Source organism: Archocentrus centrarchus, chromosome 20, assembly GCF_007364275.1.
Source record: "Archocentrus centrarchus isolate MPI-CPG fArcCen1 chromosome 20, fArcCen1, whole genome shotgun sequence".
Lineage (NCBI taxonomy): Eukaryota > Metazoa > Chordata > Actinopteri > Cichliformes > Cichlidae > Archocentrus > Archocentrus centrarchus.
Window position 1 is genome coordinate 846,366 of NC_044365.1, and position 143,120 is coordinate 989,485.

General features: G+C 44.7%; 6 protein-coding genes across 16 annotated transcripts in view; 3 read left to right on the plus strand and 3 right to left on the minus strand.

The window, feature by feature from the left end:
• Window positions 1-6,678: 6,678 nt before the first annotated feature.
• riok3 (RIO kinase 3 (yeast)) lies at window positions 6,679-12,100 on the minus strand. Its single transcript, XM_030756302.1, has 13 exons — window positions 12,065-12,100; window positions 10,457-10,572; window positions 10,233-10,378; window positions 10,021-10,128; window positions 9,775-9,884; window positions 9,353-9,496; window positions 9,151-9,278; window positions 8,659-8,841; window positions 8,429-8,588; window positions 8,145-8,225; window positions 7,920-8,009; window positions 7,708-7,821; window positions 6,679-7,466 (listed from the first exon to the last, which is right to left on the minus strand). Exons 1-13 carry the CDS (start codon window positions 12,098-12,100, stop codon window positions 7,353-7,355), a joined length of 1,530 nt encoding a protein of 509 aa, XP_030612162.1. The 3' UTR covers window positions 6,679-7,352.
• A 2,466-nt stretch (window positions 12,101-14,566) lies between these two features.
• On the plus strand, window positions 14,567-26,212 carry LOC115799250 (clavesin-1-like). Its single transcript, XM_030756303.1, has 8 exons — window positions 14,567-14,837; window positions 16,968-17,674; window positions 19,732-19,902; window positions 20,120-20,238; window positions 22,026-22,200; window positions 22,278-22,388; window positions 22,542-22,768; window positions 24,404-26,212. The coding sequence occupies exons 2-8, from the start codon at window positions 17,573-17,575 to the stop codon at window positions 24,480-24,482; spliced, it is 984 nt and encodes a 327-aa protein (XP_030612163.1). The 5' UTR covers window positions 14,567-14,837; window positions 16,968-17,572; the 3' UTR covers window positions 24,483-26,212.
• A 127-nt stretch (window positions 26,213-26,339) lies between these two features.
• Window positions 26,340-70,307, minus strand: LOC115799121 (aspartyl/asparaginyl beta-hydroxylase). Of its 3 annotated transcripts, XM_030756110.1 has the most exons (25): window positions 70,117-70,307; window positions 65,268-65,447; window positions 61,268-61,312; window positions 59,048-59,116; window positions 46,102-46,155; window positions 45,351-45,458; window positions 44,819-44,854; window positions 43,303-43,347; window positions 42,603-42,632; window positions 42,491-42,523; window positions 42,371-42,406; window positions 41,736-41,783; window positions 39,290-39,361; window positions 34,434-34,475; window positions 34,267-34,352; window positions 33,076-33,162; window positions 32,854-33,004; window positions 32,185-32,321; window positions 31,980-32,078; window positions 30,983-31,072; window positions 29,858-29,995; window positions 29,640-29,775; window positions 29,283-29,374; window positions 28,658-28,791; window positions 26,340-27,438 (listed from the first exon to the last, which is right to left on the minus strand). In XM_030756110.1, exons 1-25 carry the CDS (start codon window positions 70,154-70,156, stop codon window positions 27,288-27,290), a joined length of 2,139 nt encoding a protein of 712 aa, XP_030611970.1. In that variant the 5' UTR covers window positions 70,157-70,307; the 3' UTR covers window positions 26,340-27,287. The 3 variants fall into 3 exon arrangements, with proteins under 3 accessions (XP_030611970.1, XP_030611972.1, XP_030611971.1); XM_030756112.1 differs by lacking the exon at window positions 61,268-61,312; XM_030756111.1 differs by lacking the exon at window positions 44,819-44,854.
• On the minus strand, window positions 48,739-51,454 carry LOC115799124 (uncharacterized abhydrolase domain-containing protein DDB_G0269086-like). Its single transcript, XM_030756123.1, has 2 exons — window positions 50,905-51,454; window positions 48,739-50,715 (listed from the first exon to the last, which is right to left on the minus strand). Exons 1-2 carry the CDS (start codon window positions 51,382-51,384, stop codon window positions 49,489-49,491), a joined length of 1,707 nt encoding a protein of 568 aa, XP_030611983.1. The 5' UTR covers window positions 51,385-51,454; the 3' UTR covers window positions 48,739-49,488.
• Window positions 70,308-74,594: 4,287 nt separating the features above from the next.
• LOC115799118 (zinc finger protein 91-like) lies at window positions 74,595-87,856 on the plus strand. Of its 2 annotated transcripts, XM_030756103.1 has the most exons (4): window positions 74,627-74,821; window positions 76,889-76,974; window positions 84,156-85,853; window positions 86,074-87,856. In XM_030756103.1, the coding sequence occupies exons 2-4, from the start codon at window positions 76,957-76,959 to the stop codon at window positions 86,989-86,991; spliced, it is 2,634 nt and encodes an 877-aa protein (XP_030611963.1). In that variant the 5' UTR covers window positions 74,627-74,821; window positions 76,889-76,956; the 3' UTR covers window positions 86,992-87,856. The 2 variants fall into 2 exon arrangements, with proteins under 2 accessions (XP_030611964.1, XP_030611963.1); XM_030756104.1 differs by lacking the exon at window positions 84,156-85,853 and having other exon boundaries at window positions 74,595-74,664.
• A 27,133-nt stretch (window positions 87,857-114,989) lies between these two features.
• LOC115799114 (NACHT, LRR and PYD domains-containing protein 14-like) overlaps window positions 114,990-143,120 on the plus strand; it is a 488,499-nt gene continuing 460,368 nt past the window's right edge. For all 8 annotated transcript variants that reach the window (XR_004021532.1, XM_030756091.1, XM_030756100.1 and 5 more), the window contains exons 1-7: window positions 114,990-115,255; window positions 124,225-124,393; window positions 125,204-125,335; window positions 126,279-126,410; window positions 128,869-129,000; window positions 133,695-133,930; window positions 134,049-135,840. Coding sequence is in view for 7 of the 8 variants with exons in the window: in XM_030756091.1 (XP_030611951.1) it covers window positions 124,251-124,393; window positions 125,204-125,335; window positions 126,279-126,410; window positions 128,869-129,000; window positions 133,695-133,930; window positions 134,049-135,840 (2,567 nt within the window). In the remaining variant the exon portion in view is untranslated. The remainder of the gene's footprint in view (window positions 115,256-124,224; window positions 124,394-125,203; window positions 125,336-126,278; window positions 126,411-128,868; window positions 129,001-133,694; window positions 133,931-134,048; window positions 135,841-143,120) is intronic.

Consider the following 143,120-nt stretch of genomic DNA (forward strand, 5'->3'; position numbering starts at 1 on the left):
CTAATGTAAAAACACAACATTAGGCCTATATAAAACATTTATTTATATACTCAACATATAATAGAGTGCTCCAAATTCAAATTATAAAACAAAAGATTGGAACTCAGAAAATCCAAAGGCCTTTGAGGAGCTGATCCTGTTTCTACTACCCGATATGACCTGCCCTGTTTTGTTCTTCTAATTGCACTGAGGGATGAACAATTCGTGTATGTTGTGCAGGTTGTTTGTGGAGCCTGCTCGATATTAAATTTTAAATTTTCAGTCTACACATTAATCCTTTAACGTCAGGCGATCGCTGCTGAATCGTAGATTTCCTGACCTTACAAGCCGCGAACATCTGATTAAAACATAGCGTCTTGCCACTGGTCAAAGGAACTTGATCAGCTGGCGTTTTACCGTAACTACCGAAAAATTCAAACGGGTACCTGAAAGCTCAGAAATTGCACTTCACAGTCATGTAGTGGTATTACGGTTGAAGTCCGTACACGCCGGCACTTTTGAAGTACGCGGTGTCTCCTTGACACGTTTGGAGGTAAAAGGTTAAAATGTGTCCAGTCTTTACTACGTACTTGAGTATTTATTTTTCTGACTACTTTTTACTTTTACTCCCTACATTTTTACACAAGTATCTGTACTTTCTACTTCTTACATTTTCAAACAGACTCGTTACTTTTTAACACGTCAGAGAAAAGTTTGAATTTCCATCAAACATCAAACGATCTGAGCCTAAACGGAGGAATAATAACACATAAGAGACAATCGTACTGCGTATCCTCCATCACCGGGGCTGATCTCGTACAAAGGGATTAAATACATAAACCCATATAATTAATGTATCATTTATAGCGCTATAATCGGGCCGGACCGAGTCCGTAAGTTGCGCTGCGGCACATAAACAGCTTAGCTAGCGCTACTGAAGAGGAGCGAGCATGAAGGGAGTAACGTGTGGCAGGTAAATGCAACGTTTCTAAATGCTCAACAAATATCAGCAAACACACAAAGTGTGTGCAGTTTGTCACACAGTGTGTCTGCTAGCTAAAAGAAGAGCTGCTGTATTTCAGGGAGAGCAAAGAGAGAGAAGTTCACTCAGAGATGGAGAAAGAGGACAGGAGAGGAAGAAGAGAGGTTAGATTTAAAGGTAAGGACTGGAAAACAAACTGAAGTATGCTGACTTTATGTTATTCAGAGATTGTATGAAAATACTGCAGTTTAGTACGTAATAAACAGGTCAGCTTGCTGTACTGTATTTACAGTAAAGCTCTGTGTTGGACTGGAGCACAGTGTTTGTGTTCATGGTCAGAGTTACAGGTTACATCAGTGCAGCAGAGATGAGTTTGAATCAAAGCTGCTGATGCTGAGATTCATTCACTGAATCCAACATTTCTACAGCCTGTATGCTGTCAGTGTAGGGGATGGAGATCAGCTCAGATAGCTGTGAAATACTGGGTTACATCTTTGTGAGTTCACTTCATCCACACAGAGCAGTAAACCTCAGAGCAGCAGCAGCAGGTCAGCTGATCACAGCTGCACACCAACATCATTTACTGCAGCTCACAATAGAAAGCTGTGATTCTTCTCCCCATGCAGAGACACTACAGCTGATCTTAGGGTTCCTCCACCTTCTGAATCCCACTGTAACCCCTGAGTATCCTCATGACAGTTTGTGAGTGTCAGTACTTTTGCCACCACTGCTCTCCGGTGTTTGTTTACTCAGTGTGCAGCCTGTCCGTGGACCCTCCCGCTCAGTGTAGACGATCATGTATGGAAGCAAACTTGTGTCATCAGTGACATCCACTGTCTGCTCTGTTGGTCGCACCTGCAGGCTGTTTCTTTTAGCTATAATATTGTTATGTTTGGAGGCATTGATGAGTTTTCCTGTAAGGTAAGCATAGGTTTCCAGTATAAATATGTTTGTGACAATCATCAAATACTTAGTATTTCATAGTGGTGTCATTGTACTGTGCTGCAGGTCATGTACCTGGGTGCATCCTCCATAAACCTGGCATTACCTGCTCTGGCTTTCTTCCAAGCATCAGCTGAGAAGTTTGGTTTCCACTGAGGTAAATGTATATTTTGATAAACTGTTAGATATTACCCAAACCATGAATAACTTAGTCATTTATGTATTCACTGCTCCCAGTTACTGTACTCACTGCTAACATTAGGAGTAAAAATATGGAACACTATAGATGTATTTTTATGGTTTTTAGGGTATGTGGTGATCGGAGGTGGAAAATCTGGACATTGCTCGCCTCATATTCAGTCTTTGGTACTGGGAGGAGCAGCTTTATATCTGGGAAAAGTGTTTATAACCAGCTGTTAGTCGAGAAGAATGTCGACACTGCTACTTGAACGCTGGCACAGTTCACACATCAATTTACTGTGATAGGACACGTGTTCCTAATGGCTGGGAGAATGATTCCTTTCTCCATGGAGGGCCAAACCGATCCGGACAAAGCCCTGCTGCTGTGCAGCTCCTCCTTGGTGGGAATCCTGAACCTTCAACAGTCACTCTGGAGGACTGCGGCACATCAGGCCTGTATGTTTCTTTTTCCTCTCTCATCACAGTTGGACATACTTTAATTTCATTATAGCTTTTGTTCTTGATGGGTCCTAGATTACCACCTGGAGTGAATGAGAACATTTTTTACTTATGCTGGTGATGCTAAATGTAATAATCAGAGCATAAATTGGATGCTCTGTTGTGTTAAGTGCACATTTTGCAGTGGCTTTTTATGTCCTAATATGAAACTCCATTATTGAAGTTGGAAGGGGAATCACAGCTTTCAGAAAAAAATGCAGATCCAGGATTTGGCCTCTGCTCAGGACCTCCCTTCCCTGAACGAAAGCAACCGAAGGTCTCACAGAAACACCAATGTGGACCGTGTTGACTCAGCCACCAGACACAGCAGCTTTGATACTTCCAAGAGAGGGCTCAGGAACCATCTGCCCTGAAGTAAGTTTGTTAATAAATCTGATCTGACCTCATTTATATTTTAGTTTTGAAAAGGTCAGAAAGTGAATTATGCTTTTCGATGTCCGTTTCAGTGCAGGTTCTTCTGGAGCGCATCACTTGGCCACAAGCAGATGATGATGATGATGATGATGATGATGATGATGATGATGATAATGAGTTCATCACCAGAGGTTGGCTGTTACAGTACATTCGCATGTGTGATTTAAACAGAATTAGGATACGTTCTAGGTGTAAAACAATAAAAAATTAACTTTTGGTTTTAGATTTGAGGTTCTCTTTTTTTTTATGTAGCAACACCAACTGAACTGCTGATATTCTGGACAGGCTGGGAGGTCCTGCCAACAGCGCTCTGCAGAGGAGCCTCAACCAGCTCTGAGATTCTGCACATCCCTTTCCACAACGATTACACTTCATTCCAGAGGGACTTGCTTCTTCTTCTACCTGCCACACAGGATTTGTTGTGGTGTTTAAGTGCCAGCTGATAATTCCATAATTCAAAGGTTGATATTTCATCTTTTTCCAAGAGACTCTGTCAATTCAGAATTGATTTTCTTGTCTTGGATGCGACATGAAACATCTTCAACTTCACAAAACCAAGTCTAGATGATTTCTTTATCAAAACCTGAATGCCTGCAAATCTTCACTATTCGTAAAATAAAACAAACTCATCACTACAGGTACCAGAGCTCTCAAGGTTTCAGGATTTTAAAAGAGTCCTGAGTTTACATGAGCTGGCTTACATGTACGCTATTCACAGAAATTCATTAAATAAATATTTAGGCTTCAAACTTGTCTTCCATATCCTCCCTTTGACTCACCAAACAGAGCAAACACCAAGCAAGTGCAGTTATTTTGATTCTTGGATCCTCTTTTATTCACAAAATAAGCAAATGCTCACAAAACTGAACAGCACCATATAAATGTTGCAGCCAAAGCAGTTTTTTTTGTCAACTTCCTCCTTTAAGGCTCACGTTTGTTCTCAGGTCAGAGGGTACGCCACGTCTGGGACCACAATGCCCGAGTGCTGATTCTGAGAAAGTCCACTGTCTTCCCATTCCATACAGGAAAAATCCGGATCCTACTGAAACAAACAGACTGAGGTTTTGAAACTGAACAGACACCACATATATAAAAGCCTGTCCTAATGAAATTAAATGTTAAAAAATGCACATGCGATCTGGTCCATGAATTGGGTGGTGTGCACAGCCCGGGGACCACAGCTGGTTAGGAGTCATGTGGCCTTCTGTCCTGAGTGGGTGACTGTCCCAACCACAATGGAACGTGTCCAGGTCCTCCTGTGGGCGTGGCAACAGAAGAGGTGAGAAGCATTGCCAATGCTGAGGAAGCCACCTTCTTCATGGTAGTGGAGAACATCATGCTGGTTACAGCGACCCACAGGTCCTCCCACAACCTCAATCCTAAAGTTACACAAACGACATCTGAATATAAATATTTAAAGTTGATATTAAGAATAAAAGCATTATTACAGATAATTTAAAAGGTAGTAAAGAAGTAAATGAGGTATGGAAATTTCATCTTTTGGTTATTTGTACTCATTTTCATAACTTTATAAATACATCTTTCTACATAAGCCACATTCTGGATTTTGTTTCTCTAAGTATTCGGTGCCAGCGTTCAAGTAGCAGTGTCGACATTCTTCTCGACTAACAGCTGGTTTTAAACACTTTTCCCAGATATAAAGCTGCTCCTCCCAGTACCAAAGACTGAATATGAGGCGAGCAATGTCCAGATTTTCCACCTCCGATCACCACATACCCTAAAAACCATAAAAATACATCTATAGTGTTCCATATTTTTACTCCTAATGTTAGCAGTGAGTACAGTAACTGGGAGCAGTGAATACATAAATGACTAAGTTATTCATGGTTTGGGTAATATCTAACAGTTTATCAAAATATACATTTACCTCAGTGGAAACCAAACTTCTCAGCTGATGCTTGGAAGAAAGCCAAGCAGGTAATGCCAGGTTTATGGAGGATGCACCCAGGTACATGACCTGCAGCACAGTACAATGACACCACTATGAAATACTAAGTATTTGATGATTGTCACAAACATATTTATACTGGACACCTATGCTTACCTTACAGGAAAACTCATCAATGCCTCCAAACATAACAATATTATAGCTAAAAGAAACAGCCTGCAGGTGCGACCAACAGAGCAGCGCATGCGCAGACAGTGGGTGTCGCTCACTGCCAAGTTTGTCTCCGTGGGTTCAAAGGTCACACAGCTTTTGTCGCCTTTTCTCTCTCGCTCGCTCTTTCACTAAAATAGCGAAAAGCTCTCGTTGGTGCCGCCATGATTGTTGTTGTTGCTCTTGCTCGTTGCCTCCAGTGTTGGTAAAGTCTACTGCCGACCGCCCCCTACAGGTTAGAGAACGTAAGCAGCTGTCATGTACAAAACGTTTGGAAAACTGTAATCTAAAAAAAAACAACCTGTAATCTAAATGTTTTAGACATTTGTAACGAGCGGATCTATTTCTGTACGTAATTTCAGAATAAACAAGCCTTTAGGACACTAGTTACTGTTAACACTACATTTATTTAAGTGAGCAGTAGAAGGCTTATAAGTTTTTATTATTATAATTTTTAATAAAAATCATCAGCAGTAACATACATGTGTAGTCTTTTACATTGTGTGTGTCAGTTACTGCACTGATACTGAAGAAAAGTAAGAGAATAATTTGCTTACAAAGTGTTAGTGCTGCCGCCATTGTTCATCTGTCTCTCCGCTGGGCGCCAGCCATGTACCACATGACTGAAGAAGCGTTGCGTGATTGGCTGAAAGTTGGTTCGACTTCACACAGCATCGATTGCTCTTCCCTGGGGCTGGCGGATGTTTCATGCGTATTTTCTGACGGCGAATTTTAGACGCTGAATTTGGCCTATCGAATTTGAGTACACGAAAATATCTGCATCGAATTTTTAAAAGGTGAATTTCTTATCCTGAAATTTTAACCATTGAAAAATAATTGGAAAATGAGACAGTGAAATTTCAGAGACTTAATTTCAGAGGCAAAAAAATTCTGATAGTTTTTTGACATTAAAAAAATTCAGTGCAAGAAATTCAGTGGCATTTAAAATTCAGATCCTGATGACACAAGTTTGCTTCCATAATCATGTGCTACCAATCATCTTAACCAATCGCATGCGGCTTCCACCAAAAAAAAAAAAAATAAAATGAAAAGAACAAAAAGAAAAATGAAACGTCTCACTATCAGGAGCCGGCTCTTAGAGCCCATCACCAGTGCTGACCGGGACACATCGAGGTGCCTTTGGCACATCTAACTGGGAGGAGGCTGCAGGAACATCCAGGTCAAACTGAAAGCATCAGTGTCCTCCGGGCCCAGAGAAGTGGATGGATGCAGCCTAATGGGAACACCTGCGGGAACCTGAGATCAGCTCCTTGCTGTGTTTGGACTTTTCTGTGCAGTCATGCATGTTTATGCATATCTTTAATGTTCACTACAGAAGAACGAGCCTGTATGTGTGAGGCCTTTTATTTTGAAGGCCATTGGTTTAAGCAGGAAAGCCCCTCCTTCAATGGCAGTCATGTGACAGTGAGCAGATCACATGCTTTGTTATGCGTTTACTTCCTGAAATCACAAGCTGATTTTTTTATTTGTTTTAGCTTCACAGGAAATGTTATATTCTAACAAAATAAAAGCCAACACAAAGGATTTTCCATGTTTGTCTTTTAATCTGAATTTGCACCATGACCCCAACATCCTGTTCAGCACCCCGACACACACCAGGACTTCCTGCATGACATCATTCCCACATGCCTTTTTATAAACATATCTGATAATCCATCCATGAACGTTTCAGTCACACTTTTAAACTTCTTCCACAGAAACGACCCACACCGCTATGACCTCTATGACCTTTGACCCCAGAAAACTGGAGCTCTGATATTGATTTTATTTGAAGAGAAGCTGATTCATATCATTAAAACATTTTTAGCTGCAGCTTCAGTTTGTTTGCAGGGTCTGCTTCTAAAACATTCCAGCTGATTCCCACATCACAGTTTCCCAGAATTCCCTGCGGTCTGATCCCAGCACCAGCGCCTCGGTGAAGGAGCGGCTAAGTTTACTAGAAGCGTTCGGATTATTATAAAAACACACACTGTGAGCAGCGTGGGACAATCTTAGCAGGAAGATGCGAGACGCGAGCATCAGGAAACCGTCCGGATCTTCTGACGCTCTGACTTTAAACCCCCCCTCTTCCTGTCCACAGGAAGCAGCGAGGAGGGTGGTGGGTCGGAGGGCCCTCCTCCTCGGCCTCCGTTCATCTTTTTCTGATTTTTCTAAAAACACGGCGGGATCGTGAAGAAAGCGCGAGCTGGGTGGGCGTTAGTCGTCGGCGTCGGGTTCTAAAGGGGGGCCGCCGTCCTCCGAGGTCACCGGGAAGGTTTTCTTGCCTCGTTTTTGGACGTGATCTTCATTCCTCTTCTCCAACACCACGATCTGTCAGGGCAGAGAGGCGGGGTTAAAGCTCAGTGTGACTTCAGGTGTTTTAAAGACTTTACTGTTGTTTAACGGTCTAAACACACAACAGTTCCACTCGGCGCACACACAGCGCTGACAGGAAGAAGCAGCTGGAGCCCATGTGACACACGCTGCTCATGACGGACGCCATAACCGGGACGTCCGTCTGGAATGGGCCCGACTTCGTCCACAGCGTCTGAAAACAGGAAGCAGCCATTACCTCCGCCATGAACTCTGCCTCGTCCTCGGCGCCCACTGGGATGTTCAGGCCGGTGACGGCGTTGAAAAGGTCGTAGGTGCTCATCGCCTCGCTCACCCCTCTCTTCTGGAAGAACTGAAGCAACAAACAGGGTTGAAAGAAAAACCGGGAAAAAGTGAAATCCAGTAGAAATGCTGTGGATCCAGCACAGAGGAGGAGGGTGGTCCAGCTACCGTGGAGACGTTCCTGCAGTCCCTGAAGAGGAACTCCAGACCGTGAGGGTGGGTGGGCTCCACGGACTGACTCACATCGATCAGCCACACCTGCAGCGAGACAGAGGGGACCGATGAGGTCACAAAGAGACGGGAGGAAGGAAGAGATGGAATAAAAGCAGGAACGTTTGGGAGAAGCAGCTCAGAGCAGAGACAGAGAGGTGGAGGAGGGTGGAGCGCTCGTACCTTCCCCTCGTGCCACAGCATGTTGTATTCGCTGAGGTCGGCGTGGACCAGATTACACTCCTGATATAACTGCTGCATCATCTGCACGGGAAGACGGAGACACCATCAGACTCGGGAATTACAAACATGCACAGATTAAAGTCAGTGTGGAGCGTTTTCAGAGCACAGGAACTAAAGATGCACGGATAAGCGTTTTTATCCAACTCAGTCCTAACAGCGAGGCCGGGCTCTGCAGGAAATGCACGAAGGAAGGAAGGAAGTGGGCTTCCTGTCGGCGTACGTACGTGTAGGACCTGGTTGTAGGCGTTCTTCACGTCCTCTGAGCTCAGCACGGCGTCCTTGAGTTTGGGGGCGGGGACGTGGTCTTTACCGATGAATGACATCACCAGGATGTGCTTCTTCAGCAGCACCACCTCGGGGCAGGGAATCTCGGCCTTCTTCATCCTGAAAGCACACGTGGACACGTTTGCATCGCGGAGCGGCTCCCGTGGCCTCGTCGGCCGACTTCACTCACCTGGCCAGGTTGTGCATCTCCTTCTCGGCCCACAGCCTGATGATCTTGCGCGGGTTCAGTTTGCTGAAGCGCTCCTTGAAGCGGTAATCGTCCTTGATGTAGCGGTCTCTGTTCTTGAACTCGTTCAGCGTCGTTTTAAACACCTTCAGCACCACCTCGCCCGGGACGGGCTGCTCCTCCAGGCTGACACACACACACACACACACACACACACACACACTGCATTAAGTAACTTCTTATAAAACACTTTTAAGACCAAAACAATGACAATCTCCTCTCTTTGTAAACAAACTGATCTCACTAGAAAAGTAGAAGCTAGAATAGAAGCTAAACAGTAGAAGCAGGACAGAGTCCAGTGTTTCTGCCACAGTTAAAGGACCATTACACTACACTACAGCAGTAGTTTGAGGTTTATTAAACTTTTTCCTGTCTCAGTGTATTTTTGGTTTCACGGCTGGTTTTCCTAAAGCTCCAAGGCGCCGCTGCCCTCACCTCCCTCCGTCAGCGTGGAAGACGACAGACTCCTTCCCGGTGCTGATGCAGCCGTTGATGTTTTCCAGCACGCCGGCGTTCACCATCTTGTACATCAGCAGACGAGTGCGAGGGTCCACGGCTTGCTCCTGAGGAGAGAGGAGGAGGAGGAGTCAGAGAGGGCAGCTTCATCTCCAGCAGCGGGCGGTGTTTCCGTACGTACGGCGGTGGAGTGCTCCTTCTTCTCGTGCAGCCTGGCGCTGCGTCTCTGCTCGCTGTAGCAGTGCTGCTTCAGGGAGTTAAACACCTGATTGGACAACTTCAGGTCCATCCCCAGGCCGTCACCGACGTGCACCTCCGGAGCAAACTGGATGAGGAAGAGCAGCAGAAATCAAAAAGCACAGCCGGCTGATCGGGAGCTTCGGCGTGCTGAATCAGCGATTCACACACTTTACTCTGCTCAGCTTCTGAAATCTAAATCAAACTGCTTCTGACTGATGGAAACACTCTGAGTCTTCTGTGTGGACCTAAACCTGTGTTTGCTGTACACAACATCCCAAAGATCAGGCTAATAAAAACGTTTTTTTAAGAATATTTGATTCCTGATGTTCCTCGTCAGTGTTAACGAGCGTGAGGAGGCCTTACGTTGTCCATGCGCGCCGTGTTCTTACGGCCACAGGTCACCTCATCGTGTTTGGTGGTGATGTTCTTCCCCTTCCCCGTGAAGCCTTTCCTGGGCGTGGTCTGAGGCTTTTCTGAAACATCACACGCACACACACACACACACACACACACACACACACACACACACACACACACACACAGTCATAAACCGCTCGGCGACTGTGCCGCCATTTGTCGCTCGGAGGTGTTCCTGTTGTTTTGTCTCACCGGCTCTGTAGGGGTCGTGTCTCGTGTCCTGCCAGTCGACCTCGTCCTCGGAGCTGTCGCTGTCCTCGTACGGATGGACCATGCGGTAGTTCTCAAAGGAGATGGACACTAAAACAGAAGCACACTTTGAGTCAAACTTTATTGAGCACCGTTTACAGACCCGTGAGCCCCTCTGAAGCTCAGGGCGGAGTGTGACGGAGCGGCGCCTCCACCTTTGCTGTCCCCATTGAACTTCTTCTCCTCGCGGCGCAGCTGGTCATCGAACTCGCGGTCAAACTGCATCTGCAGCATCTGGGCGAGCATCAGGTCGCTGGTGGTGTCGGGAGCTTCGTCGGCCAGCAGCAGCTCAGCCGGAGGGCTGAGGGACAGAGGGTTAGGGTTAGAGCCCGAACGTGCAGAGGAGGCGGCAAAGGTGCGACCCTCAGCAGCTTCTTACTCTGAGAGCGCCGGGAAGGCGTCGTCCTCCTCGTCCAGCTGCTTCGCCAGCTGTTCGCTCATCACCTCGGAGAGCGAGCAGGCCGGAGCTGCCGGGGCCACCGAACCCCACGGGCTCTGAGAACAAACACGAAATCATCAGTCCGCTGGAGTAATCAGAGTATTTATATCATGTTAGTGAGACGCTGACCGATGATGATGAGGTCAGGAAACCATCATGAAGGAAAAACTGAACCCAGGACAGCTGGACTTTTATTTTATTACATTTATTCTCAATTTGCTTTACATATACACTTTTTATGTATTATTTTATAAATATTTTTATGTACCTATTTAGTTTTTTTAATATTCTGTACTATTTATATTTTTATACACATATATTATATTAAAATATATTAATTTATTTTATGTTTTATTTCATATACATTTAGGTTTTATATATAATAGACAATTTTAAATTTTTTTCTGAAATATTAATATTAATATTAACACACTGCTGCAGCTCGTTTCTTTCTGCTGAATTCAGCCGTGTTGAAGTGAAAGCTGCTCCCTCTGCTCGGTGAACAGGCAGCTGCTGATGATACGAGGACAAACAGACAGTGAGTCACAAGTCAAAGGTAAAGTCTGAGTCACAGAGCAGCAGAAGCAATCAGAGAAGAAGAACATGTTCAGACATGTCTGCAGCACTGCCGCTCAGACAGAATTATTTGCAGTCACATGACGGCTGCTTTTGGCTGCCAGTCAGCCAAGGAGGCCACGCAAATCTGCAGCTGCCGCGAGGCGGTCCAAGTCTGGATCCAAACCTCCCTACAGAGACCCACCAGCTCCACCTCCATTAACGAGCTCGTTACTGATACAGCAGGTCAGCTCAGATCAGAGCAGCCGGCTGTGACTCCGGTTCATCTCAAAACCATGAGAAGAAACGTCCAGTGTAACGCCTCCTGTCTTTGATAATGATGCAGCCCCTGGCCGGCTTTAAAGGGTCAGAGGTGAAACCTCATTAATGACCTATTTAGACTAAATGACTTGTTGGCCTATAATGTGTGAAACGCGTGTCTATGAGATCTCTCAGTAATGACATCAGTCATTCAGAGTCAGAAACCACATCCCTGTCACAGGCTGCCAGCAGTTTGTGCCACAGTGACGTCTTTATTAACGAGGGTCACTGACATTAAAATGTGTCTTTAAAGACCGATCTGAGGCCAGCAGAAACAAACACAACATCACATTTTAAGAGCTCCGTGCTGATTATAATGCAGATACAATAACGGAGTCAAAAAGATGCTCGGAAATCAGTTCATTTCTTATTTTTATCAATAAACCTTCATAAATCCTGATGGCTACAGGCTCATTACCCACATCACACATAAAAACACAAACATCGGCACAACACCGGCCCGGTCCGGGTCACAGCGGGCTGCCTGCGGCCCTCTTCGGTGAGCTCATCCAACAGCTGTTATCTAAAATAACACAGCCCGGTCACACCCGGGTTATCTGCGGCCCGAGCCTTTAAAGGACAGGGCCGCCCTGCCGGCTCCGTGAGCCGCAGCAGCGCCGTGAAGTTTAACCGGTAACAGCGGCAGGAAAGCCCGCACAGAGCGCGTCCTACCTTCGGTGTCTGAGCTGTGACTCCTGATTGATCCATGATGATGATTATTGATTCTCTCCGGAGGCTGAATAGTGGCTAGCCCTGAGCTAACGTTAGCTGTAACACTTCCTGGAAATAAGAGGAATAAAAACCGCCGCGCGCTGTGACACCTGCTCCAACCTGTGCTGGAAACTTCCGGGAACGCGACAGAAGTAATTTAGAAACCGGAAACAAAGATTTTTAATAAAATACAGGCTGAAAGGAGACAGGAGAGACCCGACGGAGAACTTCACAGCACCGAGATCCTGAGCACGACAGGAAGAACGTCACAGCGACGATAAAGACTACGTCCGCTTTCACAATAAAAGACTTCCCACGACAAACAAATAAATACACTACCGCTACCACCACCACCACCACCACCACCACCACAACAACAACAACAACAACAACAACAACAACAACAACAACAACAACAACAACAACAACAACAACAACAACCAGATCTAAAATGCTAACTGTTAAAATTTGGGGGCTTGTTTGTTTGTTGTTCTATCTTCAGTTTAATTTAGAGCAGAAATTAACAGAATAAATACAGTAATATGTAAAGCTGATATGACACCATTAAAAATGTTTTAGTTGATACATTTTTTTTATTAATTTTTAAATTTCTCTAAAGTTTTTGCGTGGTGAAAACTGACAAAATCATTTTAAAAACTTCAAGACTAAAAAAGGTAAATGCACCAAATATAATAAAAAACTAAATATGGGCACCAGTTAATTTAAAATGTGACATTAATTGATCATTCTCATTAACATCTTTTTATTGATTTTATTATTTCTCCTGTGTTTGTCTGCTTTTAGTTTAATTTCTTATTTATTTTATGATAATAAAGATTTGTTATTTGTTTAGGTTTGGACCAGCATAAAGGTTTGGGTGATACTGGCCTCTTTGGAATGAGGATAAAGCTTTCACTTACACATCTGATATTAAAATAAATAAATCAATTAATCAGGAAAAATCATACGACACATAAATTAATATCTTTATTTAAATTTAAATGACAGTTTTTATTTAAAGGAAAACATAAATCTGGGAGAAGCTGTGTTTTATTTTTGTCATAATTAGATGTTAGGCAGAGGCTGAAAATAACAAACATGAATTAAAGGGAAGAGGAGGGCAATATATTAAATATAATATATTTACTTATGGCCCAAGAAATAAACAAAATAAATAAATAATGAAATAAAATAAGTAAATTTTATAAAGCACAATGATACCAAAGTGCTTTATAATAAAAAGTAGACGTAAACCATAAATTATGACTTTTAATAAATAAACTTAATCATCACATGTGTAAGTAGCCACATATTAAAGATGAGATAAATGTGATTTTAGGAAAAATAAATAAACATTAATAAACTGGAAACAATCAAGCAGAAAATTTTAATTTATAAATAAATTAAGTAAAAATTAAAGCGTGTTTTATGAAATCTGTGATAGTGAACTTTGATGATTTCCGGTGTAAAATAAAAGAAAAATGACGTATTTGAAGCCTTCATCATCTGCGAACATGCGCGCGCTCGTGCGGGTGCGCGTACGACCTACAATCTGTCCAGGTTGATTCGCGAACGCGCTTCGCTTTCTTAGGTGTGTGAAGTCACGGGCTGTTTACGTGAACGAGACCGGAAGCGGGCGGATTGGGGTTCAAAATAAAAGCGCGTGCGTGCTCAGTAAAAGGAGAGAAAATAAAACATGATTAGTTCATAACAGAAGATTTATCACCGTTTCTGATCACAGCTCTTTGAAGCCAGTTATCAATATGTGGTGATTTTCTTATTTGCGTTTTGAAAAATGTAAATTTAATATTTTTAAAGCAGCGAAAATCTGCAGCACTCAGGTTCAACAGCTGATTAAAAGTTTATGTCACCTTATATTTAAAGTTCATTTAGGTAAAACTCTGTGTTTGAGAGTCCTGAGTCTGACAAACTCCACACACTGTGATGGAACTTCTAACTGGTCAACAAACCATCTGTTTAGCTTTATAAAAATATGAGTTTAAGAGCATGACAGCTCAGTCCTGCTGTGCAGGTGTTTTAACTGAAAGTGATAAAATACAGAAAAGTAAAAACGGCTCCTGTCAGTCTCATATCTAAAGCATTAAAATGAGTCTCTCAGTCCACAGCGAGGGAGCAGCAGGAACAACAGGGGGCGCCACTGAGATCAGTGCAGGGTCTCTCGTAAACCGTTCTTCATGTTTCAGTCTTTATTTTTGCTCCTTTTTGTTCAAAAGTTTGCGGAACAGTTAAAAAAGCTGAAAATCCCTCCGGTCAGGTGATGCCTGAGGGGGCGGGGTCAGGGTCTAAGGTTAAACTTTTCCCTAAAAAATCGTTTCCGGGCATCAGAAACCTTCTGAGCGCCTCGTGAGTTTGCGTGTGTGTTTTATTTTGAAAGCGTTGGCCGGAAGTGGTGCAGTTTGTGAATGAAGGCTTGACGGTGCGGGAGCATCCTGACGTCTTCTGTGGGAGCACAGAGTGAAACGCGCCTCCTCCTGCTCCTGCTCCGGCTCCTCATGATGCAGACGGACGCGCTTCCTCCTCTCAGGGACGCTCGTGTCGTTTTATTTCGTCTCGTCTTGTTTCCGGTTGGACTCTAACGGAGATCTCTTTTGTCCCATGGCCGCCTCCGCCTCCTTCGTCCCCAGCATCAGCACCACCGCCGGAGGGCCGTCGGGCCAGTCGGGACGGCCGGGATTGAAGCAGCAGCAGCGGGCGGGTAGCGGCTCTCCGCACTGTGAGTAATCTCATTTCTAAGGAGGAGCGGTGGGCGGAGGGTGCTCAGGAGGACTCCTGCAGGAGGACACCTGCAGGAGGACGCCTGCAGGAGGACGCCTGCAGCCCGCACATCCTCAGGGTCACTTTGAGCCGCCAGCTCGGCTCCTGCAGATGTTGCAGCTCCCGCTGTTTCACGCACAGTCTGACACAATTAATGTGGCGGCAGATGGAGACGGCGGGTGGAGCGGTGGGGGTGGGGGTCTACAGGCCAATGCACAGGGGTCATCTGCGGGCAGCGACCCCCTCCGTGAAATTAGAAATAAGGCGCAGATGTTTGGCCCATAGGAAGTAAAAAATTAAGACAGAGAAAATACATATAAAAAAAAACTAACGTGGAGACAGTAAATAAAATGTAATAAAAAATACAAACAAAGACAGAGGGAAGCAACATTAAAATGAACAAATAAAAATTTTAATAAATTAGCACAAAAACTGCATTGGGGGAGTGGAGTCTGTGATACAGGAAGTAAGAAGCATGAAAATATTCAAAATAGATGCTAAAATGCACCAACAGAAAGAAGGAAACTGCAATAAACTACTAATGAATGTACACAAAAATCAGCTCTGAAATTCAAAGATAAAAACAGTAAGTAAACATATCTGACCTGGGGTCAGTCAGAAGGACTGAGATCATAAACTCATGCAGGGAAACAGAAAATTGTGCAGATGTTTCAGTATAAACTCTGATTTATTTTATTGGCTCGTCTGTGGTGAAAAATCTGGATTTTTAGATAAACAAACGTTCCTTTGGTCAGGGTTTGGGTTCCTGCTGTGACACCGACGTGATGCAGACGTCTGATTAATTTAACACATGAAATTAATTTAAAGCCTTCCAGCACATCCTGGATAATCCCACGTTTCAAAGGGTCAAATCTGGCTCTCACATCTGAGCTGGATTTGACCCTTTGGTCAGACAGAAGGAACTTTTGTACCTCTGGTACTTTAAACCTGAGGGCAGGTGCGACTGGGCTCTGTGGTGGGCGGAGCAGACCATCAGGACCATCAGCATCATGTGAGCAGGTGATCCTGAGCAGCTCCACGTCAGGGATGAATCTGGAGTGAAGCTGATTTTTATTGTTGCAATAATAAATGTAACGGATATTTTTACTGATTACAGGACAGCAGGAGCTCCTATAAATGTACCCAGCAAACATTGGGGCCCACAGTGGGCCCACAGTGGGCCGTGTGGGCCCCAATGTTTGCTGGTAAGTGTGGAGATTATTGTGGAGAGGACCCAGATGATGATACTGGAAGCTGGAGAGTGGACTGATGACACAGACAGCACTAAAATCACCACAGAAACAATATCACAGAATGAAAAACTATCGTATGAATAAAGAGAAAATTCAACCAGAACAACCAAAAAGCTTAAACTCTGAAACAGCAAAGAACTCCAGATCAGTCTTATTAAGCAGGACGGTGAAACCAGACGGCTGCTCGCGCTGTGAACCACACGTTTTAGTTTCAGTTTGAGAGCCACACGCTCGGTCAGAGAGGGTTTCTCTGTGGCTTCATCTGCTTAAAGGCTCGTCTTATTCAGGAGCCTGGAGCCGAGCCTGAATCCTGATTCTCTGACGTCTTTTCTTGTTTCATAAACTAAAGATAAAGAGAATTATGGGATCTTAGCTGATGAGTTCACAGTAATCTGAACCCTGACTGTCTTTAGGCACTGAGCGTGAGCCTCCTTCCTGACTGTAGTGACCATAATTCAAAAAGATTTATTCAGCGTGATCTGAAACTGGTGTTTCATAAACTCATCGGGAAAGTGTTTTCAGAGAGCGAGGAGAGAAGAGAGGATGTTATCTTATGGATGTCTATAGGACCAAAAGTCTTTCTACAGCCGCAGGAGTCGCCCTCTGCTGGCCACCAGAAGACATGCAGGTTTAAGGCTCCTCAGATGCAGAGCTGATGCTGAGATTGTATTTGATACCATTTAACTGATGCATTGTCAATAAAACTCTAGTTTAGGAATACTGACCCGTGTGTTTGTAACAGGTGCAGTAGAAACATCTTGTTCAGTGCCTTCACTCTTTGATGACTTTAAAGTCAGTTTCATGACCCGTCCCTCTTCATCTGTCTCCTCTCCCAGGCTGAGGAGGTCCAACTGAGCTCTGAGTGTTCTTCGATACCCAGCTGAGCGCAGAGCAGCACAACCTTCACCGCCAAACGGCTTCACCATGACGCAGCAGAGATTCGCACTGGATGAAAGCTGAAAGAGCAACGATGGAGAGCAGGAGGAGACAAGGAGCTGAGTGGGAGGAGGATTAGGACAACGAGGATAGAAACTCAGCAGCAAAAACCGAAAGCTGACTTTCTTTTTCCGTCCGAAGTTCAGAGGATTTTGAAGACTTTCATCTTCCTGAGAACCGACGATGTAAGCGAAAACAGCGACTGTCGGTCGATGAGCTGCGGCGGTGGATTGTACGACGCACACAAGACAGCCACGATTGTTTCCTGCTCAGAAAAAGGATCAAACTGCTCCTCACTCGGTCCCTTTGGCAGGTGTGAAATCTGAACTCAAAGACGCCACAAACACAGACAGCAAATACGATTGTGTTACCATAAAAGGGCCAATCAAACCACCCCGCAGGTCTTTATTGGACTTTGAGTTCCAGAGGTTGGAATAAAGGAAGCTTGGACACTTCGTCAGAAGGTGGATAAACCATTTAGGACATCGGGAGTTGATCCAGATCCATGATGTCTCACCTACACGCCGGCCTGAGCTCAGAGACGACGGAGAAAGCTCGGCTCGAGCTGAACGAGAACCCGGACACGCTGCACCAGGACATCCAGCAGGTAGACGGCTGCACCGCACACCTGTCTCACGGCTTCAGAGCACTTCCTGTACAGCTAAAAGCTTTCTGGGTCTCCAAGCTGGCTCCCCTTCATGAGGTTATCCTAAAATTCAGCTCCCAGCGCCATGAATATACAAACTGAGCAGAGTGGAAGTTATGGCAGGTCTGTCCTCCAATAGGCCTCAGTCACACCCGGAGACCACGGGCAGGTGGTTGAATGAGGTTGCTGGCTGTTGGTGGGTTAAACTGGTCACAAAGAGGAAACCTTGCTGCGATTGCTTTGGTCACCAGGAGATTTCCATGGTTGTCTGGAGTTTGTGTGGAAGACACGACTCTGTTTGCAGTTACACTTTTCTGAGTGTCAGTTGGCAAGTGTTTGCAGACAAGTCATAAAAATCACCGGCAACCGCAGCAATCTGCTAGCAAAGAAAGCAATCAGAGGGAGGTTTTGAGTTCAAAACCCTCTTTCGGACAATTTCACCTGTTGACCGTCAGCAACTTCCAGCAGCCGCTCACCAACAGGTCAGGAAAGACACAATTCCCAGGGGACTGAGTTTCAGGAAAAGGAGCCAAACAGCAGACTCCAACAGAGCAGGAGCAGGTTAGCAGGTTAGCAGGTTAGCAGGCACAGGGACACAGCAGCTACAGTATAACACAGAAGGGTAATCAGGGCAGAGTGGAGACACCTGAGAAACTGAACACAGCTGAAACAGACCTGAAGCAGCAAAACTGAAAGCAACACACAGGAAACAAAATCTGTCACTAAAAACAGAGAGAAGCCCATCACACACAGACCTGACACCAACACACAAGGGAACACCAGAGGAAGCCAAAGAAACTTCCATTGGTAACATTTTGGGGACTGAAGCTAAACTACTGCTGAGGAATCAGTCGGTCTCTGATACATTCACCGAGCTGTGTGCAGTGTAACCTTCTACCAACCACAGGTAATGAAGCCTGTGCTGTTACCTGTGAGTAGTGATAGAGTGTGAAACCGAAGCTTCAATACGTGCTTCGAACCCTGGGCTTCCAACTCCAGAGAACCACTGCTTCGAAGCTTGCTTCAGAGAGAAAAAAATCACGTGACATATGACGTCTGAAGCAGCGACTGCTTCGTTCTCGGACTGAATCAGCTGACTGGTTCAGATGATTCACTGGTTACGAGTGAAGGAGCGAGAGCGAGACAGTCAGCAGGTTCATACTCACAGTTTTAGTGTTGTTATGACCATCAGTTACTGCTGAGCTATGAATTAAAGACAACCTTTGCTGGCTCGTCCTTTCAACGTGATGACGGACGCTGTCGTATCAAGATTAACACTAAAGCGGTAGTTACACAAGCACAGCCAGTTATGTTTTCCCAGCACTCTGCTCAATAACACAACACACACATTCATCCATCTTTGTTTGTAATAGAACCTGATATCATGATATTTGGTCATAACGTGTGCGCCTCAAACAATGCAAAGATGCTTCAGATCATTGAGGTGTGTGAGCGTGTGCGTGCAGGTGTGTAGATGAAAGCATTGCACTTTTCCAGGAGAGGGCGCTATAATTGAAGCTTCGAGTAATGAACCTATTTTCGAAACAATTCGAGTTCAGTTGGTTCAGTGCTTCACAAAAGCTTAATTTTCTCATCACTACCTGTAAGGTGATCATCACTTCCTCTGCTGATAGCTTCTTCTTCAGTGGTGTGACTGCTGTCAGTCTGCAGATGTTTCTGCTGATACAAACAGCTGGATCATTGTTGGCTCTGCTGATCTTTTCCTTTAGCTTCCTCTGCAGGCCGGAGAATCAGCACCATCAGCTTATCTTCACACAAGTTACTATTACTCACATAAAATTAGCTGATGTTTGGAAACATCAGATTTAATCTCTTTAAATTTTGCTTAGTGGCTCATTTGGAGGGAAGCAGCTTCATCGTTGTAAGGGTCCTTTAAATGCTTCTGAGTCTAAAGAGGACATGAAAAAAGGGACAGATTCATGACTGAAATTTGAGACTTTGTGAGGATGAGTCTGCATTACACTTTTATTAAAAGTTTGTCTGTGTGCTCATTAAAGGTTCGAGACATGATCGTGACCAGGCCCGACATCGGTTTCCTGCGAACGGACGACGACTTCATCCTTCGCTTCCTCCGAGCCAGGAAGTTCGACCAGGTGGAAACCTTCAGACTGCTGGCCCAGTACTTCCAGTTCAGACAGCAGAACCTCGACATGTTCCAGAGCTTCAAGGTCTGTGTCTGCAGTTAGTGTCTTAGGAACATCACAGCCAGCTTTTACAGGGGTATCCGGTATGTTCTGGGGTGGTTGTGGCTCAGGAGGTAGAGCAGGTCACTACTAATTGGAAGGTTGGTCTGTAGTTTGATGTGCAGAGTACACTATAAGATGTGTACTTTGTGTAGTGAAACACTGATACTGGACTCCTTTAACATGTGCACACGTTTATCAGGTGGATGATCCGGGCATTAAGCGAGCGTTGATGGACGGGTTCCCGGGCGTGCTGGAGACTCCGGACCAGCATGGGCGGAAAATCCTCATCCTGTTTGCTTCCAACTGGGACCAGAGCAGGTAAACACACACATTTATCTTTATAATGAGGACGACTCGAACATTTATTCAGTCTGTGAAACGACAACCGAGCCTACACTGATTCTGTAAAAGTCTTGTTTATCTGAGTGCTTTCAGAGAATCCATGAGTAATCTGGACCCTGTGATCCAGGTGCACACAGCGGGGTGCCGTAACTGTAGGCCTGGATTAATTTATCCAACCAGCTGTAGAGTCAGGCTGAATTTCTGGTGGGTTTGTTTTAATCTCGTTCATCTCCAAACAGATCAGCGGCTCTTGAAAAGCTCCTGAAATTTCCGCTGGTTTTATCCCAGTTTCCCTGAACTCACCTCGTCCCGCTGACCAAAGCAAAACCCTTCATAGAAAACCAAAACCGTTATTTTCCAATTATCTTCTGCAGGTTTTCCATCTGTCTGTATTTGTGGAATCTCATTGAACAAACAGAAAGATTTTAATGCTAAACATTTCCAGCACTTCTCTTCTCTTCTGATGGTGCAGCAGAGAGTCCACGATGGCTGAAATTAACCAGCATCTGCAGTGAAGATGAACCAAGTTAACCAGTTAAACCATAACCAGCCTGAAATATTAAACACTGGCAGCACGTCCTGAAGCAGAAACGCTAACTTACTGTTTTTAGATGAACTGCTGCGAATTTGAAATTCAACTTTTTATTCATTAGTGAAATGTTGCCATAGCAACAACTTCATTGACAGTGCCTCTGAGTTAAAGTAGCAGCTGAGGTCAGTGCAGGCCCCTCCCTGAGCCTGGTTATGCTGCAGGTTTCTTCCTGTTAAAGGGAGTTTTTCCTTCCCGCTGTCACCAAGTGCTGCTCATAGGGGGTCGTTTAGACTGTTGGGTTTTCTCTGTATTATTGGAGGGTCTTTACCCACAATACAAAGCACCTTGAGGCGACTGTTGTGATTTGGTGCTATATAAATAAAGCTGAATTGAATTCATCAGCCTGATGATTCAGACCCGGGTGTTTGTGTGGATTTGAAGGTCAGTGGAGACGTTTAAAGCTCCGCCCATACAGGAAGCTGTTCACAGCAACGTGGTGACCAGAGAATTCATCTCAGTTCACTTCAGTTTTATTTATATTGCACCGAATCACAACAAAGACGCCTCAAAGCACTTTTAATGACTTCAAGTGACTACGAGTGGAAAAAAAAGTGGGCGGGAAATTTAACTTCAATGGGAACATTTGAAGCAACCACCAATGAGAGGGCAGGATACTGATGACATGTGACCAGGTAGCAACCATCTGTCACCTACAGCTTAAAGGACGTTTACCTCTGTATCAAATGTTCAGTAAATCGAGTGGTTTGGGCTTCTCTCTAATACTGTAAGGGTTTTACATTCAGTGCATTTTGAAATGATTTACAAGGTGAAAACTCCAGCATACAAAATGAAACTGTGAGCACAGCTTCAACCCTGAGCTGAAGGCTGCGTCTGAAATCCAGAGTTTCTGAAAGGCTGGACGGTGCAAACACTGAAAGAGCTCACACCCACAGTCTATCAGGTAGTGGTTTTCAAAATAAAAGCTCCGCTACCTGACGGCGCTTCTCGAAGGATTTCAGCCTGTAAATCAAAGTGAGGACACGACGCGCTCACAGTGATCGACGTGCACGCCCACACACACTCATCCATCACTGCACTGACTGAAAACACAAAGAGCCATGAGTCACTTCAGTGCTGACTGATCTAAAACGCAGAGCTGTGGTTAAAGCGCCGTCACGCTCTCTTCAGCCATCGATCAGCTGCTCATAAACACCCGCCCTCCCCCCAACAGGAACTCCTTCACGGACATCCTGCGGGCGATCCTTCTCTCTCTGGAGGTTCTGATAGAAAATCCGGAGCTCCAGATCAACGGCTTCATCCTCATCATCGACTGGAGCAACTTCTCCTTCAAACAGGCCTCCAAGCTCACGCCCAACATCCTCAAACTGGCCATAGAAGGCCTTCAGGTAGACCTCATCCTCTTCTCTCTGTAAGCTTCACACTGAATGAGGTGAAAGGTCCTTCTCTGCTCTCTGTTCCTCAGGACAGTTTCCCTGCTCGGTTTGGAGGAATCCACTTTGTGAATCAGCCCTGGTACATTCACGCCATGTACACCATCATCAAGCCGTTCCTCAAAGACAAGACCAGGAAAAGGGTAAATAAATGTTCCGGTCCTTGTTCCAAACAGAAAATGATAGGTGGCTGTTAACCTGTCCCTGACCCTAACCTGACCCTGACCCTAGATGAGTGGCCAATGGGCTGGTAGATGCTAAGAGGTTAACGTCTCATCTTTGCTCCCTCTCCTCAGATCTTCCTCCACGGTAACAACCTGAACTCGCTCCACCAGCTCATCCATCCCGAGTGTTTGCCGTCCGAGTTTGGTGGGACGCTGCCGCCGTACGATATGGGCATCTGGGCGCGAACGCTGCTGGGACCCGACTACAACGACGAGACCGAGTACACGCTCACCTACGATGCCCTGCATGTCAGGGAGAACTGTGGAGGAGGAGGAGGAGACAAAGACATGATGAAGAGGTGAGGATGAGTGAAGGAGCAGGTGGAGTTAAAGATTGAATTTCTTATAATGCCTCCGTTGTGGCTCCGCCTCTTTTTTGGAGATTCAGCCACATTAGATTAAAAGGAATCACACCTGGTTGAAATAAACCAGGTGTGATGTGTCAGATCCTGGGCTGGGACCTCCTGCAGTCCAAAGGTTAAATGGTGGCTCTAATTGGCCGTGAGCATGCGTGTCACCTTCTGTCAGCGCTGCGTTGGAGTGGTCACCTGTCCACGGGGCACCTTTTATCATATAGGCTCCACCCCTCTGCAACCTTCTTCTGCAATAAAGATGAATAGATTTTGATGCGTGTCTATTAGAGTGATTATTTCTTTGTTCACCAATGGCCCAAAGACTAAAATGACATTGTGATGGTTAGAGTAGGGTCAGGATTGGGGTCACTGATGATGACATAGAGTTTTTGTTTCAGCCACACACTGTGGTGGTCAGCAGGATTAGGACCAAACCCAAAAGGGCAATAAACTCCCAACCTGAAACCAACAGGAAGCACACAAGGGAAGGTGAGCAGATCTCTGACAAACACTAAGGGGCGGGGCTATAAATAACCTGGTGAGACGCGGCGCACCACGTTCCCAAAGCCTGAGCAGTGAGCAGTAACCTGGTGGATGTCGAGAGGTTTGAAATCTAAAAGCTGCTGCAGCTCCTGCACTCAGGGGTTTGGGAGAGCTGGCAGTCAGTCTTTCTCATCACTGTGGAGGAACTTTGTTCCAGCATGAACGGCCCGTTTAAGGTCAAAGGTCTCAGTCTGATCCCAGTCTGGACTTTGACTCGGCCGCTCCAAAACCTTTGTTTTGTTTTTGATCCATCCAGAGGTGGAGCTGCTGCTCAGGTTCAGATCACTGTCCTGCTGAATAACCTGAGTGCTCTTGAGCCTCAGGGCATGAACTGATGGGTGGATGTTGTCCTTCAGGATTTCCTGGTAGAATTCCTGGAAGCAGCAAAGACGTGTCAGAAATCATCCAGATGTTTGCTGGCAGATGTGAGCTGAGCCTTTGAGTTCTTGTTGGTCGGCAGTGGTTTTCTCCTTGGAGCTTGAATCATGAACTCTGACCTTCAGGGAGCTACGTGAGGCCTGCAGTTCCTCAGATGTTGTTCTGGGTTCTTGTGTGATGAACGCAGAGCCTCAGAGAGGTCTCTGTGAGCCTTTCAGACTGGAAGATGTTCCTGACTCTGTTCCTTCTGTAGATCGTGGATGATGTGCTGCGTTCTGAGATCTTTGAGCTTCACTTTGTCAGAGTTCCTGATTCAGCAGGTCTGCGGTGATCCGGCCTGAGTGAGGCTGAAATTAATCAGCTCATTGATGATTAATGAGGGGGCAGTTTCACAGAGGGGGGGCAGGGCTGCAGAGCTTTGTACCCTTAATAAATGAAACCATCATTTAAACCTGTGTTTGTGGATTTACTCAGGTCATCTTTGATATTAACATTAGTTTGAACGTTAGCGTGACAAATATGCAAAAACCAAAGAAATCAGGAGATACTTTGTTTCTACAGCACTGCATGTATAAACTGTATATGTGTGTATTTTATGTAGTTGTGATAAAACTGAACAGCCTGCAGGACGATCAGCTGCTGAGACCGTTTATGTTTCAGGTCTCAGTCGGCGGTGGAACCAGGAACCCTGCGACAGACGGACAGAGAGACCAGCACGCCGCTACTGGCCCTGGATTGAACACACACACACACGCACACACGCACACACACACACACACACACACACACTGAGTGTACATGCTAGCATCACAAACATGCACAACATCCACTTCAACACACTCTCAGCACCAGCTGTGGATTAAGCTGATGGTTTGAACTCGTGTCCTTTCGTCCTGTTGATCTGAACTTCCTGAACAGCACACACACACACACACAGACACACACACAGACACACACACAGACACACACACACACTCTGACCTGTCTCTGAGCCGTGTAATGCCTCACAGCTGAGCCTCTCTCCAGCCAGCAGCATCTGTCCTGATGTTCACAACAACAAACAGCAGCCACACACTCACTCACACACACACACACAGACCTGACTGATGATGGTTCGGTGACTCAAACAGGATCAAATGTGCTGAAACTTTATTTAAAGCTGCGCCCTGAGCGACGTTAGACTCGAGTCCAGATTAAGAAGCGTTTCAGAGGATTCATCTAAACACAGACGACAGTCTCACAACGATGACCTCGTTTACTCGCCCCAATCCTCGTCGAACTGCTGTGTGAGTCCGGCTGCATTGCGTTTGTGTGTTTGGATGTAACGAGTCATGACTCCGGGCTTCATATCTGACACTTTAGTGTTTCATAGACTAAATTATAAGAGACCAGAAACAGCATTAAAATTTCACATCAGTGTTTACTGTTCCTGATCTGAGAGACAAAAACACCAAATATGGGTGAACAGAGCCGTTTGTGGACACTTTATAAATCCACCTAATGAGTATTACTTTATTCAGTACACAAACTATTTTTATACTCTACTTATTACATTTATTGTTAAACACAGCTCATGTCATAAATCTGAAAAACTCTGAGAATGCCACAGTTAGTATTTTCTATCACCTGAATCAGAGAAAAGGCTCCCAGGACGAATGAAGAGTTTCCCTCTGAAGAGAGTAAATTCATTTTGTCGCATGGACACACACAGCAGCCCAAATTCATGAAAACGTTTGGGTAACAAATTTAAGGGGTGCTCTGCTGCCCCCCAGTGGCCAAAATACAGTTAAAGCAGCTTTAAGGCCGACAAATTTAAATGCCGTTCGTGGACGTCTGGCTGCAGCGTGAGTTAAATAATAATCACGTTAGCTGAGCAGAGCGCCCTCAGCTTCCTGACGGGACAAACTGCAGCGTAATTACATGCAAACGTGTCGCTCTGTGTTTGGTGAAACCTTCAGACGTCTGAATGTGAAACAAACGTTCAGTTTTTCTGCTTTTTATCTGAACATGAACGAAAAGTTGGACTCCAGCAGAAGGAGGTGCAGGCGGGAAACATCGAGGACGGCCTGAAGAAACGTCACTTTGGTAGATCAGTTTCACCTTTCTGCACCCACGCTGCACAGGAACTTCAAAATAAAGGCACTGGATTACGTGCATGGAGAATGATTTTGCTATGAAGAGACCACAGGATGCCAAACTCACCTTTAACCTCTCCTGCAGTGAAGGAAAAGATTGTTGTTTTCTAATGTATTTGAAGATTGTATATTATTATTATTGTTACTCTTGTTGTTGTTAGTATTATTGCACTGCAAAAAAGTGACTCACTGGGCTAAAATGTCATCCTGAGATCTCTGAAATCACTTCCTGCAGCTTTCAGATTAAAGGTGCAGGTGGATCGTTTCTGTTTGTAAAAGCAGAGGCGACTTTCTCAGATCTTTGCAGTGTGTATGATTCATCATCAGGGCTAAACTCGACTCCAATGTAATGTATTTCCTTTCAATGAATGTAAAGAAGTAAACATTTACACCAACTCTGCTCACAGCGAGCTTTATTCTGACAGTGGGACCTTTATTTTGAAGGGAACACTGACTCGTGCTTTTTGGACGTTTTTATGGCAGCGTGAAATTTTATTGTGAAAAGTTCACCACAAAATCGATCACGTCCACAGTAACCGCTGATGATGACCCGGCAAACATAACGCAGTAAACCGTTCGTCACAGAGGTCGCAGCATCACTGCTGTGAAACTGACCTCAGGGATCCTCTTCCTCTGGGCTCCGCCCTCCACGGAGCAGAGTTCAGCTTCAGAAGATGACCTTTGACATTAACGTAAACTGTAAAAATCACCTCGTTAAATGAGTAAAGTGTTCAGGAAATCATGAACTCTGCTGAGCACAGACCCACATGTGTGTGCGTGAAAGAGAGCGAGACGCACATGTGAGGCCAGATCATCAACCACAGCAGAACCGCGAGGAAACGGTGTGAGCGCGGCTCGTCCCACTTCCACCACGGGCTGCGTTAGACACATCATCATCATCATCAGAAGAAACACTAGGAGACACCTCTTTCTTTTTTATTTTAATACAAATATAAATCATCTTTTCTGACCCCGCGTGACCTTGTTATTGTGCAAAAGTGATGAAAGAGAAATGAAAACCCGCCTGGATGAAAACTGCACCGCGGTCGAGCTGAAGCTCAGGCTTCTGGTTTCTCGCTGTTGCTGCGCTGCTTTCATCCACCCGACGGATGTTTTAGTGTTTTAACTTTCATTTACCTCCAAAACACAGAAAACTCTGTTTCAGTCTGAAGGCGAAACATTCGGCTGTAACGAGTACCGCATGAGTTCAGTTTGATGCCAGTCAGTAGTACGACCCCGAAATCCTTCAGGCTGATGTCTGATCCTTCGACAGCCTTTTAGTAGTTTATCCACACACGAGCAAAATCACACGTCAGCCCGTCCGCTCGGACTCAGGCTGTTCGCAGCTCTTTCAACCACAGAAGAAGAAAAAGTCCTCTCCCGTGATTCGCCGCCCGCCTGTATCGGGTCTAAATCGGGCTCAGAGTCTGCCGCTGGTACTGCGTGAGCTCCGGGTGCCACACGTCCACGATGAAGATGAGGCGGTAACTGTCGGCTTCCTGCCAGACCTCGTGCTCGAAGGAGTCGTCGAAGATGAGGACTTTACCCTCCTCCCACTCCCTGCAGAGAAGGACACGAAGAAGAGTTTAGACGAGGTTATAAAGAAGAGAGGAAATAAGAGACCAGCAGAGGAGACAGGGTACAAAGAAGGAAGCAGGAGAGGAGACGGGGCAAGAATAAGGAAGCAGGAGAGGAGACAAGGCAAGAAGAAGGAAGCAGGAGAGGAGACAGGTCAAGAAGAAGGAAGCAGGAGAGGAGACGGGGCAAGAAGAAGGAAGCAGGAGAGGAGACGGGGCAAGAAGAAGGAAGCAGGAGAGGAGACGGGTCAAGAAGAAGGAAGCAGGAGAGGAGACGGGGCAAGAAGAAGGAAGCAGGAGAGGAGACAGGGTAAGAAGAAGGAAGCAGGAGAGGAGACAAGGCAAGAAGAAGGAAGCAGGAGAGGAGACAAAGCAATAAGAAGGAAGCAGGAGAGGAGACAGGTCAAGAAGAAGGAAGCAGGAGAGGAGACAGGTCAAGAAGAAGGAAGCAGGAGAGGAGACGGGGCAAGAAGAAGGAAGCAGGAGAGGAGACAGGTCAAGAAGAAGGAAGCAGGAGAGGAGACAGGGTACAAAGAAGGAAGCAGGAGAGGAGACAGGGTAAGAAGAGGAAGAAAGGTGCAAAGGTGACAACACAAGGAAAGGAAACAGCAAAAGGATGCAAGATTCTTTAAAAGAACAGAAACAAGGAAACAGTATGAAGAAAGGAGACAAGTACTGGAAACAAGGAGATTAACCAGGTTATAGGATCAGAGGAAACGAGGAGAGGAGCAGAGGAGACATGCTTATAGGAGAAGAAGAAACAAGGCAATGAGAAAAAACAAGGAAGCAGAGGAGACCTGGGGACCAGTGAGAAGAAGGAAGGAGAGGAGACAAGGAGAAGAAGTAAACCGATGACAGAAAATGAGACAAAGAAGGAAACAATAAAGAAGAGAAAAAGAGTAAACATAAAAGCAAACAAAACAAGGATGGAGGAAACAAGATAAGCAAAGGAAACAAAGAGGGGTGTAAGATATGGCCACAAACAAGGAAAGGAGACAAGGTTATATGTGTGATGAGAGGAAACATTCAAACACAAGGAAAGTTGAGAAAAGAAGACAAGGAGAGGAAACAGGGCACGAAGACAGTGAGAGGAAATAAGAAAAGGAAAGAATGATAGGAGACAAAATGAGGACAGAAGGAATATATGATGAGGGGAAAGAGGTCGATGAGGAGGATGAAGGGGATGAAGGTGAGCGGCGTACCGGGTGTCGTTGGTGCAGCGGATCTTGCAGCCGTGTTTGGGGATGACGAGGCCGAGGTGCATCCTCAGCCGGCAGTTGGTCGGTCCGGTGTGAGGCCACACGTGAGTGCCGGGCTGCATCACGGAGAACTTAATCTGCACGGAGACAGGAAGGGCGGTCAGAGGGCGAGCGGATTAAACACTCCGAGTCACCCCGATTGTAAAACGCCGCGATACTTCCAGCTGTGAAAGATCAGATTAATCTGCACCGCAGTTTTTATCCTAACTGTAACATCACCCTCTCCATCACAGCTGCATCACCTCCACAGAGACTCCTCATCCTCAGAGCCGAAGGAGAACCCCATCTTTTCCTTCCTCTGCAGCAGAAACGATTTCTGTGACTACGGGGCCAAAAGTACCTCTATGGCAAGCCAACAGTGCCAGAATTCACCTGTTTTTGGTTCGTTTTTGCCTGCTGGTTGTTGCATTACTATCGCCCCCTGCTGTTTACAAATGTAATTCTAAACACCTCTAAAGAACTGCAGTGCCTCTACTGACTGCTTGAGGCCCCCACAGTGAGCCAGTCCCCATAGACAGCCATGTTAATACGTCCATCGTAACAGCAGGAATAACCATGTTTTCTGTACCTGTCCTCGCTTGCAGCCTGTAGCTTCAGGGAATCTCTCCAGCAGCGAGCAGGTTTTCAGGACGCCCTGACAGGCGTTTCCAACTTTTCTCCCTGAATGCACACAGAAAGAAATTATGATTTCATGAAGTGAAGACACAGAAAAACAGCTTTGAGTCACATCTGAGAAACTAAATCACGAAAGCACTCTGGTGCCCCAGAGTCATTTCATGGTGCTAATGGTGTGAAGTAAGCAGCAAATGTAAAGATTTCAGTCAGATAGACAAACTCACTGCCTTCACTGTGTGATGCTAATGAGTTTGATTCTGAGGCAGGAAAACCCCTGAACTGATTATAAAATATCTAATTTCCTGTGTACCTTGTTGCCAAAGCGTATACTGGCCCCAGACTCCTTTCTCCCTGAGGTTTTCCTCCTCAGGTACGAAGTGTCCGGTGTTTTGGTCCATTACGGCCAGAGCCTCATCCCTGATGGTCCTCCAGTTCCTCTCCAACATCTGAATACACCACACAGAAATTATTCTGTGCTAAAAACCTCTAAATTGTACATGTGAATGTTTGCACAGTGCAACAGCACACCTTCACCAGGTCCGTGTATCCAGTCTCTTTGGCCGTCCACCAGGGCTGAGCCTTCAGGCCGTCCACGTTGTAGAGCGAGCGCTGCCACACTGATGCAAAGTGGCCGCGTTTGTGACCCAGTTCATACCAGTGGTACGCCTGCAGACAGAGACGGTGGGTTCTTTAAGGTAACACTCACACTGGACTAAAGAGTGGCAGTTAGACAGCAGAATCCAGGGTTTCATTTTTCCACCGCGTACCATGTTAGCTCAGCTGGTTAGAGCATAGTGCTAATAATGCCAAGGTCACAGGTTTGAGCCCCATACAGGCAACACAGATTTCAGAGCAAAGCCACACAGTACAGTTTCAATAAAAACCAAACTTTGTGTGATCTCCTTAGTTGCTGTCAGAATATAAGAAATGCTTACAGCATACATGAGAAACTCTTTCATTAAACCAAATGGGGGGGGGGGAGTATCTGCAGCGGTAATAAGAGCTGCACCATTATATAGATTATATAAAGCTCTAAAGATATGGCTCAGATCACCATTCAGCACTCATTAATGTGTTTAATATTGTGGCCATAAAGTTGGTGAAATCAAGTTTACTTGAGATTATCTATGAAGGCGCTCAGACTGTCCTTAGCACCACCTTCTGGCCAGCAGGTGAAACTGCAGGACTGTAATGTTGGGAGTCTGCTGTAGTTGCCACATTGGTCACTTTGGATGCAAGCGGTGACATTGGCCCAGCTCAGTATCATTTACACCTGCGCTGAATGTGTGAGCACCAGCTGCAGTATTCTCCTGAGCAACAGGTGTCGCCACTCAGACTAAACCTTCACATTAGTGCTAGTAGAGGAGAACGAAGCAAAGAAAATGCTGCGATCTTTGCAGAAAGTTTCACTGTTCCAAACCGCTGCAGGATCTCCCTCCGTATAATCTCAGAGCTTCTGCACAGATTTATCATTAAATTAGTGGTTAAAAAGCGACACTCGTATCTTAAACCCAGCGCAGCAGCTCCAACACGAGGCTACAAAAACTGAGAACTGCACGACTGGATGTGATGTCCCCTTTGACTATTTTAAGTGTAACAAGCCCATAGAGGGCCTGTTGTGAGCGAAACATCCCAAAGGTAGGCGTTACTCACGCTGTTGTCTCCGACCCTCTGCAGAGCGTCTCCCAGGTGGAAATAAAAGCGCCCGTCGTCTGTTCCCGGCTCACCTGACTCCAAACCCTCCTGGGGAGACAGAAAGGGAAAATGTGACAGTGACGTTCCCATTCTGCTCATTCCCGGCTCCATAGTTTTACTCTTTGAGTACTATTGCAACTTTAAATGATTCACAGTTCAAAATAGGTGGTTGGGACTCCTGAACCGTAGATGGCCATATTTAGGATATCATTTCCTAACTCAGTGTTTAGATCAGCTCACAGGGATTATTGGAACACACCTCATTTTAAAGTTTGCTCATGTTTAGCACGAATATCTGACTTTGGAACAGGAAATTAACGTAAAACTTTCCTTTTTGATCAAGCTTATAGTTAGGGCTGGATCAGGTGACCCTGAACCCTCCCTTAGTTATGCTGCTATAGGCCTAGGCTGCTGGGGGGTTCCCATAATGCACTGTTTCATTTCATTCACCTTATTTACTTTGTTTATACTCCACTCTGCATTTAATCATTAATTGATATTAATCTCTGGCTCTCTTCCACAGCATGTCTTTCTCTCCCCCCTCAGCAGATGACCCCCCCTCCCTGAGCCTGGTTCTGATGGAGGTTTCTTCCTGTTAAAGGGAGTTTTTCCTTTCCACTGTCACCAAGTGCTGCTCATAGGGGGTCGTTTTGACTGTTGGGTTTTCTCTGTATTATTGTAGGGTCTTTACCCACAATACAAAGCGCCTTGAGGCGACAGGTTGTTGTGATTTGGCGCTATATAAATAAAATTGAATTGAAAATTGAATTGAAATCAGAAAAACTGGCTAGATCTACTGATTCAGTACAGGAAACCTTTTTGTCCTGATTTTTAATATTTCATATAGGAAATTTGGGTTCTTTGACCCTCTGTAACGCAGTCTCTGTAACGCAGGTGAAAGCACAACCTGAAGGTCCCCACATGTACCTACAAACATGAAAACGTGTGTGCTTACCCTCAGGTATGGTATGCTCTCTGCGATCTTATTTTCCGACTTCAGGATGAAGCCGTAGTGAACTTTAGCGAAGCCGTCACTGGGCACGACTGCCAGAACCTAAGGGGGCAGGGCACAGAGGACAGAGAGCCAATCACAGACCTGTACAGGCAGAGAACACCTGAAAGGATCTGTGTGTTTGTTAAAGTTACTGCCGCTCACGCACCTCTTCGTAGATCTTCTTGGCCCCCTTGTTGTCGCCTAGCAACAGATGGGCAACACCCAGGTCATTCTTCAGACTGATGTCTTCGGGAAAGATCTGAACCAGCCTTTCCAGAGTTGCCAGAGAACCTCTCATCCGACCTGGGAAGAGGAAATCAGGAAAGTGTAAAATGTTTGTGTGGTGGTTTAGCTCAGGTTACAGCATGGTGCTAACACTGGTGCTAACCAAAGAGCGTGGACTAACGATGTGGACTTTTAGTGAAAATGGGTGAAATAAAAACTGAGAATTAAACTAAGAGATATATTTATGGTCCCTGTCAAGTTTAGCTTATGTTCAGGAACACTCTGAGGAATAATGAAGCCTGAGATCTAAGGTTTAAAGATTAGGTCCTTACTCATGGAACACAATTGTGTCCATCAGTGTCCCTCATTTAGCTCGTTAGCGCCCTCCTCATGTCTTTGTGACCAGTGTCTCTATTATACTGTCAAACACACAGGACTGCGGCTGGTTAGCTCAGCTGGTTAGAGCCTGGTGCCCATACTGGCCACAAAGCTTCTTCCTAATACTCTCTGGTAAATAAATGCGTAGTATCTGATACAGGGGTGCACTGGTGCTTGCTAACAGGCACCTATCTTTTTAATAAATTTGTGTTGCATTATTGTTGTGTGTTACCCAGGAACTGCTGCCTCTCAGCTCGCCTCTTCAGCGTTGTTCTCAGGAGGTCGGAGGTCGCGTCAGGAAGCTCAGCGGCCTCTCTGTAGGTGTTGATGGCTCTCTGCAGCATGTCGTTACTGCGCAGCTTCTCGGCCATGTCATCCTCCGCCTGCACACAGAAACGTGTTACTGCTGTTGTGTGTCTGACGCAGTAGCAGCTCGCTGTAACTGACGGGGTACCTGTGCTTTCCCGTAGCGGGCGCGGGGGCTCTGCGGGTACTGCTGCACCAGACTCTCAAACGCCTTCAGCGCCTCCTCCACCTTCCCCTGACAGAGAGGGAGGGACAAGCTGATTACATCACAAACTCAACAGGTTTAAATATGTGGTCTCAGAGGGGCTTTTTTGTTACCGTATCAGCGAGTGATCCTTTATTTATCACTGCTCATTTCAAAACTGTACAAACATGAATCATTTTAACATGTGTGTTGCTGCCTGTGAATCACATGACCTGATGTCAGCATGGATGCAAACAGATGTTTGATCTGCAGCTGGCTGAACTGAAACTGGCTCTTTCTTTAATTTCACTCATCTGCACAGACCGGCGGGACTCAGAGTGGCTGCAGGGGTACTGTCACTCCAACCCTCTGCATGTCCTCCTCTGTGAACCTCCTCTGAGGTCTTCCTCTTCTCCTCCTGCCTGAAGCTCCAGTATCTCCACCCTCCCAAACCATCTCAGCCTCTCTGACTCTGAGCTGTCCCTCTGATGTTGTCCCATAACAGCAGGTCTCACTGCCATCTTTAAACCTTCCCTTTCACTCTGGCTGATCTCCTTTCGTCACAGGTCACCCCTGATGCTTAACTCCACCTGCTGCACCCTCTCCTTCAAATCTCTCATGCACCACCTATTGGTTGGATAGTTGACTCCAGGTATTTAAACTCCACCTTCACTCCCTCTGCTCTTCGCAGTTTCACTCTCATCCACACACATGGATTTGGTCTCATTTCTACTTTCATACCTCCACCTCTGCAGGCTCTCCTCCACCTGCTCCCTACTCTCACTGTGGATCACAGCACCATCTGTGTGATATAATGACAGCATTATTTCTAAACTAGTTTGGTACTGTTGTGTGTTGGAGTCAGGACAAAGCTCACAGGCTTCAACCTATGAGGCTGAATAATGAAGAGTGTTTGGAGCTTATAATAACTTCAGAGTTTAGAAGGAGAAAATCACAGGTCGTTCTCTCAGAGGTGCCTGCAGTTTGTTTCATTTGGCTTCAAACTGCCAAGAAGATCAAAGGAGAGCTGAAACGTGCTGAAATGTGCTTTGTGTTTCTGGCGATGATCCTGAAGTAACCGCTGTGAGCGCCGCAGGTTCTCGTGTGTAGATGCTGCAGGAACACACACAGGTGTTATTTTGTTGTTTTTCGTACCTTCTTGCGAAGCTTCTCTGCAGCATCGATTTCTGCTTTGATGGTTTTATCAAACTTGTTCAGTAATTTTGGTTTTTTCTTCTTTGCTGGAGAAAAGAGAGAAAAAGAGGTGATGATAAAACAGCAGAGAAATGAAACACAGGAAACTGAATCTAATCCGTTTGTACCTTTTTCTTTGAGCTTCTCCTCGGCCTGCTTCTCCACCATTCCTGCAAGCAGACACAATCACAGACACAATCACAGACACAATCACAGACATGTTAGAGTTCAGCTTCGTGGCATCACAGCAAAGAAATGGCTGATTCAGACTAGGGATGGCAAGATACTACTTTTTTAATGTCTGATACCGATACCGATATTTTACATTTGGATATCTGCCGACAACAACACAAATTCGATTTTTTTTTTTTTTTTAAACAATTGTTTTCAAATGCCTGGATACATTTTATATAAGTCAACAGTCTCTCACACAACAAAATCAAAATCTTTTAGTTGTCCCACGTACAAGACTAAGAACCAGGGGGACAGAGATTTTCAGGCAGTGGCACCAAAGCTCTGGAGCTGTTTACACTCCAGCTCCATTTAGCTGACTCTGTGACATCTTTTAAAAAACAGCTGAAAACTTTTCTGTTTAACCAGCTTTCTGTGGACTTTATTCTTTTTCTTTTAATATGTTAATGTTAATATGCTTTAACATGGTGTTTTATCTGTTTGTTTGATATTGTGTTTTAATTGTTGTACAGCACTTTGTGACTTTTTGTCTGTGTAAAGCACTAAATAAATGAACTTTACTTACAACAATCGCTCTATCACCTGAATCCTGTTGCTCCTATGTGAGAAGGTGATGCATTGGCTTATGGTATGTTGGAAATTTCATTAGGGCTGCAACTATCGATTATTTTAGTACTCAATTATGTTCTCACTGTGTCTGTGTGGGTTTTCTCCGGGTACTCCGGTTTCCTCCTACAGTCTAAAGACATGCAGTTAATGGGGTTAGGTTAATTGGAAACTCTAAATTGTCCATAGGTGTGAATGTGAGTGTGGATGTTGTCTGTCTCTCTGTGTTGGCCCTGCGACAGGCTGGCGACCTGTACAGGGTGTACCCTGCCTCTCGCCCTATGTCAGCTGGGATAGGCTCCAGCCCCCCGCGACCCTGAACAGGATAAGCGAAAGTGAATGGATGGATGGATATTCTATTGATTATTCCATCGATTTCCCTTGTAACTGGATAAGAAATACTTGTTTCCCAGTAAAGGTTTAATGGAGGTTACAGGGGAAAAGCTTCCTTCCGCTCCACCTGAGCTCACCAGCTCCACCTCTTTGCACTTGTGCAGACAGACTGCAGGTAAATCAGCTGATTGCTATTGTTGTGTTATCAGTGTTTATGTTGAAAAACTGGGGGCTGTGTGAGCGTAATCTTGTAATGCTTTATATTCACAAGCATTCTCCTAAATCCGTTTCTACTGCAGGTCTATATTTAGTCACTAATCAGGGATTAAAGTATCAATAATATTGTGACAGAGAAGGGGTCCTTCCGGTACAGAATGATCATTAGTGCTAATAGCGGCGCTCACTAGCAAACCATGGTTATAGTGATCTGTTCTGGGAGCTGAAGTAGAGAAAAAATAACAGCTGAAATTCTCAGCACAGCGAGCACAAACACGCAGAGAGCGGTGGAGGCGGAAAAACATGTCAGCGATGATCCACTCAGTGTTAAAGGGAATCCGTCACAGCGACCGAGAACTTTTTCTAACTCCTGATCCACTGCAGTCCAGTAGGTGGCGGTAATGCAGCTCTAAGCTGGTTTGGTCAACCGCAGACCCACAACAAGAAGACGACGACAGAGAACTGTAATGCAGCTAATGTGAGCGAAACGCTATTTAATGGATCTGATTGCATTTTTTATTCGATTCGATATATCCGATACAGTAATTGAGGTCAGGATAGGACCAATGCCGATACTGAATATTGGATTGCCGCATCCCTACTTCAGATGTTTGGACCCAGACATGTGAAGCAGGATGAGATTTCAAACTTACGACAGTTTAACAGGGTTTAGACCTCGCTCTCTCAAAGGTGCTGTTTCACCTCAACATCAAAGTAAAGTAAACGAGTGAAAGACTATCGTCCTGTCTCCCTTTGACACCGAATGTTTCCCCCGTGGCACAACATACTTCAAAAGTGCCGCTGTTCGCGGACTTCTGGCAGCAAATACCGTAATACCCCTATATGGCTGTGATGTGAAATTTCTGGGCTTTCAGGAACCGTTTGCATTTTTTCGATAGGACAAATGGTTGCGGAGTTACGGTAATAAGCCAGCTGATCAACGTTCCTTTGATCACCTGACTCCGAGCTGATACGCCACGTCTTAATCAGCTGTTCACCGCTATTGAGGGCAAGTAACGGGCGCTTCAGCAGCGATCGCCCGGTGTTAAAGGGTTACCTATGTCTGTGATTCTGTCTGAAGGACTATTGTCCTTCACTCGTTAGCTAACATCACTGAAATGGTGGCGCTTAGCAAACATCATCCATGAGAGATAGAATGCTCTTGACGGAGACGTCGCATTCTACCTCTCTCCCTGCCCTCCCCATCTCTCCTGCTTGCTGCTTGCTGTGAGAGCGTCTCTTACACACTGTCCGAATAAGAATAAGATTGAGAGCAACATGGATCTGGCAAACTGGGCCCTAAACACCATTGATCGAATTTTTTCCACTATGAGATTGGGGAAAGGGGAGCCTGCGTGTCCGAGTGGAACAGATCCGGTTGGATACGTCATCGATTCTTGGAGCTCGTGGAGACCTGTGTGCTTCTCAGCCCTCGAGGTTGAAGACGTGGAAAACGTCTACACATTCGGCTATGTGGTAGGGGTATCTCTTCTGTTTGGGCTCGGAGGATACCTGATTTACCAGGAAATCAAGAAAATCTGGGCAGCAGTTCGACATCTGCAGAGGCTGCAGACCCAGGTGGATGGGCTGTGCAGGGCCGTACAAACTCAGACTCAAAGCCTGGAGGACCTGAGCCGTAAAGCGGGCGAGTAGCCCAGCTGAGAACGTGCTCGCAGGCGAGAGGGGTTTGATCTGGAGATAAGGTTCGGTTCTGCACGGTGAGGAGAGTAACTAACGAATTTGGAATATTGGATTTACTGAATGGTTCCCCAGTGAGACTGAAGGCTTTTGGAAAAAAAACAAGCAGCCTGTTCCAAAAACAATCAGGGATTCGGCTCCTTAGCCGACCTTGGGCTGGCAATCATGTCTCTCCAGGGCTGTGTGTGACGGTCGCTCTCCCCCTCGGCCCTCTCTGTGATTTGTGAAGCTGGATCTGGTGTACCTCGGCCGCTGATGAACTTCCATCACTATCAGCGAACTGTTTTGGCTAGGAGCTGGCATCTGGCTCCACAATGCCCTGACCCTTTCGTCTCCGTCTGCATCCCCTCCTGCCCCCTCCCTTCCCCGACCATATTGCTATCCTAGCTTTAAATGTGCAAATATGCTTTGCTAAGGTGGTTTTGTTGGACCCTGGTATGGTGCTCATGTCGAACACTGAACCAGATGACTCTTTTTTAACCTAACTACCCTATGATGTGTGTTGTATCCTTTTCTGGGACTGATAAAGGTAGCGCCGGCAACGGCTGCACGACCTCAGACACCTGTCCGCCCTGTTTGCTTCTGTTTTTTGTATTTCTCTTGGATGGGTGTTCTGGAACGCAAATTTCATTATATGTTTTCATTATATGTTTACATATATATGACAATAAAGTCTTCTTGATTCTTGAGCTTGTTTCCGACAGGTAAACTAACAGAAACATTACTGTACAAACATTAACAGGTATCTACGACGCACTAACGTACCCATCCAGAGCTGACGTCACAGCTCCAGGGTGCCGGCGTTTTAAACGCTCAGCATTGCAGTGATGCTGCCGTGGAAGGAAAGCTCTGCTCTGCATTCAGCTTTATTTTTGCTTCACCAGCGTTATGTTGTTCACGTTATGTTCTTCTTCGTTGGTATTGTTGTTATTGGCAGACAATGGAGGCAATACTGCCCCCATATTGTCCTGTAGTGTATTGCAGTTACAAAATCACCGACATGGTTTTAGAATATGATGCGTCAACATTAAAATCTTCATTTTTCTTCAATCTTCATTCCTCATTTTTGTAGTCGACATCATCGATTATGTTGACGAATCGTTGCAGCTCTCTGACCTCCTCTTTCAGAGGTCATGGGGTCCATCTGGCTCCATCAGACGACCGAGTGTGAGAGCCAGAGATTCTGGAGACATGGCTCTTGGACAGAAAAAGGAGTTCCCAGTCTGGGTTGGGAATGACTTTTCGCCCAGAGTGGAGGAGTTTGGAATACTTCGGGTCTTGTTCACGCGTGAGTGGAACAAACTGTTGTTCCTGTGCACCAGCCTGCCAGACTGGTTACTGTGAGGAAGAGAAATGAGGGTGAAGGTGAAGCTGCCGATGTACCGGGACCCTCACCTTCCCCTGAGCTGTGGACCAAAAAAATGAAACAGGAAACAAGCTGCAGAAATGAGCGTCCTCTGCAGGCTGCCTGGACTCAGCCTTAGGCTAAGTTCATGATCACTGCTCTGGGTTTGAAACTCAGAAAACCTGACACCAAAGGTCAGATTGCCGTGCAAGCACACAAGGACGACAAGATCATTCAGGAGGAGCTCAGAGCAGACGCATCAAACACAGCCAGACGATTCTGTTCAGCACCTGACCAGGATGCACCCTGGGTACCGAGGAGAGACTCTCTGCTGGCCTGGAAACAGCTAAAAAGGTTGGAGGAGGGTCTGTAATCTGACCAGCATACGCAGTGGAAAAGTGGACAGAAGGATGAAATTCAGAAGTGAATTTGGAACTGGCTGTTATGGCAGCACCTCGAATGATGTTACATTAGTGTGTGTAAGTTAGGCTGAAGCGTTCCTGCTCTGGCAGGTCATGTTTGTAAATGAGAACTGAGTCTCAAACATTTTAGTCGGTAAAATAAAGATTTAAAAAAAAGATGCAGGGAGCTCACCCTCAGCCTCCGTTTCTGTTGGAGTTTCTGCTGATGATGGTTCAGGCTGGTTCTCTGCTTCTACCACCGCCTCTGAAAGCAGAGTAAAAATTCATCAGTGAAGACTGAGGTTCACGTGTCCTGCTCTTCTTCCACACTGAAAACCAGCTGCAGGTTGTTGTAATGTTCTACTTTTAATCATCACATCGTGATCGCAGCTAACAGAACAGGATTCAAAGAGATCCTGAAGCAGCAGGCTGTGAACACACCTGCTGCTTTCAGGGGTATCTGTACACTGTTTGTAGCCCAGTTACAAAATACACTCTCCCTGATCTCTGTGTGGAGGAACAGCTGGTGGCTTTCAGAGGCAGCTGCAGCCTCAGCCAATAAAGCTCAGCCGAGTACGATCAGCTGTGACACAAGCCCCGCCCCACAGAAAAGTTACATTTCACATCTGTCAGAGGAAACAATAGGAAACAGTAATCTATCCATCCATTCATCCATCCATCATCCATCCATCCATCCATCCATCCACACACCCACCCATCCACCCATCATCCATCCACCCATCCACCCACCCATCCATCCATCCATCCATCCACACACCCACCCACCCACACATCCATCCACCCATCCACACACCCACACATCCATCCACCCAAGCACCCATCCATCCACCCACCCAGCCACCCAAGCACCCATCCATCCACCCATCAACACACCCATCCATCCATCCATCCATCCATCCATCCATCCACCCACACACCCACCCACCCACACATCCATCTACCCACCCACCCATCCATCCATCTACCCACCCACCCACCCATCCATCCATCCATCAACACACCCATTCATCCATCCATCCATCCACCCACCTACCCAACCACACATCCATCTACCCACCCACCCACCCATCCATCAACACACCCATCCATCCATCCACTCACTCACTCACCCACCCACCCACCCATCCATCCATCCATCCACCCACCCATCCATCCATCCATCAACACACCCATCCATCCATCCATCAACACACCCATCCATCCATCAATCCATCCATCCACACACCCACCCATTCATCCATCCATCCATCCATCCATCCACACACCCACCCATCCATCCATCAACACACCCATCCATCCATCCATCCACCCACCTACCCACCCACCCACCCACCTATCCATCCATCCATCCATCCATCCATCCATCCATCCATCCATCCACACACCCACCCATCCATCCATCCATCCATCCATCCATCCATCCATCAACACACCCATCCATCCATCCATCCATCCACACATCCATCCACCCAACCACCCATCCATCCATCCATCCATCCATCCACCCACCCACCCACACATCCAGCCACCCAACCACCCATCCATCCACCCATCAACACACCCATCCATCCATCCATCCATCCATCCATCCATCCCACACACCCACCACCCACCCACCCACACATCCATCTACCCACCCACCCACCCATCCATCCATCCATCAACACACCCATCCATCCATCCATCCATCCATCCATCCACCCACCTACCCACCCACACATCCATCTACCCACCCACCCACCCACCCATCCATCAACACACCCATCCATCCATCCATCCATCCACTCACTCACTCACCCACCCACCCACCCATCCATCCATCCATCCCATCCATCCATCCATCAACACACCCATCCATCCATCCATCCATCCATCAACACACCCATCCATCCATCCACACACCACCCACACCCACCCATCCATCCATCCATCCATCCATCCATCCATCCACACACCCACCCACCCATCCATCCATCAACACACCCATCCATCCATCCATCCATCCACCCACCTACCCACCCACCCACCCACCTATCCATCCATCCATCCATCCACACACCCACCCATCCATCCATCCATCCATCAACACACCCATCCATCCATCCATCCATCCATCCATCCACCCATCCATCCACCCATCCAGCCATCCATCCATCCATCCATCCATCCATCCATCCATCCATCCATCCATCCATCCATCCATCCACCCATCCATCATCCATCATCCATCCACCCAATCCATCCATGCATCCACCCACCCATCCATATATCCATTTTTAACAGAGTGTTAAGGATCAAAAATCTCAGAACAACACTGAATATTTCCACATGTTCAGGGAGCTGATTAATCACAGGCACTTACAAATACAAATGCAGACTACAAATGAAGTCTTTATCTGGGCCACTTTCATGGCACCTTCGAGCTCAGATATGACAGTGACAAATGTGTTGGCCCAGAAGTAAAAATACAAACTGGGTCCAACATAAGGTGGATGTGAAGCTGAATTATTTGGCCCTGAAAATCCAGCAAATATGGGTCACATATTTCTCTCACAGCAAAAATAACTTTAATCAGTGGTCAGATACATGTTTTAGACTGAAGTTTAATTTTCACAAACCTGCTTCCTGTGTGAGTTTGGAGCTCGTCAGGTTTTCTCCAGACTCCACTGAAGGACAGAAACCAAAGTTCAGATCTCAGCACATCATCAGAGGTGATAACAAAGGTCAGTTTAATCTCTTTCTGACACTTTCAGAGCTTTTAGAGGAATAATCACTCAGGAGGAGCAGAATGTATTATAATACTGATGAGTTTACTATAGAAAATCCTTCACATCATGGAGAGGAGATTTAATCTCGAGTTTCTTACAGCCCCCTTTGATACAGTGAAGCTCTGAGTGTCCCTGAGGCGTTCTGTGGGCCTCAGAGCAAAACAGAAACCAGGACACTGAGCTCCAAAAAGATCCATCAGGCCTCCCCGAAACAGCAAAACCTCAGCGAGTGGAGAAATAAACTCCAAAAAAGACTAAACAAATCACAACACGTGAGATAAACGTGTTCATCTCCTGATGCTGAACGGTAGGAGGAAGAAACTGAAGTCTGAGCATTAAAAACAAGCACATTTAATAGTAACAATGTAGGCAAATATCTTCTAACTCCTCAGGAGAAGCCTGACAGAATCAATCAACACAGACATCAGTATCTCAGCCATAACAAACACAGACCGGGGGGCCCCGGCCCACACTTTGGGACTCACCCACGCTCTCCTCGTTCTGACGCTCCTCCAGCAGAACTGCAACAGGAAACAGAACCACCATCACTCATATTTTACCAGGAAACTAAAATAATAAAGTTTCATTATCGTCTGCCAGCTCACCTCCAGTGGTGTCGATCGAGTCGGCGTCATCGCCTGCAGAGGAGAAATAACGGATTAATGTGACAGCTGTGAACAGCTGCTGCAGCTGAGACAGCACAGAGACACTACTCACCATCAGGACTCGCGCTCTCTCGAGGATCGTCTGCGACAAAGACAGTCGTTATTTTCATGATCACACGTGCAGCAGCAGATGGAGGAGTCAACATATTTATGCCCAAAATGCCGACTTTAAGTCATTTATTACAAACATTTATAAAAACATTAAATTGAATGTAATCTGCTCAAATGTTCTCGATTGGTGAACATTCAGCCCGTACTCTGCATATTCTCCTTAATGATTATTTTAATAAATAAACCTCTGGATATATTTCAGCTGCAGTTTACTCAGAATTAAAACTTCATGTTCATGAAGGCAAAGACGCATTCTGTGAGTGCATGAGGAGGAAACCTGGAGAAAATGATGTGAAAATGTGTGGGAGGGTTAGGGTCGTCCACTCCCTCGAGTCCTGAGAGGACTAATGATTTACTAATTAATCCTCTCAGTTAATCAGTAATCTTTCCACTGATTTACTTGGAAGGAACTCCTTATTTCTCCTGGTCTTCCTCCTCCATCTTCATCTCCACCCTCCCTCCTCTGCACATGTCCAAACCCTGTCAGCCTCTCTGACCCTGAGCTGTCCCTCTGATGGACTCATTTCTGTCCATCCAGAGAACATCTGAGAATCTCCAGCTCTGCCTCCTGTCTTTGTGTCAGAGCCCCAAACACCAACCACAGCAGAATAATCCAAATTCCCTGGCTGTATTTGACTGACCTGGTACAAAGCTGTCTTCCACTGGTGGAGGGAGGGGCACAGCAGCTAGAGAAAAACAAGGAGACTGAGTTAAAATTAAGTCACGAGGATGAGCTGGAGTATAAGGAAGCTGAGGAGGAGGATGAAGAAGATGCAGGAGTCACTCAAATGTACAGTTTTACTACAGTGGGCTTAAAGTGCCCCCTGCTGCCAACTCACTAACCAAGCACTGTATCCCATCATGCATCGTGCTAAAGAATAAAACCAGAGACACGAGGTGAAGGAGAACAGCTCAGCAGCCACGTGCAGTTACAACATGCTGGGCTTCATGTCTCCAGCAGAGGGCGACGTCGTGAGCAGCGCCGGGAGGAGGAGCAGAGAAGTGTGTGAAAGTGTGGCTGTGCAGTCCCGTGGTCTCTCTTTAAAGCAGTGCTTCTCAATTATTTTCTGTTATGCCCCCCCTAGGAAGAAGAAAACCTTTCGCGCCCCCACACACTCCCGCTCTGTGCTGTGAGTAGGCAAAAAACCCCCAGTGCACCATAGAGCTATTACTTACTGCGCACACTCTGACAATGAGAGCGCCACTGCCACCTACTGTTGTGGATGTGCAATTACAATTTATTCTAGTACGGCAAAAAAAGCATGTTCCCTGGGGTCAGACGTGCCCTCCCTGGTAGCGCACCGGGTGCACCCCACTATTTGAGAAGCACTGCTTTAAAGGCATGAGTGAACTCAGAAACACTGTTTCAGAATGACCACTGGGGGCGCTAAGAAGCAGCATTATTGGGATGGTGTGGCTGCTCTCATTTAAGCTGCTGAACACACCTCCAGGTGTGGAGTTTGGTTTTAGCCTGATCTGTAGTCTGTGCTGAAGGAATGATTTATGTAAAGTGCAGCGTCTGATGAAGCTGTGAACTCACAGCAGGGCTGTCTCTGTCTGCATCAGGCCCGAGATGCAGAAATACTGAGTCTTTATGAGGCTGCTCGACATGCAGCAGGTTAGAAAATAACTCATGTGCAGCAGTCACGTTAAACAGCGCCACCCACAGCACCCTGAGTGATAGAGCCAAGGTCACAGAGTTTATTACACTACAGTTTATTATTACTAACGTGTAATAAACTGTGTGTCTGCGTGTGTTCTGGAGGTGGACTTCAGTCCTTCAATAACATGAAATGAAGATGAATAGAAGCAGCGTTGCAGCTGAAGCTGCTCCTGCGTCTCTGCAGTCTGTGCACATGTTTGGGCCTTTTTAATTAAACCCGTTAAAGCAGGGCGGAGAGTAAACAACAAACAGGAAGTGGTGCAGATCTGTGCTGACTGCTGTGTTTAAAGTGATTGTTGGATCAGGTCTTTGTTCATCCATCACTCTGCTCCACCTCCACACAAACGCAGACACACAAACCTCCACACGGCTGCAGATAAAGTTCAATGTGTTGGTGAGGAGCAGAAACAGATCATCTGCACGGAGGGAACATGAAGACATTTAACATGCAGGCAGCTAACATGAAGGTGGAGGCATGCAGCAGCAGCACCAACCTTGGATTTCAGACTCCACATCCTGAGATCCAGAAGCTGACACACACACACAAGCCATAATGTTACCATCGTGACATCAACAGGTGAAGGATGCAATCAGCTGATGACACAGGTGTGACGGGCAGCAGGTAACGTGAGCGTTCAGAGCCGTGGGTACGAGGGGGCTGATCTCAGCTTCACTCTGAGCCACGTGGAATCAACGACATGCTCGCAAGTTTAGTTTACATCCTAAAGAGTGCAGACTGTATTTGACCACATCAGGTGACCAGCAGAGTCCTATCATCATCAGAGTTCAGTGAATTTAAGGAATCCCAGTGGAGGACTGGGAACCAGCTTGAGATCTCTGAGTCTCCCTACATCCAAACTCTGGGCTTCCAAAGGGCTGAAACAGACCGATTGTATCTGCAGTGATGGGACAGACGGTCCCAGTCCCAGAGTCGTCTAAACAGGAACATCCTGACAGACCGGCCGGGCTGTTTCTAAATGCTCGCTGTGTCTCCTGGACTGAACTTCCTTCTTTCTGTACACGTACCTGATGCAGTCTCCCCGGGCGGCGTCTCGGAGGGTGTGGCCTCTGCTGGCTCTGCGTGCTGATTGGCTGTTTCTGCTGCAGGCTCGATGGCTTCTTCAGGTCTTAAAGCTTTAAATTTACAGGATAAAAAGAGGAGTGACTGAAGTAAGTAACCATCACACAGACTCCTTTAACAAAGGGCATTAATATGATGTATCACAGGTAACAGGGATCATAATCTGCATGCACATTTTAAAATATGAGTCCCACTTCATCTTCCTCTACCACCTGATGGCACAACAGGTCACTGTGTCTTATAACCCAGCTGAGGCTAAGCTGAATGAAAGGAAAACAGGGTAAAGGTTTCATTCTGACTCTGAGGAGGACAGAAAGTCCTGTCACTGCTGTCTGTGCCTTTCACAATAAAACGTGCATGAAGTGGTTTAGTCTATTATTAACATGTGATTTCTTCAGTTATTTTAATCAAACACCAGCAGGAGCACGACTGCAGTGACAGGTAGTAATGAGGTTTCCAGTCTGCTGGTTGGCCTGCCAGCAGCAGACTGGTTGTACTGGGCGGCTCGGTGTGAGATGCAGGGTGGAGCTGATAGAAAGCTTCACTGAGACTCAGGCTTTGTTGGCGGGACACAGAGACACCCGCAGGTCTAAACCCACAGGTGGGAATGAGGTCACACACTCATCAGGCGGTTTCCTCAGGTATCAGGTCAGCACACCCAGAGGACATCAACACAATGTGTGTGTGTAAACTCACCTGCTTTCTCCTCAGGTGTGTCTCCTACATGCAGCTTTTTTCCTTCTTTCAGTCCTGTTCAGAGTTTAAAGTTCAGAAAGTCAAGCTGGAATAAAAACCTTTAAGTTTCTGCTTTACAGACTCGTTCAGTCTCTAACGAGCTAATCTGTGTTTGTGATTTAAAGCCAACATTAGAGGAAAAACGTTGATGTATACCTGACTTGGTTTACAGTACAGTGTGACAGTGCCTTAAAAAAAACAGTGTTTTGTTTTTAAGATGTTTTTAAGGAGCAACAGCACCCCAATGATCTTCCTGTGGAAGGAAATCAGAGCTGATTGGATCAGAGTGGCGAGCAGAGGAGGAAGCAGTGGCGGCTGGAGATAGGGCTGAGCAGAGGAAGACGGACTCAGCCTTCATTATTCATTCTCAACTGACTTTTTTCTCCCTGCTGTCAGGCGGTTGGAGGCGTTTGCATGTATTTTGATTATGGAAAAAACCTTTCTACACAAAGCAGAGACCTCCAGGGTCTGCTGGGCTTCCCCTCAGCTACCTGAACTGGACTTCTAAACAGAGTTAACTAATGCTGAAGAATCAGAACTGCTTCCTTCAAGTATGGGAATGGATCCCCGCCTCCAGTGTTTCCCAGCATAACACATTCAGACTCGTACAAACTAACAGGAAATTTAGCAATAAAGAGAAGAAATAAATTAGCTTTTTAAACTGTCAAAATAAGTTCAAATAGTTTGCTGTTGTTATATAACCACACTTGATTTCATTGATTTAAACTAATTCAATTGAATTTAATTCTGTTTATGTAGCGCCAAATCACAACAAACAGTCACCTCACGGTGCTTTATATTGAAAATGCAGAGTGGAGTAGGGCTGGGTGATATGGACCAAAAATAATATCTCAATATTTTTTGGCTGAATGGCGATATACGCAGGGGCGGTTCTAGGGGCGGGGCCACAGGGGCACTGGCCCCATCTGAAATCTGATTGGCCCCCTGAAGTGCCCCTGTCCTGTCACTCATCTGTCCTTTGTTCGAGAGCGAGGATCAAATTATAGGTGGATGCAATTCCATGCCGAAACACCAGTAGCACTAATGAGCCAAATAGGAATGTCCAGCATGAACATGCTGGACATTCTGGACTTACAGAAGAAAAAGAAGATTTGAACGATCTTGCGGAGAAAGTTTTTTAACCAACAACTGATGCCAGTCCACATTTTGAGGAGTTTGTTGGTAATGATAAGTCATAAATCCCTTTTTACTCACAGCTGTCACAGCGTAAGTCTGATAAACATTCATTTAAGAAGCAAAGTTAGTTAAGAGTAATGTTAACTGAGGCCCTACTTGTGTTTAGACATGAATGTTAGCATTTCACTAATTCATGTACTTCTTTGTAATTTGTGTGCTAACATTAACTATAATGTTTGGCAGTGATAGAGAAGAATATGAAAAGAAAGGGTCAGTCTCAGGAGGGAATTCAGCAGTTTTTGAGCAGAGTGAGTCTGCAGCTGAAGATGTGCAGGGTGAGAGGAGGGAGAGAGCAGCAGGACACAGTAGACCAGAGGCTGGTCAGGAGCAGGACACCTCCAGCCCCTTTCATCAGGTCAGAAATCATTTAGGGAGAGCAACAACAGTTAATGCTGTAATGTATGAAATGTCTGATATTGTTATTTAGTGTAATGGCACATAAGTTCACTGAATTCTTACACCTCATGGTGATAAGATTTACCATAACTTTAATGTAATGGCTTTAATTTTTATTGGTCCGTATATCACCACATCTACCACAAATACTTGGCCCCTCTATGAACACTGTGGCCCCTTGATGGCCCCTTACTCAGAAAAATCCTAGATCTGCCACTGGATATACGATATATCTCAATATTTTTCTTCGTAAAGGTATAAACAAAAAGGCCCTTCAGAATCAAAGCTACATGTCCAGAATGTCACACAGACACTATTATTAACATTTAGCTGTAGATGTACATGAGAAATTGCTCAAAAATAAACTATTGGCATATTTAAATAATAATGCTCCTCAAATAAATTAATGCTTTTTTCCTCTATTAAAAAAAGACTCAGCTGTGATATTAAAATGTAAAAAGAAAAGATCATTTTGAGAGAAGCCAATTGAATCTAACAATAGATTAAATGCAGTGTTGAGGCTGTCATTTTCAGCATCTACATGGAGGTTAAAATCACCCACTATAATTATTTTATCTGAACTGAGCACTAAATCAGATAAAAAGTCTGAGAAATCAGACAGAAACTCTGAGTAAGGACCAGGTGGACGATAGATAATAACAAATAAAACAGGTTATTGATTTTCCCAATTAGGACGGACAAGACTAAGAGTCAGGCTTTCAAAACAATTAAAATTTTGTCTGGGTCTTTGATTAATTAATGAGCTGGAATTGAAGATTGCTGCTACTCCTCCTCCTCGACCTGTACTTTGAGCAATGAAACAAAGCCATGGGAATAAAAAAAATAAAAATACATGATGTTTATTATATTATTAAAAATGAGCTCATATTCTTGCAGCTTTTTCATTTTTTAAAAACCACACAGAAGAAATTTATTTTAATGCGATGAGAAGGTTTTATTCACATTTTGGAGAAAAAGCAAAAATAATTTCAGAGGTGTTGAAAGGTCATGACACAGAGATGCTTTATTCGGTTATCACAGGTTGTTTTAACAGGTCAGCATCCTTCAGCACTTATATTCACTATGTATAACTAAAGCTCAAAACTGAATTCATTCAATCAAACGCCCTATACTGGCTCTCCTCCTCCTCTGTATAAGGAACATGAGAAAAAACACAAAAAAACATCATCATCATCATCATCAAATAGAGACTCATAAAAACAAGTTGCAGAGCCAGGTCTTTGTTATGAGAACCCACCTGCACTTCCACAGGTTTGTGGCATTAACAGAGTAATTTAGGAGCAAAGAACCTGTGGCTCCATCTGTAATTAATCAATTTATCTGGTCGCCCCCTCAGAGCCCTGAAGTCATGTTTCTACTGCCTGAACATCAAGTCACCTCTGAAAGCTTTTTGAGGGGGGACGATGATATTTATCTAGTATTTTTGCTTGAAACGCCCATTTCTACTTCTCGACAGTTCCAGCTGTGTATTTATATTTATCACAGTGAAGATGGGAGTAATGGCGCTCTGTAATGTCCTGATCAACAGAAGCAGAACACATGACAGGAAATGCTTTTTAAACCCTTTTGCAGCAGAATGATTAAAAAAAAAAACAAAAAAAAAAACAGACTGTCCCAGTATAAGTCTGAATTAAAGTTGTGGATCTCATTGGGAAGGGTGGGCTTTTCAAAATCTGTTTCCTGAATATGGGGGGGAAGGCCAACCAATCAGAGCCCTGACAATTTGTAAGGTCATCATTTTGTTCCATAAGATATTTTCTTCTTCTCTTCTAAGATGTTCTTCTCTCTCCTGACCGCTGTCACCCTCTCAGTTATCTCACCTCTTCCCGCCGAAGCGTTTGGCTTCCTCTCCGGGAACACTCGTCTCTTCACGCCATTTCCTTCTCTCTCCTTTGTCAGCTGCTCCGCCTCCATCTTCTCCTCACGCTCTAGCTTCACCTTCGCCACCCTCGCCAGTTGTTCCCGCTCCACCCTCTTCCCCTCTTTTCTCGCTGCCGTTTCTTTTTCTACTCTCTCTCTCTCCAATCTCTCCTTGTCCTGTGCGATTTTCGCCCTCTCCCTGGCTAAGCGCTCCTTCTCCAACTTTTCCCTGGCAGGTGTCTCTCTTTCCTTAGTGGTGTTCTCTCTCTCTAGCCTCTCTTTCTCCGCTCTCTGTTTTCCCAGTTGTTCTTGTCTCTCCTTTTCAGCTCGTTCCCTCGAAACTCTCTCTCTTTCCTTAGCAATCCGTTCTCTCTCCAGTCTTTCCCTCTCTTTGGCCAGCCGTCCCCGCTCCACTCTTTCCTTTTCCTTGGCAATCCGTTCCCTCTCCAGTCTTTCCTTTTCCTTGGCAATCCGTTCCCTCTCCAGTCTTTCCTTTTCCATGGCAATTCGTTCCCTCTCCAGCCTTTCCTTTTCCTTGGCAATCCATTCTCTCTCCAGTCTTTCTTTCTCTGCCTTCTCCTTGGCAATCCGTTCCCTCTCCAGTCTTTCCTTTTCCTTGGCAATCCGTTCTCTCTCCAGTCTTTCTTTCTCTGCCTTCTCCTTGGCAATCCATTCCCTCTCCAGTCTTTCCTTTTCCTTGGCAATCCGTTCTCTCTCCAGTCTTTCTTTCTCTGCCTTCTCCTTGGCAATCCGTTCCCTCTCCAGTCTTTCCTTTTCCTTGGCAATCCGTTCTCTCTCCAGTCTTTCTTTCTCTGCCTTTTCCTTGGCAATCCGTTCCCTCTCCAGTCTTTCCTTTTCCTTGGCAATTCGTTCTCTCTCCAGTCTTTCTTTCTCTGCCTTCTCTTTGGCCAACCTTTCCCTCTCCACTCTTTCCTTTTCCTTGGCAATTCGTTCTCTCTCCAGTCTTTCTTTCTCTGCCTTCTCTTTGGCAATCCGTTCCCTCTCCAGCCTTTCCTTTTCCTTGGCAATCCGTTCCCTCTCCAGTCTTTCCTTTTCCTTGGCGATCCGTTCTCTCTCCAGTCTTTCCTTCTCTGCCTTCTCCTTGGCAATCCGTTCCCTCTCCAGTCTTTCCTTTTCCTTGGCAATCCGTTCCCTCTCCAGTCTTTCCTTTTCCTTGGCGATCCGTTCTCTCTCCAGTCTTTCCTTCTCTGCCTTCTCCTTGGCAATCCGTTCCCTCTCCAGTCTTTCCTTTTCCTTGGCAATCCGTTCCCTCTCCAGCCTTTCCTTTTCCTTGGCAATTCGTTCTCTCTCCAGTCTTTCTTTCTCTGCCTTCTCTTTGGCCAACCTTTCCCTCTCCACTCTTTCCTTTTCCTTGGCGATCCGTTCTCTCTCCAGACTTTCCTTTTCCTTGGCAATCTGTTCCCTCTCCAGCCTTTCTTTCTCCACCTTCTCCTTAGCAATCCTTTCTTTCTCGAGTCTCTCTCTTTCCAGTCTTTCCCTCTCTGCCTTCTCCTGCTCTGCTCTCTCTCTTTCTTTTGCAACGCGTTCCCTCTCAATCCTTTCCTTTTCAGCCTTCTCTCTGTCTAGCCTTTCTTTCTCCTGTTGCTCCCTCTCTGCCGTTTCCCTCTCCGCCCTCTCTTGCTCGAGTCTTTCCTTTTCTTCTCTAGCTGCATTTTCTTTAGCAAGTCTCTCCATCTCAAGTCTCTCTTTTTCTGCCCTCTCTTGAGCCAACCTCTCTTTCTCAGCTTTCTCCTTGGCTTCCTGTTCCATGCGCTCCTTCTCTTCCTTCTCCTTCTGAAGCTTTGCCTTTTCTATCCTCTCCCTTTCCAGCCTCTCTGCCTCCTTCCTCCTCTCTTCCTTTTCCCTCTCCTCCTTTAGTTGCTCCTGAGCTGCCTTTAGCTCCTTCATCTTCAGTGCCCAAACAGCCATCCTGTCTTCCTCCTCTTGGGTGAGAAAAGCCCTGATTTCAGCTACTGCGATGTGAGCGATCCTCTTGGCCTCCATCTTCTCGTGGATCAACCTCAACTCTTCCCTGAGGGCTGAGCGCAGTACGGTGCCTCGGACAGTGCGGTCTGAGGTCAAAGGTCATAAGATTATCATCTGCATGCTTGCCACTATCACTCGTTAAATTGCTAGCACACGGCAACCAAGGAAATGTTAGAGATGCTGGGGATGGGATCACATCTCCTTTATAGTTAAACTGATTCACATCTAGGCTGAAATGATCCTTGTAAAGAACAGGCCATCGTGCATGAGGGGAGATTAAAACATTCTGGGCACGTGAAGATCAAAAACCTTACCAGATTTAAATTTGGCTAATGGTCTCCTTGCACGCCTCTGGACAACTTGTGCGACTGCTGCCATTTCCTGGTTTTGACCGCTTGTCCTTCCTCCATTGTCTCAAAACAGTGAAATCTTCTACTTGAGTTTCATGTCACGGAAGAGGACAAATTCTGATAGAGTGGCCGAGTCTGGCGAGGTGTGGCCAGCCTGCAGCCCTAGTTAGTGCTGCGCGGCTGCTCTTAGAGCCAACAATAAAAGACCAGTGGACTAGTGGCACATCTTTAGTTCTCCCTTTGATGACTCATGACTTTACAGTAAAGTCTGTCTGGGGGATGAGTTTGATGAACTGAATTAAAAACCCAGTAAACATGTTCTTTGATCTGATGCACTGCCTTTGGGCTTGGACAGGTAGACTCTTCAACTCAGAACAGCTGTTTGGTTTCTCGGTTGTAGCAGCAGACCAGTTTTTATCTTCAACATGAAATTTGGGTCAACTGGAAGACATGTGATGTCTATTTGTGGTGAAATCACAGACAGGAAAGCTCAAGTAGACAGAATGGGACATCCAGGGAGAGATTTAAAATGGCAGCAGTGTTGGAAACAGCCCAGAGGTGCACATGAAGATGACTCTGAAGCCAAAGCTAGTCCAATTTCAATGGACTGAAGGGGGCGTCCACAAAGGGCAAAGCTGGCGGTTGGTCACTAGCGGGCAGTCTAAGCTCCAGCTGCCTTGGTAACTGACTAATGCATTTGCCACCCTAGCATGTGTTAATTAAGGCACCCCCCACTCCCACTGGCGGTAGCTTCAATTGCTCACCTCAAAGCTGGGAACAGTTTAACTCTGGCCAGCAGTTTTTCTTCCTGCCATCGCTTGCTTCCCCTTCTGCTGTGGACGCCCCTGCAGTTTTCTGATGGACAAATAACCTTGCACTTTCTAAACAGTCTTTATATCTAAATGAAACCAACCACAGGGAGGGCACTGTGGACATGCAGTCAGCGGGTTTTAGTACCTCGAGTCGTGTTCTTCCTATCAGCAGCCTCTCCTGTATTCTCTACTTAGAACACACGGAGGGAAAAACAGCCCATCATACACAGCAGTTCAGCACCAAATATTCCAAACAAACCTCACACAGAGGGATCGCTACCTTCAGGGAGATCAGAGGCCTTTAACGTCTCATCTGCTAGGAGGACAAACACATCAGAGAGTTTGATAGTGAAGGTCTGCATGCCTGTAACAAAACCTAGACCCAGGCAGTAGAAACTTGACAGCAAAATAAAAGGGGGATGATTTCAGGGCTTCCTGATGATCCTTTGCTCCTCAGAGTAACTTCTGAGACAGAGATGCTCTCTTTTGACTACAGTTATCCTCCAGTTATCCAGACTTTGGCTCCACCAATCTGAAGCATCAGTGTTCACACTAATAATATTTGTTGCTGTTACATACATGTGGTCAGGTTCAGCACAAATGACCAAAGTTGGGGGCGAACCCATAATGTTAACAGTGTTCATCTTCAGTAAATGAGAAAAAGCTGTAATTAATGGCATTAGTGCCTTTTAGAATATCTGTCATCGACAAAGAAACACAAACAGAGCCACTAAATAAAGTCATAGGTGGCCACGTGCTCACAGAGAGACCACGAGTTTGAGGGTTAAAGCTCGGTTAGTCACTCAGCATCAAACAGAGTCGTGCAGGGACACCGTTACCTTTACCCCATCCTCTCTTCTTCACCTCTACGGGGTTTGAAAAGCAGACAGCTGTCAGGACAGCAACTGTGACCTCACACAAACACACAGACTCTGTACACTACCTTTCCTCAGCCTGGCTCTCCTCAGAGCACGACCTCTTAGCTTCTGATCGTCTGAACACAGGATAAAAAGGGTGAGGTGAACACACACAGGACACAGGAGGTTTGAAAGGGATCGGGCTTTCCTTCACTCACACATCAAAGCCATTTATTCCTAACAGGAACATTTAAGACATTCCTGTTACATTACATAAAAAAGACCCATTGCAGTTTTTTCTGGACACATAATGCTTATGTGATCCAAAGGTCAGGTGAAAGGTCAAAGCTAAGACCTACAAACTCCACATGTTGATGTGCACATTAACGTTTTAGAGGTTTGTGTTAAAGACACAAACAGCAGCACCTCTGTGTGAATATGAAGAGTTTAAACACATAATCCAGACTGAACGCAGCAGTACGAGGGTGCAGGATGTATGTTAATAAAGTTTATTCAAAGCCTGGAAGGACTGTGAGTTATTATTATCACAGCTTTCATTATGGCAGGCACAGTTTGTATTACATAAAGCCAAGATATTTAAAACCTGTACAGAGCTGCACTGGGAGCAGGTGATGTGAACACAAACACGCTGAGAGTCTCTTTAAGATTTTAGATGGAGTTTATGGAGCGATAACTTTGTTTTATTTGCTCCTGTGAAGCTGGGAAAGACTGAAGCTCTTCCACTCCGGCTTTGAGGTCTGAGGGGTCGGGACACTGTTTTTGGGGGATGTGATTGGTCAGTGGGTCTTGGTGTCATACCAGCTGATCTCAAACATAACCTGCTCTGTAGCACATCAGGTCTCCCACATGCACTGAACCCTAAGCTGGGTTCATGTTTCTGCACTGCTGAGGTCATAGTGCACGCAGTAACCTGACGTGCACGCTGCATGGACGGATGCTTTTCTGGATGCACGTTACCCTGAGTCAGCCCCAAATCCTGCTGCAAAGAATGAGTTTCTGCAGCATCGCTGTGAAGCTCAAATGTCAGCTTTACCTTTAACCATCAGCCCCTGAACCCAGCCCAGTGGAGGGAAAAAATCACAACACTTATTTACGCTACAGTTAATCTACAAAGACAAAACGTTACAATACAAATACTGCAAACAAAATTAAAGTTAATAAAAATAATAAAAAGGCGTCTGTGACATCAAATATCCTGTCCTTGAATGTACATTTATATAAATCTGGCCTGTGGCTGATTTTCTACTGCATAAAGCTCTACAGAGGACCACACATGGCAACATTAAAACAAATTAAATCATTAATGAAGTTAATACTGTAGTGTCATAAATAATGCAAAAATAAATCATTTATACTTTCAGAAGATGTGATAAACTGTCATTTTAGTTTAAATTTGGTACTTATTTACCATGCCCCCCCCCCCCAATTTACGTTACCTTTTAATGCTTCCACTGTATCCATTATGTTGATTTACTCATTTTTATTTGTTTCCCTTTCCTTTGCTGTGGGTGTGAGTGGTGACTGCAGGACTGTATTTTTGTTTTTGTATATTTGAAATCATTTATTGGGCTGTTTGTTATTCTGGCAGCTTCGACCCTCCGTACAGCAGCCACAGACGCTCGCTTCATCCTTTTGTTTGTTAACGGACTTGAAAAACGACCCAAATGTTACATTTTGTTTGACTTTTAAGTATTTCTATTGTCACAGCATCACAGCAGGCCCACCAGTTACTCCTCTGGCTCGATAACAGCTGGAGGTGGCAGTAAAATGAAAGCGGTGGTAAACAGCTGGCTGAAATAAAACCGTCTCTTAAAGTTTCTGTCTCCGGTGGTCTCGCCCTCGGACCTGCCGGGCAGCGTGGGAACCTCTGACCTCACAGGATTTTATTTAAAGGAGAGAATCTGTCACACTAATCAGTCTCATAGATTAACTGTCATCTGGGATCGCTTCAGCCTTCATGTCTTCCTGTCTGTGGTGTTTCTGACCAGTCTGCCCAGTTTGCCCTCCACCAGTCGTACTGGGATATAGTACATCCCAGTCTGGTCCACACTGGTTGGGACCAGCAGCCTCCCTACTGGCTGTGTTTCTGCTTCCTGTCCTCCTATTGGTTCTGGAGGTCCAGAATGACCCCTTTATTCTCCCCGTCATCCGAGGAGGTCGTCCCGCCCTCCTGCTCCTCCTCCTTCATCATCTCAGACGTCGCCGCCTCCTCCTCACCCGGGTCTAAGGGCGAGGACACGACGTCATAAAGGAAGGTGAAGAAGCCATAGATCCAATCAGAGCCCTCCTCAGCTAAAATATTAAGAACCTCCTCGAGCGACTCGGCATTCGCACTACCGCCGCCATCTTTGGTCAGGCCTGACGGGAGAGAGGAAGAGGAGAACAAAGGAAGGGTGGAAGAGAAGGAAGGAGGAAGTGCAAAGGGGTCAAAGGAGGAAATCATAAAAGAAAAAGAAGGGTAAATGAAAAGGAGGAAGGAGAGAAGGAGGCAGGATGGATGGATGGATTAACTGGAACAAAAAAGTTTCAAAATAAGATAAAGGATGATGATGATGATGATGATGATACAGGACAAGAGAAAGATAGTGAGTTAAAGATGAACTATAGACATTTAATAAAGATTCTACTTCCTGTCTCAGTCGAGTCAGGTGACCTCTGACACGCTGCCCGCTCATTAAAGGAGACGGAGGCGGCCATGTTGCTGCTAAAGCCCTTCATCTATGACAGCTTCCCTATGAAGACTTTATACTGCCAGCTGATACAGGAAGTTCCAGTGCCTACATGCCTGGTCCTATCAAAATAAAGGCTACTCCTTATTTCCTGCCACATATCTCATGTTCCAATGGCACATGTTCAAATTAAAGGTTCAAATGATGAAGTCAGCAGACTGATCTAAAGAGTTTTTTCTACTCTTAGATCTGTGTGACATCACTGGGGGGGTTACGCATTATATGCCTGTCTCACACAAGCCCCACCCACATGGCTTAAAGGGGGAGGGGCTAACATCTTCTTGTTTCAGGCAGAGGCTGAGGTGATGGGGCTGCGCCAAAGCCCAGGATGAGATAAAGCCGTGTGAATCATGCAGAGCTGAGGTAGAGCCTCTAGTGGGCGCTCTTGGCCGCTGCGTTCACTTCACTGACCATAAAAAAGTTGAACACAGACAGCTGAATGAAGGGAAGGCCTCCTGACACCATTTCTCCTCAGTCACTCTCTGCTGCAGAACTGTGCAGAGTCAAGGTGGCTGAAGATATAACACTGCAGAGATGTTTAAGACCTGTCTGAGACCTTAGTGCATTCAATGTGCTGGTAGGTTTTCCAAAGGCAAACTGGGGCTAGACTGAGAGTGAAAGGGCCCCACCCTGGAGCAGGGCCCAGGGGGACTCAAGAGCAAGCACCTGGTGGATGAGCCTCTGCCCATAGGCCCAGGCACGGACCCACCACCCAGAGGGGCCTATCACCCACAGGAGTGAGGTCTGGTGCCATATGGAGCATGTTTGTCTGCATTTATAATATGTACAGAATATTTTTGTTTTTAACTACAAGATGAATGGTTACGGGTTCAAGGTTCACGCGTTGATGTAAAGCTTAAGGTTATGACTCTACAGCTGCCATGAATCTTACAACCTGCAGATGTTCAGCTGATGTTCATCCACCTGAGGAAGGCTAACTGGAGGGCTGCAAGATTATTTTGGTAGTCGAATAATCTGTCGTTTTTGTTATCGATTAGTCAACGATTATTTCAGTCTTAATCCACCTGTTCAAGCCTGCCCACCTGTTAACATCATCTTGTTCTCTTTTCACAATTAAATAATGACCCATAAAAATACGAGTTTGAAACTAATCAAATGTATTTTTAACAATAATGTGATCATCACAATAAATATCAAATAAAAATGCATATTAAAGTAAATGCAATTTTTATTTTTAAATGAAAATATAATGTGCAAATAAATAAAAATGGCCTCTGTCCAAAAGTTCAAATAAGGCTTCAAATTAAATCAAAAAGATTTTTCCGTCCAAAACAGCTGAAAAGTTTACAGATGATTCAGTTCATACAGAGGTTTATGATTCAGAATGAACGCTGATAAATAATGTGAGAAAACAAATAGGAGCCAACGTAGCTGCTCCTGTTGTCCTTCACACGTTCACTGAAATGGTGGCGCTCAGCAAACATCATCCATGAGAGCTTGTTTCAGGTAAACTAACACAAACATACCTGTACAAACATTAACAGGTATCAGCGACGCGCTGACGTAAACATCCACAGCTGACGTCACAGCTCCAGGGTGCGGCGTTTTAAACGCTCAGCACTGCAGTGATGCTGCTGGAAGGAACGCTCTGCTCTGCATTCAGCTTTATTTTGTTTTGCTGTCAAATGCTGCCACACCTCTGACTGTCTGTCTCTATTTTCTTTCATTTTCTCCACCCTCCTCTCTGTTCCACCATTGTTATGCTGTTCTGTTACTTTCTTCTTCGTTGGTATTGTTGTTGCTGGCAGGCAATGGAGGCAATACTGCCCCCATATCTTCCTGTAGTGTAGTGCAATTACAAAATCACACGATAAGCAGAACAAAATAGATGAATGAGTTTAAAAGTACGACGCTTCGACGATGAAATTCCACGTCGACAAATTTTTGTAGTCGACGTCATCGATTACGTCGATGAATCGTTGCAGCCCTGGCTAACTGTGATGTGCAGGTGGAAACCTCACTGTCTCACCTGTTCCCATGTCTAAAGCAGCCACCCCACAATCACACATATATAACATAATCTACAGCATACGTGCCGCAGCGAAGCTGCTAAAATTGGACCAGCAGACTATTATTGTGTTAGCTTACTGCCCCCTGTGTGTTGGCCCATGTAACTACACTCTGAAACACTATAACAGCTAACTGATGGTTCCTGGAGACTATCGGAGGCCGGATCTTTCTGGATTTATACCGTCTGAACTTTTCACTGACCTGCTGGAACACTGACAGGAAACGAGGACTTCTGTCTGCATTTCAGCGCTGCTAATCTGGAGCTTTTTGGAGTTTTTATCCAGCTTTATATTTACATGTTTGCTAATATCACGTGTTAGCAAATAGCACTGAGGTGCAGTACTGCAGTTCTACCAGGCACAGTAAAAACAAGGTAAAATACATGTTTTAGATTAATGCCATGCTGTCATGAGGAGGAGTAGAGCACAGCCTGAAGTAACCCAGAATAATTAGTATCAGGCTGTAACTCTTCTCTCTGAGCATCTCCTCAGTGTCTGCAGTCAGGCTGCTGCTCCGTGTTAGAGCTGAGCTTTAAAGCAGTTTAGTGTTTGACTGGTTAATCTCTGAATGGGAGGCACTGCCACACATCTGTAAACCACATCAGGCAGAGCAGCAGCATGCTAACAGGAAAATGAAAGCAGACTTGCCGAGCAGAACTTTGGCGTCCTCCACATCAAAGTCTCCGTCTCCGTCCGTGTCGTAGGCCGTCAGTTTACCTGCAGGAGGAGGAGGAGGAAGTTAGACCAACAGGAGAAAGCCTGTTTTAACCATGCAGGTCTGAAGCTCCAGTCCAGGGTTTCATTACCTGCTCAGTTCACTTGGTTCATAAAAACACAATTATTAGAACACAAAGAAATCAAAACAGAAGGCACAGGAAGAGGTCTGAACATTAATACAAAGAAATGACCCCCAAGTCTAAAGTGGCTCATTGCTGCAGCAGTGCTGGACTTTAGAGGAGCTCAGGGTTACTAAACCTCCTGATTCTGCAGGCTTCGAGGCCCCGTCGGCAAATACCGAAGTCGAGTTTCTGCTTCTTAACCTGCCAGCGTCAGAGCGCCGTACTGATCTGTGGGGATAATCAGGGCATCTCTGACACATCCAAAGTGAGTGAGGTGAAGTAACTGCAACCAACACGACTTCCCTCATAAATGATGCCATCATTTAATAATGATCACAGAATAAAACCCGTCTGCACCACAGACAGAATAAAAGATGGAAAAATTAGGCCAATAAAGGGAGAGCCTCACACCTGCATTCTTTTTATGGCCACCAGGGGGCAAAAAACCAGCTGTGGTACGGCAGTTGTGTCCATTTGTGGAGGTATGTGCCTACAGAGAAAGAGAGAGCCCCCCCAGGGAGGTTTTCCCTTCAGCTCTGTGTATGTTTGAGCTTCACAGTCGGAGCCAGACCTCGTTTTTGGTTACAAAATGCCAAAAAGGGTCAAAACTGGACTTAGCAAATCAATGAGTGACATCAGTGGCTACGTCTGTCTCTTACACCGGGTGGGTGGGGGTGGGGTCACATAATGAAAACAGAAAACCAAGCGTACATGAGACAGGGCGTCATCAGTCTCATTCTACCCCAAACTAAGAAAATGGTCATCACCTTCAGACCATGTGAGAGAATGACATCACAGCATCAGCCAGTAAAAGCATGCAGACCCCAGTTTAGCTCACTGGTTAGCCATACAGCTGAAAAGGGTTCGGGTTCGAGTCCGACCAGCGGCCCTTTGCTGTGTGCCTCCCCTCGCTCTCCTTCCTGTCTACTACTCACTGCTGCTCGCGCAAATAAAGGAAAGAATGCCCCACAAAATAAAAGCATGCATCGGTGTGTTAAAGTGCAGAGGAAGCGGCTCTGTGAAAAGAGGAAGCATGTGGTGATGAGGAAAATCATGTCAGATAGCAGCATAGGCTAAAGGAAAACCCCGGAGCCCACTCAGGCTGGAAGCTTCTGAGACTCAGTTTAGTTTGTGACCCCCAGTCTGATCTGAACTCACTAAAGCTATCACCCCATGAACCATAAAATAAACATGAACACACCAAAACAACATAGACAAACAGCCCTTCACTGTAAACCTTCTGCAAAGTGCGATAAAAACATTCACCAGCAGGGGGCAGCAGATTAGCAGAGGGCTTATTTCTGGTGTGCGTAGCTGTTCATTTAACCTTTCTATTCCGTTTTCCGCCCTTTCCCAGGCTGACAATAAAAATGCCTCACCGGGTTAAATAAACACTCTGACCTGCAGTAACATGCAGGTCGAGATCGTACTTGGTGCTGAGCCAGTTCCTGTCCTCTCTCACGAGTAAACACCTGCTCATCCGGACAGACAAGAACCTGATAAAACATCGGGGAGGACCAGAGACTGCTGACCTCCCTGAGAGGCATGCATCTCCCAAGCAGGACAGATTCTGTGGCGGACTCTCACACCAGAAGCATAACAGAGGTTATGAAAGTAACTACGGCTCTGTGAATTCCAGGCTGACTGAGATGACTGAGGTGTGGGAAGAAATGTAGGTTACCTCGAGCTGTTTACAGCATGCACACAGGCAGCCTGCACACCACACACGTAACTGTTTACATAAAATCTCTGCCTGCAGGGAGCGCAAGCAGACCTGCTCACCTCGTTACACCCCCCAGCAGTCATCAGGAAGCTCACAGAGGCTCTGCATTAACTCGCCGCACCATCGAGCTCAGCGCTGCCCGACTTCATCTGATATCATTTTATAGACAATGCTGCTTCACATTCTGTCGATTCATTTCAGACGTCTTAAACTACGTTAACACTGACACTGCAAACACAGGTGATCTGATGAGCTCACGGTGCAACATGATGGATGGAGGAGGACGATCACATGAAGACAGCGTACCTTGTAAAACTTCAGAAAAGTTCATACGGAACTCCTGAGCTCTGGCTGCATGTAGAGATACAGAGAGAGGAGGAGTCAGAGGAACACAGGCACTGTTCACATGGAGGGTTACACACACAGATACACACAGATACACACGCACACACACAGATACACACACACACAGATACACACGCACACACACACACACACAGATACACACACACACACACACACAGATACACACGCACACACACACACAGATACACACACACACACACAGATACACACTCACACACACACACACACATGCACGCACACACGCACGCACACAATAACTGCAGGGCTGCTAACATGTGTAACCACAAATTCTGTGACTCCGCCCACACTGAGGCCTACCTGCCTCAAACGTCAGCAGGTTTGGTGCAGATGATTTTAGTGTGAACAAACCTGTAAAGATATTTTCATATTTATTCACTAAGAGGCGAATGAAGGCAGTGACGGGCGTCTGGAGCGTGCACGGCTCGTGTGGTGAAGCTGACGCTGCACAGGCCGGTCTGTCTCACTGCGGTTATCGTTCCCAGACAATGTGACCTCAGCACAGCTGACAGTTTGCTCAACAGGAAGTTGTTGCTGATGTGAGTGTGTGATGGAGTCCTGAAGTCTACAAACAGGGCGGTTTATCGGTCAGGTGGAGCGGCGCTGAGATCGCTCCACTTAAAGAAAAACTTGTTTTCCCACAAAGAAGTCGAGCGTGTTATTGTTTTATTGTTGTTTGACTCACAGCAGCTGGCGGCGTATTTCTCACAGAAAGCCGAGATAATGTCCTGATCTCAGTGTTTCCTGCCCTACAACACAGCAGTGCTGCCCCCCCCCCCAAAAAAAAGACCGTCTAGATGTGACATTTTTATATCCAAAGTTCAGCTTCTCCTTTTACATGACTTTACTGAGCATTACTGAAATCAGTGACTCGGAAACAGAAGAGGAAGCTGTGGCTGCAGTTCATCCTGAAACTGTTCGATGATGATGATGATGTGGCCAAAGGACCGTTGAGCAAACGTCCGGCCTTCGTCTTTAAGTCCTGCTGAAGCAGCTCCACCTGTTTCCTCAGGTGGGAACATCTCAGCAGGGTGACCAAAGCTCTGAGCTTGGTTTGGTGTTTTCTGTGCCTTCACTCCTGTCTGACACTAACACGGTGACCCCGGTTGAACGCTAATAACAGGAGACCACAGACCACAGCAAACACAGACAGGTTTCCAGCCCACAGATGGCGTCCTCCTCACCTCGCTCCACCTGGTTTGCACACCAAAAGCACGAAGGCTGCAGCTGCAGGCATGCAGGACGCTCTGAGGTCTGATCAGTGATGCTTAAATCGGTCAATCACAGCATTAGTGTGTGAAATAAAGTTCTCACTGCATCAGACCACAGCAGTGTTTGTGCCCTGTGTCTGAGAGAGAGAGATGCTGAGAACTCTGCATCAAACCACATGAAGATGTTTCCAGTTTCCTGTATGAAAACCACCCTTTTAACATTTTGTTTCAGAGTGTGTGAAAGCTCGAGACCCAAATAAAGATGCTGCTGAGAACCCAAACAAGTAGGTCAGAGGCTTTCTTCTTCACTGACACGAGGCGGGACGTGACAGATGTTACTGAGTGTCTGCGTATGTCTCAGTACGAGCTCTGAGCACAAGCTTTTTGCTTCAATGTTGGGTCTGAATCCAAATATCTATCTGTAAATATCTAATAATCATGTCCACATGACACACGTGATGAATGCAGTAAAGGACAGAGTGAGCCGGAGGCAGACGACCCACTGTGGTGCCCCACAGCAGCACTTTAAGGCTGATTAGTGGGCGTACAGGGTGGTGACAGATGTCAGGTGCACAGGTAGAATGTGGCTGCCTCAGTGTCAGGATAACCACTGATCCAGGGCCAGTAATGGTGGCAGTGTGCACCAACCATCACAGAGAGAAAGGCTGATCTGAGCGCTTTTTAAAGACTAAAAGGAGCAAATATGTTTTTAGGCTGCCACCAACTTCCAATTTGTTTCTTAGAAACTTTTGCTGCGTTTCCATCGTATCTACTCAGCGCGGGTCAACACAACTCGCCACAGTCGTGTTGTGTGTCCATTGCAATTGAGGACCACCACAGTGTGGGTGGAGTCGATATAGCAGTGTGGGCAGTAGTGTCTCGACGTTATTTGTATGCAACTCAAAACACAACAATAGATGAGAAAGAGGCAAGCTCACAGCTAATGCCAGTTTAATATCATCATCATGCATAAGTCCCCATACAGTGTTTTAATGGATGAAGGTTATCATTGTTAACTATAACCCTATACCCCCGAACATAATCGGCTCAGTGTACTTCAAAAGAGCCGCCGTTCGCGGACTTATGGCAACAATTACCGTAATAACACCACAGTAATGCCCTATGTTGGTTGTGAAGTGCAGTTTCTCAGCTTTCAGAAACTGTTTGAATTTTTCCAATAGGACAAACGTTATTACGGTAACTCAAAGTTCCTTTGATCAGCCGCCTCAGGCTCTGTGCTAACCAGCTGTTCGGCTGGTAGGGGCAGGTAATGGTGCTTCAGCGGAGATCGCCCGGCAGTATAGGGTTATAATATGTATGCTGTGCGTGTGTGTGTGTTTCAGATGGCTCTCATGTTGCAAAACTACTGCTGTAAACTGTTGGTCTGTGGATTCAAACGGTGCTTTGTGCCTCCAGTTTCTTGCTGTGGGGTTTTAAAAATGGCACGCTTGATTCTGGTGAAGGAGTCGCTCTCATGACTCTGCTACTAGTGACAACACTCTGGCCAATCAGCGGCATGCTGTCCTCCACGTCACATTTTTGGATTGCCTCAGATCGCTTGGAACCTCGGCTGAGTGAGTACTAAAAAAGTACCTGGTAGCTGGTACTAATGGAAATGTGGCTTTTGCTGCCGGCCTTTAGACACAGCCCTGCATGCTGCAGGTTTAAGGCCTGCAGCATGCAGGGCTGTGTCTAAAGGGGCCCATGGATGGACCACACCCTGATCTACTGGGCTCTGGGCCACAGCGGGCGTTGTTAACGTGTGGAAACAGTTAACTGGAAAACTAAGACGCTTCTTCTTCCAGCTGCTGCCTTTAGGGGGCGCCACAGCAGATCATCTGCCCCCATCTCCCCTATCCCAGCATCCTCCTCTGTCACACCAACCCTCTGCATGTCCTCCTTCATCCATGAACCTCCTCTGAGGTCTTCCTCTTCTCCTCCAGTATCTCCACCCTCCCTCCTCTGTCCCAACCATCATCCACCTTCACTCCCTCTGCTCCTTTATGGATGAAACTGGTTTTCCTTGGTCCTCACATTCTCAGCTCCTGGTTTTCTTCTGGTTGTATTCCTGGCAGCATGAAATCTGATCACGCTGACCCTTGGTGAGGCCTGGAGGCGCTGCAGAGGTGGAGAGGTCTCAGAGCAGGAGTGCTGAGAGGAGGAATAAACTGTCTGCTGACATCATGTGGACTGTGAGGAGTCTGGACAATGAAAGCAGCTGGAGAGCCGGAGGGAGGACCGTACTGAGCTCCTTACTGTCGTATCCAGATCTTTTATTTTACTTCACTTTTCTTTTCTATTGTGCTCCGTCTCTTGGGTCATTTCTACCTGAGTTTTGGCTCATGTGTGATAATAATTCGATCTTGTGGATGTTAAACTTTACTGAATAAATATGGACCTATGTCAGCTCACAGTCTGATTCGGTTTGATTTTTGGGAGCTGAAGGTGCATTTAGATCCTAACCACCAGTGTCCTGCTGACAGCCTTTCTCCGTCTGTATGTCATCTTCACTCAGGATACATTCAAATGATGAGAGCTAAATATGACTGTGTTACTTCTGCAAAACAACCACAGTCGATGCATGTTAAACACTTCTCTGTTTGTGCCAGAAAGATCTGCTCACAAAGCTGTTCAGGCTGAGCCCCTTCAAAATAAAAGCTGCACTGAACCATCATCCCTCTAACTCAGACCCAGCTCACCCTCCCACTTACCGATGACGGTGTCGTAGTCCACAATGTCGAAATAGACCACGGCCACGGAGCTCCAGACTCCCAGAAGAGCCAGGACCACAACCCAGGTGAACATGGAGTACTTTGGGCCGCCTCCTCCTCCTCCTTCTCCTCCCTCTGTCCTCTTTCCATTTTTGCTCTCCACCGGCACCGTCTTCCCCTCTGAGGACATGAAAAGCTGATGTTAACACCAAACCGACTGATCTGTATGCAGTTTAAGAAACACTGAGTCTAATTTAATGTGTTAACCTGAGCTGCATCACAGGTTCACTGACAGCAGCGCAGAGAGGCGCACTGCTGCGAGGACTCACACAGGAGCAGAGTGAAATCACAAAAGTATACTACACAACAGCTTCAGTGTGTTTGATGAAGCATCAGAACAACCTGCAGGGGTCAAACTGGTGCTTATTAAAGGAGCACGTCTCATTCACGCGAGCACTTTTCCCTGTGCAGCAACATTCACTCTGGGAAGGCATTCGGAGCTACTCGGGTTCTTGCTTAAGGATTCTGGAGCAGCCAGGGATCCAACCCCACCGCCTACCACCCCCACCCCACCCCCCTGTGGATGGTGATGTCCGGCTGCAGTCAGAACTTAACCGTGTCTTTCACGTGGATCTCTCCTGTACAGCTGAGTCACACTAACGACATGTCACACGGCCCGCTGTCAGAAATGAACCCGGCTCTGTGGCTGCGCTTGGATACAAATATTTGGTTTATAAAATGACCTGAAGAACAGGAAATGCAGAATTCCGCATCCACGGATTCACTGTGCTTACCTTCACAGGTAAGGCTGTGACCCAGGAAAAACAGTGCTTCTGACCCTGAGCATATGAATAAGTTATGAAAAGAGTTAGCGGCTGAAGCTGAAGGATGAATTTTAAGACCTTCTCAGAGACTAGTCTGAGGCTAAATGGACTGAGGCGTCATGTTTCCAGCTGGAGAGATCTGGCACACTGTTTTACTATTTTAAGAGCTTTGGAGGACGAGGAGAGAGAGACAGGAAGTGCCGGTCAAAGTGTGTGTGTGGGAAAATCCAGCACAAAAAAAGCGGGGGGGGTAACATGGCTGCATGGAGGGCAGGCTGACCCTGGAACAGAGCGAGAGACACCGAGTCAGTATGATCCCAACAGAGAGAGAGCGAGCTGACAACAGCTGTGTGAGGACTGAAAGAGCTGCAGCCAATAACAGCAAAGTTAGCGCCCTCACAGAGCCCGAGCCTCTGCAAGCCTCAAATGGACGTGAGGCTCACCTGCGTCAGTCACCTGGATGAAAAGCTGTAAAGAGACTCGGACACAAACGCCCCCACACGGGCTTTTACCCAGAGGTCAGTGCTCTTTGCATGCGTCAGCTCCCACAGAGTAGTGTTTTTACACTTTTTACAAAGGTCGCTGGTTTAATTCCAGCTGAGACAAAGTGTATGAGAGCCACGCAGCACTACCGGCTGTGATGATGGAGCAGCTTCTTCTGTCTGAAGCTCCACTCAGGGTCAGAGCTCCTTCAAGGAAATCAGCTGTGGTAAAGATCCCAAACGATGTTCAATAATCAGCTCGATGCCGACACCACAAGATCCAGGAAACATGCTGAGCCACGTTCACTTCACACCACACATCACAAATGATGCCAGATCCTGAGCTTTTATTGTGAAAAGCAGCCACAGGATGTAGCTGAGCTTGTGTTAAAAGCATGCTGTACACTGCACAAGGTCAAACCAAGCTGGGCTGAACCACACCCTGACCTTCTAGAACCATTCCAAACCAGGCCAATCCATGCCTTTCCTACCTGTGTCCTGGAAAACCGGAAGCACTTCTTCCTGCACCTGTGTCACTTCCTCCTCCCCTTTCACACCTCCTAAAGGAGCCAAACCAGAGGGGATAAGAGCCAAACCTAAACCAATCTAAGCCGCATGCATCCTTCAGTCTTACCGGTCTCCTGCACCAGAGGCTGCATTTCATCCTCTATCAGCGGCTCCACCTCCTCTTCAGTGTACACCTCCTCCTCCTCCTCAGCGTGGATCTCCTCTACAGGAGCTGCAGCAGGCGAGGAGGTGTAGGAGGTGCCATAGTGGCGGTATCGCTGCATGGCCGGTCCACAGAACCAGCAAACTAAACTAAAATAGAAACTGAAGCTCCTTCATCCACGAGATGAACCCGAGCTGAGAGACCACGAGCGGAGGGATAAACCCCGAGGGTCCCACCAAGGAATCAAAGCACCAAACGAAAACAACGTGAAAGAGCAGCTTTAAAAGTAACGCTCGCTCATCCCAAAGCTCTGAGCGTCCCCGAGCAAAGACAAAGACTGAATCGGCTCCTCCTCCTCCTCTTCCTCCCAGCAGTGCAGGGATTGTGACGGGCGGCTGAACCTGATCCACACTATTATTAGAGCTGACAACCCCGCGATGCCAGAGAGGACAGAACAGCCCCCACATGACCTTCGCACTGGCATTCCTGGGGGCTCTCCCTCAGCTGTCGGGTGTGACCCTGAAAGAAGTGATCAGCAGGTAGCTCTCCAGAAAACAAAGGTGCACACACCTGTGTGAAACACCTCGGAGGGGGGGGGGGGGGGGGGGGGCAGCTTCTCACAGCTGCTCAGACTCTGACTGAAGGCTCCTTCATAGGTCTGGGATTAGGGATAGGCTGATGACATCAGCAGGTTAAGGACTCGCTCAGTGCTGTGGTTCAGACCAGAGCCGGCCCGAGGCATAGGCGACATATGTGGCTGCAACCAACTGGTCCCCTGGAGGGTGAGCGTACAGCATCCTCTGGACGGCTGCAAGGAGACTGCAAAGGTCAATGTATCTCCAAGCAACAGCTCCTCTCACAGGGGTGCAAATAACTGCAGTCTAACTTATGAACGCAGACAGATTGGCAACACGTTGCCAACAATCTGAGTGAGTGTGCAACGATGAGCACAACTCAACTTCACAGCAGCGTACACCGACTCGACTGGTTCCCACCTGCCTCTGTTCTGCTTATACTGATGTACCAAAGCCTCTGAGTCACTGTGCAGTTATATCAGCGTCCTGCAGCAACTACGTCACTATGTGGAGGAATTTCTGCAACTGCCAACTGACCCCTCTTCAACTGCAGAACTGACTTCAGATCTGCTCCTATCACAGGTTTATGAGAGGAAGTAAACATGCTGTTCGTGGCAGTGCGAAAAACGGGCTGCAGTAACACTGCTCTGTGTGGGGTGTGTGTGCAAAGGCTACACAAAGCTTGGCAAACCTGTTTCAGAGGGGCAACCAGTCAACTGGTGCACTCAGCAGAGAGTGCGTCGTTAAAAGACCCCAAACAGGTTTCTCAGAACTCTGATGCTTCCTGGTTCTTGAAATAAAGGCAGACTTCCTCCCAGAGTTATAAAAACCCTGCAGACGGTCTGAAAGCAGCACGCTACAGCCATCTGATATGGTCCTCATGACCTATCACCCACCACTGCATGCAAAGACCACAGAGCTCGCTGCATGCAAACAAGCTGTGGGTGTCACATGTGTGTTATTCTTGCCCCCACCTTATTTAACAGGTGTTTGCATGTGTTATTACAGCTGGAAACATGATGAGAGAAACAAGGAGGTCAAACTGAAACCAGTTCAACAGTTGTCACTGTTAAAAAGCCAAGATTTTACAGGACATGAGATAACCTGCAGCCTAGAGCAGCGTGAAGGGGCTTAGTCTAGGATGAGCATCCCTGATGCCCTGCTTAGGGTCAGGGGTCAGGGGTTAGGCTGAGCCTGCTGCTGCTATCTGCATTCACAAAACACACAAAGGGTCAGAGCAGGCGGGGGCTGCATTTCTCTGCAAGCTTCCTCCTCACACACACACACACACACACACACACACACACACACACACGCTCAGTGTGAGCACGCACTCATGCTCTTCATTATGATTATCAGGTCAACAGCAGGCAGAAACGTGTTTGTTGATGGGACAAACTCAGCTGTAATAAACACAACAATGATGGTGACGTCAGCATTTCTCTGTTATTTCACATAAAATCATTTTTATTCCTCAGTGTTGATGTTTCAGGATTATTGGGACCTCAGCCCATCACAGGAATGATTCGTGTGATTACCCTTTAAATGAATTCCAGATCCCGGTGAGGAATAACCTGTGTGAGGCTCATAAATGTGTAAATAATGAGAGTAAGCCCAGAGCTAACTCTCACCGCTGCCCCTGAACGTTAGCTGCTGTTAGCAGGCTCTTAATTATAGGGCTAGTTTAGCTTAGCATCATTTCCAGGGCCACCTCCATGTTACTGAAGGACAATGCAGCTAGCATTCACACAGAGCGATGCTAAGCTGGGAAGCGTACGCCTCCCAGCTTATTCTGGCAGAGCTAGCAGCAAAGGGCCAAACGAGCCCCGCGGTCCTCTAACATCCCGCCAGACTCCATCCAGAAGTCTTCCACTCAAAGGTGTTGTTGTTTCGAGGCGGCGCTACACGTTATAAACAGAAGATATCACATTAGTACGAACACTTTAAAGCCACTGCTCCGCTCGGCTTAAGTAAAGCACATTAATTATATTTAGTTTATTAATAACGAGCGGTTTAACTGCGGGTTACCGCTGCTTCTGGATGCCAGGCGGGACGCGCTTTATGGTGTGGGAACCTCGGGAGATGTACCCTCGAAAGCCGGGGTCTGAGCTGTACATCGTACCTGTGTTTAAGCCGAACGGAAGAACTTATCGTAGAGATTTATAATCTTTCTAATTTTTGTCCTAGCACCCGGGATCCTCCCCCAAAACGGAAAACGCCCCAAAACTGCAGAATGTTAAACGGAAATATGAATGAGAGCCGCGCAGGCGGGCGGTCCGGGCAGATCCGGGCACTGACCTTTCTTGTGGTGGTTTCGGGGGTTCTTTCTCTGCGCCATAGCTTCGTAAACTCTCCGCTGTTTGTTTCTCAGCTGCGCAGCGACGACGTGACGCGCTAACCGGCCGCAGTGAAAGCTCCGCCGCAGTGAAAGCTCCGCCGCTGTCCGCGATGCAGCGACGCGGTCACCGAAAATCACGTCCTCACTTGGATACCAGCAAAGCCAAAGTCCATGGTAACCGTGACTGGCTACGTATCCCACCAATCACAGCCACGTAATCAGTTTGTAGGCGGGACTAGAGGCGGGGTCTCGTGTTTTCCCACCAATCAGATTCTGGTACGGCTTCCCAGCCCCGTTCCTGCCTCTGGAAAGGAGCAAAAACGTGGCAGAAGGAGAGGAGCTCTAAACATCTGGGCGGAAGGACATAACTAATTGGGTTTAAATAAACTTTATTGATAGCGCGGAGACAGTTTAACGTAAACACTGGAATAAAACTGGGTTCAGATGATTTCATGTAAACTTCAAACTCAATAAAAAGGAAAACAAAATCAGCTCAATAAAATAAAAAGGTGTAGCCAACAATTAAAACAGCATTGTTGAAGGTCCCACAGGCCCGTACTGAGCGCAACATTTCACATACAACAGTGATACAATAAGGATAATAAAACGTGAAGTGAAAGAAAACATTGAAAATGAGAGTGAGAGAAGAATTCAGGCAAACAGTGATGCCCTCCATAAATAATGTGATCATTATAAACCTGAGAACTAGCAGGAAGGAGGTTTGAGACAGTGGTGTGTGTGGCGCTGTCAGTCCTGACAGGTGAAGCTCTGCTGTACAGTCTTACAGAGAAGGGCAGGAATGATCTCCTGGATGCAGCAGGGTGGAGTCAGTCTGAGGGGGCAGCAGCTCTGCTGTCTCTGCAGGGAGGAGTGGAGCAGGTGAGATGCTGCAGGCCAGCGTTTGAAGACTGTGAGGACAGTGATGTTCAGGAGATCCTTTTGGAGGACAGAGCTTCTTTCTTCAGTATCAAAGAGGTCAGATTTTTGTGGTTGGACCGCCAAGCTTCTCCCAGCTCCTGGAAGAAAACACCTCCCTGACTGCAGCTGTTGAAAGGCTGGTGGCTCATTTCACTCCCCACACAGACCATAAAGAGAGGACAGTGGAAGAACTCTGTCCCAGTGTCCCACAGCCTGCTGATAACACCCACGTCCTGGTCTGGTGCTGGGAACCAAAGACTTACCTCAGGCTGCCTCGCAGAAACCTCCACAATGCTCCCCAAACACCCGGCAGCTCTGTGAGAGGCTCTGATGTGAGAGGAACAATAAAGCTTCTGCTGTCTGTGAGGTAGAAATATCTCACAGCCAGAAAGACCAACAACCTCAGCTCTGAACTCCAGCATCAGGAGGAGGCGCTGCTGTGAAGAAGGTGAAGCCCCAAAACTGGACTTCAGCGTGGACAAGCCTCCCCTCACGATATTCCCATCCTCAAGGGTTTATCCAAGGATGCTTTGGGAGTTTTCAGGTACATCCTGGAGAGTCAGCGTCTGACAGTCCTTCTTCATCGAGATGTTTCTTCAAAGACCTCCATAATGAATTTTACAGCCCTGTTTCCAAAACACTTGGAACAAATGAGACCATCCTGCTGAAGTTATGGTTACATTTCTGGGGTTTTGGAAAACAGGCAGAGCTGCGGCTAAGGTGTCACATGAGGAAGGTTGAGGGGCTTCTCTGCCTCCTCGGCCTCTTCGGGGAGGAGTCCTGTGTTGCCCAATTTTTCTCCAGGTTTTTCCCAAGTTCCAAAAACATGCACGTCTTTGGAAGCTCTAAATCACAAACATAGTTCAGCTCTCACTGCAAAACAACACCTGATCAGCTGAATGTTAAACTAATCGTGACGTTAAGGCAGAGAGCTGGTGTGTAGTACCTGTAAATGTCCACCAGGTGGAGACAAACACACACAGAGCGGTCACTGCTTCAGTGGCTGTGGATTCAGTTCAGTAATGAATCACTTACACAGAGGAGCTCTGCACTTTCCCTTTAATGCACACTGGTATTTCTGTCTATCATAAACAGGTACGGCTCCACGCTGCAGGAAACACAGTCACTGTGGTGGAGATCAGAACTGCAGCTCAGAGGACGCTCCTCATGCTGGAGTTTCAGCTCATTTATGGTCTGTGCATCCAAACAGGCTCCATCTCATCTTTGTAGGTTTCACTGAGGAGCTCAGTGCAGTTAAACGTGCAGCACGATGAATATGAAACCAGAGCTGCACACTCGGATATATGACAGCTGCACACGAGCTGAGATCAGTGAGAACACTGAAGCTGCTGAGCTGCTAAAGCAGCCACACGTAATACAATCCCCCATCTGAACCTGTGAACCACAGAGACCCAGCCACCCTCCCGAGCAGCTCCGCTGATGGTGCCAGGCAACCTGAAGAGGCACCAGCAGGGTCTGCACCTGTCTGATAAGGAGTGGCTGGATGCTGCCAAAAAATGACTAAATAAGCAGTGCAGTGGTTTCTCTGTGACCTCACAACAGGAAGGGCTCCATCAGTGGGCTGGGTCCTCCCACAGTCCAGAGACAGCCTTTCCCAGCTGTGATTCACTGGATGTCTCTGAACTGTGGGGGGAGCCGGAGCACCTCTGACTTTGACAAAGGGGAGAACAGATGGAGGGATGAAGACCACTGGTTTTGCTTAGGAAGGTTTCTAACTGGTGGTCCCTGGAAGCATCTGCATGGTAGCTGCTGTGAGAACAGGTGCAATGACACTTAGGAAAGGAGCTTCAATGCTTCCTTCATTATCTCCTTTAGCAAAGGACAAAGTTGACCGTGGGTGTCAAAGTCATTTCACTATTGTAAACAGTGAGCAGGAGGAACCTCTCTGTTATTGGAACAAATACTAACAGTAGAAATCCTTGTATTTGGTAGTTTATCTGAAAACTAAAACGAATGCAAGTACAGCTTTTTGTGCCCTCTTCCTTTGAAGTTTCCACATTTTCCAAAGACTCTGGCGGCCATTTGTGGTATGTTTGACATGCCTGCACTAGCAGCACCCTTCATCAGAGGCATGGAGATAACTCTTAATCCTCCAACCCCGGGTTTACTTGAGGTTCAGTCTCGATGTGCGATAGTTTTCTTCCATATTGTACTGAAAAAGTGGCATCTGTAAGGCAAGTTTCTGGCATGCCAAAAAGTTCTGATCTTTCTGTTGGTCCTGTTTCTGCTGTTTTTGAGCAGTTTGAACCAGCGTCCTTTTCTTACTTGAAGGAGTTAGTTCACCATGTGAGACCTACTAACTGCCCTCTCGATGGCCTTCCCCCTAAATTAATGAAGGAGGGTTTTAATACTGTTGGTTCTGTACTTGTAATTCTTATGAACTCCTGCATTAATTTAGGATATCTGTGAGTGTTCCTTCATTGTTATGCAGATGGTTTATAAATCTATTTGTCTCTCAAACCAAGTATGACTAACGTGGTTTTATCTTTTGTAGACTACATAACTGCTGTTAAACTGTGGCTAGGTGAAAATCTTCTGTTTCTAAACCACCAAAAGACTGAATGCATTTTATTTGGTGATATTGCAACCACAGACACCAGTGCTCTGCCTTTTAAGTTAAATAAAACTGTTGGAAATCTCAGGGTGATATTTGATCAGGAGTTTAACTTTGATAAACAAATCAACTCTGTAGTCAAATCTGTTATCATCTGTGTTTGCTGACTAAAGTTAAATCCTTTGTAAACCACACTGACTTAGAGAAGGCCGTTCATGCATTCATCAGTTCCAGACTTGATTATTGTAATGGTTTTTATATTGGTGTCCATCAGTCTTCCCTAAGACGACTTCAGCTTGTCCAAAATGAAGCTGCCCGCCTCTTAACCAACATGATGTGAGCACATTACCCCTGTTCTCTATTTAGAACTGAGTTTAAAATCTTAATGTTTGTTTTTGAAGCATTAAATGGACTAGCCCACCATATTTATATGAACTTTTAAGCCTTCCTGTTTATGGGAGATCTCTGAGGTCATCCAGTTACCTTTTATTAGATGTCCCAAGAACTGGGTTAAAGCACTGGGGTGACTGGGCCTGTTCAGTGGAACAACCTCCCTTTAGATCTTTGATTAACCTCTGACCAGACAATCTGTGAGTCTGAGCTTAAGACTTGTCTTTTTAGACAGGCTTTTAATACCATGCAGTGGAATGGCGTTTTCCTTATTTTCCTTTTTATTGGTGTTTTTGTGTATTTCTTCTGTGATGTAACTTTTACTGTAAAGTGCTTTGGTCACCTTAGTTGGTTGTTGTTAAGCGCTATATAACTCAATAAATCAATCAATAAATCAAGCATAATCAAAGCTCTGCTTCCGCTGCTCTGATTCATTTTTAGGAAATTCTCTCCGATTTACTTTGGTTCAGTTCACACTCCAGACCAGCAGGTGGCGATGATGCAGCTCCCAGCAGCTCAGAGCGTAGAAGAAGAAGAAGCTGCTCCTCCTGCTGTAGCAACTCTGCGGCCTTTGAATACCGGGAGAGACCTGCGGCGCGCTTTTGTGGCCCGCACTCCTCCAAAGGTAGGAGCCGAGAGGCTGCTGCAGCCCGCCGAGCTACGCGCAGACGCTGCAGGCCGCAGACACTCTGTCTGCGCAGCAGCTTCTGTCCCGCATGCGCCCAAACCTGCAGCGTGAGCCGCTCTCACCGCAGATACTAAAGCAGCAAACAGGAGAAAAGGTTTGTGCTCATGCTCCACAATCATATCGATGATGTCATTGATAACTTTGATGTTGCAGCTGGAGATGATCTGAATGACTTCCATACTGCTGGTATCTTCATCTACAATAATACAGCATCATATATCAGCAGCTTTAAACACTTTGGAGTACAAAGGACAAGATTTACATCCAAAATATACAAATACTTCCATAAAGTACATTCAGACTGGACTTCAGTAAAGTCTGTCCTATCCGGGGCCGGGTCACAGGGGCAGCAGCCTAAGCAGAGGAGCCCAGACCTCCCTCTCCCCAGCCATCTTCACCAGCTCATTCAAGGGGACCCCAAGGTGTTCCCATGCCTAGGTCTTCCCCGGAGCCTACATGCCTGGAACACCTCACCCAAGAGGCGTCCAGGAGGCATGCTAATGAACCACCTCACCTGTCTCCTTTCAGAGTGGAGGAGCAGCAGCTCCACTCTGAGCTGGACTCCTCAGCCCACCTCTAAGGGAGACGCGTCAGTAAAGTACTCGAGTAAATCCTGTTCTAGTGCAGTGAAAACTTTGGCGTGAACAAAAAGTTTACCAGCCTTTAAAGTCACCTTATCCTCCAAATCCTCCCACAGAGCGACGGTTTTACCTGTTCTTGTGTGTCCCAGCAGATTCCTGTGCAGTGATTCACAGTTTCACTGATTTTCATGCAGCAGATGTGGATCATTAAATTCCAGCTCGTGCTTCCAGGTTAACCTTTTCTTTCCCTTGGACAGCTCTGTGAATATAAACCCTGCAGTGTGACTGTGTCAGTGACACATGCACAGATACAGTGAATTAGAAGTGAAGCCCTGACTTTGTGTCATCATGACGAGCTGTTTATGGGAATAATGAGTTCCTCATTCCCATGTGGGAATGACTGCATTAGAGCCGCAGTAGTAAATGCTCATTTTGCTCCAGTGAGGAATTTCAGGTTTTATAATGAGTAATTATCCACAGACAGGGACTGTAATCAATAATGTTGATGTCACACATGCAGAAATGTAAACAGTAAAAGAGCCGAGCTGGAAAACTGGAAAAGTTTATTAGTGATTTATATTTTGGGTTTAGTGTTGATGATTATAACTTACAGCTCATGAGAGTCAGAAGTCCGGTATTCCAGGTTATTGGAATATTTGCTGAGCTCAACAACTGCTGAGGAGTTCTTGAAGCTCAGCCTTCATAAGTTTGATCCTCCTCCCAGATTCTGTGGGCAGGAGAGGCGAGCACAGCAATAAATGTCCTGCGGATCATTTGGTGCTGGAAAATCAGTATCTCCATAAAGCTCGTCAGCAGGTGGAGCAGGAAGTGCTCTGAACTCTGCTGCTCGATGCTGCGATGACTTTGTCCTTGATCAGTCAGTGGATCAGCAGACACCATCACAGACTGCAGCACCTTCACCCTCCGCTCTTCCTCCAGACTCTGATTTCCAAATGAAATCCTTTCACCTTAAAGGAGGACGTTGGACCACTGAGCAGGAATGAAGCGGTCGGAGGTCCTTCCCTGATGGTCTGACACCAGCCTCGGCCCACTCCTTGTGAAGCTCTCCCATTTTTGAATCACCTTTTCCTGACGATCCTCTCAGGGATGTGGTGGTTCCTGTTGCTTGTGCAGCTTTTCCCGCCTCACTTTTCCCATCGAGTCGACATTCCATGCACAGGCTTCCGTGCTGCAGCCTGTGAGCAGCCAGGCTTTTCAGCAGTGAGGTCTCCTCCTCGTGGAGGCTGAAGATGATCGTCGTCTGGACAGCTGTGAGGTCAGCAGAGTCCTGCATGTACTGAGCTGCACTCTGAGATTGTGGGTTCAGATTTTCATGAGCTTTAGTTTTTTCCTGTCGTCCCTGCAGTAAACACTCTTCATCACCTACTGTTTGTTTCATATTTATGACCTAAATAAATGAAGCCAGTGTGCACGATGATCAGACGGTCTGTTGAAGCACGCAGTGGTTTGGTCATGAAAGCTCAAAGTAGGGAAACCTTGAGTTTATAAAAGCTGGAGTTGTTCCTGTGTTTGTGGGTTCTGCTGCTGAGACGCAGCCTGATAACGATGTGATGTTTCAGGTGGTCGGTGGGACGGAGGCGTTCTGACGCTTTGAGGAAGAGAAACGTTTTTCCACTGCAGAGGAAACATGGGCTCTTCAGAGAAGGTGAGCGAGATCTCAGTGCTGGAGATGATTAAACTGTGTTTAAGCTGTTAGACTGCACATTTGGAGCTCATCACAGAGACCTGATCTGCACAATCTGCTTTTCTGTTATTAATCTTAGCCACAGGTGGAGCTCAGGTCACTGTGTTTAATCTGCACACGTGTGGTATGCAGGGTTCTAGCCAGAGAAAAAATTTCAGTCTGGTGCAGGGATGCGCGTGATTACTCGACCTGACGACTAGTCATCGCTATTGTTACTAGTCAGCACCAGATGTACTAGTCAGTTAGCCTAATTATTAAGGTTTTAACGAACCCAGTGCTGGTAAATGTTTGTCCTAAATGTTATGCAGCCATCTGCCACCAGATGGAGCTACAGCCCTTACATTGTTATAGGAAAATGCCATAACGTGAGCGCACCTCCAAAGAAACACCCTTCCCTCCCTGCATTTCCGGTTTGTACAAAGAAGCAAAAAAAACTAGCGGGACAAATGTGTTTGTGCCTTAAAAACACTGAGATTTTTTATTTATATTTCTTAGTTTTAGACTAGTTGGTTAGTCTAATTTTTTTCCCCTTGTATAGTCAACTATTAAATTAGCCACCAGTAAGTGCTGTTGCTAATTTAGTGATAGTGAACGGCTGGATAATATTATATATGTAATATTTTGTGATAATAGTTGATCCTACGGTTTATTGAAGGCACCTGATTGTAATTGGACCTGTGACTTGATGATGAAAAGGAGTGTGGATCCCTCTGGTCTGTGTTACGCTGCTCTAAAATAAGATGCATGGAGTTGTGCGGGGTGTGTACCCGCTTCCTAATTGCAGTGATAGAACAACAAACCGGTGAAATTCTCAGCCTGGTGCCAGACGACCTCAGCAAGGCGCAGCACTGGCTGATCAACTGCTGGTTAGAACCCTGGTTTGTGTTAGGGATGTGCTGATCCGATATTCAGTATCAGTATCGGCCCGATCATGGCCTAAATTACTGGATGTGATATCGGAAAGGAATTAAAAAAATGCAGTCCGATCCATTAAATTTAATGAGGTGATCTAGGGGTCACTGGCTATTTCATGCAGTTTAGGTATGAATCTGACTGCTAGTTTTGCTGTAATATTGTTAACAAACATAAAAACAATACCCTGTTACCCCCTCGAGGGTGGGTAATCACAGGCTCAGTCTGTGTACAGATTAATGATGCACCGATCCGAGATTCAGTATCGGTCCAATCCTGATCTAAATTACTGGATTGGATATCAGAAAGAAATAAAAAATGCAATCGGATCCATTAAATAGCGTTTCGCTCACATTAGCTGCATAACAGTTCTCTACCGTCTTCTATTTGTGGGTTTGCGGTTGACCAAACCAGCTTAGAGCTGCATTACCGCCACCTACTGGACTGCAGTGGATCAGGCGTTAGAAAAACCCTCAGGTTCTAGAAAGTTCTCCGTCGCTGTGACGGATTCCCTTTAACACTGAGTGGATCATCGCTGACATGTTTTTCCGCCTCCACCGCTTTCTGCGTGTTTGTGTGTTTGTGTTCGCTGTGCTGAGAATCAGCTCCCGGACATACTGCTAGTGAGTGCCGCCATTGACCGTCCGGTACCAGAAGGACCCCTTCCCCATGAAAATATTTTTTATACTTTAATCCCTGATTAGTGACTAAATATAGACCTGCAGTAGAAACGTATTTAGGAGAATGTGAATTGTGAATATAAAGCATTACAAGAACGGAGCTAAACAGTTATAAAGCTTTGGCACCACTGCCTGAAAAGCTCTGCCCCCCCGGTCCTTAGTCTTGTTTGTGGGACAACTAAAAGATTTTGATTTTGTTGTTAAGACTGTTGACTTATGTAAAATGTATCCAGAGTAGGGCTGGGCGATATGGACCAAAAGTAATATCTCGATATTTTTTTTTTTTTTTTTTTTTTACCTGAATGCCGATATACGATATATATCTCAATATATTTTCTTCCCAAAGGTATAAACAAAAATGCCCTTCAGAATCAAAGCTACATGTCCCAAATGTCACACTGACACTTTTATTAACATTCAGCTGTAGATGTTCATGAGAAATTACTCAAAAATAAACTATTGGTATATTTAAATAATAATGCTCCTCAAATCAATGAATTCTTTTTTTTCTCTGTAAAAAGACTCACAGCTGTGCTATTAAAATGTAAATAAAAAAGATACAGAACAAAAACAGCAAAAGGCTGACTGATTCTTTACAAAGCTGTACATCCAGGTACAGGCTCCTGTACATGACACACTGACTGAACAAACTTCCATCTGCAGGATTTTAGCATCTCAGTAAATCCACAGACATATGCGCTGACGTATCACAGTAACGGGCCCACCCGCTCAATGCAGCGTCTGCAAGCACACAAAAAAGACCCATTTCTGCTGTTAAGGTCACGTGACTTACGGTACAAACTAACTTCTGCTGCGTATGGCGGCGCCCTCTTACCTGCAGGCAGAGACTCTTGGGGGTCCGGGCGACGCCAAAGCGTACGAACGGATGCAGTACGAAGGCTGTATGTACACAAAACACGGGGACAGCGAAGGATTTCAGGTTAACAAAACTCTCTGACCTCACCGGAAAAAGTCGCTAAATTTATCGCTGGTCAGTTGTGGGGAAAAAGTCACCAGCGGGGTCTCAAAAGCTGCTAAATCTACCAACAAAGTCACTAAGTTGGGAACACTGCCATGCTTCCTGCATGATAAACGGGTGACGCGGAGAGAGCAGGGGGGGCGCAGTGTAAAGCTGTGCAGAGACAAACTGGGAAAAGAGAAAGGTGAACTGGTGGATCTACAAGTATGACTGTAACACGACATAGACTATATTGATATAAACGATATTGTGTTATCTTATATTGTGTATGAAAATATATTAATATTTTTCAAAAACTCAATATATATCGCCCAGCCCTAATCCAGGCATTTAAATACAATTAAAAAAAAATCAGATTTGTGTTGGTCTCGGCAGATATCCAAATGTAAAATATTGGTATCAGTATCGGACATAAAGTGGCATCCTTAGTTTGTATGTGATGTTGGCCACAAATAACACATTTTTGTCCAATAATGCGACGCACTCACACAGCATCACTGGTCGCTCAGTGTTCACAGCAGAAGCAGAGCTCAGGTCCCCTACTCTCTGCCTCTTTGGAACAACAGGGAAAAAGATGATGATGCTGCAGCAGCAGATTCTTTACCACCGACCTGGTCCCAGAATAGAAAGCAGGATTTAACGCTTACCTGTGATGCAGTTTCTTTGTTGTGAGCTGCTGTTTGTTTTCAAGCTTCTGTGGCTGATTTGCTCATTGCTGTAAAATGACGAAGCGTCGAGTCTGAAAGTTAGAAATCACGTAAAACTGAGCACAATCTAATGGATGGATGAAGTTAAAAATTCAATTCAACTTTGTTTATATAGCACCAAGGTGCTTTGTATTGTGGGTAAAGACCCTACAATAATACAGAGAAAACCCAACAGTCAAAACGACCCCCTATGAGCAGCACTTGGTGACAGTGGGAAGGAAAAACTCCCTTTAACAGGAAGAAACCTCCATCAGAACCAGGCTCAGGGAGGGGGGGTCATCTGCTGAGGGGAGAGACAGAGATTAATAACATCAACAAAGCTTCAGAATAGACTACAGGTATCCCAGAATAAATTAATTAGGCATGTCTTGAATGCACCAGCCAGAAGCCGTAGTGGTGCTACTGAATTTTGTCAGGCAGGTATGTTTCTGGTTAGTCTGCGGGTTGCTCAGTTGAAGCTCAGTCTTGTTTTTAAAATTTTGAATGGCATGCACCAAATATTTTGGCTGATGGTTTTAATTTTATTAATAAGCTTCATTCTATAAATACAAGATCTAGTGCATCAGCCTTGCACACACCCAGGGTTGAGTCTGTTGGAAAAGTTTGTTTTTTTTAAACCGGCATTCTGGGATGGAATAATCTTCCTTCACTGTTACATTTTATAAGAGATTTGACTCTTTCTAAGAAAGCTATAAAAAGGTGCCGTTTGAAGAAGCTGGTGAGTCAGGAGCAAGCTATTTTTATTTATTTTTAGTTTTTGTAAGTTGTATGTTTTAGGTGTTTCTTTATTGGTGTTGTTGGGACCACAGTGAAAATAAGTGTTTACACTTTATTGTGCAATCCTGGTTTCTTATGCCAAGTTTTGGTTTTGTTTATGTTTGTGTGTTCTGGCATGAAGAATGTGAATAAACTAAACAAATCCAGCTCTAACTATAAGCTTGATCATAAAGGAAAGTTTTAAGCCTAATCTTAAAAATAGAGAGGGTGTCTGTCTCCTGAATCCAAGCTGGGAGCTGGTTCCACAGAAGAGGGGCCTGAAAGCTGAAGGCTCTGCCTCCCATTCTACTCTTAAGTATCCTAGGAACCACAAGTAAGCCAGCAGTCTGAGAGCGAAGTGCTCTGTTGGGGTGATATGGTACTATGAGGTCTTTGAGATAAGATGGGGCCTGATTATTCAAGACCTTGTAGGTGAGGAGAAGGATTTTAAATTCTATTCTAGATTTAACAGGGAGCCAATGAAGAGAAGCCAATATGGGAGAAATCTGCTCTCTTCAGCACAGTTCAGATTAACTTTGTGGGGGTGCCAGGGTGGCTCAGTGGGTGAGCAGGGGTGCAGATATGCTACATGGTGCTGCCTTTCCTGTCTTCACTGTTCAGAATCCAATAAAGACAAAAAGGCCAAAAAAATAATTTTAAAAGGTTTGTACAATAATCAGATTGTGTTGTAAATCTCACTGAAATGTGTGTCACTTTGGACCACGTATGACACCACAAAGGCACAGATTAGTTTGTGAAGTGTGGCTAATGTTAGCAGTTCCAGCATCAGCAGGCTAACGTCCACAGGCCTGTGTTACACATTGCTCCGGTCCGGCTGTTATCTGTCAGTTACCTCTGACACAGTTGACACGACTTCATGTAGTCTGTGAATACTCAGAGAAACTGCAAACAAAGCAGGACCTCTAACCCAAGGCCACAGTTAACATGTTAAAGGTTAAAGTTCATGGCAGTATAATTAGAAACAGACTGAACAGGTGTGGCTTGTTTGGAAGGGCTTCAGGAGAAAACCTCTCTAAAAGAACACGGCAGCACAGCTCAGGTCTGCAAAACTGCATCTGAACAAACCACAAAGGCCTCTGGAACAAACATACCAAAGTGCAGATGTTTGTTGAGAATGCACAGCAGCACGTTTGGAGGAAACCAAACACCTCAGAGCAGCTGTCAGCACAGTGGAGGAGGGCGGAGGATCTGGGCTCCCTGCAGTCACTGAGTGGACCATGAACTCCTCTGTATACAAAAGTATTCTAGAGGCACATTTGAGGCCATCTGTCCCACAGCTGAAGCTTGGACCAAACTGAGTCATCAGCAGGATGATGATCCAAGTACAACAACAAGAATGAAGGAGCTGCAGCGGCCCAAAGTCCAGACCTCAGCCTGACTGTATGCTGTGGGGGGGGGGGGGGGCCTTCAGGAGTCCTTTTATGAGCTTGTGTGTTACAATCAGACTTTCTGCAGCTGCTGTTAAATTCATTTAGTTCAGTTTTAAAAACCTTTCAGCCTCATCTTCACTCAAAAGTTCCCTCATCCAAGATGTGACTGTGACAGACATTCTTCTGACAGTGAAACTGGTTACTGATTCCCCTCAGCCCCCCCCTCAGCAGATGAAACCCCCCTCCCTGAGCCTGGTTCTGCTGGAGGTTTCTTCCTGTTAAAGGGAGTTTTTCCTTCCCACTGTCACCAAGTGCTGCTCATAGGGGGTCGTTTTGACTGTTGGGTTTTCTCTGTATTATTGTAGGGTCTTTACCCACAATACAAAGCACCTTGAGGCGACTGTTGTGATTTGGCGCTATATAAATAAAAGGAATTGAATTACAACATGACAAATGATTGATCACCAATCAGTGTGTTCTGTGTCTAAAGCTTTATACAGACCGGTCCGTTGTGGTGAAGAGACAGATGAGTGTGAAAGCAAAGATGTCGCTTACCACTCGATCTGCGTTCCCACCCTCATCTGTGGTAACGAGCTCTGGGTAGTGGCTGACAGAAGGAGATCAGTGACACAATGTGTGGAAATGAGCGACTTCCAAAGGGGAGCAGGTCTCCCATAGAGACAGGGTGAGGAGTGAGGTCATTTGGGAGGGACTCTGAGTTTCTGGTTTGCTGTGTTATAGGTTGTGTTCTTGGTTTTAGTTTATTTGTAGTGTCAGCCTTCTTTAGTTTTGTTACCAGAGTCTTGTGAAGGTTTGGTTATATTCTGATTACTTCTGTGCCTCCTCATATGTCAAGTCTGCATTTTTGTTTGTTCATTTCCTGTTTTATTTTGATAGTCATCTTCTCCCTGTGTGTTTTGTTCTATTTTGCTTCCTTTGTGCTTTTCTTCTGTTTTTTGTGAGTCTTTGTCATCTGTTCCTGCTGTGTGCTCTGTGCTCAGGATTTTTGGTCTTTGCTTTGGTCCATGTCAAGTCATGTCAAGTTAGCCACTAATGTAATGTTTCCCGACCAGCTCTTTCTTGTTCAGCGCCTGCTAATGAAGCTTAAATTTAAGTTTAGCTTTTCGGCTTTTGTGTCCTTTATTGGGGTCCTCTGCCTTTTGTGCCACAGCATTTTATGACAGTTCAGACGCATTGTCTCAGGAAGTTCTAAGTTTGTTTGCAGAGTAAGAATGAATTCAGGTAAGAAAATCCTGTAGAATCAGAGTTGTGCATGAAATGTTTGTACATCTATGTATTTGTGAATGAAACCCATTGAGAATATTCTGTCTTTATAAATAAGGAAATAAGGAAAATCAGGGAAACCACATGCTGAGAGCAGTCTGTAGCCTGGTCCTTTGGCCGATGGGGAATGCTTGTATACAAGCTGACATTATTTAAAAACTTGGGCATGTAATAGTGTGGATGCAACATAAAATAAAGAGCTGATGCACTTAGAGCCCTCGGCAACCTGAGTTGTGCTTTTCCGAAGACACTTTGGGATGTGAAGGGGCCACATTAAACTGGCAGCACTGCCTTTAGTCGGCAACCTTGTCTACTACCTCTCCTATGATGGGTCCTTGAAACCTGTCTGTATGAGAGAACTATGTGAGTTAAGGTTGATCACTGACTGCTTTGCACTCACTGTCACTATTTCTGTATCTGTTTGTTGTTACAGAAATGTAGAAGAAAAAGGAGAGTGACACCTGAGTGCTCTCAGGATGACGAGGCTCACCCAGCACAGAACAAAGACAAATCACACTCCTGTGATGAGTGTGGAAAGACTTTTCCCACCGCAAAGCAGCTCAAAAGTCACCAACGCATCCACTCTGGAGTCAAACCCTTCAACTGTGATCACTGTGAAAAGGCCTTTGTCACAGACGCAGCACGAAGAATTCACCAACGTAATCACACTGGAGAGAAACCATTTAGGTGTGACCAGTGTCAAAAGACTTTTCGTCACTCATCAGCCTTAAGTGTACACAAGCGCAGACACACTGGAGAGAAACCGTACCCCTGTGATCGGTGTGAGAAAGCTTTCACAGTTTTATATGCTTTAACGGAACACCAGAACACACACACTGGAAGGAAACCCTTCAGCTGTGGCCAGTGTGGAAAGTCCTTTAATCATATAACAGCCTTGGCGAGACACAAGAGTGTCCACAGTGAAGAGAAGCCATACACCTGTGAGGAATGTGGAAAAGCCTTTAGCTTATCCAGTTACCTGAGGGCACATAAAAGAGTTCACACTGGAGAGAAAAGGTTCTGGTGTGACGAGTGTGGGAAAGGATTCACACGACAAAATAGTCTCAGAGACCACCAGAACAGCCACGCTGGGAAAAAACAATATTCCTGTGACCAGTGTGGAAAAGCTTTCTCTTGGGAAGCTAACCTTAAAATGCATAAGAAAGTACACAAGAATGTGAAGCAATATCTGTGTGAGATGTGTGGAAAAGCTTTCCTCCTGAAAGGAAATTTAGAAAAACACAAGGTCATTCATAAAAGAGAGAAATGTTTCCCCTGTGGCCAGTGTGAGGAAGCTTTCACTTCATTGGCTCAGCTCAGGACTCACCAGCGCCTCCACTTTGGTGACAGAGTGTACCGCTGTGATCAGTGCGAGAGAGGATTCACACAGTCAGGCACACTCAAAAATCATCTTCGCACTCACACTGGAGAAAAACCATATCAGTGTAACCAGTGTGATCGAGCTTATGCCTCAAAACGTAGCTTAACGCAACACCTGTGCACTCACTCTGGAGTTAAACAGCACTCCTGTGATGAATGTGGAAAAGCATTTACTCATTTGGAATACCTAAAAATACATCAGCGCATTCACGGTCAAGTGAAAGCATACAGCTGTGAGCAGTGTGGAAAGGCTTTTGCTTACAAGAGTAATTTAATAAAACATCAACACATTCATACTGGAATTAAAGCATACAGCTGTGACCAGTGTGGGAAAGCTCTTTCTTCTAAGCGGGCCTTAACTATCCATGAGCGTGCCCACTCTGGAATTAAGTCGTATAGCTGTGACCTTTGTGGAAAAACCTTCAGCCAGTCAGTGACCCTGAAAAGGCACCAACGCATGCACACTGGAGAGGATCTGTACCGCTGTGAAGACTGTGGTAAAGGTTTTGCTTTGTATTCAGGATTGAAAAGCCATGAGGTTACCCATACAGGGGAGAAGCCACACCGGTGTGGGGAGTGTGGGAAAGCCTACAGCCATGTTGGTAACCTCATAATCCACCGAAGATCCCACACGGGAGAGAGACCATACAAATGTGACCAGTGCAGTATAACCTTTAAGAGTTACAGTTCTCTGAGACGCCATCAGCAGATTCACACAGGAAAGAAACCATTCAAGTGCCATCACTGTGAGGTATTTGAAGTAAAGCTCAATAAATGTGTAAATGTATTTTCCATAAGTTTTTTTTTTTTTTTCCAGATATTAATAAGGGAGTGGTTAAACGTGTTGGAACTGAGAGACACACACTGAGTCAGATTATGACTGATTAAGTAGCTTATTGTGTTTCATTCAAACTCACTGTAATTCATAAACCTAAGAATGTCCTCCTTACAAACTTTCATTTTTGTTTCAGAAATGGAGCAGCGCTGATGGACTAACTCCTCGCCGCTGTCAGCACTGTGGCAACAAACCGTACCGCTGTGACCAGTGTGGACGCACTTTCAGCCAGCTGATAACCTTAACAAGACACCAGCGTATGCACACTGGACACAAATTTAATTACTGTAAAGAATGTGGGAGAGGTTTCCCACTACTGAGTTCATTAAAGGACCATGAAATAGTCCACAGTGGGGCTAAATCGCACGTCTGTGACCAGTGCGGGGTTTCATATGTCAGTGCAGGTGTCCTCCGAAGACATAAACGAATCCACACAGGGGAAAAACCATTCAAGTGTAGACACTGTGAAAAAAGTTTCACGTCCTCAGGTCACCGCACGCTTCACGAGCGTGGCCACACAGAAGAAAAACCTTACACCTGTGATGAGTGTGGAAAAAGCTTCAGACATTCAGGATCTTACCGCTTACACCACCTGATCCACACCAAAGAGACCATATTCCCCTGTGGTGTGTGTGGAAAGATCTTCACCTGCGCCTCTTCATTTGAGTACCACGAACGTACCCACACTGGGGAGAAACCTTTTAAGTGCAAACACTGTGAGAAGTGCTTCATTTCAGCATCTTTGCGTGCACTGCATGCACACATTCATACTGAAGTACAACGGTACAACTGTGACCAGTGCAACAAAACTTTCAGGACTCACAGTTCATACACCAGTCACAGGCGCAGCCACGCTGCAAATAAACAGTTTCACTGTTACCAGTGTGCACAGATATTCCCTTCATTACGAGCTCTGTGTAAGCATCAGGTCAAACATGCTGAGCAGGAAACTTTCCCATCGCTGGATAAAGAGGAGAGACACAAAGTATCCGAGCAGACTTCTGGTTTCAGACTTAAAAACCTTGAGATCAGGCTGCACAGAATCCAGATTTAATCTCCTCAAACTTCAGTTCATATCACAGGTGGTCTATCATATTACCTTTAAAGTTCAGTGACAGTACAATCAGATAATTCATTGTTTGACCGCCTTATTTTTCTGTGCTGCAGTCGTGCTCTATAGGCCCAGAGAAACCAGTTAGAAATGTCTTTTAAAAATAGTGGATTACACATTGAAATTATAGAGAAAAGAACTATTGTTAAATCAGGTAAATGTGAGCAAAATACATAAGCTGCAGGATTGTGAGGGGACTTAAAATCTAAATGAAGGAAAAGCTCGGGCCTGTGTTAATGCTGTATACTCCATCACCTGACATTAGTCAGCGAATGGCAGAATGTTTTGGTAATGGGGCCATTAGACTCCATAGGAGTTCCTATTAGGTTGAACTATCCAGTCTGGAAAATGAGCCCAAACCAATGATCACCAGTCAGTCCAAATCTAGTGCTACAGTGATTTACCAGGAGTATCTGCACGTTTAATAAACCTCCTCAGGGTGGGGTCAAAGTTTGGAGATAAGTTCAGCTTCTTTGTGCTTTGTGAACTTTCTTTGGATGCAGCTTTGATTTCAGCAGCATTTAAGCTTTGGTAAAAGTGAAACAAGAGTAATTCTGCATAATCATTTTAACCATTGCTGTACTAGATAACAGATGTGTGATGCAGCTGTCAGAAAGTGTGGTGTTTTAGTTTAATAGGGGATTGAAATCCATGGAAATCTCAGATTCTGGTGTGATTGGAGAAAAACGTACTTTTTCTTTTTATGTTTGTGACTTTGTTTCAAAGATTTTTCAATTATTGTGAATTAAGGATGGTTCCTCAGCTGATGGAGGGTTAAGAGCATTTGCTGATGACGTGTTAGGGCCGAGTCAGGAAGAAGAAATCATCGCCTACGTGGCTCTCCAAGCTGTGAAAGTTCCTCTCCAAGTGGTATTTTCCAGCTTTTTTAGAGGAGTTGCTACTGTATTTTATGGCATTTAGTTAGTAACTAAGACATTCCCAGTGTTCCCTTGGGTCTGTTTGTCAGAGGTTCATGTAGCCGATATTTCAAATAAAGAGTTTTTTTCCAAATGTCTCGCCAGCTCTCGAGTTTGTTTCACTCCTGCTGATCCCAGAGCAGCTCTGACACTGATTCATTTCCTGTCTTTATTTACAAGCTCTGAAATCACAGAGATTTTCCTCATCCTTTGACTGTATTTAACATGATCACATTTATACTCAGTCTGACTGATTCACTGTCAGCTCAGAATATAAATCCTTTTACAGTTTGTAAACAGAGATGATGTAGGTACAGATGCACGCACATTATGGAAATGGAAGTATGGAGGAATGCAATAGCTTGTCAAGCTACACGAAGGGATTATCCTCGAAAGATCGAGAAAACTACCTGCGCAAGTTAACTTTGACCACCGGCAACTAACAGATCCCTGTGGTATTACCACAGAGTGGGTGGAAGACAAGTGGGCAGATAGATACAAGTGCTGGTCCTAAAATTAGAATATCATGAAAAAATTGATTTATTTCAGTAATTCCATTCAAAAAGTGAAACTTGTTTATTATATTCATTCATTACACACAGGCTTTTTTTTTATTTTGATGATTATAACTGACAACTAATGAAAACCCCAAATTCAGTATCTCAGAAAATCTGAATATTGTGAAAAGGTTCAATATTGAAGACACCTGGTGCCACACTCTAATCAGCTAATTAACTCCAAACACCTGCAAAGGCCTTTAAAAGGTCTCTGTTGCTACTTTCCCACCGCCGAGGTTCCGGGGCCGGAGCAAGTTCCTGTGCTGATCCCAAGGAACCGGCGAAACGCTTAAGAATGGGCCCGCGTTCCCACCGCGTTTCTGTGAACCGCTCCTTTACGTATGAGTGTGGGCGGGTCCTCGTCTGGACACGAAGCCGAAGCGCACAAACGTGGGAGAACACGCTCCCCTTTCTGTGCTGCAAATACGTTTTAGGGTCCAAACTACTGCAGCATCTGTGTGCAGCACAGAGGGAAACACAGACAGAGATTAGAGCAAGACGACAAGTACGCACTTTGTGTCCTTTTATCTGTGATATGAACTGATACAAAGCAGCAAGTTCAGCCTTAGAGCCCAACCTAATTCACAGCCGTGAAAATCGCTTCGCTTTTCTCCTGTAATACACATGTAATATGGTAGAAACCTGGATGTTGAGACGGCAGAGTCACGCCCCTCTGCCGCTTTTGTCACGCGTTCTTGGTTCCAGACCAGCTAGTTTGCGGGGCCGGAGTTGAACCCGTTTTTCAGCCGAGCACCGAGTGTTTTCGGTGGCGGAAAATCCGCCTAACGGTTCAAATTACGACACAGGCTCCGGAACCCTGTTGGTGGGAAAGAGGCCTCAGTCTAGTTCTGTAGGCTACACAATCATGGGGAAGACTGCTGACTTGACAGTTGTCCAAAAGATGACCTTTGACACCTCACACAAGGAGGGTGAGACACAAAGGTCATTGCTAAAAAGGCTGCTATTCACAGAGCTCTGTGTCCAAGCACATTAATAGAGAGGAGAAGGGAAGGAAAAGATGTGGTAGAAAAAAGTGTCCAACAACAGGGATAACTGCACCCTGGAGAGGATTGTGGAACAAAAGCCATTCAAAAATGTGGGGAGATTCACAAAGAGTGGACTGCAGCTGGAGTCAGAGCTTCAAGAACCACCAGCACAGACGTATGCAGACATGGTTTCAGCTGTCGCAGTCCTCGTGTCGAGCCGCTCTTGAACAGAGACAGCGTCAGAAGCGTCTCGCCTGGACTAAAGACAAAAAGGACTGGACTGCTGCTGAGTGCTCCAAAGTTATGTCCTCTGATCAAAGTCAATGTTGCATTTCCTTTGGAAATCAAGGACCCAGAGTCTGGAGGAAGAGAGGAGAGGCACAGAATCCACGCTGGCTGAGGTCCAGTGTAAAGTTTCCACAGTCAGTGATGGTTTGGGGTGCCGTGTCATCTGCTGGTGGTGGTCCACTGTGTTTTCTGAGGTCCAAGGTCAACGCGGCCGTCTACCAGGAAGTTTTAGAGCACTTCATGCTTCCTGCTGCTGACCAACTTTATGGAGATGCAGATTTCATTTTCCAACAGGACTTGGCACCTGCACACAGTGCCAAAGCTACCAGTACCTGCTTTAAGGACCGTGGTATCCCTGTTCTTCTTTGGCCAGCAAACTCACCTGACCTTTAACCCCATAGAAAATCTATGGGCTATTGTGAAGAGGAAGATGTGACACACCAGACCCAACAATTCAGAAGAGCTGAAGGCCACTATCAGAGCAACCTGGGCTCTCATAACACCTGAGCAGTGCCACAGACTGATGGACTCCATGCCACGCTGCATTGCTGCAGTTATCCAGGCAAAAGGAGCCCCAACTAAGTACTGCGTGCAGTACATGCTCATACTTTTCATGCTCATACTTTTCATGCTCATACTTTTCATGTTCATACTTTTCATGTTCATACTTTTCAGATGGCCAACATTTCTAAAAATCCTTTTTTTTTTTATTGGTCTTAATATTCTAATTTTCTGAGACACTGAATTTGGGGTTTTCATTAGTTGTCAGTTATAATCATCAAAATTAAAAGAAAAAACATTTGAACTATATCAGTCTGTGTGTAATGAATGAATATAATACACAAGTTTCCCTTTTTGAATGGAATTACTGAAATTAATCAACTTTTTCTTGATACTCTGATTTTATGACAGCACCTGTACACACATATTTGGTGGAGAAACCCAGCGTATACACCAGAGAAACGTTACGAGCATACAAGTCACTGGATGCTTACAATTCTGTTGTATGTGGTCATGTACAGAACATCAAATATCACAACATAGACTTGGAGTTTTGAAAGCAGACGTACTTCCAAGTCAAATACAAGGACACGCGATCACTGTGTAGGAGGCGTGGGTCATTGTAAAGTACGAGTACTTTGTCAGTTTTTTTTAGCTTGCTCATTGTTAAATTATAGTTATTGTGAAAAGATGAAATCACATTTTCATAAACTACACACAGTGTCTTCCAGCTGCTGATGTTATTGATTTACAGTGTAAAAAATTATATATTGGAATTTATAGAGCTATTAAATGTTAATTTTAAGCCCTGGTCATGAAATTAAGACATATCAATTTGTTTTATTCTGACATTACAGACTTGGGTCATGCTGCAGCCATGCAGCAGCAATTTTATTCAAAGCTGAGCTCTGTGTCAGGATGGGAACCAGAGAAAGCAGCAGTTACATCTGAAGCATGTGTGGAAAGACCTGAGCAGAAGAGACGTTAAGCCAGCTCCACTGAGGGAAATCAGCTTCCACAAACCAAAGAGGCGAGGCCGGCAGCTCCCAGCAGCTTCAAACTGCTAGAGAACAGTGTTTTAGTTAGTGATGGGCAAAGTGAGGCTTTGTGAAGCGTTCGAAGCATTTGTGTATCGAAGCTTCGAAACAATCTGAAACCATCTGCACAGTGACACCTGCTGGACAATTTGGTTATTGCCGTGTCTTGGTAATGCTGCTCGATGAAACAATGACACAGGCGCACCCTGCACAAGTCCAAACTAAGCTCCTGATTATACCTGAGTATCAATAATTATGATCAGCACATGTTTTGGAGAAACAAGGAGACAAACAAAGACGGTGAGCTGCAGTGAACAGAGCGCTTCAACAAACACTATTTTCTCTCTGTTAACATGAGGCTGTTTCAGCTGCTTAGTAATTCAGTGGAACACACAATAAACCAATTTATAAAATATAAAATACTGAGAAACGATGCTGTGTTTACTGTGGTAACCACACAGCTGTCTGTGGCCTCAGTCGGATTTGTTTCTTACCAGCGCTGGAAAAAATAAAAGTTTGGATGTTTTTGGTTGATTTGAAGCTTTCTGGGAGTTTGTGTCGTCAGGTTTTCACACTGTTAAACTAGAAGCTGGTGCAGCCTTTGGCTTTATTTGATATTCATTCAAAAATAAATGCAAAAAATAAAACAAAATGTTTTCCTTCTTTAAAATAAAGGTTAAAATTAAGTTTTCATTGGCTCATTCTGGCCAGTCTCAACACACTGACCAACACAAACACTGTGAGATATTTACAGCAGAAGCTGCAGTGGGGATCAGAAAGAAAACAAATCATTTGTCATGAGAATTGTTAATAAATAGTTCACGTGGTTTTTCTTGATATAAAAACAAATGTATTTAATTACAGCAGGAACCTCCTGCTGTGCGGTGTGCGGGTCATAGGTCGCAGCATCAGTGTTATGGACGGTTTCGGAGGTCCAGGCCCGTCCAGTCAGTCACTGTGACCCCTCAGCTGAATTCTACTGATACACTTCAGCTATAATCATATAAATCCATACAATATTGTACTGAAAAATTTAACAGTGTTGAAACTTCAGTGTCAAGCTTCCTATGTCACAGCGAGAGGTATGTAACACTTGACAGATGCTGAATAAGTTTTCTTTTGTTCTTGTGCAGTGAATTCATTTATAAAAAGTTCTGTTGCATCGTGTAACACCATAATCTACTCTGAGAAAGGTAAGAAAGAAATCATAAAGACCTGAGTCACTGCAGTATATTTTTGTCTTCAGATTATTTATTCCAGAAATTAGATTAGCTACTTACTGTTGTGTAGTGTTTATGTGTTAATGCTCTGCTTCATCACTTTAGTAAAAAAAGAAAAGAATTATTCAGCATAATAATTGTGTCCTGTCACCAGAATGCACTGATGATGACATCCTTTCTTTCCTTTCAGTTTATTTATAAAACGCCAAATCCGGGAACTAAAGGCTGTGGATCCAGACGCTGCAGTGCTGATGAGGCTGGAGAACAGCGACACAGGAACAGCATCATCAGTGATACAGAGGAACAGCCAGGCATGCCAGAGCCTGCTTTATTCCACAGCACACTCAGGGAACTGTCACCACAGGAGTTGCTGCTGAAACGTGAGGAAATATTTTACAGACTAAAAACTAAAATGCAACATCATCAATGTGAAAAGCTAGAACGGGTAACATGGCAATAATCAAGGTCAAAGGACTGGCACATCCAGCTGGGCGAATCACAAGTACTGAATTTCACCATGTGACCACAATAGACAAAATCAGCAAGAATTACCTCATGGATATGATGCCGTACAACAAAAACCAGTAAAATGTCCCGTCAGTAGTAATAGGGAGGCGGCAGTTCACACCTAGGTGTGAAAAAAGCAACGCGCTTGCATGTGAGGTGCGTGTGCGCGTGCGTGATTGCGCTGATGTGTGATAATGACGTATAGGGTGTCCGATCAAAACAATCGAGCTCATTGTCTCTTTATCCTGCCTCTCCTCACAAGGGTTTTTCCCAGACGGTCATCAATGAGGCTCAATCTCAATTCAATTCACTTCAATTTTATTTATATAGCGCCAAATCACAACAAACTGTCGCCTCAAGGCGCTTTGTATTGTGGGTAAAGACCCTACAATAATACAGAGAAAACCAAACAGTCAAAACGACCCCCTATGAGCAGCACTTGGTGACAGTGGGAAGGAAAAACTCCCTTTTAACAGGAAGAAACCTCCATCAGAACCAGGTTCAGGGAGGGGGGGGGTCATCTGCTGAGGGGGGGCTGAGGGGAGAGAAAGACATGCTGTGGAAGAGAGCCAGAGATTAATATCAATTAATGATTAAATGCAGAGTGGAGTATAAACAAAGTAAATAAGGTGAATGAGAAGAAACAGTGCATTATGGGAACCCCCCAGCAGCCTAGGCCTATAGCAGCATAACTAAGGGAGGGTTCAGGGTCACCTGATCCAGCCCTAACTATAAGCTTGATCATAAAGGAAAGTTTTAAGCCTAATCTTAAAAATAGAGAGGGTGTCTGTCTCCTGAATCCAAGCTGGAAGCTGGTTCCACCGAAGAGGGGCCTGAAAGCTGAAGGCTCTGCCTCCCATTCTACTCTTAAGTATCCTAGGAACCACAAGTAAGCCAGCAGTCTGAGAGCGAAGTGCTCTGTTGGGGTGATATGGGACTATGAGGTCTTTGAGATAAGATGGGGCCTGATTATTCAAGACCTTGTATGTGAGGAGAAGGATTTTAAATTCTATTCTAGATTTAACAGGGAGCCAATGAAGAGAAGCCAATATGGGAGAAATCTGCTCTCTCTTTCTAGTCCCTGTCAGTACTCTAGCTGCAGCATTTTGGATCAGCTGAAGGCTTTTCAGGAAGCTTTTAGGACAGCCTGATAATAATGAATTACAATAATCCAGCCTAGAAGTAATAAATGCATGAATGAGCTTTTCAGCATCACTCTGAGAAAGGATGTTTCTAATTTTAGAAATATTGCACAAGTGCAAAAAAGCAGTCCTACATATTTGTTTAATATGTGCATTGAAGGACATATCCTGGTCAAAAATGACTCCAAGATTTCTCACAGTGTTACTGGAGGCCAAAGTAATGCCATCCAGAGTAAGTATCTGGTTAGACACCATGTTTCTAAGATTTGTGGGGCCGAGAACAAGAATTTCAGTTTTATCTGAATTTAGAAGCAGGAAATTAGAGGTCATCCAGGCCTTAATGTCTTTAAGACATTCCTGCAGTTTAACTAATTGATGTGTGTCATCTGGCTTCATTGATAGGTAAAGCTGAGTATCATCTGCATAACAATGAAAATTGATGCAGTGCTTTCTAATAATACTGCCTAAGGGAAGCATGTATAATGTAAATAAAATTGGTCCTAGCACAGAACCCTGTGGAACTCCATAATTAACCTTAGTGTGTGAAGAAGACTCCCCATTTACATGAACAAATTGGAGTCTCACAACACAGTGGTTAATTAAAAATACAAAGGTAAATAATCTAATATCTGAGCTCACCTGTCGAGCATGATACAGACAAGACAGTACTTAATTAAAATACAGTGGTGAAATAATAGCCTGACATCCGATCTCAGCAGTGGGTGTGATACGCCACATCATTTAAATGCGGCAAGTCTGAGGGTCCTGGGTACAGATCAAAGGGTTATGAGGTGTGTCTCCACCTAGTGGGATGTGTCTTAAGTTATAGGGTGTGTATATAAGATCGTATGTAGCTCACTTCTTCAATTGACCTCCAGCATCAGCACATCTCCGGAGAGTTTTTACATCGACAGCGAGCGGCATATACAACTTTTGGAGAGAATTTGCGTCAGCTAGTGATCAACCATCCACCCATCTAAACAGCCATGACGTCCTTTAACCCACTTGCCGGACTGAACCCGTCTGACCCTTTTGGAATCAGGACCGACTTCGGAGGTACGTCATCAGGTGCGCAGGTTGAGGGTGTGATGAGGGTGAATTTAAAACAGATTACCAGGGTGTGAACAGGTACATGTATTCAGCTAAATATAGGGACGGTAAGGTGTTGCTGTGTGTGAATTGCGGGGATGAAGAGATTTGGGGGGTTGGTGGTTCACATCATATGTCTATTAAAAACTGGAGACTTTTTCGCACTGTGGTGGGGCCTGACCTGGACCAGACAGGTTTCCCCGATATGGTGTATGCATCCCAGTGGTATTCGCCAACAGGGCCTGAGTTGTACAGAGTGGAGGCTGATCGTTACAACCGTCCCACCGAGGAGTTTATTTTTTTGAGTGTTTGTGAAGACAGGGAGAATGATATTGCAGCCAGAGGAGTCAAGAGCTGGAGATTAAACCCGTATCCTACCACAAAAGCTGAGCGCATGAGTTGGTTTAAGGACTTGTTATTTATCCAGTGGGCAGATTGGAGAGCTGCGCAGCAAATGTTTTAGGAGGTCGATGCATTTATCAAGAGAGACAAGCTCAACAAGGGTTATGAGAACTTCAGAAAACGCCTTGTTTTTGATGATTTCACCCTTACTACGAAGACTGCTGAGCCTTCTGCCTTGTGTAGGCCGAAAATCATCAGACTGTCGGACTACTAGGGATAAAAATAAATAAATAATGGTACGTTTTTAGTATTTTGTATATATATATATATATATATATATATATATATATATATATATATTACATTAATGCTGGATACATAACTAATGATGATTTTTTTTTTTAGACGTTAAAACATCACCATCTGTTACACCTCCACATCCAACACAGATGTTGACCATTCCTCCTCCTGATTCACCACCTCGGTCACCATCATCACCGGCCCACCCGTGGGTAGTGGAGCTGTCAGACGAGAGTTTGAAAAATGTCAAAATTGCCACCATTCATCTACTGATGTGTGCTATACGAAAGCATAGAGAAGAGGTGTGTTATGGATGCATCGTTTATGAGTGAACAATCCACTGTTTTGAAACCGCCCCCACTCGTTATTTCACGAACCCACTGTTTACCGTGGATGAATGGGATACTCCGACATGTGTGAGTTGTCGCTGGATTGTAGCATTGTAAATAAAAAAACACGGGTTTCAGCCAGAGTCTGGTAACACATCATAACCCTTTGATGTGCACACAGGGCCATCCAGACTTTCCACATGTAAATGATGTCGTGTATCACACCCACTGTTGAACTCGGCCATTGCCATTTATTTCACCACTGTATTTTAATTAACTACTGTCTAGTGAGTTTGAACCTCTTTGATGTCCGTCTGGGGGAAAAACACTTGTAAGGATAGGCAGGAGGAAGAGACAATGAGCTCAGTTTTTTTGATCATAGTCTGACATTTTTCAATACGATCGGGATTTCTTTGGTTTTTACAGCAAAGTTGTTTGCTCAACTCACTAAAGGAGATCACACAAGCCTGTGGGACTGCCTGGTAAAAGAGAGAAAGCTCAGTGATCTCCGGGTTAACTTTGCAATACCTAACCACTTGTTTGCAACCCGATACAGGAACTGCAGTTTTATCCGCACAGAAGCCATTCACAGGTCAGGGCCGTACTGCAAAACAGTCCCCAGCGATCCTACGCCATTAGCGGCTACAACCATCACGATCACGGTGTTTTACCGTGGATGAACGGACTCCCCTAACATGTGAGTTGTTATTTCCTGAGAAAAAAGTCTCCGATGGGAAAATCAGATTACAAATAACTACAAAGCGAATTAAGAAACTAGCGCTGAAATGTGAAAACTCTAAACACTACAACCATCTGTTGTCGCCGGCTCATGGCGTTGTAAATGCAACATGTTGCTGAGTTGATTAATGGGAAATGTAATGGATGTCAGTATATTATTTATTTTATTTATTTTATCATTGCATAGACTTTTAGTAAGACCGATTGTGTAATTATTTGTGTGTGTCTAAATAAAAGCATTTCAGGGGTGAATCTACTAACACATCATAACCCTTTTGATCTGCACCCAGGGCCATCAGACTTTCTGTATGTAAATGAACACCCCACACTGCTGATGTCGGATATAGGGCTATTATTTCGCCATAGTATTTTAATTAAGTACTGTCTTGTCTGTATCATGCTCGACAGGTGAGCTCGGATATTAGATTTTTTACCTTTGTATTTTTAATTAACCACTGTGTTGTGAGATTGAGCCTCATTGATGACCGTCTGGGAAAAACCCTTGTGAGAAGAGACAATGAGCTCGATTGTTTTGATCGGACACCATGTACGTCATTATCACACATCAGCGCAATCACGCACGGACACACGCACGCGCACACGCACCTCACATGCACGCGCGTTGCTTTTTTCACACCTAGGTGTGAACTGCCGCCTCCTTATTACTACTCCCGTCTGTTCTCTGGGGTAAAAACATGGAGGACCTCAGGGTGAGCTCTTGTGGGTTACAGGTGCGGCCCTCAGAGCCCCACCTCGGATCATCCCCAGATGGTATAGTAATGTGTACCTGCTGTGGCAAAGGTGTGGTAGAGATAACATGTCCCTACAGGTACCAGGAGGGTCTTCAGGGAAGTACAGAAGATAAGCAGTTCTGTCTGGACGAGTCATTAGTGCTGAAACACTCACAGCCGGACTGCTGCCAGATTCAGCTCCACATGTTTGTGCGTGATGTCAGCTACTGTGATTTTGTGGTGTGGACGACAGAGTTTGTTGTGCAGCATATCCTAAGAGATCAAGAACTTCTGCAGGAGACCTTCCCAAAAGCACCAAATGTCTTCATCTCACGTGCTGCCAGAACTACTGACAAGAAGATGCGAGCCTGCCTTGGAGACACAGAGGGTGTTCAAACTGTGGAAGGCCTGATTTTAGCAAAACAATCGGCTGTACGTGATACAGCAGCCACTTTCACTACAGCTGTGGATCAGACGGAGGCCAGCAACATGGTTATATCAGGAATGAATGCTTTCATTGATTATATCAAAAATGTAATTTAACCTGTGACCTTTTCTTTTACTTAGACACGCCTCACTTCAACAAGACGTATTTAAACGTTCTTTACAAAATGATAAATGTGCCCATTAGAGATATTTTACTATTGTAGTCGGACTGATGGATACCTGTAGATAGTTTTGAGCTCATTTATATTTCTCAGTTTGGAATTAAAGTCTATGTTTATAACACTACAAACAAACACGATATTACACTGTCTAGTTGTCTGTGAATATGTGTATGGAGATTATCTTACACACATCAGTTAGCAGCTAATGTTGAAACTTCATTATTGTGTTCTCAGACCATAACAGCTTATTCATGAATACAATGAATTATTCAGACAATATGGACCACTTGAATAGTTTTAGGGCTACAGTTTATTTGTCTTTGATCTGCTGATTAGTTTCTGGGTTAATTGATTGGTGGTTTGGTCTCTAACATGTCAGAAAATTATAAAAAAATAATGTTTTGTTCTGTGCACAATCCAAAGATAATCAGGTTACTGTCACAGAGAAGGAAACTGTATATTTATTTAATAATAACTAATGGATTCATAGTTACAGATTGAAATAATTCTGAGAGGAAAACCAAAATAACATTACATGTTCAAACTATTAACAATGCAGTGCTGTTTGTGAAATAAGATAAGATAAGATAAGATAAAACTTTAATGATCCCACGACGGGGAAATTTGTGCATTACAGCAGCTTAATACAGAGAAAAAATGAAAAGGATGAGTAAGAACAAATAACTAAACTAAAAACTAAAACTAAAATTCAATAGAATAAAATAAAATAGCAAAAAACTACACACATATACATAAGCACTATATACATAAATATATATATCAGTGTCAATACCCACATTTACATATACACACATATACACACACGTCAAACACTATATACAGATATCAAAATATTATATACATTTGTAGCCGGTAAGGTACACAGCATACACAGTATGCATTATATGGGTGAGTGTAATAAATAAAATGTATCTGACTATATGGATAAAGTGATGCAGTGTAGGTAAAGTGTCCAAGTGACTCAAGACATTATGATGTGTTATACAGTCTAACTACTGTTGGGATGAAGGAGCTGTGAAAGCGCTCCTTCCTGCAGCGAGGATGTTTCAGTCTCTGACTGAAGGAGCTGCTCAGCTCACCCACGGTCTCATGCAGAGGGTGATGGGGGTTGTTCATGATGGATGTCAGCTTGTCCAACATCCTCCTCTCACCCACCACCATCACAGACTCCAGAGGACATCCCAACACAGAGCTAGACCTCCGCACCAGTTTGTCGATCCTGCTCCTGTCCCTTTCGGTGCATCCACCCCCCCAGCAGGCCACTGCGTAGAAAAGGGCAGATGCTACCACTGAGTCATAAAAGGTCTTTAACAGAGTCCTGCAGACACCAAAGGACCTCAGTCTCCTCAGCAGGTGGAGTCGACTCTGGCCCTTCTTATACAGGACGTCTGTGTTTGTACTCCAGTCCAGCTTGTTATTGAGATGAACACCCAGGTACTTGTAGGAGACCACTGTCTCAATGTCCTTTCCCTGGATGTTCACCAGTGCTGTAGGGGGTGGCTTCCTCCTGAAGTCTATGATCATCTCCTTCGTCTTGCTGGCGTTGATTTGGAGTGCGCTGTTCTCACACCAGCCGACAAAGTCACTGATGACACCCCTGTATTCCTGGTCGTTCCCATCTGATACACATCCGATGATGGCCGTATCATCTGAGAACTTCTGTAGGTGGCAATGGTCTGAATTGTACCTGAAATCTGAGGTGTACAGACTGAACAGGAAGGGTGAGAGGACCGTGCCCTGTGGCGCCCCCGTGCTGCAGACTACTACATCAGACACACAGTCATGGCACCTCACATACTGTGGTCTGTTGGTGAGGTAGTTGATGATCCATGCCGTCAGCTGCCTGTCCACTCCGGCTCCCTCCATCTTCCCTCTCAACAGTGCAGGCTGGATGGTGTTGAAAGCACTGGAGAAGTCAAAGAACATGAACCTCACAGTGTTCCCTGCCTGCTCTAGGTGAGAGAGGGATCTGTGCAGCAGGTAGATGACGGCATCGTCCACCCCGATGCCGGGCTGGTAGGCGAACTGCAGGGGGTCCAGCGCTGAGCTCACCAGTGGGCGGAGGTGGTGCAGGATGAGCCTCTCCATGGTCTTCATCAGGTGAGAAGTCAAGGCCACAGGTCTGTAGTGGTTATGATAATAAATCATAGAATTCATTCATTTTTGGGAACAACACTGTTGCAGAGGTTTGTGAGAGCAGCACACAGTCACAGCATCATCTAAAATGTTGAGACACTGGAAGTTCTTCCACATTCCTATTACTCGATCCATGTGTATCCTGACAGGAGATAGCTGTCTCAGTGAATCCACCTCCTGTGCAGAGAGTTGCTTTTTCCTTTTGTGAAATAAGCTATATGAAGAGTGGCACCATGAGCTGCAAGTTCATCTCAGATTAGAAATCCTCTATCAACTAGAATCTCATCCATGGGTTCCAAGAGTTCCAAAAACCCTGGTTCCTTTGATATCTGCTTGTCTGAAACCCGCCCACCCCAACCAGGTGACAGAAAGGAAATATCTCCAGCTGGATTGATGTCAATCAAATATTTAATGGTGTTGTTGTGTTTATAATTTGACCATGTCTGGGCCCTGGCAGTCAGATTACTGAGTCTAGCAATGAAAATTTCAGAGCAATCTATTATTCATCTGCATCATTTTAAGTTTCACTTGAAGGTTTTTGTCATGTTCTTTGATATGGACCCCTTACTTGGCCATTTAGTGAGGATTATGGACATGGCAGGTGGTTTTTGACACCTTAAATTAGTGATGTGTCATTGTGTGCCGACGCTTCGAAGTGTGTATCGAGTAATTGAGGGAAACATTTGTGAAGCGCGTTTCGAGGCTTGTGTCGTGACGTGTGAAGCCTCGCAAGCCATCCGTACCACGTGACTGATTCAGGAAAGGATTCATGGGTTTGGTGTGCGATTCAAAATATAAGGAGCAGCAAAACGTGATGGACCCCCCCCTCACAGATTGTGGAATTGGCGATTGTTGCGCGTTGGTTTTCAGTCTATTCGAGCTGCTTCTTTTTTGGTGATGAACCAGCCAGAAAGAGGAGATTTTCCCTGTTTGGGAACATTTTCAGCTGATCTCTCCTAATAATGTGTGTGCATAGTAATAAATTATTACCCAGCATCATCTGTGCCCTGTGAAAGTGTATTTTCTGAAGCAGGTGAAATCGTTTCAAACAAAAGAAAACGCCTGAAGCTCAGCTCTGCGGCAAAGCTGTTATTTCTAAATAAAAATGAATAAGTAAAATGTCCCTATTGAGCACACTTACCAAGTAAGACAATCACATCACAACTCTCTCCCCAATTTATTTCCACTTTCCCTCTTGACCCCAACATTGTATCATAAAGACAGACACCATATTAGTTAGCTCAGGATTTATTTACTGTCATCGTTTATTCTGTTCAAAGCTTCACGCACCAAAGCCACTTTGAGATTATAATCAGTCTGTTTTACATTAACTCACCTCTTGATGGCGCAGTTTGGACCCATGGGTTCACCAATTGACTGGAAAGCTTAAATGCTTCATGAAGCTTCATCTCACCATCACTAGGCTAAACCAGTATTACTTAAGCCCAGTCTTAAGTTCATTAGCACAACCAATAGAGCAGTGATCCTCAAATCCAGGCCTCGAGGGCCGGTGTCCTGCAGGTTTTAGATGTGTCCCTGATCCAACACACCTGAATCAAATGGCTGAATGACCTCCTCAGTATGCAGTCAAGTTCTCCAGAGTCCTGCTAATGACTTCTATATTTGACTCAGGTGTGTTGAAGCAGAGACACATCTAAAACCTGCAGGACACCAGACCTCGAGGCCTGGATTTGAGGATCCCTGCAATAGATGATCCTGCAGAGTGAGTTTATGGTCAATTCTTTCCACACTGTCAGCCATTCAAAGATAATGGAGGTAAGTCCTGTGAAAAAAAGTCAGTTAGCCCATGTTGCACGTAATAATGGCATAGGAAAACGTAGTGATTTTCAGCTCCTCTAAGCTTTTTTTTTCAGCCTGAATTTTTTACACTGCTGCTGCATGTTGAGGTCATTCTGAAGCTGAGTGTATCTCAGGTTTAGATCATCAGATTCTCTCCTTGGTACTGGGATCTCGTCTTCAGCTTTAACACAGATATGTGACTGGTTTGGATGTGCAGGCACAAGCTCACAGCAGAGTGGTTGATTGTAAAACCTTACCAGGGTCCAAGCTGCTTACTTGTCCTGTAGCTTCAGAAGAAGCAGGCTGATTTGGTGGAGGGTAAACCATTTCATCTCTTCTCCTTTTCCTGTGGTATTTCAACACAAAACAGCTAATTAATGAACAGTATGCTGATCATAACACAAAAACTGCACACTGAATGTCACGAAATGTGTGTGAGAAAAGAGAGTAATATTAAAATGATCAGGAATGGTAAGACCTAATTATTGTTACCTTTCCATCTTTGCCTGAGAGTTTGGACTCACAGAGGGCACAAAATCAGGACTCCAGTGACGCCTCATCTGTAAGCAGACACTACAGTTTGAAAACCGAACAGCTGCTTACTTTAGATATTAGTATTTATCTAAAACAGGCATTCCAGCACAACCAGAGTAGATAAATAACTTATCTGATATAAAATGGGCGCTACAAACATGAGCATTTCTGATCCTGTCCTCAGTCCAATTTTCATCAGTATGTTTGATGGCTTGCAGCCACAGACTCCTCCGGTTTCTCCGGCTTTGATCCCGTCAGAATTCACTACAACTTCAGTCCACTGTTGGTAGAGTAACGATTCTGACAGCCAAACATGCAGCAACCAGACATTTGATCCTGAAATCGCTCCTAAATCAAGGTTTACTGTTGTGTTATCTCGTCCGTATCTGAATGACTGGAGTAGCAGTTCACTTCTGTTGCTAAAATGTGTGCACATATTTTTGATGGCGTAGGCTGTAAAAGGGTCTATAACCTATGGTAAGTAATTAAAATTTTATTTATATAGCACCTCTGAAGACATAGATCAAAAAGTGCTTCACAACACTAAAACAAATTACAATTGGAGTAAGGAGGACAAAAAAACAAAAAAACAAAAACAAAAAACAAAAAAAATATACATATATATATATATTAGGGGTGGGACTTTAACGCGTTAATTTCGATTAATTAATTACGGGGAAATTAACGCGTTAAAAATTTTAACGCATTTTAATCGCACTTTGCACCGTGGAACGTTTCTCAGTGCACGAGTTCCCGGCATACAGATTATATCGACGCACAATGTCCAAATTAGGGGCCGCATCCTGCGAAGGACCCGGCCCACGTCTTTCGCAGCCCACGAACACCACAAAGGCCGGAAGTGAGCAGCTAGCCTTCATATCAGCTGCCGTCACCTCTGCGTAGCTCATGTCGCCTAGCAACCGTGAGTGTGAAGCACAGCTGTGTAAAAGCAGCTGTTAAACGGAGAACGAACTTTTTCTCCTTGTTGTGGTTTAATTTTAAGTCTTTAATTCAAAATAAGCTGTTAAAACAAGCGTAACACATTTCAACATCAAGGAATACAGCTGAGAGAATGATTAATTTCCAACTATATTAAGTGAGACATTAATGTTGAATAAAACTATCCAGTTATGATGCTTAACTTTAATTTCAGGAGTTTGCTTATCACAGGAGCACTTCCACCCTTCATTGGTCTGTGTAGTAGACTGGTGAGAAAATAAACAACATTTTGAAGTTTAAGCTTATGTATATTGATTTATTCATCAACTAAACTTAAATTAATATTTATCATGTTAAATATTGAAATGCGATTAAAATGCAATTAATTTCGATTAATTAATTACAAAGCTTGTAATTAATTCGATTAATTTTTTTAATCAAGTCCCACCCCTAATATATATATATATATATATATATATATATATATATATATATATATATATATATATATATGTATATATGTATGTATGTATGTGTGTGTGTATATATATATATACATGTATGTGTGTGTGTGTATATATATATATATATATATATATATCAGTGACGTGCAGTCAGGGGAGGCAGGTGAGGCACGGCCTCACCTGTCATCGTGGAAATATAAAATTAAAAAATAAATTAAATGGTTATATTCATTCAGTGATTTGTATTTTAAAGTTCTTTTCCATTTAACTACACCATTTTTAGATTAGTTTTTTCAAAATCGCTGAATTTTTGCATTTGCCGGTCAAATACTAAGAGACGAACGGTGAGGCACCAGCCCGGCGAGCCGCACCACGGATTGCGCAATCCGTGATGCGGCTCAGTATAGTCATTGCCAATGACTACTAACTGTGCTGGCATGCTATGCAGTGAGACCGGATTACTTTCCCTTTGCATGTGGCTATTAAAATGTTCTAACACTTTTACTATATGAACTAAATTTCTATATTTTAGCTGGTGTATATAATGCACAGTTTTTTTTTTTTTGTTTTTTTCATTAACAACTGTATGTGTGTAATGCATTCTTGTGTTGAGCGATCATGAAACTGCTGCGAAGAGACACTGGGTGAGGCACGCAGTTCTCGTGCCTCATGGTAGGGGGCGCTGGTGATCCCAGGGACTCTACGACTCCTCGGCGGCAAGCTACCATAAACAGTTAGCAAGGCCAGTTAGTTTTTCCTGTTGCTTGGCCTTATGTTCAACATGGAAGATTACATAACTCAACTGAAAGAATTTTCTAAACTGGACTTTCAAACGAAGCAGAAGATAATAATTAAAGGAAGACCAACACCGGAGCTAAAAGGTTTGCTTCAGACTATATTAATTTTTATACAAAACAACTGTTGCCAATCAAATGGTGAATAAGCTATATGTTTGTAAATCTGATGTGATGACGTCAGTGCCTCACCAGTCACGACCCTCACCGCACGTCACTGATATATATATATATATATATATATATATACATGTATGTGTGTGTGTGTATATATATATATATATATATATATATATATATATATATATATATATATATAGATATATATATATATATATATATATATAATGCATATATATATATATATATATATATATATATATATATAATGCATATATATATATATATATATATATATAATGCACTGCTGCATCAGCAGGATAACGGTGTGTGGAGAGCAGCTTGAAATACTGTATTGAGCTGCATGTTGCATTGCTCTCTCCCCTCAGCCCCCCCTCAGCAGATGACCCCCCCCCCACCTCCCTGAGCCTGGTTCTGATGGAGGTTTCTTCCTGTTTAAAGGGAGTTTTTCCTTCCCACTGTCACCAAGTGCTGCTCATAGGGGGTCATTTTGACTGTTGGGTTTTCTCTGTATTTTTGTAGAGTCTTTACTTTACAGTATAAAGCTGTTTGTTGTGACTTGGTGCTATATAAATAAAATTACCAATAAGTTTGATGTGTCACAAGACCCTCTTCCCATTGAAAAAGCAAAAATTGGCAGAGGTGGCAAAAGTACTGACATTCTGTACTTAAGTAGAAGTACAAGGACTTGTGTTAAAAAATACTTTAGTAAAAGTCGAAGTACTGGTTCAACTTCTCTACTTAAGTAAAAGTAAAAAAGTACAGGCTCTGAAATGTACTCAAAGTAAGAAAGTAAAAGTAGTTCTTTGGAGGATGTTTCTACCTGCTATTTTTGTGTAAAACTAACCGAACCTCATTATATATTATTGTAATAATATAAAATAATATTACATGAGAATACAAACATTATTCCAATCTAAATTTTAATTCTAATGAATGCACTCAGCTTGAATCTGTTCTGTAGGACACAAACTGTGAAAGTGAATTTAAACCCAGCTCTGTTCTCTGTGTCCTCCATAGTAGAGGGTGACTGTGTCTCCACCTAAACACCAACATGAGGATACTCAGGGGTTACAGTGGGATTCAGAAGGTGGAGGAACCCTAAGATCAGCTGTAGTGGCTCTGCATGGGGAGAAGAATCACAGCTTTCTATTGTGAGCTGCAGTAAATGATGTTGGTGTGCAGGCTGTGATCAGCTGACCTGCTGCTGCTGCTCTGAGGTTTACTGCTCTGTGTGGATGAACTGAACTCACAAAGATGTAACCCAGTATTTCACAGCTCTCTGAGCTGATCTCCATCCCCTACACTGACAGCATACAGGCTGTAGAAATGTTGGATTCAGTGAATGAATCTCAGCATCAGCAGCTTTGATTCAGACTCATCTCTGCTGCACTGATGTAACCTGTAACTCTGACCATGAACACAGCCTCTGTGCAGCAACACAGAGCTTTACTGTAGTAAGTACAACAAGCTAACCTATTTATTACACACTAAACTGCAGTATTTTCATAGAATCTCTGAATTACACAAAGTCAGCATACTTCAGTTTATTTCCCAGTCCTTACCTTTAATTCTAACCTCTCTTCTTCCTCTCCTGTCCTCTTTCTCCATCTCTGAGTGAACTTCTCTCTCTTTGCTCTCCCTGAAATACAGCAGCTCTTCTTTTAGCTAGCAGACACACTGTGTGACAAACTGCACACACTTTGTGTGTTTGCTGATATTTGTTGAGCATTTAGAAACGTTGCATTTACCTGCCACACGTTACTCCCTTCATGCTCGCTCCTCTTCAGTAGCGCTAGCTAAGCTGTTTGTGTGCCGCAGCGCAACTTACGGTCCGGCCCGATTATAGCGCTATAAATGATACATTAATTATATGGGTTTGCGTATTTAATCCCTTTGTACGAGATAAGCCCCGATGATGGAGGATACGCCAGTACGATTGTCTCTTATGTGTTATTATTCCTCCATTTAGGCTCAGATCGTTTGATGTTTGAGGCGCACTGACCGGAAATGCAAACTTCTCTCTGACGTGTTAAAAAGTAACGAGTCTGTTTGAAAATGTAAGAAGTAGAAAGTACAGATACTTGTGTAAAAATGTAGGGAGTAAAAGTAAAAAGTAGTCAGAAAAATAAATACTTAAGTAAAGTACAGATACCTGAAAAATCTACTTAAGTACAGTAACGAAGTATTTGTACTTCGTTACTTCCCACCTCTGAAAATTGGATCCACAATGGCCAACTTCAAAATGGCCGCCATGGTCACCACCCATCTTGAAAACCTTTCCCCCTCCCATATACTAATGTGTCACAAACAATGTTGTCCTTTGTATGCATGTGGGGTGTGTGTTGTGTCCTGTTTGCAGTGGGGGCAGTGGGTGCCGGCCTGGAGTACGGTGGCGTCCTGGGGGTGCGGTCACCTCAGGCCCTGGACCTGCCTTCCCTGGGCTGCGGGGGGGTGTAGGGAACTGGGGTGCCTAGTGAGCCAGTAGCTAGCTGGCTCTCTTCCTCCGGGGGGTAGTCCTCTGCCTCCCGGTCATATTTATCCTGGCCCCTCCCCTCCTCCCTCTCAGTTTAACATCACATTATGCACACATAGGTTCTCGGGGGTGGGGGGCTCGTACTGCAGTGAGTAGGGCCATCACCTCGGCTCTGCTCGCTGTGCTGCGTGATGTCCCACTCCTCCTTTTTTAATTGCATTATACAGCTCACAACACATCATAGTACATATAGGGCCTTGGGGGGCAGGTGTGTCACACAGTGGTTAGTGGGTGGCACTGCTGAGGTGGCCCCACTTGTCTGTTCACTGCTGCCTGCACCTCAATTTTATTTACATTTTAGACATTGAGGGCCTTGGGGGGACAGTGTGGATGGGCGCTGTTATTCAGTGCTCATATTACATCTGTCCCTCCAATTTTAAAAGCACTGTAGTTTTCACACAGCCATACACATTCTTCTCAGTACATACATTCACATCACCCCCCCAACACGCTGAGTGGGAGGAGGGGGCGGGCGGGCCTTCTCACACCCCAGTTCCATGCACCCCGCCTGGGATGGGGACTGGCTCATTGTTCGGGGCTGGGTTGGCTGCTTCCCTGGGTTGCCGCTGGCTTGGTGCTGGTACCCGCTCTCCCACATTAGGTGTCCATGTATGTTACATGTGCGTATGCATGAGTGTGTGACTGGTGCATGCGAATGTGCGTGCGTGTGTATGTGCGTGTGTGTACATGAGGGAATGACTGGTACGTGTGTGTGTGTGTGTACGTACGTGCTTGTGAGAGTGTGTGTGTGTGGACAGCTGGGCCTGGGTTGGTGGCTTGCCGAGCCTTGGCACCTGTGGGACACGGAGGGTGGGAGTTACCCCTCCCTACCGCTCCACGCTGCTCCCCACTGGTCGTCACTGCCGCCCCTGGGGTGTGGGTGCCCGTGGGTCCCGGGGTGTGTGGCCGGATGTCTCGGCATGGTTTTGGCCTGCTCCCTTGGCGGCCGTGACCTGGGGGTGGCTTGGGCCTCTTTGGCGCGTGGGGGGGCTCTGCCGGGTGTCGGGCTGCTCTCGGGCGCTTGGGGCCTCGGGGGCCGCATGCCTGGCTCGTGCTGGGGGTGCCGGCCTGCCGGGGGGGGTGGGCTGCCCGTCGTCTCTGGCTCTCTGGACTCTAGCCCCTGGATTGTGGGGGTTCCGTCTGTAGCCTCCCTCCTTCCTCTTCTGGGGAGTGTACGCGGTTGCCATCGGGATGTGTGGCCCCAAGTCTTCTGAGCTCCTGTGCTGTGGATGGCCTGGGTCCCCTGGGTCCTTCCCTATCTGCCTCTGGATCGCGGGGGGCATGGTTGCAGTTTCTCGCCCTCATTATCGAATACATTGCATGACAAAGGCGCATACACACACATTACTACAAACAATAAACTTGTGTGTATGTGTGTGTGTGTGTGTGTATATGTAGGTGCATATGGGTGTGTGTATGGATGTGTGTGTGTGTGTGTGTGTGTGTGTGAGTATATCAACCCCTTTTATTTTTTTATTTTTTTATTTTTTTTCTATCTCCTTTCTTCCTTTTCTCCCCCCCCCCTTTTCTCCCCCCCACCTCTTGTTCTTGCCCCTTCCTTGTTGCCTGTCAGACTTGGCATGAATAACTAAATAAAAAGATAAATAAATAAAAATAAAATTGCAAACATTAACAAGAAGAGCCTATAGGAAACATATAGAGCTGTTCTTGTCAAAGCAAATATGTTTGGTACATCAGTGCATTCGGATCATCATTCCGATTGTGAAAGATGCCAGACATGACAGGCTAAAAAAAAAAAAAAAAAAAAAAAAAAAAAAAATGTGTCACAAACAGGAAGTTAATATCACCAACCATTCCCATTTTATTAAGGTGTATCCCTATAAATGGCCCACCCTGTATATTGGATGGCGTACTTGTTGCAGTGTCGGCTCCACCTGTTGGTTTTCATAGATGCAGACATGTTGTGAAGCTGTTGTTTTCAGGCTGCCATTAAAATCGCTGTTAACTAAATCAAATCTCCTCACTCATTTCAACATGGTGTCAGAAGATGTTTGGATCTGCAGAGCATGAGCCCGTTTTTTTATTTATTTTTTTTTTTTCACCAAACATTGAAAGACTCACAGCTTGCCATTAAACGGGAGCGTTCGTTTTTCTACGCCACAGAAGTCAGGGCGCCAGGTGACGATGGAGCCGTCCTCGTCCCAGGTGAGTCCAGGGAAGATCTCGATTGTCTGAAACATAAATTTCGAGAAATTTGCAATCCACAACATAACAAAACAATGGAAAGGCACAAGTTTGATCCTTGAAATCAAAATCAAGGTCAGACAATAGAATCCTTCATCAGCAATTTGAAAATCAAAGCCAAAAGTTGTCACTTTGGAGAACTAACAGATGAACTGTGTGTGGCATCAACAATGATAGTGTGAGAAAGGCCCTGCTGCGTGATAGTGACTTTACCCTTTCTAAAGCCATTTCTATCTGACTTATCTATGAAGTGACTGAGGAGAACACCAGAGCCCAACAAAGCAGGCACCAACAGTGGATGCTTTACAGCTGAGCTCCACCAGAGGGCAGCACAGGACAAGATATAATCAGAGGGACAAACAGTCAATAACAAGCTGCAATAATTGTGGAGGCAGCCACCCTGCACAAAGATAAATGCCCTGCATTTGGCCAGCAATGTCACAGGTTCAAAAAGATGAATCATGACAAAAAAAAATACTGCGAGTCAGGGCCAGCCAGTCAAAACCCTGAAAGAAAAAGCTTTGAAGAAAACACTGTAAAAAAGAATTTGTTGACTCAACTTGACTTTGTCAAGTAAACTTGTTTCTTTGACTCAGTTAAGTTTTCAATATGCAAAACTTCAAGTGAACTACACTTAAATAAATGAGTTGATCCAACATGCAGTTTGTTCACTTAACTTTTTGTATGAAGTAATTTGGACTAAAAATGAGTTAGTTGAAGTGAAAGCATGTAATCTGAACTTGATGAACTGAGTTCAGATAACTGCCACTTGCAGGAGTGCAAGTTGTTCAGTTGCAAACTGCAAAAGGACATGACTGCATTGGGACGGTTCACAAAGCACGGTGGAAACGCAGGCTCGTTCTTAAACACTTCACCGGTTCATTGAAACCAACCCCAGCACTGGCACGAGCACCGGCACCTCGATGGTGGAAAAGCAGTATGTGAGCACCAGGAGCCTTACCGCTCTGGTCCTGACGTCCTCTGACTCGATTGCTTTGTTACCCATCTCCTCATTTCTGCCCTTGCTGTTCTGCTGGTGACATGTTGTGTGGTGCAGTGAAGGTTTTATGGAACATTTTCATTTCCTCTCCTAGTCTGACACCTACTGCTGCTAATGACGTTCTAGTGGCTCCGGTGTCACATAAAAATTCCACATCTTTTCCATCCACATTTAAACTCCAAATGTGCAGCCAGATAACTTTCTACATGTTCTAGATCAGAGTGTCAAACTCAGTCACAGGACGGCTGAAACTGAACAGGATTTTAAAAATTCCTCATTGGAGCAAAATGAGCATTTACTACTGTGGCTCTAATCAGTCATTCCCAAATGGTGTGCCATGAGGAACTTATTATTCCAATAAACAGCTGCTTGTGATGCACTACAATAGGATTTACTCGAGTCCTGAAGCGTCTTCCTTAGAGATGGGCTGAGTTCAGAGTCGAGCTGCTGCTCCTCCACATCAACAGGACCCAGGTGAGGTGGTTCAGGTATCTGACTAGGACGCCTCCTGGGTGAGGTTTTCCAGGTATGTCCTACAGGGAGAAGGCCCCGGGGTGGACCCAGGACACTCTGGAGAGATTCTCTCTCTCAGCTGGGAAGGCCTTAGGGTCTCCCTGGATAAGCAGAAGATGGACAGACTTTACTGAGTCCAGTCTGAATGTACTCGTACTTTATTGTGGATGTAAATCGTGTCCTTTGTACTCCAAATCATTTCTTTAAAGCTTTGCTTCCTCCTTGTTTTTCTAACAGAAAGCAGCTGATATATGATGATGTATTATTGTAGATGAAGCTACCAGCAGTATAGCAGTCATTCAGATCATCTCCAGCTGCAACATCAAAGTGAATCAATGAATGAATGAATACCTTTATTAGTCCCACAATGGGGAAATCACAGTTGGATATGATTGTGTGGAATGAGCACTTTGACTTTAGCTCCTTTGAGTGGATTTGATGCTCACATTTTGATTGTGAGTCTAAATTCTTGTTGGTCTCTGAAAAACACGTCATCACTCAGAAACTGTTCTCAGGCTCGTGTGCAGGCACTGTTCATGGACTCCATCTGTGTGAGGGCACAGGGCCAATCAGGAGCCTGGAAATCAATGTTTCCTCCAGCAGTTCGGCTGCTCCTTCTTGTTCTTTGTGCCATCCCGGTAGGAATCAGCACACATCCTGATTGGAAGTTCCTGTTTCCATCAGAGAAAGGCGAAGGCGTCCCAAAGCTGGCCGTCTACCCGAGCCCTTTATTCCAAACTGGAAGCAGCTGCTGTGTGACTCCACACTGAGTCTGCACAGAGATGGAGGACGGAGGGCTCGCATGGAATCAGGCCACAACTGGAGAAGCTGAGTGGGAACTTTCCTGGATATGGATTTCTTTGCAGTGATGTTGGAACTGTGTGTCTTTGTGTCTCTGATCAGATGCTTTGTGTGTCTTTGGCTGGCTGCTGCTCTGCACATCCTCATCATTCCTGCAGTTCAGCGGAGACGCCGACCGCTGACATCACGTCTGTTTGTACCGAAGCAGCCGCTCCTTCCTGCTGAGGTGGGACTGACTTTAATGAAGGAGTTTGTGTGTTTGACACACACTGAACTGACACTCATGATGATACTTTATTGATCCCACAGTGGGGAAATTACAGTTAACAGAACAGCTTCCAAGAAGACAGAACAAACATGGGGAGATAGGTGAACTGTGGCCATGCTGCCCCCCTTCTGGAGGCGCTGCCATTAAAAGAAACAATAGTGAAAACATATAGTGAGGAAAAAAAATCATCTCATACTTTGTATACATGCACACATACATAGTATAAGGTTACAAAAACCTCTGCGACAGAGCAGAAACATATAGCATGGGAGCACCACGGTGGGGAGGGATGGGCAGGGTAGCCAGCGGAGGGGGTGGGGGGCTACTGTGGGGCTGACTCAAACCCCCTCCTCAGCTAACAGTTCTGATAAGATGTAGAGTTCATCAGCAGCTAGGTCAGGGAGATCAGTCCAACACAGGTCAGAAGAAGACAGGACAGCGGGGGGGTAGAGCATCTGTTTACAAACATCCAGGAGACAATTTGATAAACAGCAGTCCAAGAACGTCAGGGAACCAAATTCCTGATTCTACAATTGTTTTGGTTCAGACTGTACTGATTAAATTGTTGACAGCCTTCAGTCTTTCTGGCTCCTCTCTGTGGAGAAAAATCCAATTCATCCGAATCTTCTCGGTTCATTCCTTCGCAGAAACAGATACATACATCTCCAAGATCTTACCCCTCCGAAACGCTGTTTGTGGACCGAGCCACAGCTGTCCCAGCATGCAGTGCGCGTCCTGGATTAAAGCCTCTACAACAGGGATATTCAAATAAAATTTAAAGAGGTCCAGTCAGACAACATTTCATGAGGCCAAGGTCCGGAAGTCCAACTATTTAATCTGATATATATATATATATATATATATATATATATATATATATATATATATATATATATATATATATATATATATATATATATATATATATATAAAAAGGTTTTATTAGTTTTCAGAGCATTAGTTTTTATATCTGGTTTCATGCTTAGTTTTAGTTTAGTTTTCATCAGTTTTAGTTTTTCATACTTTGTCAGGTGCAGAGTGACTATTGTGTAATAATAACTCGACAAAAGATGCCGTTTAAAAAATTGCATTCAACAATCAACTGTTCACAAAATAGCAGCATTATGTGTTTAATGTGTGTAATATTAAGGAAACACATGAACATCAACAAGGAGAAACATAAAGAAAAACATGAACTCCCAACCTGCATAAACTCTACAACAAACACCATCAAACACCACTGATGTTTTACACCACGTGCAGAACACGTGGTGTAAAACATCAGAACTCAGCGAATGTTGCACAAAAACATCTGAACTCTGAAGGAATCAAAGCTCAAATCCAGCTGCATCCTGATGTTCTCACCACATGAAGCTGCTTCTGTTTTGGAGCTGCTCGGAGAGCTTTGCAGCCTCTGTACACAACCTACTTAAGTGGCCGACCATTTATGCTTGTGTAGCTGGATTGTGTGTGTTAATTACCTTGCGGTCACGTGCTGGTGTTTTATATGCGGTGCTGGGACTTTTTTGGTCCTCCTCTTTGTGCTCAGTTTTTTGGCTGCAAACATATTTGTCCCTGTTTGTCCACTTTCTTCATCCATTCTGATAGTTCCAGCAGTCTCCCTCCAGGAATCTGCTGACATTTGTGAGTCCTTATATTGATGCTTTGATTATTAGTCCTGATTGTTATTCTCTCACTGATGAATTCAAACACTACAGCAAAAAGTAGGCCGAAATGCACAAGGACTGAACAGGTTCATTACAACCTTGTGGGCTGTGTGGACCCGACATGTAGTTCGATTTCTCCGGAGGAGCAGGTCAGGTTACGGTGAAGGATCAGTGCGGTTTCTCGGCAGACCGCTGCCATTACTTTGCGGACGGATGCGGTGAGCATGCACACAGTTGCCCGATGGTGCTCCCAGCTTAAACTGTTAGAGCAGAAAAAAATGATTTCATATGAATCCACAAGGGTTTTTTTTTTAAATAAAATTACAAAAACAAAGGTCATTTTATCTATAATTTCTTAGTTTTAGTTAGTTTTGTAAACTCACAATACTGATTTTTGCTTTTAATTATAGATTTTATTTATTTCAGTTAATGAAAATGTTTTTTTCAGTTTCAGTTTTCATGATTTAGTTTGTTTTCGTTAACTATAATAACCCTGTTTGTTACAAAGTTTACCAGCTGGCAGGAACCAGCTTGGTGGTATCACGTGTTATAGCTAAACTAGCGTGCAATTGGTCAGTGGGTTTCCTTGGACGCTTCGCTACTACCGTAAGGACTGTAAAATCTGTGCCGGTAAACCAGAAAGCGCTCAACAAGATTTTAATTAAGTGGTTATTTCTGTTTTGGTATTGGGTTCGGGTCCGCTTGAGACATCATTTCGGTCCGGATCCGGACCGAGGTCCGCCTATTGGTGATGGCTGCTCTACAAGGAGGAAGACTGCACTGAGTGTAAAAACTACAAGTCCCAGCTTCCTCATTCATGGAGGGAGGAGCAGTGAAAGTGAAAGTGAGTCCGTCGCCAACTTGTCGTCTTTCTCCGCGGAGTTCGGAGCCTTTTGTATCCTTTCAGAGACAGCCCGGAGAGCCGTCCCCGTGTTTGTGTCCACGCAGCTCTCCGCAGCTTCAGCACCGAGGGGGACCCTTTAGACTTTAGAGACAGCCCACAGCGAGTCTGTGACAGAAACGTTGGCAGCAGACCGTTAGCTGAGCCTCCATTTTCCTTCAGAGAGCAGGAGGAGGAAAGAGGAGCTGAGGCAGGGTGAGTGTAACACAACGTTGTTGTTGTTGTCCTGTCAGAGTCTCTGAGTGTGTTTGTCTCTGTGGACTGTAGAGGAAGAAGGTTTAGTTCTCAATAACGTGTCTGCTTCAATAAAGAAACAGATCACAATGATTCTGATGATCAAACTTTTTCTAACTGCGCACTTTGACTCACTTCCTGTTCTCGGCGCTGCTGCCATGTTGCTGAGTGTTAGTCTGCAGTTAGTTTGAGTCATTTTGGGCACTGCGTTTATATTTTTAGTGCTCTTTTTATGGTGAATCCTTTTTAAAAAGGGGAACAAAATTAAAATATACTTTCTTGTGCCTTATGAAAACGCATTAATAAAAATATGTTTGTGTTGTATTAAAATAGTACAAATAACATCTGAAAAACTAATAAGTTGCGATTTTAAAATTGTGACACTGTTGTGTGTTATGTCAATTATTCAATCAATCAATAGACACCCCTCATAATAAACAGTAAGACTATAAAAACTTACATTAACATTTCAAACGTGCTTGACTAAGATAAGATAAAACTTTAATGATCCCACGATTGGAAATTTGTGCATTACAGCAGCTCAGTACAGAGAAAAAATGAAAAGGATGAGTAAGAACAAATAACTAAACTTAAATACAATAAAATAAAATAGCAAAAAAACTATACACATATACATAAGCACTATATACATAAATATATATATCAGTGTCAATACACACATTTACATATACACACACGTCAAAACACTATATACAGATATCAAAATATTATATACATTTGTAGCCGGTAAGGTACACAGCATACACGGTATGCATTATATGGGTGAGTGTAATAAATAAAATGTATCTGACTGTATGGATAAAGTGATGGCAGAGGAGGTAAAGTGTCCAAGTGACTCAAGACATTATGAAGTGTTATACACAGGGTTCGTACGGGTGCTGGAAATCCTTGAAAATGCTTGAATTTTAATATTGTCCTTTCAAGGTTTGAAAAGTGCTTGAATTTTGGATATAGTGCTTGAAAGTGCTTGAAATTGTAACCGCTTTTTTTTGTAAATAAAAATATAACTCTCTGGTTGAACAGTTCGCTTATGAAACGGAGAAATAAAATGAGTCATTAAGTCTAAAATGAAAATTTCTCCGCATGGGTCTGGCCTGCCCGTCTGCATGTGATCTGTCAGTCTGTTTGTGACCACGCCCCTCCCCCCGAAGACAGAGAGTGGCCGTTTTAATGAGTGTTCACTGGAAAACTGCAAACTCCAATTATGGATCAGACGAATATGGAATACTTTTAAGTCAAAAGTTACAAACATAATCCCCGCAAATAATGTCATTCCTCGCGAGTAAATTCAACAGCGTAGAACTCAGCGCATCCACGGAGGCGCTCTCGTTCACTTGTACACCACTGCGCCGTTCTGTGGTCTGCAGCGATATGGCCTCCGATCTGGCGGATCAATTCAAAGGCTTCATTGAATTTTCTAAAATAGGCCATCATCGATTCACAGAAAGACTCAATAACGATATTAGACAGGAATAAGCTGTGAGTGCGGCGCAGCAGGTGTGGAAAGCAGCCAAAACTGTCGAAGATAAATTCAACAAGGAAGTGGAAGTATTGTTCCAAAAAGCTGAATCAAAAATGTAAGCCGTACGCAGTAAACCGCAGAAAACCATGATGGATTTTATTCAGAAGGTATGTACATTGATTCTATATGTTCCTGGCGTGTTGTCATCTATGCTTATATTTGTACGCAATCTGGTGATTGGCGGCTGGCACTTCTGCCAAGTTTTGTGTAAGAAAACTCGCTGTTGGCTGTCTTAAAACTCGCCAAAGGACGAATCGAGGACCGGGGGTGGGGTTAGGTGTCCCCCTCGGTGCCGAAGAGAGGTCCGGGCGATGCCACAGCGTAGGAAGGGCCGCAGTATTGCTGTATGTACACAAAACACAGCGACAACGGAATTTTCATGTTTCCGGTGTTGTGCCAAAAAGTGATTTCCGATTTTATTTTTTATTTTTTTACTGTATTATCTTTCTTATATCGGTAAATAGACTGTGGCGCACAGGATTTATGAAGGGCTTATATATAAAATGAAGAAATGACTTGTTTTGCAAATATATTTATGACTGCATTACTGTATCAGCATTATAATCAGTCCAGTCGTTTTTGGCTACCCTTTATAGAACTATAATGTTACATTTGTTGCAATTTCTGCAGCCCTCTTGGCAGATCTCTCAGGAAAAAAGACATTTTTAATGTCAATGATAATTTTTACCTTCATTAATAAAGAATATATGAAAGGCACTTTGCCAAGAAGTGATTGCAGCTTCTACCTGTGACAGGAGTGTTGTTTCTCGCTCAGAATGACATAATATCATTCACGAGAGATGTGTTTGACACAGATGTTTCACAGATGTTAGGCCAAAAATTAATCTACAGCCATTTAAATACAACCAATAATTTTTTGGGGGGAAATACTGGAAATCATTTTTTTGGAACAACACGGCATATCTCTAAAACTCTTCAAAAGTCCCCGATGACACCGGGAAAAGTCGCTAAATTTGATGCTGGTCACTTTTTGGACAAAAAAAAAAAAGTCACTAGGGGGGTCTGAAAAGTCCAAGTGATAAAGTCACTAAGTTGGCAACACTATCTGCCGGTGTTGCCAAAAATTGCAGCTTCTACCATGTGACAGGAGTGTTATTTATGACTCAAAATGAGTTGACATCATTCATGAGAGATAATATTCGAGATATGCTTGACAGACCATACGTCAGCAAGTAATTTACAACTATATAAATACCAGCAATCATTTTTTGGCACAAGACCCGCTATTCAGATGATACAGTGGTATGCAGATGTTTGGCCACCCCTGATAATTGTCATGATTTTCCTTTATAAATCATTGGTTGTTCAGATCAGCAGTTTCAGTTAAATATATCATAAAGCAGATGAACACAGGGATATTTGAGAAGTGAAATAAAGTTTACAGGATTTACAGAAAGTCTTCAATAATTATTTAAACAAAATTAGGCAGGTGCATAATTTTGGGCACCCCAACAGAAAATTTCATCAATATTTAGTAGATCCTCCTTTTGCAGAAATAACAGCCTCTAAACTCTTCCTATAGCTTCCAATGAGAGTCTGGATTCTGGTTGAAGGTATTTTGGACCGTTCTTCTTTACAAAACATCTCCAGTTCAGTCAGGTTTGATGGTTTCTGAACATGGAGCTTTAAATCCCACCACAGATTTTCAATAATATTCAGGTCTGGGACTGAGATGGCCGTTCCAGAACGTTGGACTTGTTCCTCTGCATGAATTCCTCAGTAGATTCTGAGCAGTGTTTAGGGTCGTTGTCTTGTTGAAGTATCCAGCCCCGGCACAACTTCAACTTTGTCACTGATTCTTGAACATTGTTCTCAAGAATCTGCTGATATTGACTGGGATCCATGTGACCCTCAACTTTAACAAGATTCCCAGTACCTGCACTGGCCCCACAGCCCCACAGCATGATGGAACCACCACCAAATGTTACTGTGGGCACCAAGTGTTTGTCTTGGAGTGCTGTGTTCTTTTCCCACCATGCATACCGCCCCTTGTTATGTCCAAATAACGCAGTTTAGTTTCATCAGTCCACAGCACCTTATTCCAAAATGAAGCTGGCTTGTCCAAATATGCTTTAGCGACTCTGTTTGTGGCGTGTGTGCAGAAAAGGCTTCTTCTGCATTACTGTCCCATACAGCCTCTCCTTGTGCAAAGTGCGCTCAATAGTTGAATGATGCACAGTGACACCATCTGCAGCAACATGATGTTATAGGTCTTTGGAGCTGCTCTGTGGGTTGACTATGACTGTTCTCACCATCCTTCTCCTCTGCCTATCTGAGGTTTTTCTTGGCCTGCCACTTCAGGCCTTAACTAGAACTGTGCCTGTGGTCTTCCATTTCCTCACTATGTTCCTCACAGTGGAAACTGACAGCTGAAATCTCTGAGAGAGCTTTTTGGATCCTTCCCCTAAACCATGTACATTTTGCGTACATGCAGTGCAATACAATGTTTTAATGGATAGGCAAGAGTATATTTACTACCAAGATATCCAGAATTTTTCAACACCGGGATGTGTTTTTAATACTTCCTATTACATTAAAATACCACCAAACCAGGAGAAATTAAATGTCATGAAAAAATATCAACATTTTCTTTGTACACTTTTGGGGAGGGGGTCTGAAAAAGAGTAAACTTTGGAAAATGTTGATAATTGTGAATGACCCCTTAATGTGCTGGAAAATCATGAAAATTGACCTTGGAAGTGCTTAAAAGGTGCTTGAATTTGATCCTGGAAAAGGTGTACGAACCCTGTATACAGTCTAACTACTGTTGGGATGAATGACCTGTGAAAGCGCTCCTTCCTGCAGCGAGGATGTTTCAGTCTCTGACTGAAGGAGCTGCTCAGTTCACCCACGGTCTCATGAAGAGGGTGATGGGGGTTGTTCATGATGGATGTCAGCTTTGCTAACATCCTCCTCTCACCCATCACCATCACAGACTCCAGAGGACATCCCAACACAGAGCTAGACCTCCGCACCAGTTTGTCGATCCTGCTCCTGTCCCTTTCGGTGCATCCACCCCCCCCAGCAGGCCACTGCGAAGAAAAGGGCAGATGCTACCACTGTGTCATAAAAGGTCTTTAACAGAGTCCTGCAGACACCAAAGGACCTCAGTCTCCTCAGCAGGTGGAGTCGACTCTGGCCCTTCTTATACAGGACGTCTGTGTTTGTACTCCAGTCCAGCTTGTTATTGAGATGAACACCCAGGTACTTGTAGGAGACCACTGTCTCAATGTCCTTTCCCTGGATGTTCACCGGTGCTGTAGGGGGTGGCTTCCTCCTGAAGTCTATGATCATCTCCTTCGTCTTGCTGGCGTTGATCTGGAGTGCGTTGTTCTCACACCAGCCGACAAAGTCACTGATGACCCCCCTGTATTCCTGGTCGTTCCCATCTGATACACATCCGATGATGGCCGTATCATCTGAGAACTTCTGTAGGTGGCAATGGTCTGAATTGTACCTGAAGTCTGAGGTGTACAGACTGAACAGGAAGGGTGAGAGGACCGTGCCCTGCTGCAGACTACTACATCAGACATACAGTCATGGCACCTCACATACTGTGGTCTGTTGGTGAGGTAGTCGATGGTCCATGCCGTCAGCTGCCTGTCCACTCCGGCTCCCTCCATCTTCCCTCTCAACAGTGCAGGCTGGATGGGGTTGAAAGCACTGGAGAAGTCAAAGAACATGACCCTCACAGTGTTTCCTGCCTGCTCTAGGTGAGAGAGGGATCTGTGCAGCAGGTAGATGATGGCATCGTCCACCCCGATGCCGGGCTGGTAGGCGAACTGCAGGGGGTCCAGCGCTGAGCTCACCAGTGGGCGGAGATGGTGCAGGATGAGCCTCTCCATGGTCTTCATCAGGTGAGAAGTCAAGGCCACAGGTCTGTAGTTGTTGGACTCCCTGGGATGTGCGATCTTTGGCACTGGAACTATGCAGGAAGTCTTCCACAGTTCAGGAACCCTCTCCAGATTCAGGCTCAGGTTGAAGATGTGCAGGACCACCTGACAGAGCTGGTCTGCACAATCCCTGAGCAGTCTGGGGCTGATTCCATCTGGACCCGCTGCCTTCCTGATCTTCATCTTCCTGAGCTGACTTCTCACCTGATCAGCTGTGAGGTGGATGTGAGGCTGGGTTGGGGTGGGTGATGGGGCTGGCTCCGCTGTGGGTGAGGGTGAGGAGAGCGCAGGCAATGATAGCACTACACCAGGAGAGAGGGGGGTCAGCATACGGAGGGGGCAGATGGGAGCTGAGGGGTGGGGGAGGTGGTCAACGACCCAGAGTCAAATCTATTGAAAAACAGATTCAGGTTGTTAGCCCACCCCCGGTCAGCAGACACTGTGGCTCCTCCATTGTCCTCAAAGTGGCCAGAGATTTTTTTCATGTTTCTCCAGACTTCTCGGACTTTGTTATGTTGGAGCTGTTCCTCCATCTTCCTCCTGAAGCTCTCTTTGCCTCTCCGGATCTTGTATTTCACATCCTTTTGCACTCTCCTCAGTTCCTCCTTGTCTCCAGATCTGAAGGCCCTCTTCTTCTCGTTCAGCAGGGCCTTCAGCTCTGGGGTCACCCACGGTTTATTGTTGGAGAAGCACCGTACCTTCTTGGTTGGCACAGTGTTCTCCACACAGAAGTGCATGTAGTCTGTGATGCAGTGGGTGAGGGCGTCGATGTCCTCACCGTGAGGCCTGCAGAGTTCCTGCCAGTCTGTACATTCAAAACAGTCTCTCAGGGCCTCACTGCAGTCCTCAGACCACAGTCTTATTGTCTTCTTGGTGGGGGGTTTCCTCTTCACAATGGGGGTGTAGGTGGGGTGAAGAATGACCAGGTTGTGGTCTGAGTGGCCAAGCGGGGGTAGAGGTGATGAGCTGTAAGCCTCCTTTGTGTTAGCAAACAGCAGGTCTAGAGTTTTATTGTCCCTTGTGTGGCAGTCAACATATTGGGTGAAGTTAGGGAGAGTGGAAGAAGGTGAGGCATGGTTGAAGTCCCCATGAGAATAGATGGAATGCTCGGTTTGTACCGTCTCCTCCTCTCCCGGTACTTCGCTCCAGCTCTGCATCCCCTCCTCCGACGCCGTAATTCCTTCGGAATCTCGGGTCGCTCCTCCGGGAGTACGCTCCTGTTGCGCAGGGCTAACAGCTGATCCCGGCTGTAAACAATAGAGTGGCTCACAGGTTCTCCAGGTGAAGTGGTGAAAAGTCCCAAAAAGAGTATAAGGAATGCCACTAGTGTAATGAAACTTTGCAGGTCCATGGCGGGTTTGATATCTGATATAACTACGAAACTAAGAGTCTGAAAGAAAAACTAAAAACACAAGAAAGAGAAGTAACCTGGGAGCTGCAGTAACAGGCTGCCTACCGTGGCACCATCTTTGTTGTTGTAGGTGGTGGTAATGCAGCTTTAAGCTGGTTTGCACACTGCCATTAAATCTGGAACAGGAAATTACTGCAAACACGGCTAAGCTGAGTGTTCTAACAGCTGCAAGTACTTTGTGCACGTGTGCTTGCGCTGCAAGAGAACCAGGGACACAGTGAAAGCTCAAACAGCGTGTTTCAGTCAAATATATATATATATATATATATATATATATATATATATATATATATATATATATATATATATATATATATATATATATATATATATATATATATATATTGGGGTGGGACTTTAACGTGAGTGTGAAGCACAGCTGTGTAAAAGCAGCTGTTAAACGGAGAACGAACTTTTTCTCCTTTTTGTGGTTTAATTTTAAGTCTTTCATTCAAAATAAGCTGTTAAAACAAGCATAACACATTTCAACATCAAGGAATACAGCTGAGAGAATGATTAATTTCCAACTATAACAAGTGAGACATTAATCAAATTTATTTGCCCTTGAAGAAGAAGGATATCCATTCCATAAAACATCTCCTGGCATGTCTAGGTGATATTAAAGCTTGGTTGGCCTTGAACTTTTTAAATTTTAATGAAAAGAAAACAGAGGTAATGGTGTTTGGACCCAGTGGCTCCTGTGAGTCCTCCTCTGTTGACCTGGGACCCTTGGAGGTATATTTTAAACCCATTATTACTGATCTTGGTTTTAAGGTGGACAGTGATTTTAAATTGGACAGCCAAATCAGAGCTGTGGTTAAGTCCAGTTTTTATCATTTGAAGCAATTGGCATCAGTAAAAGCATTTCTATCTAGGCAGCATTTTGAAACAGTGATCCATGCTTTTATTTTATCTCGACTGGATTACTGTAATTCACTTTATTTTGGAGTCAGTCAGTCGCTACTCTCACGTCTGCAGCTGGTTCAAAATGCTGCTGCACGACTTTTGATGGGAACTCAAAAGAGAGAGCACATGACCTCTGTCCTGGCCTCACTTCACTGGTTGCCTGTACATTTTAGGATTCATTTTAAGATTCTTATGTTTGTTTTTAAATCTTTGCACAATCTTGCCCCACCTTACCTCTCTGAGCTTCTTCACCCCTACATACCTTGCCGGTCTCTCAGGTCAGCAGACCAGCTGCTCTTGGAGGTACCAAGATCAAGAAGGAAGCTCAGAGGGGACAGGGCTTTCTCTGTTGTTGGTCCTAAGTTATGGAATGACTTGCCTTTGCAGGTTAGAGCGGCCCCTTCACTGTCCACTTTTAAAGTTCGTCTTAAAACCCATCTTTTTTCCTTGGCTTTTAACTCCAGCGGGATCTAGTTTTAAACTGTTTTTTTTTTTTTTTTTTTTTAACCTGAAAGAGTTATTAAATTGTTATTTATTTGTGTTTTAATGTACAGCACTTTGTGTCAGCTGTAGTTGTTTTAAAGTGCTTTATAAATAAAGATGGTATGGTATGGTATTAATGTTGAATAAAACTATCCAGTTATGATGCTTAACTTTAATTTTAGGAGTTTGCTTATCACAGGAGCACTTCCACTCTTCATTGGTCTGTGTAGCAGACTGGTGGGAAAATAAACACAATTTTGAAGTTTAAGCTTCTGTATATTGATTCATTCATCAACCAAACTTAAATTAATATTTCTCATGTCAAATATTGAAATGCGATTAAAATGCGATTAATTTCGATTAATTAATTACAAAGAATAGAATAGAATAGAATGCCTTTATTGTCATTATACAGGATGTACAATGAGACTGGAGGGCCACTCCTGTTCAGTGCCAAGCTTGTAATTAATTCGATTAATTTATTTAATCGAGTCCCACCCCTAATATATATATATATATATATATATATATATATATATAAAATCAACACATTATGGTAGGGACCTTCAGGGCCCTCGCTCCTTCATGTTACACAGATCCAGTATTAGAAACAGACATCAGTGAAATGCCTTCAGTACAACAGCATCACTAACTGTGTGTTTGTGGTTTACAGACTGACCACAGCCTCACATCCAGAGGATGGAGGAAGAGGAGCACAGAGCAGCATCTGCAGCATCCAGCTGTGTGTCTCTGAGGAGTGACTGGTCCAGAGGAAGACCTCCAGACTTCAGTAATGAAGCTGCACCAACAACGTTCTTCAATCATGGACCTCAGCTGACAATGTAAGAGAACTGCTGACTCACAGAGGTCAAAGGTCATTTCACTTTCAATCTAGAGAGGTTCAAGTTTTTACAAACAGTGAAATCCCAGTTAGATATCAGTTAGATTTGTGTTTAACATGAACGCTTCTCCAATCATTCACTCATTAATATATAAGCATGGAAAGAGCGATGACATCACAGATTTATTCTGTGATGACATCACAGATTTATTCTGTGATGACATCACAGAATAAATCTGTGATGTCATCACAGATTTATTCTCAGCTCTGAATCAAATCTCTGGTCTCCATCTTTCTGCCTCTGTGTGCAGTGATGCAGCTGCAGACTGTTGGTCACTTCCTCTGAAACAGTTACTATAGTTACTGCAGCATCACTATTTCTCAGACTGGGGGGGGGGGCACCTGGGAGAAAAGTCGTATTGTTGAACGTCACATCATTAATTCTCACAGCAGAACGAGGACGTTAGCCAGTAGCTACTGCTGAAATTCTCATCTGGTGAAGTGGGACATGAGGTCAAAGGTCAGAACCACTGCTTTAGCATCACTGTTTAAATCACAGTGATCGATCATTTCTCATGGTGGAATCACTGATGGGAAAATGTCTCAGGTGGATGTTGGAGATGATGGGAATGTTTGAGTGAAGATGAGGCTGAAACACTTTAAGACTCTAAACTGAACCAGATGTTTTAAATGCAGCTGCAGAGTCTGAATGTAATCTGATTACAAAGAGCCGTGCAGGTTCAGTCTGAACCTCAACAAAATTTAGAATCGATCATTAAGTGATATGAATAAAATCTGTTTGTGTTTGCAGAGGTCAGAGGTCACAGTCTCCAACATCCAGCTGTGTGTCCCTGAGGAGTGACTGGTCCAGAGGAAGACCTCCAGACTTCAGTAATGAAGCTGCACCAACAATGTTCTTCAATCATGGACCTCAGCTGATAATGTAAGAGAACTGCTGACTCACAGAGTTCAAAGGTCATTTCACTTTTAAACCAGATTTAAGCAGGAAAAGATGCTTTCAATGACTGAACAAAAACTACTGTCAGCTGACCGTGCCCCTGTCAAGTGACATCATTCTCAGGTTATTGTGTTCACAAGATTTTCTGACAAATTTGACCTCTGACCTTGACCCAATTGAAATTTAATGAGGTGATCTAGGGGTCACTGACTCTTTCATGCAGTGTTGGTATGAATCTGACTGCTAGTTTTGCTGTAATATTGTTACCAAACATAAAAACAATACCCTGTTACCCCCTCGAGGGTGGGCAATCACAGGCTCAGTCTGTGTACAGATCTGATCTGAAGTCAGCAGGTATGGTGTAGGTGTCGTAGAGGCAACTGTAAGCTATAAACTCGCACTTATGAGCAAAAAATATGTGGAAACAGAAGCAAATCCAGAGATGAAGCAAAGGAAACTGCAGCAAAATTTGATATTAGAGCTCTGACTGTTGGATATCTAGAAGAGTTGGGTTTTATCCAATTTACACTTGAGACAGATTTTTTACAAGTCGATGAAGTTCCACAGACTATTTAAATCCGAATGAGACGATTTCTATTGTCTTTGTGTATCTTATTTTGAAGGCATGTTTAAATGTTACCATGGTGACCAGAGAGCATTGTGGGCAGAGAGGATGTTGTTCAAGCTGTGGTGTGATGTTAGGAGGACGCTGCTGCTAGAGTTGCACACGTTTATTATTATACTTAGAAAATATCACGGTTTGATTACGGTCGTATCTTTTATTTTGACATGTTTAGCTGGTGCACCTTAAAGGCTGGTCTGTGGCTCAAAGAAGGTTGGGGACCACTGCTGTAGTGGATTTAATGAAGCCATCCAAAATTTTACCTTCAAACTATGTTATATTAATAAAACATGTTTCTGTGCGCAGAGGTCAGAGGTCACAGTCTCCACCATCCAGCTGTGTGTCTCTGAGGAGTGACTGGTCCAGAGGAAGACCTCCAGACTTCAGTAATGAAGCTGCACCAACAATGTTCTTCAATTATGGACCTCAGCTGATAATGTAAGAGAACTGCTGACTCACAGAGTTCAAAGGTCATTTATAAAAATGTGTTCTACCTCTGAAATCATCATTTATTCCTAATGGCTTCTTTTTCTATAAAAACAAACCAACTAAATCTGAGAGAAGTTCCCACCTGACACCCCCGCCCCCCCATCAGATGTCTTTTCTTTTTCTACAATAAGTTTAGTGCAGAGGTCCCCAACCCCCGGGCTGTGGACTGGTACAGGTCCGTGGGTCATTTGGTACGGGGCCGCACTTAAAGAACAAATAACTTACATTATTTCAGTTTTACATTTATCTGAGTCTGAAAGAGGTTTTATTTTGAAAAATGGGCGGATTCTCCCCGTTACATCCGTCTATGATTTCCCCTTGATGTGTGTCATGATGCTTGTCTCGGTCATGTGATACGTCACCACTAAAATTAAACTCACAAGCGTCACTGGTTCCTGTGCCTGTCTAAAGAAACAGGTTGGATGACCTGTATAATGCTCGTTTAAATATTTGAGTGCTCAACAAGAGCAGAAAAGTGCCATATAAGAACAAGTCCAAATACCATTTATATTTAGCAACACCGGGGGCAGCAGTGAGGCGGACCCAGCCATCAAGGTGACTCTTTCCGGTGCTCAACACCGCGGCTCTGCAGCCTCTCTCCCTGTGAAATCAAAGGTTGTATTGGTGTGTGGCGAACCCAGCCAACCCACAACTAGCAAAAATGAGTAGCAGAGACACAAGCTCAGGACTCACACTGATTCAGTGTTATTTCTATTGTAGCTGCAGTAAATGATGTTGGTGTGCAGGCTGTGATCAGCTGACCTGCTGCCGCTGCTCTCTCCTTCCTCTTTCTTACATTTTTCTCCATCTCAGTGAAGTTATCGCTCATTCTTTGCTCTCCCTGTAAGTACAGCAGTTCTTTTAGCTCGCAGACACACTGTGTGACAAACTGCACACACTTTTTGTGCTGATATTTGTTGAGTATTTAGAAACATTGTGTTTAAAATTACCTGCCACATGTTACTCTCTTTATGCTCGCTCCTCTTCTGTAGTGCTAGCTAAATGCTGACGTACCGCGAGCACAACTTACAGACGTCTACATCCCCCTGTAACCCCTGATTATAGCGCTATAAATGATACATGAATTATACGGTTTTGCCTCTTTAATGTCTTGTATGTGATACGAATGGGGATGGAGGACACGCCAGTACGATTGTCTCTTATGTTATTGTTCCTCCATTTATGCTCAGATCGTTTGATGTTTGATGGAGCACTGACCAGAAATGCAAACTTCTCTCAGACGTGTTAAAAAGTAACGAGTCTGAAGTAGTCAGAAAAATAAATACTCAGTAAAATACAGACACCTGAAAAATCCTCTTAAGTCCAGTAACTAAATATTTGTACTTTACTTCCCCCCTCTGATACCTGCTGATCTCTAGTCTGGATCATGGCCTGTTGTGGAGCAGGTTAGGTTCACAGCATCAGTTACCATGGTGGTAAGAAGTGAAGCACCTTCATAGAAAACCCAGATTAACTCTGAGGGTACCTGATAAGATGAAGTCCTGCTTCATAGTGCAGCCTCTGATTTAGCCATCAAGAGAGTTAACTTCACCAAACTCTGAGTGTCTCTCTGACTCCTCCCCTCCCGCTGCACCTGAACCACCTGTCTGACACTCTGATTCATTTCTTCATTCATGAGGTCAAAGGTCAGAGCACAGCCAATCAATCTAGAGAGGTTCAAGTTTTTACAAACAGTGAAATCCCAGTTAGATATCAGTTAGATTTGTGTTTAACATGAACGCTTCTCCAATCATTCACTCATCAATATATAAGCACGGAAACAGCGATGACATCACAGATTTATTCTGTGATGACATCACAGATTTATTCTGTGATGTCATCACAGATTTATTCTCAGCTCTGAATCAAATCTCTGGTCTCCATCTTTCTGCCTCTGTGTGCAGTGATGCAGCTGCAGACTGTCAGTCACTTCCTCTGAAACAGTTACTATAGTTACTGCAGCATCACTATTTCTCAGACTGGGGGGGGGGGGGGCACCTGGGAGAAAAGTCGTATTGTTGAACGTCGCATCATTAATTCTCACAGCAGAACGAGGACGTTTGCCAGTAGCTACTAGTGAAATTCTCATCTGGTGAAGTGGGACATGAGGTCAAAGGTCAGAACCACTTCTTTAGCATCACTGTTTAAATCACACTGATCGATCATTTCTCATGTTGGAATCACTGATGGGAAAATGTCTCAGGTGGATGTTGGAGATGATGGGAATGTTTGAGTGAAGATGAGGCTGAAACACTTTAAGACTCTAAACTGAACCAGATGTTTTAAATGCAGCTGCAGAGTCTGAATGTAATCTGATTACAAAGAGCCGTGCAGGTTCAGTCTGAACCTCAACAGAATTTAGAATTGATCATTAAGTGATATGAATAAAATCTGTTTGTGTTTGCAGAGGTCAGAGGTCACAGTCTCCAACATCCAGCTGTGTGTCTCTGAGGAGTGACTGGTCCAGAGGAAGACCTCCAGACTTCAGTAATGAAGCTGCACCAACAACGTTCTTCAATCATGGACCTCAGCTGATAATGTAAGAGAACTGCTGACTCACAGAGTTCAAAGGTCATTTATAAAAATGTGCTGCTCCACCTGAGCTCACCGGCTCCGCCTCTTTGTGCAGACAGACTGCAGGTAAATCAGCTGATTGCTGTTGTTGTGTTATCAGTGTTTATGTTGAAAAACTGGGGGCTGTGTGAGCGTAATCTTGTAATGCTTAATATTCACAAACATTCTCCTAAAAACGTTTCTACTGCAGGTCTGTATTTAGTCACTAATCAGGGATTAAAGTATCAATAATATTGTGACAGTCCTTCTGGTACCGGACGGTCACCAGTGCTAATAGCTGCGCTCGCTAGCAGTATGTCCGGGAACTGAAGTAGAGAAAAAATAACAGCTGATTCTCAGCACAGCGAGCACAAACACACGAACACGCAGAGAGCGTTTTAAGGCCCTTTCACACCAGACGCGTAAATTTCGTGCGAATGTTTCGTGCGTTAAAAATATTTTTCGGACTCTCCTGTTCTTAATGCAGCCGTTCACACCAACCGCGTCATTTCACAGGACGAATTTGCGGCATTTATTTTTTCGGATCAAGTTCGATTTTTCTGACAAACAGGACTGACCAATCAGAGCGCTGCATTTAGCAGCATGCGAGGTCATAGCTCAAAACACAAACCGATGTACTGAATATACAGTGATGTGGGAACAATAAAATCATAATATTTTACCTCAGACACACAGCCACACGCTAACCACACGCAGCGGTAACGCCGGCCTGATGGGAGCAGGGAGAAGAGAGAGTGTCCGGGTTGGCTGGGCTGTTTTAGTATCTTCATGGCCCTCAGCCTGCACTGCTTGGTGTAAATGTCCTGCAGGTTGGGGAGGGTGGTTCTGATGGTCCGTTCAGCTGAACGAACCACCCTTTTTAGAGCCATGAAGTCCTGCTTGGTGCAGTTTCCCATCCAGGTGGTGATGCTCCCACGCATGATGCTCTCGATGGTGCAGGTGTAAAAGTTCCTGAGCACCTTGAGTGGGAGCTTGAAGTCTCTCAGCCGCCTGAGGAGGTAGAGACGCTGTCTGGCCTTCTTCACAGTGATGTTTATGTGATGAGTCCAGGACAGGTCCTGTGAGATGGTCACTCCCAGGTATTTGAAAGTGTCCACTCTTTCCACCTCAGCACCACTGATGACAAGTGGATGGTAGTCCCTCTGCTGCTTCCTGCTGAAGTCCACGATCAGTTCCTTTGTTTTGCTGACGTTGAGCAGGAGGTGGTTCTCCTGGCACCAGTTCTCCAGGCGGGAGACCTCTCTCCTGTAGGCTGTCTCCTCATTGTGAGAGATTAGTCCCACAACAGCAGTGTCGTCAGCAAACTTGATGATGACGTTGGACTCTGACGTGGCCTCGCAGTCATGGGTGTACAGTGAGTACAGCAGAGGGCTGAGCACACAGCCTTGGGGGGATCCAGTGTTGAGGGTGAGGGAGGATGAGGTGAGGTGACCCACTCGTACCACCTGTGGTCTGCTGGTCAGGAAGCTGTGAACCCACCTGCACAGGGATGGGCCCAGGCCCAGGTCCAGCAGCTTAGAGACCAGCCTGGAGGGAACTATGGTGTTGAATGCTGAGCTGTAATCTACAAACAGCACTCTCACATAGTTCCCCTTACCAGTGTCTATGTGTGAAAGGGTCTTGTGGAGGAGGAAGGATATGGCATCATCTGTGGATCTGTCTGGCCGGTATGCAAACTGTAGTGGGTCGAGGGTGGTGGGCAGTGAGGAGGTGATGAATGTCTTGATGAGTCTCTCAAAACACTTCATCACCACAGAGGTGAGCGCTATGGGCCTGAAGTCATTGGGGCTGCTGGGGTGTGGTTTCTTTGGGACAGGGACTATGATGGACTTTTTAAAGCAGGTGGGAATCACACACAGTTTCAGTGAGAGGTTGAATATCAGTGTAAACACAGGTGCCAGCTGGTCAGCGCAGGTCTTAAGGACACGTCCACTAATACCGTCTGGTCCAGCCGCTTTCCTGGTGTTTACACGTCTAAACGCTTCATACTTCACTGCTGCTGAGACGGGAGCTTTACTGACCTCTGAGATTCCTCCTAAAGTGTCGTTCAGTGCTGTGAACCTCAGATACTGCAGCTGCTAGTGGGAGGGGCCGTGTGCCCACCTGTGTGCAGGTGCTGTGTGAAGCTGTGTATCAGCTGGAGGAGGCAGAGACAGCACTGTTGTTATCACTACTACTGCTAATGAGTATCTAACCCGAGGAGCCAGATGAGATTCAAATCAAAGTTTCTAATGAATGAAGAAACAAGACCGAATCCAACACAGTGAAACCTGGTTTATGGTGTTTGGGCCTGTTTTACTCTGTTTGTGCCAGAAGGTCAGAATTATGAATCATACCATCAAATTTTAAAGGCAAACATCAGGATAATCTGTGAACTGAGTCATCAGAGGAAATATAAAGATAAAGGCAGAGTGAGCCTAACCCCAGAGAAATGTTGTAGAAGGACCTGAAGTGAAGGAAGTGAGTCCTTCATGAGAGCAAAGCCACCAACGTCCCAGAGCTGAAGCTGCTCTGTGTGAAGAACTGAGCTCAGCTTCCTCCAAGCTGATGCAGGATTGATCCACAGCTGTCATGATCTTGGGCCGGTGGCCCAGCGTTTTGAGTTATTTTGTGTAGCTTTCTTTTGTTGTACTTTTCAGGTTGTTTTCTTAGTGTTGCTTTTAGTTTCTCTGTTTGTTATTTGAGTGTGCGGTTTGGTTTCCTTTGTTGTTTTGTTTTGTAATGTTGCCTTAAGTTTTCTGTGTTTAGGTTAGTATTTGTTATGTTTAGTCAGTTCCTGTTTTATTTTGACAGTCTCGTGTTCCTTGTGCTTTGTGTTTAGTTTTGCTTCCCCTTTGTCATTAGTCTCATTCATTTCACCTGTTGTTCCCAGTTGTTTCCACTCACCCCTCGTTTCCTTTGTGTATTTAAGTCTCAGTGTTGTTTAGTTCAGTGTTCAGGTCCTCGTCAGTTTTGCCTGTGTGTTTTGTCCTTCGAGTTCTTAGTTCCTGCTTTCGAGTTTCGAGTTTACTGTTTGGTGATTATTTGGGTTTTCAAATAAACTTCCCTCCAAACCTACTCTCACCGTGTCCTGCACTGGGGTCCTCCCTGCCTTGCCCGCACACAGCCGTGACAACAGCCTCAGAAACATGGAGCTGTGTCACGGCTGCTGCAGGCAAGGCAAAAAGGACCCCAGTGCAGGACACAAGGCGAGAGCTGTAATGGTACTTAGATTTTATTGTAAGTGCTTAAACTCAAAGAGGCTGGTCAGGAGTCAGCTACACAGAGAAACCCGAAATACAAAAGGCATACAGCAGGAACACCAACAGAGAACCAAACAACACTGAGACCTTAAATACACAGAGGGAACAAGGGGTGAGGACCGCCAAAATAAAACAGGAAATGACTGAACACACACACACACACTTAACACATGGAAACCGGACACAGAGGGAAGCTAAATGTAACTAAGCCAACTACCACACAGTGTGACACAAGACAGGGAAACAACTAAACTGAGAACTAAACTGTAAGCAGAACCAAGAAACAACCCGAAACGTAAAACAGGACTACACAAAAGAGCTAAACACACTGGGCCACCGGCTCACAACCCTGACAAGTTGGAGTTATTGTTCCACAGTGAGGTCACAGCAGACCAGCGTTCTAGTTAGCGGTTGATTGCCAGGCGCTGCACCAGGCTGAGGATTTCACTGCTTCACTTTCAGAGCTCTGCTGTCGCTGCAATTAGCAAACAGGAGCCCGCCCCGCAGACTGCCCCGGCTAGATCGCTGCTATTATCGCCGCTTGCAACTGTATCATTTCACTGCAATTTGGACTTACTGCAGAGCACGGGCAGTTTCATTCACAATGTGCACGTTTCTACAAAAATCGAAATGACAACCGGCATGAACGCGAGGAGAAGTAAGAGGAAAAATGAAGATCAAATTAAAATTTCAGGTTTCCAGTTCAACAAAAAAATCCCAGCATGAACGGTAAATACCAACCTTCATGTATTTTGATACACAAATTGAAAATTTAATGCAAATTTTAGGGCTGCAACGATTCTGCGAATAACTCCATTTGAATATTAAAAATACTCGACACAAATTTTTTGCTTCAATGTGTCATTTTAACTCTGCAGCTCAGGCGTCTCCGTGTAAGCAGTTCTCTGTTGACACAACGGATTTCCATCATTTGGAAAAAAATGACCCTTTAACATGAGTGGATCATCACTGACAAGTTTTCCCACACCTCCACTGCGCTGTGCTGAGTGTGTGTGTTTGTGTGCGCATGCGTGTGCTGTGCAGAGAAGGTCAGCTGTTATTTTTTTCATAGTTAGAGGGGGGGGGGGCTGTCATTAGCACTAGCGATCATTCCGAGGTAGGGCTGCAACGATTAGTCGACAATAAAAATAGTTGATGACGAATTTAATTGTTGATAATAGTCGTTTTTTATTACTGATGATTTTTTTTTAACAGAGTGAGGCATCTTCCTGTCCGTCTATCTCCGGCGAGCTTCACACATGCGCAGTAGCATTCAGCGGCATGTTTAGTGGCTATTGGTGAAAGAACAGGGTGTGCTTAGACGATCAGGGTGTGCTCACTCACTCTGTTTAAAAAAACGGATCTTTGTCAGCAACAGTCAGCAAATGATTTTAGTGATAAAGAAATGTGTTCACAGAGAGAGGAAGAGGAGCGCTGTCTGTGAGGAAGAGCAGCCGTCCTGCTGTGCTTCCTGTCAGGACGTCCTGAAGGATCCGGTCTCTACCAGCTGTGGACACTGGTTCTGCAGACAGTGCATCTCCTCATACTGGGACCAGTCTGCTTCATCAGGAGACTCCTCCTGTCCCCAGTGTGGACAAAGACCCAGAACCACAGCTGGACTGCAGACAGCCAGTCAGAGCAGCTGTGGCCAAAGTAAGACTGAACATCTGTCTGCTGATGGACTCATTTCTGAAAACTGGACTTCTTGTTGTGTTGTTGACACATTTCAGAGTTTCTTTCTCTTTAGTCTCAGTGTTTTTCTGTCTTTCAGCAGATGCTGGTCTGCAGGAGGTTTTAGAGGAACATAAGATCAGTCTGAGGAGGAGATGTGAACGTGTGACTGAAGGAAGTGATCAAACAGGAAGTGGAACCCTCCTGAACAGGATCTACACTGAGCTCTACATCACAGAGGGACAGAGTGAAGAGGCTCATACCCAACATGAGGTGAGGCAGCTGGAGACAGCTTCCAAGATGGACGCCCTCCATGACAGTCCAATCAGGTGCCACGACATCTTTAAAGCCTTCCCTGACCAACAGAGACCCATCAGAGTGGTTCTGACCAACGGCGTCGCTGGCGTTGGAAAAACCTTCTCAGTGCAGAAGTTCAGTCTGGACTGGGCAGAGGGCTTGGAGAACCAACATGTCAGTGTGGTGATGCTGCTTTCATTCAGGGAGCTGAACCTGATCAGAGATCAGCAGTACAGTCTTCTGGAGCTGCTCCATGTTTTCCATCCAACATTACAGAAGGTCCCAGCAGAGAAGCTCGCTGTCTGGAAGCTTCTGTTCATCTTTGACGGCCTGGATGAAAGCAGACTTTCATTGGATTTCACCAACAGGAAGCTCGTGTCTGATGTCACACAGAAGTCATCAGTCAGCGAGCTGCTGACAAACCTCATCGAGGGGAATCTGCTTCCCTCGGCTCTCGTCTGGATAACTTCTCGACCTGCAGCAGCCAATCAGATCCCTCCTAGATGTGTGGACAGGCTGACAGAAGTACGAGGCTTCACTGACGCCCAGAAGGAGGAGTACTTCAGGAGGAGGTTCAGTGATGAAGAGCTGTCCAGCAGAATCATCTCCCACATGAAGACATCCAGGAGCCTCCACATCATGTGCAGAATCCCAGTCTTCTGCTGGATCACTGCTACAGTTCTGGAGCACATGTTGACTACAGAGCAGAGAGGAGAGCTGCCCAAGACCCTGACTGACATGTACTCACACTTCCTGCTGGTTCAGACAAAGAGGAAGAAGAACAAGTACCATGAAGGACATGAGACGAGTCCACAGGAGCTGATGGAGGCTGACAGGGAAGTTCTTCTGAAGCTGGGGAGGCTGGCGTTTGAGCACCTGAAGAAAGGAAACATCATGTTCTACCAAGAAGACCTGGAGCAGTGTGGTCTGGATGTGACAGAGGCCTCGGTGTACTCAGGAGTTTGTACAGAGATCTTCAAAAGAGAGTGTGTGATCTTCCAGAAACCAGTCTACAGCTTTGTTCATCTGAGCATTCAGGAGTTTCTGGCTGCAGTCTACAGGTTCCACTGTTACACCAGCAGGAAGATGGAGGTGCTGGAGGACTTCCTGGGGAAAACATATGATCAGACATCTCAGGATGATTTCTTGATGAAAACAGTAATAAAATCCCTCCAGAGTAAAAATGGCCACCTGGACCTGTTTGTTCGCTTCCTTCATGGCCTCTCTCTGGAGTCCAACCAGAGACTCTTAGGAGGTCTGCTGGGTCAGACAGAGAACAGTCCAGAAACCATCCAGAGAGTCATCAAGAACCTGAAGGAGATGAACAGTGATAAAAGCTCTCCTGACAGAATCATCAACATCTTCCACTGTCTGATGGAGATGAACGACCTCTCAGTACATCAGGAGATCCAGGAGTTCCTGAAGTTAGAGAAGAGATCAGAGAAGAAACTCTCTGAGATCCACTGCTCAGCTCTGGCCTTCATGCTGCAGATGTCAGAGGAGGTTCTGGATGAGATGGACCTGGAGAAGTACAACACATCATGGGAGGGACGACTGAGACTGATTCCAGCTGTGAGGAACTGCAGAAAGGCTCGGTGAGTGCAGATGTGCTCATTAACATCATTAATCAGAGTAGATTAGTACTTCAGTTCTTCACATAGTCACAGGACTAAATGACTCTCATTAGTTTTGGTTTCATACTGCAGGAATCAGTGATGCTAACTGGCTGAAGCTACGATCAGTAGTTTTTCTTGAGTTGTCTGAGGACACTGAACGATGGAGGGGGGGTTAGAGTCATGACACCTCAGTACACCTGGGGGGAGGACAGAGATGATGGTGGTGGTGATCAGATATCTGCTGATTGTATAAAATAAATGCAGACATCTCCATAAACCAGTGATGTGCGGTCAGGTTTGTGACAGGTGAGGCACTGACTCACCTGGGGTCCGATGTTCACATACAAGAACCAGAAATAGAAGCTTATATTTCAATTTTAATTATGGTAATGATTAATTATGCTTTAATCAACTCCATGCTGTACACACTCTAATCAGAATCTGTAGCTAATACCTTCCCCACTAGGTGGCAGTGTTTTACCAGGACGTGTTAGTGTAGGTTCCCATGTACTAAGAAGAATAAAATGCAGTATCTGTCCTGAGGTCGGGGTGGGGCTGCGGTTAGCTCTGTCAGCTGACAGGAAGAAGGTTTGGGTTCAAACTTCCTGCTGTGTTGCGGTTCAGGCTGATGATGGAAAACATCATAATCACAATTATTTTGGTCAATGAAATCATGATTATTTAACACGATTACTCACTGACTGGAAACACACTGAATTTACTGCACTTAAAGAGCAGTGAATACTTTGAAATCTAGAACACTTCTGCAGTCTATTGAAAATAAATATTAAAATGCAGAATATATAAATAAACCATAAATAAATACATAAATTAAACAAATAATAAATAAATAGATATGTAATGGCAGTTATCAGATCCTGTACATGTATTCAAAGGGTTAGGGTAGAATCAGGGCTTTAGCAGTGATGAGGTGCAAAGGTTACACTCAGCTAATCCTGCCCCGTGATTGGCCGGGACACAACAGACGTTATCTGTTATTGGCAGGAACGTGTCTCTATTATCCCTGCCTAATTCTACATCCCTGACTCTGGTCAGACTGGCCCGTTACAGCCCAGAGCAAACAGAAAATGTTCAGCTTCAGACTGAATCAGAATTATTCAGGCCGACACAGCAAATACTGGTTATACTGGTTATACTGGCTATACTGGCAGTGCTGTGGTGCTTGTGTTGTGGATGGTGCAGATCCCACCTTGCAGCAAATATGTGTTAGTTACCTTGTGGTCGTGTTCTGGGGCCTATTCCAGGAAACAGGTTTAGCTCCAACTCTTGTTTGTAACCCTAAAATGAGGAAACTCTGTTTTTTTCTAACTCCAACTCTGAGCCAGTTACCATGGTAACAGCCTCTGTGACCCTAACCTGGCAGGTTTTATCCAACAACCTCTGAGTGTCTCTCTGACTCCGCCCCTCCTGCTGCACCTGAACCACCTGTCTGACACTCCCATTCATTTCCTCCTTCATAAAGTGGCTGTCAGAGCGTCAGAGGAGCGAATTCATCTGCAGACGTTTATGTTTCTACGATCACTGAAATCCCAGTTAGACGTTAGTTTGTTATTTTTGTAACATGAAGCTTTTACAGTCGTTCACTCGTCAACAGGCTGTAAGGACGGAGACAGTGATGATGTCACGCATTTATAATGAGGCAGCTGCAGCTGTCAGATTGTCAGTCAGTTCCTCTGAAACATTTACTGTGGTTACTGTAGCATCACTGTTACATCACACTGATCTGGATGAAGCTGCTGACAGAACACACCGATCAATGATCAATAATCGATCATTGATCATGTCGGAAAAGCTCACTGATGGAAAAATGTCTGATCCTGGAGATGTTGGGAATGTTTGAGTGAAGATGAGGTAGGACTGGGCGATATGGACCAAAAGTAATATCTCAGTTCATTTTACCTGAATGGCGATATATGAAATATATCTCGATATTTTTCTTCCCAAAGGTATAAGCAAAAAGGCCCTTCTGAGTCAAAGCTACATGTCCCAAACATCACACTGACACTTTTATTAACATTCAGCTGTAGATGTACATGAGAAACTGCTCAAAATAAACTATTGGCTTATTTAAATAATAATGCTCCTCAAATAAATTGATGCTTTTTTCCTCCATAACAAAGACTCACAGCTGTGCTATTGAAATGTAAACAGAAAAGATCAGAACAAAAACAGCAAAAGGCTGATTTATTCTTTACAAAGCCAGTCTGCAGTGAAGTAGACTTCACCAAAGTACTTCCTCCTGTGTGTACTCCTGTACATCCAGTACTCTGTGCAAATAAACATATAAACAGACTGAATGAATAAACTCCATCCTTCAGTCTGCAGAGTTCTAGCCAGCTCAGTAAATGTGTTGAGACACCCATGACTGCAGTCCGGCCCACAGTAACAACCTCATCGTCAAATTTGCTGACGACACCACAGTGGTTGGACTCATCTCAAAGGGAGATGAGGCAGCTTACAGAGAGGAGGTCCTGAAGCTGACAGCCTGGTGTTCAGAGAACAACCTGCACTGAACACCATGAAAACCAAAGAGATCATCATCGACTTCAGGAAGCACAGGACTGACCCAGCTCCCCTCTACATCAACGGCGAGCGTGTGGAGAGGGTCCACACCTTCAGGTTTCTTGGTGTCCTCATCTCTGCTGATCTCTCTTGGTCAGATAACATCACAGCTGTTATCAAGAAGGCTCAGCAGCGACTTCACTTCCTGAGGGTCCTCAGGAAGAACAACTTGGACTCAAAGCTGCTGCTTCGTCACTTGGTGGCAGCTCTCACTTGGTGTTGGCTCTCACTTCCGGTATTTTATCACTTCCTGTTCCTGTTTCGGAGCACAGTTGTGATGTGCGATACGACATATTTTCTTTCCGATCCAATACTGAGTAATATTCAAGCTGGTATTGGTGATACCAATCCAATACCGATACTTTCTGCAAAAATCTTAAATGAAATAAAATCACAGGGCAAAACAAATGATAGGGCTATTCAACACTGATTGCTTAGTCTTATTTAGACTGAACTATATGCAGTCCCATCAAATAGCCTGCAATACAGGAATACAAACATTCCAGTATCTGGGTGACTTATATTAAAATTGCCAGTAAAAATTTTTAATAAATAAATGCCACAATAATTGCATGTTTGTTGTGCCTATATTTTAAAATGATCACTTAACAAATAACACAAAGTAGATGGATAATAAATGAGCTATATTTTATTGGTAAAATGTTTTATTTTTAGTCATCTTTTCTAGTATATATTTTTTTATATTTCTCCATAGCAGTTTTTATCACAATTGCTCTGTATTATTTAATGACACCTGTTAAAGCACTTTCAGTTATCTTACACTTTAGGAAAGCTTACCTGAATAAATCTCGGCTTTTTTACCTCTGTGAGATTATCTCACATGATACAAATTACTCCAAGCTGAAATCATGCAGCTGTGTTGAAGCATGTGTTTATTTTGTTACTTGTACTATCTTAATTAATCTGTCCAACTCAAACAGTGACCGTGCTTATCGCCCCTTAAAACTCTATATTTCCCTTCTCTGTACCTGGATAGTATCTGCCTGCAACAAGGACTCCGTCTGTCCTGTACCAACAGCAGTGCCTCACGTTTGGCTCTCCTCCTCGGTCCGCGTCATCATGTATGCCTCGTATTCAGTATTGTGGTGAATTCTGAGGAGTTTAACGAGGTTTGTTGTGTTACCACAACTTCTCGCTGTTTTCCCACAAACAGTTTGCGTCTTGGCTACTTGTGGGGCTGAAATAGCTCCACACATGACCAGTGTTGCCAGATCTTGCAACAGAAACAAGCAACCAGCTCTATGAAAACAAGCTCAAAAGAAGCCCAACTGGCAACCCACAACACTGTGTAAACCTGAGGCCGCTTTTAAACATTATATCTCTATAGTAGTATAGCTCACTTCTTTGTTTTGTCTCATTGTGTTTTGGGGCAGTAAAACCCATGGTTCTTAGCCTCATAGAAGAGAAGAGTGCACAGTTTTTTGTGTGTGCTTCTCTGTATCAGCATGGTGAGCACATATTTCACACTTGCAAAATCTGGGGAATGCCTTTGGTAAGTCTCCCATTAGGACCGCAGCTACTTTCAGATCATTTCATTTGCACAGCTGTTAAATACAGAAAGTGCGACTAGAGAAATTATTTCGTCTCATCGTTTTGGCGCCCCCCTCTTGTGCGGTGCCCCTATGCATTGCATATAGTGCATATCCACTTTTAGCGCCACTGTCTCCCATCTGAGCTCAGATCCATTCTGTGCGCTCTCTTTCTCCCACTCTTCATTATATATTTTTTCTATATTTTCCCCACTTACTGGAGCTCATTCTTCCGCTGCCTCCTCACTCTGGGCTGTTACAAGTGTTAGTTTGGGTGTGCGCTCAGTCAACTTGTGAAGGAGCGATAAACAGGAAACGGGGGCTTGGAAGGGACAAACTACCTACCACTCGTCTTTTGCTTTATTATAGGGCGCCGAGAGATATTCAAGGAGTTTCACTTGGAAAGAAAGTCAAGCCCAAATAAGGAGCTCCACGTTCAAAAACAAGCCCAAAGTCGCTTATAATAAGCAGACTTGGCAACACTGCCGGCTGGGTGACGGTGAGGAGGAAGCGTAGTCCTAAGCAGAAGCCCCGGGTACACCACCAACCTGTTCACGTCTCTAACCGTTTTTCTCCACTCGGCGACACACCCGCCGAGGAACAAACTCTGGTTATTGGCGACTCTGTTTTGAGAAACGTGAAGCTAGAGACACCGGCGACCATAGTCAAATGTCTTCCAGGGGCCAGAGCAGGCGACATTCATGGAAATTTGAAACTGCTGGCTAAGGCTAATCGTAGATTTGGTAAGATCGTTATTCACGTCGGCAGTAATGACACCCGGTTACGCCAATCAGAGGTCACTAAAATTAATATTGACTCGGTGTGTAACTTTGCAAAAACGATGTCGGACTCTGTAGTTTTCTCTGGGCCCCTCCCCAATCAGACCAGGAGCGACATGTTTAGCCGCATGTTCTCCTTGAATCGCTGGCTGTCTGAGTGGTGTCCAAAAAATGACGTGGGCTTCATAGATAATTGGCAAAGTTTCTGGGGAAAACCTGGTCTTGTTAGGAGAGACGGCATCCATCCCACTTTGGATGGAGCAGCTCTCATTTCTAGAAATCTGGCCAAATTTATTAACCCTCCTAAAAACTGACTACCCAGGGTTGAGACCAGGAAGCAGAGTTGCAGTCTTACACGCCTCTCTGCAGCTTCTCTCCTCCTGCCATCCCCCCAAAACCCCATCCCCATAGAGTCGGTGCCTGCTCCCAGACCACCAAAAACCAAAGCTAAAATCAGCAAAAAGCTATTTAAGCATAAAAATTCAAAAACAATAAATAATACAGCTTCATCAACTGCACCAAAAAATAAAACAATTAAATGTGGATTGTTAAACATTATGTCTCTCTCTTCCAAGTCCCTATTAGTAAATGATTTAATAATTGATCAACGTATTGATTTATTCTGCCTTACAGAAACCTGGTTACAGCAGGATGAATATGTTAGTTTAAATGAATCAACACCCCCGAGTCACAGTAACTGTCAGAATGCTCGAAGCACAGGTCGAGGAGGAGGATTAGCTGCAATCTTCAATTCCAGCTTATTAACTAATCACAGACCCAGACAAAGTTTTCATTCTTTTGAAAGCCTGACTCGTAGTCTTGTCCATCCTAATTGGGAAAATCAAAAACCTGTTTTATTTGTTATTATCTATTGTCCACCTGGTCCCTACTCAGAGTTTCTGTCTGATTTCTCAGACTTTTTATCTGATTTAGTGCTCAGTTCAGATAAAATCATTATAGTGGGTGATTTTAACATCCATGTAGATGCTGAGAATGACAGCCTCAACACTGCATTTAATCTATTGTTAGATTCAATTGGCTTCTCTCAAAATGTAAAGGAGCCCACCCACCACTTTAATCATACTCTGGATCTTGTCCTGACATATGGCATAGAAACTGAAGACTTAACAGTATTCCCTGAAAGCCCCCTCCTGTCTGATCATTTCTTAGTAACATTTACATTTACTTTAATGGATTACACAGCAGTGGGGAATAAGTTTAATTACAGTAGAAGTCTTTCTGAAAGTGCTGTAACTAAGTTTAAGGATCTAATTCCTTCATTGTTATGCTCTTCAGTGCCAACACAGTGCAGAGCAGCTACCTAAACTCTGCTCCCAGTGAGGTCGATTATCTCGTCAATAGTTTTACATCCTTACTGCGTATAACTTTGGATACTGTGGCTCCTCTGAAAAGGAAAGCTTCAAATCAGAAGTGCCTGACTCCGTGGTATAATTCACAAACGCACAGCTTAAAGCAGATAACCCGAAAGCTGGAGAGGGAATGGCGTCTCACTAAATTAGAAGATGCTCATTTAGCCTGGAAAAAGAGTTTGTTGCTCTATAAAAAAGCCCTCCGTAAAGCTAGGACATCTTACTATTCATCATTAATTGAAGAAAATAAGAACAACCCCAGGTTTGTTTTCAGCACTGTAGCCAGGCTGACAAAGAGTCAGAGCTCTGTAGAGCCGAGTATTCCTTTCACTTTAACTAGTAGTGACTTCATGGATTTCTTTACAAATAAAATTTTAGACATTAGAGAAAAAATTATTCATAACCATCTCAAAGCAACATGTTTATTAGATCCCATTCCTACTAGACTGTTCAAAGAAGTCTTCAATTATTGATGCTTCAATCTTAAAAATGATCAATCTGTCTTTATTAGTTGGCTATGTACCACAGACCTTCAAGGTGGCTGTAATTAAACCTCTACTTAAAAAGCCATCAGTGACCCAGTTGTCTTAGCTAATTATAGGCCAATCTCCAACCTTCCTTTTCTCTCAAAGATCCTTGAAGGAGTAGTTGTAAAACAGCTAACTGATCATCTGCAGAGGAACGGTTTACAGGGGCTTGTAAAAGTATTAATACCCCTTGAACTTTTCCATATTTTGTCACAATACAACCACAAACATAAATATATTTCACTGGAATTTAATGTGAAAGACCGACACAAAGTGGTATAAATTGTGACGTGGAAAGAAAATTATACATGATTCAAAACATTTTTTACAAATAAAAAACTGAAAAGTACATGACAGTGCAGTGATCAGTGCAAACAGACAGGTGAAAAAGTTCACAATTTCATCTGAACTCTGCTGACACAGCATACATTTCACCGCCTGTTTATGAGA

What these genes read in the sequence shown, in the direction of transcription:
- LOC115799250 (XM_030756303.1), top strand. Translation starts at nt 17,573, where the DNA reads ATGATGTCTCACCTACACGCCGGCCTGAGCTCAGAGACGACGGAGAAA. An exon ending in AAGACAAGACCAGGAAAAGG is followed by an intron (nt 22,389 to 22,541) that starts GTAAATAAATGT and finishes CCCTCTCCTCAG; the next exon opens with ATCTTCCTCCACGGTAACAA. An exon ending in GACAAAGACATGATGAAGAG is followed by an intron (nt 22,769 to 24,403) that starts GTGAGGATGAGT and finishes TTTATGTTTCAG; the next exon opens with GTCTCAGTCGGCGGTGGAAC.
- LOC115799121 (XM_030756110.1), bottom strand. Translation starts at nt 70,156, where the DNA reads ATGGCGCAGAGAAAGAACCCCCGAAACCACCACAAGAAAG. An exon ending in GGAGAAGCTCAAAGAAAAAG is followed by an intron (nt 34,353 to 34,433) that starts GTACAAACGGAT and finishes TCTTTTCTCCAG; the next exon opens with CAAAGAAGAAAAAACCAAAA. An exon ending in AGAGCATACCATACCTGAGG is followed by an intron (nt 31,073 to 31,979) that starts GTAAGCACACAC and finishes CTGTCTCCCCAG; the next exon opens with GAGGGTTTGGAGTCAGGTGA.
- LOC115799118 (XM_030756103.1), top strand. An exon ending in TCAAGTGCCATCACTGTGAG is followed by an intron (nt 85,854 to 86,073) that starts GTATTTGAAGTA and finishes TTTTTGTTTCAG; the next exon opens with AAATGGAGCAGCGCTGATGG.
- riok3 (XM_030756302.1), bottom strand. Translation starts at nt 12,100, where the DNA reads ATGGATCAATCAGGAGTCACAGCTCAGACACCGAAG. An exon ending in GAGATGCACAACCTGGCCAG is followed by an intron (nt 8,589 to 8,658) that starts GTGAGTGAAGTC and finishes GTGTGCTTTCAG; the next exon opens with GATGAAGAAGGCCGAGATTC. An exon ending in TGCTGTGGCACGAGGGGAAG is followed by an intron (nt 8,010 to 8,144) that starts GTACGAGCGCTC and finishes GTCTCGCTGCAG; the next exon opens with GTGTGGCTGATCGATGTGAG.
- LOC115799124 (XM_030756123.1), bottom strand. Translation starts at nt 51,384, where the DNA reads ATGGAACAGGAAGCCAAGGAGAAAGCTGAGAAAGAGAGGTTGGCTCAA. An exon ending in AGAGAGAACGAATTGCCAAG is followed by an intron (nt 50,716 to 50,904) that starts GAAAAGGAAAGG and finishes CGGATTGCCAAG; the next exon opens with GAGAAGGCAGAGAAGGAAAG.